At 36.5% G+C, this 113217-nt stretch overlaps 11 protein-coding genes and 4 long non-coding RNA genes across 47 annotated transcripts; 9 read left to right on the top strand and 6 right to left on the bottom strand.

Annotated features, from left to right (window-relative positions):
* The first annotated feature begins 26391 nt into the window (after positions 1-26391).
* Positions 26392-29096, top strand: LOC112291460 (uncharacterized). Of its 5 annotated transcripts, none has more exons than XR_016506294.1 (5): positions 26392-26722; positions 27046-27599; positions 27799-27852; positions 28606-28690; positions 28859-29096. It is a non-coding gene; the product is annotated as an uncharacterized LOC112291460 (long non-coding RNA). The 5 variants fall into 5 exon arrangements; XR_016506297.1 differs by having other exon boundaries at positions 28606-28669; XR_016506295.1 differs by having other exon boundaries at positions 27138-27599.
* On the top strand, positions 26619-27446 carry LOC141044319 (uncharacterized). The gene has a single exon (XM_073538877.1). It carries the CDS (start codon positions 26619-26621, stop codon positions 27444-27446), a length of 828 nt encoding a protein of 275 aa, XP_073394978.1.
* A 1253-nt stretch (positions 29097-30349) lies between the features above and the next one.
* Positions 30350-34060, top strand: LOC112291579 (protein PTST, chloroplastic). 5 transcript variants are annotated; one of them, XM_073538769.2, is made up of 9 exons: positions 30350-30531; positions 30722-30863; positions 31295-31571; positions 31897-31986; positions 32388-32456; positions 32590-32695; positions 32981-33069; positions 33323-33435; positions 33772-34060. In XM_073538769.2, the coding sequence occupies exons 2-9, from the start codon at positions 30823-30825 to the stop codon at positions 33878-33880; spliced, it is 894 nt and encodes a 297-aa protein (XP_073394870.1). In that variant the 5' UTR covers positions 30350-30531; positions 30722-30822; the 3' UTR covers positions 33881-34060. The 5 variants fall into 5 exon arrangements, 3 of the variants coding, with proteins under 3 accessions (XP_073394870.1, XP_073394869.1, XP_090111879.1); XR_016506292.1 differs by lacking the exon at positions 30350-30531 and adding an exon at positions 30532-30588 and having other exon boundaries at positions 33333-33435; XM_073538768.2 differs by lacking the exon at positions 30350-30531 and adding an exon at positions 30570-30588.
* Positions 34061-35362: 1302 nt separating this feature from the next.
* Positions 35363-42181, top strand: LOC112291875 (uncharacterized). Its single transcript, XM_024539812.3, has 16 exons — positions 35363-35808; positions 35988-36558; positions 36743-36899; positions 37069-37159; positions 37785-37889; positions 38040-38278; positions 38411-38699; positions 38819-39042; positions 39165-39315; positions 39460-39660; positions 39784-39861; positions 40270-40458; positions 40639-40911; positions 41017-41141; positions 41315-41594; positions 41701-42181. The coding sequence occupies exons 2-16, from the start codon at positions 36300-36302 to the stop codon at positions 42040-42042; spliced, it is 3003 nt and encodes a 1000-aa protein (XP_024395580.1). The 5' UTR covers positions 35363-35808; positions 35988-36299; the 3' UTR covers positions 42043-42181.
* Positions 42182-42959: 778 nt separating this feature from the next.
* On the bottom strand, positions 42960-48814 carry LOC112291876 (allantoinase). Of its 2 annotated transcripts, XM_090255755.1 has the most exons (16): positions 48680-48814; positions 48067-48166; positions 47870-47955; positions 47565-47688; positions 47223-47296; positions 46946-47022; positions 46780-46816; positions 46328-46413; positions 45933-45992; positions 45513-45667; positions 44955-45081; positions 44636-44791; positions 44256-44366; positions 43962-44072; positions 43651-43749; positions 42960-43503 (listed from the first exon to the last, which is right to left on the bottom strand). In XM_090255755.1, the coding sequence occupies exons 4-16, from the start codon at positions 47582-47584 to the stop codon at positions 43378-43380; spliced, it is 1239 nt and encodes a 412-aa protein (XP_090111881.1). In that variant the 5' UTR covers positions 47585-47688; positions 47870-47955; positions 48067-48166; positions 48680-48814; the 3' UTR covers positions 42960-43377. The 2 variants fall into 2 exon arrangements, with proteins under 2 accessions (XP_090111881.1, XP_024395581.1); XM_024539813.3 differs by lacking the exon at positions 47870-47955.
* A 3723-nt stretch (positions 48815-52537) lies between these two features.
* LOC112291313 (phospholipase D delta) lies at positions 52538-59082 on the bottom strand. Of its 4 annotated transcripts, none has more exons than XM_024538511.3 (12): positions 58542-59082; positions 57612-58040; positions 56468-57465; positions 56235-56351; positions 55764-55958; positions 55342-55593; positions 55054-55122; positions 54770-54917; positions 54442-54590; positions 54049-54231; positions 53629-53826; positions 52538-53450 (listed from the first exon to the last, which is right to left on the bottom strand). In XM_024538511.3, exons 2-12 carry the CDS (start codon positions 57808-57810, stop codon positions 53154-53156), a joined length of 2805 nt encoding a protein of 934 aa, XP_024394279.1. In that variant the 5' UTR covers positions 57811-58040; positions 58542-59082; the 3' UTR covers positions 52538-53153. The 4 variants fall into 4 exon arrangements, with proteins under 4 accessions (XP_024394279.1, XP_090111882.1, XP_090111883.1 ...); XM_090255756.1 differs by having other exon boundaries at positions 58837-59067; XM_090255757.1 differs by having other exon boundaries at positions 58382-58609.
* On the top strand, positions 58675-59457 carry LOC149987824 (uncharacterized). Its single transcript, XR_016506301.1, has 2 exons — positions 58675-58819; positions 59290-59457. It is a non-coding gene; the product is annotated as an uncharacterized LOC149987824 (long non-coding RNA).
* A 2727-nt stretch (positions 59458-62184) lies between these two features.
* On the bottom strand, positions 62185-66343 carry LOC112291044 (protein NEOXANTHIN-DEFICIENT 1). 11 transcript variants are annotated; one of them, XM_090255762.1, is made up of 10 exons: positions 66202-66343; positions 65117-65881; positions 64826-64948; positions 64363-64409; positions 64017-64222; positions 63734-63775; positions 63546-63621; positions 63196-63259; positions 62877-62930; positions 62185-62674 (listed from the first exon to the last, which is right to left on the bottom strand). In XM_090255762.1, the coding sequence occupies exons 8-10, from the start codon at positions 63219-63221 to the stop codon at positions 62398-62400; spliced, it is 357 nt and encodes a 118-aa protein (XP_090111888.1). In that variant the 5' UTR covers positions 63222-63259; positions 63546-63621; positions 63734-63775; positions 64017-64222; positions 64363-64409; positions 64826-64948; positions 65117-65881; positions 66202-66343; the 3' UTR covers positions 62185-62397. The 11 variants fall into 11 exon arrangements, 8 of the variants coding, with proteins under 8 accessions (XP_090111888.1, XP_090111887.1, XP_090111889.1 ...); XM_090255761.1 differs by having other exon boundaries at positions 63196-63262; XM_090255763.1 differs by having other exon boundaries at positions 63196-63262; positions 63540-63621.
* On the top strand, positions 66131-67718 carry LOC141046146 (uncharacterized). The gene is made up of 2 exons (XM_073538506.2): positions 66131-67186; positions 67551-67718. Exons 1-2 carry the CDS (start codon positions 66131-66133, stop codon positions 67587-67589), a joined length of 1095 nt encoding a protein of 364 aa, XP_073394607.1. The 3' UTR covers positions 67590-67718.
* Positions 67719-68644: 926 nt separating this feature from the next.
* Positions 68645-77270, top strand: LOC112291450 (uncharacterized). Of its 3 annotated transcripts, none has more exons than XM_024538853.3 (17): positions 68645-69667; positions 70298-70389; positions 70731-70895; positions 71337-71727; positions 72061-72179; positions 72322-72394; positions 72723-72949; positions 73259-73324; positions 73515-73713; positions 74032-74235; positions 74558-74637; positions 74980-75100; positions 75289-75441; positions 75585-75740; positions 75969-76139; positions 76405-76464; positions 76745-77270. In XM_024538853.3, exons 1-17 carry the CDS (start codon positions 69143-69145, stop codon positions 76889-76891), a joined length of 2949 nt encoding a protein of 982 aa, XP_024394621.1. In that variant the 5' UTR covers positions 68645-69142; the 3' UTR covers positions 76892-77270. The 3 variants fall into 3 exon arrangements, with proteins under 3 accessions (XP_024394621.1, XP_024394623.1, XP_024394622.1); XM_024538855.3 differs by having other exon boundaries at positions 68649-69667; positions 72073-72179; XM_024538854.3 differs by having other exon boundaries at positions 68692-69667; positions 72070-72179.
* Positions 77271-79762: 2492 nt separating this feature from the next.
* Positions 79763-86833, top strand: LOC112291173 (uncharacterized). 9 transcript variants are annotated; one of them, XM_024538261.3, is made up of 13 exons: positions 79764-80002; positions 80304-81103; positions 81381-81692; positions 82005-82301; positions 83033-83181; positions 83435-83495; positions 83788-83947; positions 84183-84288; positions 84418-84525; positions 84677-84817; positions 85014-85105; positions 85385-85563; positions 85817-86833. In XM_024538261.3, exons 4-13 carry the CDS (start codon positions 82124-82126, stop codon positions 86497-86499), a joined length of 1857 nt encoding a protein of 618 aa, XP_024394029.1. In that variant the 5' UTR covers positions 79764-80002; positions 80304-81103; positions 81381-81692; positions 82005-82123; the 3' UTR covers positions 86500-86833. The 9 variants fall into 9 exon arrangements, with proteins under 9 accessions (XP_073394873.1, XP_024394029.1, XP_024394031.1 ...); XM_024538263.3 differs by having other exon boundaries at positions 81381-81520; XM_073538772.2 differs by lacking the exon at positions 82005-82301 and having other exon boundaries at positions 79763-80002; positions 83028-83181.
* LOC149987825 (uncharacterized) lies at positions 86319-88903 on the bottom strand. The gene is made up of 2 exons (XR_016506302.1): positions 87313-88903; positions 86319-86908 (listed from the first exon to the last, which is right to left on the bottom strand). It is a non-coding gene; the product is annotated as an uncharacterized LOC149987825 (long non-coding RNA).
* Positions 88904-89518: 615 nt separating this feature from the next.
* On the bottom strand, positions 89519-93037 carry LOC112291174 (sm-like protein LSM4). Its single transcript, XM_024538271.3, has 7 exons — positions 92571-93037; positions 91418-91459; positions 91140-91238; positions 90904-90981; positions 90711-90750; positions 90187-90375; positions 89519-89899 (listed from the first exon to the last, which is right to left on the bottom strand). Exons 1-7 carry the CDS (start codon positions 92571-92573, stop codon positions 89871-89873), a joined length of 480 nt encoding a protein of 159 aa, XP_024394039.1. The 5' UTR covers positions 92574-93037; the 3' UTR covers positions 89519-89870.
* A 1397-nt stretch (positions 93038-94434) lies between these two features.
* LOC112291367 (regulatory protein NPR6) lies at positions 94435-100032 on the bottom strand. The gene is made up of 4 exons (XM_024538652.3): positions 97274-100032; positions 96703-97079; positions 96040-96533; positions 94435-95658 (listed from the first exon to the last, which is right to left on the bottom strand). Exons 1-4 carry the CDS (start codon positions 97739-97741, stop codon positions 95342-95344), a joined length of 1656 nt encoding a protein of 551 aa, XP_024394420.1. The 5' UTR covers positions 97742-100032; the 3' UTR covers positions 94435-95341.
* A 4414-nt stretch (positions 100033-104446) lies between these two features.
* On the top strand, positions 104447-105913 carry LOC149987826 (uncharacterized). Its single transcript, XR_016506182.1, has 2 exons — positions 104447-104743; positions 104931-105913. It is a non-coding gene; the product is annotated as an uncharacterized LOC149987826 (long non-coding RNA).
* Positions 105914-113217: the final 7304 nt, after the last annotated feature.

The raw sequence follows: 113217 nt of genomic DNA on the forward strand, positions 1-113217 counted from the left end.
ACTCTTATAATAAGAATGCAATTTTAATTTTAATTCAAAAGTACTTAAATCTAATACAAAGTGCTCAAAAACACTCTTTTTAGTAATCTCAACTATATATAAATTCCAATTATCTTATTGTATTCATAATTAGGCAATTTTGATTTTTCTTTGCAAGCCTTAATTCTAATCAGTAAGCTATAGCTCCTAATCTAATCATCCACTTATAACAAAATTTTGCATACAAATGCTGCTATAAATCTTCTATGTGCTCAAAAAGAATTTACTCCAATCTAACTTACAAATCTTGAGAAAACGCCCAAAAACCACATTGATGTTACTTGGCCACCAACTTGAAAATTGATGCAAATATTCTAATACTAATTTTTCTTTCTCCAACTATTAACTTCAATTTAAAATTGGTATGTAGATTGATCATTGAATCTTCTAATACTATACCAAATTTTACTTTAATCCAACTAGTAGATCTTTAGATATCATAAAACCCTACCCAACCTCAAGCTGCCAACTTTTGATACTTTTTTGTACCAAAATTCAGTTATCTCTCAATTGCACTATTAGATTATTACAAAATTTTACATATACTTAGTACATTTATTTAATCAAGCACTATAAAATTTTAAACTGTAGATGTAATACCAATTATATGAACTAGCCAAGCGTACTAGCCCTAATTGTATTGCATAAATATTAAGTCTCCAATATAAATCCTGATTTTGAATAATAATTGTAGAGTCCAACCAAATTCTATGAAAACAAGCACTACATTTTTAGAACAAGTTCAAAGCTAGCTCTCCAACCCTAATTGCTAATCTTTGAATGATTTCATATTATGTCCTAGGTCATTGTTTTAGTAGCTAGAGATTTGATTTCAACCTTGTTTCATAAACGGTCAACACTTGGGTATCAATCTAATCTATTCTAGGGATTTTTTAGTCCAATCCTACCCTCAATTTAATCTTAGTATCAACCATATTAATTACTTATCTCTTTTAATCTGATTTTACTAATTTAAGATCTTTTTAAAAGTAATAAAAAAGTCTCTATAGCCTAAAAGATAAAATTAGTAATCAATCTTTAATCTATTAACTATTAAGACAAGAAAATAAACTAAGAGGCTTTTATATAAGCCATATTTAAATATCTTGAATTATTATTGAATCAAGATAATTAGATATTATTTAGAAATTTATTTTTGATTATATTTTTACTATGTAGTTGTATTACATTATGACAACATGAAATATGGGGTGGATTTTCATAAATCATGATAGATGTAATCGATAAGCAATTAGATTGATTTATTCAGAAATAAGAAATGGTAGAAGTCCACAATAATCCAACTTATCCTCGAGGCAAATATTTTTAATATTATGACAAAATAATCATACTTTATGACCAATGTGGAAATGAAATTGTTCCTTGCGATAAGTCTCTTTCTTGCTCTTTTGTTCTTCTTGAGCCTCTTTTAATTGCACCCTCATTGTTGTATGTAGCTCAAATAAATGATTTGCCAAATCTTTCGTCTTAAGATTATCAACTTATGAAAAGTCAAAAATATCAAGTTATGGATGATATTTATAATTAGCAAAGAAAGGTGTTTGTTGTATAGAAGAATATATTGTATTATTATAAGCAAACTCTGCCAATGGCAAAAAAATTATCTAATTATCTTGTTGGTAGTTGGTATACTTTAAATATTACTCCAAAACTTAATTTATATACTTTGTTTGTCCATAAGTTTGAGGATCGAAAGCTAAAGATAATTTAAGGTTGACTTTTAAAATCTTGAAAAGTGTTCTCCAAAATCTTGAAACAAATTGAATTCTTCTACCTAATATAAAATCTTTAAGCAATCCATGATAGCGATAGATGTTGTCGAAAAAAAGCTTCGTTGTTTCTTCACTTGTGATAGTTTTTGTACGTGGTACAAAATATGCCATCTTTGTAAAACAATCTACTATCATGAAAAAAGAGTCATAAGAACTAGAGGCTAGAAGATTTGTAATAAAATCCATAGAAAAAAAAATATTATATTTATTTTAGACTATTTAATGGTTAGAAAAGTCCATAGGATTGATGACAAGGATTTTTTGATCTTGAACAAATGTCACATAATTGCACAAAGTTTTTCACTACCTTTCACATTTATGACCACCAAAAATCTCTAGATATAAGTTCTAAAGTCTTGTTTTATCCAAAATATCCAAGTATAGGAAAGCCATGATGTGCTTGAAGAATATATAAACATGCTTCTCCTTCTGAAATGTATAGGCACCTTTCAAAATAGAGTAGGTTTTTTTTGAATTCAAACTCAAAAGCATCATAAGACTTAGAAAAAGGATTTTTAATATCATAAAGAAGAGGATCAAAGAATACACTTGATTGAATTTACTTAACAAGGATTGAATCAACAATCAATGTTGATTTTATTGTTCAAAGATGAAAATACTCTGTCTTCAAGAGAATCATTCTTTATTGATCAAAAGATGTGTTTTCTTCTATTGGTGCAAGATAAGAATGTCTAAAAAAGATTTTAGATAAACCTTATTTTTTTTCGAATCAATATGTGATTTTTAAAATCAAACTTGACAAAGATATGCTCCAACGGGCTTGGCAAGAATTAAAAACATGTACTGATATAAAATATTCAAGATTCTTGTGGTTGATATAAGCAATGATTGGATTAAAAGTTCCTTCTAAAGAATGGCACGATTCTTGAAACAAATCCATAATTACAAGAAGTTCTTTATTTGAATCTTGTAGTTGATCTTAGCTATTGAATTTTTTTTTTAATAAAAAACTATTGAGTGAAGTTTATCATTTGTTCCCATTTTTAATAATACGGCACTTAAGGTAAAGCTTGATACATCTGTTTCTATAAAAATTGGCTTAAAAAAGTCAATGCAATACAAGATTGTTGAAGAAATAAAGGCTGTCTTCAAAGCTTGAAATGCTACTTCTACTTCTTGATTCTATTGAAGTTTGTCTTTACAAGTCAAATGTGTAAGTAAAGCTGCAACCTAAGAAAAGTTTTTGATGAAGATCTAATAGTAGTTGGCAAATTCCAAAAAACATTGGATATCTCTTATCATTTTTGAGATCTTTCAAATCATAATAATTTGAACTTTCTTAAGATCTATCATAAATCCATCATTTGAATTGATATATCTTAAAAAATTGACTTGAATAGTGTGAAATATATATATTTTTATATCTTCGCATAGAGTTCCATATTTTTTTAGTTTTGATAATATACAACAAATATGAAATTTAAATTCTTTTGTATTCTTAAAAATAGATTAAGATATCGTCTAGATAACAAATAATACAATCATCTAAAAACTCTTGAAAAACATCATTTAATAGATGTTAGAAAGCTATTGGTGCATTTGTAAGTCCAAAAGATATAATGTTATATTCAAAATGTCCATACCTTGTTTGAAACACAATCTTCTGTAGACAACTTAAAGAAATTCAAAAAGTTAAATTAAAAGAGGATAATCTGCAACCTCTAATAAAAATTTCTACAAAAAAGAATAATCCACTTTTTTTAAGAAAAAAATAAGTTTTAGAAAATAAGATTTTTTTTAAAGATAGATAGCTCACAACCTTCAAAATACAATAATAGAAGTGGAATAATCCACTCACATCTAAAACAAGACAGAAATAATAAGTTAGCACTCTTGTCAAACTGTCAAGGATATGAATCTCAAAAAAAGAAAATCCTCTATACATTCTTGTGTCATTGAAGAAAACTAGAAAGTCACTCAAAGATGATATAATATTAAAATAAAATAGCTAATATCAAAAATAAGAAGATTAAAAAGTCTTGAAACAAGACTAAGGATTACAAAGGCATTGATAAGAAAGAAGAAGGCTTCATTCTTACCTTCATATATACTCTTAACTAAGAGCTACGTGGCGATGTCTTATAGGAACTTTAAAATGTGTTGACTTTGCAAGACACATATCTTAACTTGCAAAGCAAGTTTTCTATATGTCCGCCACATAATTAGCTTGTTCCACAAGCTATCAATACGTGGTTAACTTATTGACCAAGTTTTTAACCTACCAATCAATTATAAATACATGTAAAGTCAAGAAGTATCTATGAAGCTTCTAAGAAGCTTCTCTAAAAGATCTTATAAAATTAATCTACTTTTATCTATTTTTATCTATTTCTACCTAATCATATAGGTATATACTAAAATATTTATATATGTCCATAATAGGTGTGAAGTTGAAGCTGACAAGTAATAATCTTAAAACTAATGGCAAGAGTAAAAGACGACATCCTACTATCATTCATGCCCTTGTCAAAGATTACAGAGATAAGCCAAAGCAATAGCCAAGACTTCTACCATTTACTTTATGGGCAGATAAAACCACTTATAGCACTGTTATTGATTATATGTCTATTGAGTTAATGTTGGATCAAAAGCTAATCATGCTTGTGGAAAATTTTGTGCCTACTTGAATATTATTGGATTGATATGATAGTATCACAAGAAAGAGATTATTGGAGCTTCACATGGAACAATTTGAAAGTATACCTAAAGATCAAGACAAAGCATTAGAAAAACTAAAGGCAATCAAGTTGAATAATAAAGAGAGGTTTGACAAAATCCATCATTTGAGGTCTAAATCAATTAAAGTTGGAGATTGAGTATTAGTATTTGATAGTAGTTTGGAACATCAACATAATAATCTTAGGAAGTTTGCTCGAAGATGGTTATGACCATATATAATAATATCAGTGTATGACAATGCTACATATTCACTTCTTGAATTAGATAATGTGATGTTAAAGATATCTATGGCTAAAAATAAAATTAAGTTATTTGAAAGAAGAGATGGTAGATTTATTCCAAATAAACTTTCAGATTTTGAACCATTAGATTCGGACCAAATGAAAGATGCACAAACAAATGGAGATGATGAAGAAGACAAACATGATTTGATAGGTACATGTCGGAAGATGTGCTAGTTTGAAGGAGGTGGATGTCATACTCTAAATGCTTATAATATGTAAATAAAAGTTAAAACATATTTTATATATATAAGTTTTGATATGTGTTAGAATAGTTAATAAATTAATTTAAAGAGAATATATATAAGAAACTTTATTTTGAATTTTATCTATTTTTATTATAGTATTTAAATTATATAAGATTTAGATGTTTAATATAGAGCTTTAAAAAAAGGTGGAAGCCTAAGGATGAAAATCTAAACTATTAGGAGGCTTATAGAGAAGGATGAAATTAAGACATTGTCAGATGAAGGCAAAAGATAAAGATCTTTATTCCCATTGGTCAAAGGTTGTGTTCAATGGGCATTCAATAGACTGTCTATGACCATAACAAGGATTTTAGTGACTTTAAAAGAATCATTTGAAAATCACAAGAAAGATTTATATGGTTTAGGATTTGGACAATAATTTGTATACAAATTTTATAGGATTTAGAGTTAAGGTGATGAAGTTATAGCCATTTGAAGTTAAGGTATTTTTTTAAGTCATACTATTGCTATTTTGAGGATATAAAGAGTTTTATGATAGATTTTGGAGATCAAAAGATGCAATCATAGGAGAGATTTCAAATTCTATATTATTTATGAAAGAATTTTTGTATTTGAAGTTTGTATGAAGAAGTTATAGAGCATTAAAGATAACATATGTAATTCAAAGGTAATAAGTGAGTTGTTTTGTTGATAGTAATGGTTGAAGCCATATCTTGAGTCTCCAGATGAATTTTTGACAAAAATACTTAGAAATATGTGTCATTAAGTCAAAATTCTAAATATCAAAATTTTATGATATTTGAATACTTAGTTATTGAGATATAAAGAAATTTGTTCACGGGTGTATGTAAGCAAGGGTTTGAAGGTGTTGTTAGAGTTTTGGCAATATCTCAAGATCTGTAACAAATTTACAGTTGAAATTTATTATGATATTTGTTAAAAGTATATCAATACTCCATATAAAACTTGACTTTGTTTGGATGGTCTGATTATGAGATATGAACTATTGAAGTTTGAAAAGAATTTACCTTAAAGATATATTAGTTTTTTATAAACTTTTTATCACATTTTTGATGATCTTTGATACTTAAGGCTTATGTATTGATATATTTGCCCCTATAGAAATAATTTTATATATAAACTTGGTATTTTTTTTATCTAGAGGCTTGGTTGATTATTTAATAATAGCCAAAAGCCTAGCACTTTCTTAAGACAAATTTTTTCTACCTCGACAGCAAGTACTTATTCTTGATGGTGATTTTATTAAGTCTTTAATAATTGACACACATATGCAATGATCTATCAATTTTCTTCACAAATAAAATTGGAGCTCTTGCAGAAGATTTGAATTGACATATGAAGATCTTTTCTAGATTTTTTTCAATATAATCCTCTAGTTTAGCCAACTCATTTTATAATAAACTATAAATTAGTCAAAATAGTGGCTGTGCTCTTTTTGAAGGTCAATCAAGCAGTCGTAGAGATGATGTTCTAATAGAATATCTATATTTTTCTTTTCAAATACATCTTGAAAATCTTGATATTGGCTTAAAATGTCACTTGAAGTCCTTCCACCATTAGAAACAAGTGCAATATTAATGACACAAGGTAATCCTTCTTTTGTAGCATGTAAGAAAGCCCTTGTACCTATTAATACAAGTTTAATTGTACTAGACTTATGACTTTCTACATAATCAACTATACTCTTAATTACACTTTCAGAAAAGTCAAGACTACAAATAATTTAAATTATTTTTGGATTAAATATTTATAGCCATGATAGACCTAAAATGATTAGATTAGAGAGAGATCTTATGATATTAAACATTACAAAACTACTATAACCATTAGTTGTTATTTCTAAAGAAAAGGTTTCATGAATAATATTTTTTGAAGATAATGGACATCCATCTATGACTTCTATGTGAACATGTTTTTTTTCTACACTAAAAGTATACTATGTCTTTTAACAAATTCTTCAGCTAAAAAACATATTAAGGCTTTTGAATCTAACAAAGCAAAGGCTATATAATATTTAAGTCTTAAAATAATATTTATTATAAAATAAGAAGAAGGTTCTAAGGAAAAAATAGGACCTTCACTAGATATTATATAGGATTTCAACCACATAGTCCCTATTGTAATTAGACAAACTCATTTTTTGACATACTATCTTCTTTGACAGTCATACTCTTCATTTTGTGGTTGTATTGTTTCTTTGGACAATGTTGAGCAATGTGCTTAAGTTTTCCACAATACAAGTATAATCTTTATTGATGACAACAAGTCTTTTTTTACTTAATAAGAGGTTTAAAATATACTGCATCAATTTACATATTCTCTACTTCTAAATATATATTTTGAAAAGACATTGGCATTTTCATTGAATTATAGTAGCATTGTCTTCTGCCATGATTTATAATTTGAGAATACACGGGGTATCTAGTTATAGAAAGTTTAGTTTTAACTTATTAACTAAGCTCTAATAAGTTATTTCTTCCACCTTTAACTTATATACACAATCTTAGCTCTCAAAACCTCTTGACTTTATATAAAATACCCAAATTGTAGAAAAATCCTTCAAAATAATTTTTTCTTGCAAAAGATTTTTTCTTTTCAAACGTTAAAAATTCATATCTTTTGATCCAACCATTCAATTTCTCTCAATTTTTTTTTAAAATATAGCCACTATCCTTAAGCATTACTAAAAAATTAAATAAATCATAAAATTTCTACCAAATTTTTGGCATCTTAGAAACCCTAGCAGATACTCTAAATCCTAACTTACAAGCACCTTAGCACTATTTTCTTTATATCTCAAGAACCTAAAATTTAAATGCCACAAAATTTATGCTTAAAGTTTATTAACATAGGTATACACATTTTTAAAAAAATTTAGCCAAAATTTCGTCAAAGTATTCAAGATATAGGTCAAAATACAATCACTAGTGAATCCAGTCTCTTACTACTCTTAGATTTGTGAGCATTAACTTCAACCTCTAATATCTCTTTCATCCCAAATTAGAATCCATTGAACAATATACCAAAAATATAGTTGAAAGAGTTTTCTCTCCAATCTCAATTGCCGATCCTTTATTTCTTTTTGTATGCATTCGTTATATCCAAAAGAGTGATAGTAGGTACAAAATCTATACCTAAACTTTGAGCACCTATATTTCTTTCATATAAACTCCAAATTACACAAAATTTGTACCAAAACCATAGCCAAAAATCTGAACTTACTGATGCTAGCCTTCAAAGCTCAAATAGCCCCAAAAGAATATTCTTAATTCCTAATAAGGCCTCAAGCAGCCTCCTTGAAGTCCATTGGATATGATTTCTGGCCGATAGGAATGGAGATTTTCATCATCTATCTCCATTCATCTATACACATTCTTCAAATTCTCTTTTTTTTTCTAAGATCTATCTTCAACTCTTTTTTTAATAAGATTTATATAATATATGTCCTAAATACCAAATAAAATAACCAAAATAAAACTTCAAGAGTCACCAATGTCTAACAAGGGCGACTCTAAATGTTTAAAAGTTACTACTAATAAGATCAAATTCAAAAATCACTATAATATATATATATATATATATATATATATATTTTAATAATAGTATTTTTAAATAACTTCCTTTTAGAGTAGTAATCTAATTCCATTCTACAACCAATTAAAATTTATTAATATAGTTCTTACCATATTATTTAGTAAATCATTTATCAAACATATAAACATAATATTTTCACATGGTAGCCAAACCATAATACGACAACGTTGAGATACACTTGTGCAACTCTTAGATTGAAATTCAAAAAATCAATTGTCACATCTCACATCAAATTTAATTATTTGATTCAATGTTCAAAAATCAAGTAAGTTAAGCATCAATTTTTTTATCTCATATTATGATCTATAGAAAAATTGGCTAAAAAAAGCAATATCATTGCACTTGATATAAATTGTAAGTTGTCAAAATCATGAGGTATATAATATTATTGATCGATTATTTTGTTACAAAATAGGGATTTTATTGATTGTAATAAAAATTGTATCATGTTCTCCATATATGAATCAAAACTCTACAAAAAAAACCTCAAAAACATCTAATATTCAATCTTATCATTCAAGAATAGATGAAAATGATGATAATGCTGAACCTAAAAGGAGTGTATCAATGAATCTAATTTACGATCTATGAATTGAATAGCTTTAGAGTTGAAGTTTATGTCATGAACATATATATTTATCTAAATAGTTACTTATATGATTTAGTAGAAGTAGATAAATATAGAATAATTTTATAAAGTCTTTTAGAGTAGCTTTCTAAAAGCTTCATAGATGCGGTTTTGACTTTAGATGTGTTTGTAGGTTAGAAACTTGGCCAAAAAGCTAACCATGTATTGATAGCTTGTGGAACAAGTTACCTCCGTGTAGTAGCATGTGGAACAAGCCAACTACATGGCGTAGATATAGATAACTTGCCTTGCAAGATAAGACATGTGACTAGCAAAGTCAATGCATGTTGGAAGTCCAATAGGACATTGCTATGTGATTCTTAGTTAGATAGTATATATGGAGGCAAGGATGAAGCCTTTTTCACTCTTGTCAATGCCTTTCTAGTCTTAGTCTTGTTTCAAGTCTTTCCAGTCTTCTTATTTTTGACAATAGCCATTCTAATTAATATTATATCACCTTTTGAGTGACTTTCTAATTTTATTCAGTGATAGAAGAGTGTATTGAAGATTCTCTTTCTTTGAGATTCATATCCTTGACAGTTTGTTAAGAGTGCTAACATATTGTTTCTGTCTTGTTTTAGAAGTGAGTGGATTATCCCACTGTTATTGTTGTATTTTGAAGGTTGTGGACTATCCACCTTTAAACAAAAAATCTTGTTTTCTAACACTGATCTTTTTCTTAAAGAGAGTGGATTATTCCTCTTTTTGGGATTTGTTTTTAGAGGTTGCGGATTACCCTCCTCTAATTTAACTTCTAAATTCATTTGAGTTGTCTATAGAAGGAAAGATTATGGATGCTATTTTCAACGAAAGTGAGAATAGATTTGCAACTATTGCAGATCTTCATGAGCTTGTCAATACTCTAAGAATAAAAATCTCACATATTTCTAACCTGAATCATGGAAGTACTATACCTATGCCTATGGAAGAAGTTCAGAATCTTCGGCAAGAAGTTGTGTAGTTGAAAGAAGCAAGTAGATCAACGTCACAACCAAATCCAAGGAGTTTTGCTTCTACAAGTATGATTGGGATAAGCATTAGTATGCCTAAGAAGTGTGATGGAACAAGATCAAAATTTCAAGGATTTTTACAACAAGTCAAGCTCTATCTAAGGTTGCACCTTTTCCAATATCCTGATGGATTTACCTAAGTCGGACTTATAGGCGCACTACTATCAGGAAGTGCTCTTTCTTACTTTGCACCTTTAATGGAAAAAGATTCAGGACTCTTTTATGATTTGAATTCATTCTTAAAAGTGTTTATGGCCACATTTGAAGAAAGTGAACGAGAATAAGTAGTAGAAATCAAGCTTTTATCCTTACGATAAGGATTACGATCAGCTACTACATATGTTGCCGAATTCCAAAATCTTGCTTGGAACGTGGACTGAAACGACAAAGTACTTATCAATCAATTTTGATATGGATTAAAAAATAGCATCAAAGATTTGTTATTAACAATGTCAAAAGTAGAATCTTTAGAACAATTTATTACTCAAGCCATTGCATGCAACAATCGTTTATTTGAAAGGCATCAAGAACAAAGATTTGATTGGAGAGGAACAAGACAAGTAATGGCGATAGCTCTTTAGTTTTTTGAAACATATTTGTCAAAGCTAGAACCAATACAAATTGATATGATACATTTTAAACCTCTCACAAAGTAGGAAAAGAATTGATGTTCCCAAGAAGGGTTGTATTTATATTGTGGAGAAGCTAAGCACACTGCTCAATATTATCCAAAGAAGCAATATAATTACAAAATGAGGAGCACAATTATGAAAGAAGACAATGTGTTGGAAAACGAGTTTCTCCAACCACAACAGAGGTCGTGCGGCTGGAATCATATACAACACCTAGTAGAGGTCATATCCTCTCCTCAGACCCTCCACCTTGTTTTATAATTGAAGTATATTTAAGATCTAATAATCACAAAGTCTTTGCCTTGTTAGATTTAGGAGCCTCAACATCTTTTATAGACGAAGATTTTGCCAAAAATCAAAAAATACCTTTAGCAAAGAAAGTTAAATCTGTACATATAGAAGTTATAGATAGTTGTTCGTTGTCTTTTGGAAATGTTACCCATGAAACTATTCTTTTAGATATAACAATTAAAGATCATAACACTTTATTAGTATTTAATGTAATAAAATCTCCCTTTAATCAGATTATTTTAGGATTATCATGGCTAGAAAAATATAACCCTCAAATAAATTAGATTTCTCATAATCTTAACTTTCTTGATAGTTAAAATCCAAGATTGTCTTAGCAAAGTAGAAGTATGTAAATCCAGTATGTCCAAATCTTTACTAATAGGTGCAAAAGCCTTCATGCATGCTGCAAAAGAAGGATCATCTTTTGCTATATATGCTACATCCATTTCTAATGGTGAAACAATATCAAGTGGTATTCCTAAGAAATATCAAGAATTCTAAGACGTTTTTGAAAAGAAAAATGTAGATATTCTGCCCGAGCATTGATCTTATGATTATTCAATTGATCTATAAGAAGGAGCTCAACCACCATTTGGACAAATCTATAGCTTATCACAGATTGAGTTGGCTCTATTAAAGGAGTACATTGATAAGAATTTGGCAAAGAACTTTATACGCCATTCTAAATCTCCAATTGGGGTTTCCATCTTATTTGTGAAGAAATAAGACGGATCCTTGTAAATGTGTGTGGATTATTGAGGACTCAACAAGATCACCATCAAAAATAGCTATCCCTTGCCTTTGATTTCAAGACTTCTTGACCAACTCAATCAAATAAAGATCTATACTAAAATAGATCTATGAGGAGCATACAACTTAGTTCATATCAAAGAAGGAGATGAATGGAAGACTGCTTTTCAAACTAGATATGGACATTTTGAATATAATGTCATGCCTTTTGGACTCACGAATGTACCGGTCGCTTTTCAACATCTTATGAATGATATTTTTTGTGAGTTCTTAGATGATTTTTTTGTTTGTTATTTAGACAACATTTTAATTGATTCTAAGAACACAGAAGAACATGAGCTTCATGTTTGTCGCATGTTACAGAAACTTAGAGATGTAGGATTATATGCAAAGTTGGAAAAGTGTGTATTCCATACTACTCAAGTTGACTTTTTAGAGTACATCATTTCCAACGAAGGCCTTATGATGGATCTCAAAAAGATTCAAACTATCATAGATTAGAAGATTCCAAAAATAGTACAAAATGTGCAATACTTTTTGGGCTTTGCTAATTACTATCAAATCTTCATCAAGAATTTGTCTCAAGTTACAGCTCCACTTACACATTTGACTTATAAAGACAAACTTGAGTGGAGTAAAGAAGTAAAAGCATCATTTGATGCTTTTGTAAACTCTCAATTATACTTTAAAATTTAAATTTTTATTATTTTCTTATTTTATGATAATTAAATATATTACATTAGGATTTATATAAGTAGAATTTAGTTTTATAGAATTTTTCGGATTGCAATCCTTGATGGTATAAATCATAGTCTAATTCCTTGAATTAGATTAATTAGGACTAAAGTAATAAGAGTTAGAAAATTAGAATAGCAACTTAGTTAGTTTAATAATTTAGAGGTTTTTAGTCATTACTATAAGGGTTGACTAAAAGCCTGTGAATGCATCTATGATCATTTACATGATTTAGGAATTGGAATTATAATTCTCTAAAACATTTAGGGAAGTTAGCAATGATAATTTTGGATTTTCCTCCAAATTCAACAAATTTAAGCGGCATGATAGTTCTTCTACTTAATGGGAGTCTTTTCAATGCAATGGTGGCACCAGATTTACCTCGTGGAGTGAAAAAAACAAGATCAGCAACCTCTCCTTCAAATTACAAGAGAAGCAATGAAATTTTCATTTTGAAGAATTTCACAAAAATTGCCAAGATCCTTATAAGTAAAAACTTCCATGAAAATTATAATTGAGCATGGATTGAGGCATTTGAGTAGTCGATCTTAGCTTAAAAAGGCGTTTTAAACACAATAGTGAAGTTAGATTTACAAAAAAAATGCTTTCTTGACCACTTATAAGAGCCATCAGCCTTAGTAATGAGATTGGCTCTTGGATGAATGAAGGCCTTAGATCTAGATTAGGGATCTTAAAAATCAAGGGTGGAGATGTAGCCACCCTTCTACGAGCCTCCACTCAATTGTATAAGAGAGGCTTGGTTTTCTAAGCCCTCTCTCTCTCCTCTTTTGGATGAAAGGCGGAGCCATGCCAAAATTTGGCCAAAACCTTAATCTTAATTTTATTTACATTTTAATTTTCATTGTGAACATTGTGATTGTGTATGTATGGATTTTTCATTGTAAAGGATGGGCATTAAGTTTAAAAATATGTTTCATTGAGGCATAAGTTTTGGTGAATTTGAAGACAGTCTGAATTTTTAGTGAATTTCTAAGTGAAGAGGGTTAGTCACCACGGCAGTTTGGATCACTCAACTTCAAAGGAGGAATTCTCACGATTGGATCATTAGATTGCAACGAAGATTGTTGGATCAAAAGCGCCTTCAAGTCAGCCTTGCAACAAGCTAAGAATCATTCAAATTGAAGCTGATTACAAATTTTAACAAATTTTGGAATAGAGGGGGGTCGCTGCCTTCAATCCTTAGGTGTTGTCAAGGTACCTTCGCTTTAACCTCTCTCACTTTATTTTTACTATCATCTTCACAGTGAATTTGAAGCTCCACATTTTACTTTTTGGCTAATAAATTTTAAGTTTAACTTTTAATCTTTAATATTCTCACTTTAACTTTTAACTTTAACTTTTAAATTGAACTTTTAATTTTAAATTTTCACTTAATCTTTAATCTTAACTTTTAACTTATTTCTTTTACTTAATCTTTAATCTTAACTTTTAACTTATTTCTTTTACTTAATCTTTTAATTTTAAATTTAACTTAAACTTTTAATTTAAATTTTAACTTAATCTTTTAATCTTAATTTTTAATTTTAACTTTTTTTTAACTTAATTTTTAACTTAACTTTTAATTCAAACTTAAGTTTTTTTCTTATGGTCAATTAATAGTAGTAAATTAGTTAATTATTTTTATTATATTTGCATAGTAAATTTCATTTAACATGTTAATTTAATATTGGTAATCATTTCTTGGAAGGGCTAAATTAATTGAATTTTTAATATAAAGATTTAAATTAATCTAAGAATTACACAATTGGGAGCTCTCCAATTCCACCTCTTGGACTTGTTGTGTAGCATAGCTTCCATCAAGTGGTGAAATTTGGCCTCACAGCTTTAAAGAAGGAATTTGTTTTTGCACCAATCTTATATTGCGTTGACTTCTCTAAGGCATTTTTTGTGGAAATAGACGCGTCAGATTTTGCTATAGGTGTTGTGTTGTCACAAATGGGAACAGATGACAATTCCATCCAATAGCTTTCCATTCGAGGAAATTTTTAGCAACCAAGATTAATTATGAGATCCATGGGAAAGAGCTCCTTGCAATCATGGATTCATTTCAAGAATGGCGTCATTATTTAAAAGGCACCTCAAGTCCAGTTACCATATATACACACCATAAGAATCTTGAGTACTTCATGTTAACACGTGTTTTGAATCGTCGTCAAGCCTATTGGAGCATGTCTTTATCTAGATTCAATTTCAAAATAACTTATTGATCCAAAAAATAATAAGGTCTATTGGATGCTTTTTGTAGATGTTCTTATCTTGTACCAAAAGAAAGGGATGCATCTTTTGATCAACAAAGATCAATTCTCTTGAAGCCCAAGCATTTTCATCTTTGAGCTATAAAATCAACATTGATTGTTGATTCATCATTTGTTATGCAAATTCAATCAAGCATGTCCTCTGATCCTCTTATTTAGGATATCAAGGATACTTCCTTTAAGTCCCATGATACTTCCAAGTTTGAATTCAAGAATAATCTATTATATTTTGAAGGATGCCTATATTTTCTAGAAGGTGAAGCTCGATTATGTGTTCTTCAAGTTCATCATGACTTTCCAACAGTAGGACATTTTGGATACAATAAATATTTGGAACTAATATCTAGGGATTTTTGGTGGCCGCAAATGTGGAAGGCAGTCAAAGATTTTGTACAATCTTGTGATATTTGCTCAAGATCAAAAACTCCTCGTCATCGACCTTATAGACTTCTTCAGTCGTTACCCATTCTAGATCAACTATGGTCTTCTGTTTCTATGGATTTTATTAAGGATCTTCTAATCTCAGGTTCTTATGACTCTATATTTGTGATAGTAGATCATTTTACTAAGATGACACGTTTTGTACCATGTACAAAATCTATCATAGGTAAAGAAACAGCTAAGCTTTTCATTGATAATATCTATCGCTATCATGAATTACCAAAAGATATTATATCGGATAGAGGCATTCAATTTGTATCAAGATTCTAGAAAATCCTATTCAATATTCTAAAGGTAGATATAAAGCTTTTTTTAACTTTTCATCCTCAAACTAATGGACAAATAGAATGGATAAATCAAATTTTGGAGCAGTATTTGACATGTATCATCAACTATCATTAAGATGATTTGACAACTCTTTTACCATTGACAAAGTTTGCATATAATAATTCGGTACATTCTTCCACTCAAAAAATACCTTTCTTTATCAATTATGGTTATCATCCACGTCTTGATACTTTTGACTTTTCAAAAGTTGATAATCCAATGGCAGAAGATTTAGCAAATTGCTTGTCAGAGCTATATATAACAATGAAGATACAATTAAAGAAAGCTTAAGAATGACAAAAGAATAATGTGAGTGCCTATCGCAAGGAGCAATCACAATATAATATGGGTAAAAAGGTATGGTTATTTTGTCATAATATCAAGACTACTTGTCCTTGTGATAAATTAAATTATCATAGGCTAGGACCTTTTCTTATTTGTGAACAAATCAATCTTATTGCCTATCGATTACATCTATTGGAGTCTATAAAGATCCACTTTGTATTTCATGTGTCTCTTCTACAGCCGTATAAGACAGTGAATATCTTAGGAAGAAGACAAATGCCACCTCCTCCTATAGAAGTGGATAATAATGAATAGTTTAAGGTGGAAGAAGTCTTAGACTCAAGGTGGTGCCGAAATAGGTTCAAATATCTTGTTCATTGGTACGGATATGATATTAGTGAACATACATGGGAGCCATCAAAGAATCTTACAAATGCAGAAAAGAAAGTTGGAGTCTTTCATCAATGACATCCATCAAAATCAAGATGAAGAATAGCAAACCTTTGCTATAAAAGGAAGAAGATCAAAGGAAAATAACATTCTACTTTCTATCTTTCATTGTAGCTTTTGTGTATTTGTAATGAGATGGAGCACCAACAACTAGGAGATTCAATTCAAGAGCTTTCATTTGCGGACCTACCAGATAAGACATTGTGATTGTCACAACCTTCTTGATGATGAAATCGAGATGAAGATCCTTAAGAACGACATGTCCTTCCTCGAATAGATGACGAGATACAATGTGTTTGGTATCACGACCTTAGAAGAGACTTCTGATGTTAAGTGAATTTATTAGAGGTAGGAACAACTCCTAACGGTGTTCCAAATATTTTGTTTGAAGAAAGTTATAAAGGCTTTAATAATGACCAAATAATAGGGTGGTCTTCACGCCTTGGTATGAGATACTATAGATGGTTGAGAGGACCTATCAACTATCTTCGAAGAGAGCAAAGATCAGAGTATGTAGCAAATACAATTCGCCACATCTTGGACTTTCTCAACATAAAAGGACCGCTCATTGTAAAACTAGTCCCTAGAAGGAGAAGTAATATCACGGGCATAAGTATTTACCTCAATAGTTACTTATGTGATTTAGTAGAAGTAGATAAATATAAAATAATTTCATAAAGTCTTCCAGAGTAGCTTCTTAGAAGCTTCATAGATACGGTTTTGACTTTAGATGTATTTTTAGGTTAAAAACTTGGCCAAAAAGCTAACCATGTATTGGTAGCTTGTGGAACAAGTTACATCCGTATAATAGTATGTCGAACAAGCCAACTACATGGCGTAGACATAGATAACTTGCCTTGCAAGATAAGACATGTGGCTAGCAAAGTTAACACATGTTGGAAGTCCTATAGGACATCGCCATGTGACTCTTAGTTAGATAGTATATATAGAGGCAAGAGTGAAGCCTTTTAACTCTTGCTTCAATATATAATATATATTTAGGATCTATGTGGCTACATTCTATAGGACCTCTAAAAACATATTAACTTTGCATGATATATATTTTAACTTGTAAGATAAGTTTTTTATATGGGCACTACATAGTTAGCTTGTTCCACAAGCTACTAGCACATATATCATGTGGTTTGCTTATTGACCAAGTTTCTAACCAATCAATCAATTACAAACACATATAAAGTCAAAATAGCATCTATAAAGCTTTTAAAAAGCTTTTCTAGAAGATATTATGAAATTAATCTACTTTTACCTACTTCTACCTATTTATATTACTTAAATAATAATTACAGTAAATATATATTTGAGACATTTTTTTTTCTTTGAATTTATGTACTTCATATTATATCATATTGTATCAATTTGTTATTATATAAGCACATAGAAAGAAAATACATCAAGAAAGACTTAACAAATTTGATTGGATATCATATTGAATTATGATCCTTTAGATAGTATCAAAATTTATCATTTTTTTTTTTTTTTTGAATGTTGGTATTTGAAGGCAACAATTCTACCATGAATAAAGATCATATTAGCAAAGATGTCATAGGAGGCAAATGAGCCTCTAAATTGTGGAGCTTTAGTTGTTGTTCCAACAATGGTTGATATATTTATTTTAAATCAAATATTGATAAATTATGAGAAAAAATTATTATCTGCATTATGTAGATTGAATTGTCTTTTCAATTGCTATCAATGTGCCATCATTATGCTTTGTATTTCAAAATTTTCATTATGCTTTGCATTGCATTACAAAAAAAATTTACAAAAGTTTTGATTCAATACTCAAGATTAAGAAATAATAATCATTTAATATTTGAATTCATTTTATTACAATTGACGTTGATTTTTAATGTAGTTTTTATCTTTTTAAAGATTTTAACTATCAAAGGCTTTATTCAAGATAGATCCAATGTTTGAATAGATAGTTTGATTGTTGAATATAATAAAATCCTATCTAAATAAGTTTTAGAAATAAAAAATATGAGGCAATTCAAATAGAGTTGTAGTTGCATTACAAGTTTACTTAAACCATGGAGGAGTTTGTTAATTTGATTTGTTAATTCATTATGTGGAGTATAAACAATATGGATAGCTAAAAAAAAAAAAAAAAAAAAAAAAAAAAAAACTTTGATTTATAGAAGTACTCTCTATCAAATACTTGAATTTTTTTTAAGATTCAAAATAATAATAATTAAATTTGGTCTTTGTATTTATTACAATTGATATTGAGTTATATTATAGGTTGGATATTTTGAGCTTCTTAGACATTTTGAATATGATGTTTAAGGATTTGTCATGACCTTACATATTTTGTAAGAATATCAAAGGTACTTTGATTATTACTTATCATAGCTATTAAAATAAAGATGGCCTTTGACTTTTTGAAGGATTTAAGGCACATATTGAGCCTTTGAATTGAAGTCTTTTTGCACTTGAATTCTTTATTGATTGCAATGGAAAAATTAAATCAGCTAAAAATTAGAATAGAAGAAAAAAAAATCAAAAATACTTAGAAACTTCAAAGCTTAGAAATCTTAAAGAAAGATGAATGTATCACAAGCTTAGATTGTGATGAGGTTACCAATCAGAGTGAGTGCTGACAAAGAAGAAAAAATAAAAATAAAAATAAAAATAATGTTTAGCTCTATCTTTGTCCTCAACTATACTTGTGGTGCATGTATGGGTGCCTTTTGCTTCAATCTACTAACTACTAGTATTTGAGCAAGGTTCAATTCATTCAAAATAGCCCAAAAATAATTCACTTCCAAAGAAGAATTGGAATCAAAGTTTAATTTCAATTATCTACATTCTTTTTTTAAATTAAAAGGTGATAATATAAATTATATATCATATTTATGTAAAAGTTTCAAATTTTAAAAAAAAGGAGTTTTTGAGCATGTGATTTTAATTTTATAGTTTCATCAAATATCTTCATATTTTTATAGTTTTATATTTATAATTTTAAATTTTTAAATTTTTTTAAGAGATAAAATTTTATAAGAAATAAAATCATTTTATTGATTTACAATTTTATAATTATAATTAAATTTTACATGATTTTTATCTTTATATTTTTTATAGTTTTATTATATTATATTATATCTTCATTATAAATAAATTCTTGAATAAAAAAGTTTTATTAAAACTTTAAAAGTAATATCAATTATAGCAAAAATTCCTATATAAATTATAAGAATTTTATTTCTTGCTTTTATGTAAAACTTTTTATATTCAACTTGATATACATATATTAATAAATATCAATTTATACATATATCTATTTATATGTATAAATTTTAAAGATAAATATTAAAATTTTAAATAAAGAAATAAAAAGTTATTATTTTATTTATTCATTTTGATTTGAAAAATGTAATGTTTTGAAAAAATTGAGCTTTTTGTTATAGCAAGTTGTGGTAAAAATATATATAATCATAATCAATAGAAATGCATAGATGTAATTTAAAAATAAAAAATAAAAATAAAAAACACTGTGGCATTATATTTTGCTTAATTAAGCTATATGTGGTCATTTTTAATTTATAGGTACTATATAATTTTGCTAAAATACTTAAGTAATAAGGTTTTATTGGAATTTTATAGAGGTGCAATTTTGATGCTTAGAAGTTGATTCTAATTTTTTGGTAGAACCCATGCTATTGTAAATGGTCCAACTTTAATAATGAATGGAATGAATTAGAAAGAAATTACTTAATAATAGCATAGAAAATGTGAAAGAGCACGAAGAGAAGTTGAAGCAATTACAAATAATCACAAGGAAAGAGATCAAAGAGAGCTTGTAATAATAAGTAGTGAAGCTATATATAATGTAGGAAAAATAAATGTTTTGTGTTTTCATTCTAATCCATTGCATTGATTTGACAAATGTTTAATCTAGTATTCAAGGAAGTTGTTATTATTTAGACAATGTTGTTTTCAAGAAAAAGTTTCTCTACCATCTCAACCTTCTCCATCTTTATCTTTTGAGATGTTTATTTGAAGACTAAGATGCAAGAGCAATGGAGTTCCAAGAAAATATTTGTAAATACAATGTTATACATGTATTCATATCTTTAGGTGTAAATATTGATTGATTTGTGCTTCAAAAGAATGTTCCATATAATTATAGAATAAATAGAGAGTTATGCCATTTGATAGGAGTGATGTTGCTAGAAAAAAGTATCAACCTAATTTATGCACAATTCTATATTTATGATGCATCATTTGCACAAGATAGAAGAATGAGTCGTAACCATGATTTATTGAGCCAAATTATGTAGGAAATTGGAGAAGTTTTGAAAGATCATAATTTTTTTATTGGATTATATAGACAAGTACATAAAATACTATCTTTAGTATAAAATGAAAGAGCAATGGAAGTAGATCTTACAATTTCTTTGTACTTCATTAATAAAAGTAATAGACATTAATATAATCTTTTTACTACTTTTGAAGAAATTGTTAATTTTTTGCCTAAAGATAAATCAAAATCTAGTACACTTTGTAATATTATTATTTACCTATGTAATAATGGACTATTGAAAAAGATTCATGAGACTCATCCTACTTATTTTCTTCTTTATATGTTTTCTTTTTTAAAACATAGAACCTTTAGATGATATCTTTACTTAATGATGTAAAATATAATAATAAATATTCCTAAAGAAGGAGAAGATTTTGGATGAGATGACTACAAAGGCAATAGTCTTATATAAATGGATTATTTTGCTAATCAACTTTTTTTAAGGCCTACCAAGTATTCTACAATTTTGTATTGAAGAAAGCTATAGTAAGAATTTATGTTGACAAATGGGCAACAATTAAGCAATTATGTTTGCAATATCTATATTATAATCAAAGAAATCTAAGTGTTGATTTGTACCAAAGATTAATAAATGCTATCATAACTCATCAAAAAAGATGATATAAATTAAATAATTTACGATATAGGATCTTACTTCCATCATCACAAATTAAAAAGACAAGACATATGATGGAAATACTTTTAGATTCTATGGAAATTACAAGGTTTTATTAACATCTTGATATTTTTATGAAATGACACCAAATCTAAAATGGCCCAAAATTTAGAATGAATTACTTCAAGGATAACAAATAAGTGACCAACTAAATTTGATTGTCTGTTTATTTGAGCTAAAGAAACATGAAATTATAGAAGATATTAAGAGGAGAATTTTCTTTGGTCATGTTGCATATATTCATACCATTGAGATTCAAAAGAGAGGTCTACTTTATATGCAAATCTTAATTTTTTTGAATAGAAAAAACAAAACTAGATGTACTACAAATATAGATCATATGATTTTTACAAAAAAATTAGATAAAGACAATGATTGAGAGCTATTTGAAGTTATTCTATAATACATTATTTATGGTCTATATTGAATACAAAATCCTCAAGCACCTTGCATGGAAGACAATTATTATACAAAAAAGTATCCAAATGTATTTGTAGAAGAAACAACAATAGATGTTCATGGATATCTGCAATATTGTTAAAAAAAAAATGTAAAAACCTTTGAAATTTGAGAAATGATTATTAAAAACATGGATGTTGTTCCATTTTGTCTAAAACTATCTCAAAAGTATAATTATCATATAAATATTGAGGTATGTATATCTATTTTTGTCATCAAGTATATCTACAAGTACTTCTATAAGGGCCATAATTGTATTGTAATGTAATTTGAATACCAATAAGACAAGACCAAATAATACCTAGATGCAAGACACATTAGAGCTTAGGAGGCTACTTAGAGACTTTTTGGCATGCGGATCTATAAAGAAATGCCAAATATTATTTATTTGGCCATTCATCTTCTAAAGATGCATCAAGTGGTTATGATCCAAATGATGAGATAGCTACAATTTTATAATGTATTGAAAAAATATATATATATTAACTTCATTTTTTGAGATGTATACAAAAATGGCAATGGCAAGATAATATACATACCAATAGTTTCCACAATATTTTATTTAACGTAATATAAAGAGGTTGTGGGTATTAAAAAAATATGGATTTGTAATTAAAATGTTATATTTTATAAATTTGACAATAAGATAAAGATATTATTTGAGGCTTCTATTAATCCATGTTTGGAGTCTATAACCATTTGAATACTTAAAGATTGTTTATGGAATTTTTCATCCAAAATTTAAAAATACATGTGTAGCTTTAAGATTGTTTGAAGATGACAAAAAGTGACAATAATATTTAATGAAGGCATTAAAAATACAAACTAGATCTCAATTGAAGGCATTATTTGTTGTATTGCTACTATATAAAAGTCTATTAAATCCATTAAATCTATAGAAAAGGTTTTGAGAATGTGTCTTTAATGATTTCAATGCTTGTTTGCAAAGAAATCATAGAATTAATAATCCAACAAAAGAACAAATTAAAGATTTTTAATTCTTTTTATTGGATAAGATTTTCTAAGACTCCAACAAAATGCTTGTATAATTTCTTCCAACACCATTATCAAGAAACAATTAGAATGCAAGAATTCATAGAAATTGATTTATTATTAAAGAAGTAGCATAGAACATTTATCAATTAGAAGAAAATTTAGAACAATATGTTCGACAATTGAATCTTATACAAAAAAATTTGCATATGATGATATTATTGCCTCTATAATAGAAGATACATGTTTTTTCAAAATAATCCTATAAGAACTAGTAAAACATTTGTCTAAAATATTTTGACAAGTAAAATTTTATTGATGGAAAAGATTGTCATATGTATTGTATTATTAGGAATTTTTGCATTGCTACTTGATGGAAGAAGAACTATCTGTTTTACATTCAAGATTCTATGAGACTATAATGAAGACTCTTTTTTTTCAATTACTAAGAATTTCAACCATGGTGAGTTTATTTGCCAAATTTTGCTTATTATTTGTAGTGAACTTTTGATGCAACATCATCATTATCATGAGGTAGTTGATTATTCCTTTAGAGACATTTGAGAAATTATTTGTCCATTTGGAGGAAATATAATAGTCTTTGGTAGAGATTTTTTTCAAATATTATCAATAATTGTGAAAGAAACTCAAGAAGAAATTATAGGAGCATCTTTTTGATGTTCAACATTGTGGCTTCAAATAAAAATCTATACATTAAAAGAAAACATGAGGTTGAATACAAGAGTACATCAAATAGATATTGAGTTTGTTAATTGGCTTCTTTAGGTATGGAATGCACATACATGTTATATATAATAATAGTGGTGCATTTGAATTCTTTGTATTTTTATTATTATTTATTAATATTTCTATTTGTCACTTTTTAGATTAAAAATAGTATAAATTTATTACTTAATGATATGATTATACTTCTTCATCACATGATTGTCAATCAAAAATTGATATCTTAGCTTATGTTGTTTATTCAAGGCTAGCAAAAGACAATATAGCAAATAATGCATTTTTAAGAGATAGAGTTTTTTTATCTGTATAGAATGATGATGTGGAAGATATTAATTAAGAGATTTTGGCCATATTTTCCAAAGAAGAATAAGAATATCTAAGCAATTATAAAGTCTTTGTTGAAGATGGTATTGATAAACAATAATTTTTATCTAGCCAAATTCATGAAGTTGCTTAATCCATCTAGAATGACAAGATCAAGGCTTGGTCTTAAGATTGAGACTCTAATGATGCTACTAAGAAATATTACTCATCATCAAAGACTTTATAATGTAATTTACTAATTAGTGATTAGACAACTAATGGATTGAGTTTTTGAAGCAAGAATTCTTAAAGGCCAATTTGCAAAAAACTTGGTGTTTATTTCTTAGATTATATTAACTTTTATAGAAAAAATAACTTTTGTTTATTCTAAAAAATAATAATTTCTAATATTTCTTATATTTTTAATTATAATAAATGAATTCCAAAGATAGTCAATAAAGTATCTTAGTTTGGATCTACAACAACTTATTTTTTTTTCATAGTCAATTTTATATAATACTTGCTTCATGCACTTCTCCTAGTTCTATCAAGATTCTTCTTTCTGAAAACAAAATTTTTAATTCTACATTGAATATTATTTTTTCAAAAGTTTTAATTAGATAGTTATTAGTAATTTATTTTTACATTTTTTTATTTTATTCATTTGTAGTTTTAAAATTGGACTTTAGTACATCTTTTAATGTCTTAATACAATTTTATCCTTTTTTTTAATATAATTTAAAGTTTTTATATATTTTAACAAGTAATTCCTTGAAAAAAATTAAGTAATTTTTTGCATATTATTGGTGACAATGGCATGGATTTAGCTATCCCACTTTGTAGTTGAAACTTCAATTGTGTATTTTATTTCTTTCTTTTCTAAAAAAATTGTGAAAAATATTTTTTGGCTTACAAATATATCTTTCAAAAAGTTCTTCATTTAAGGCACACTTTTTGTGACAACAACAAGGGAACATCCGGTTTCTATATGAATTTACTAGTGAACCCTAAACCTCAGTGATGTGTTATTAAACAAACATGAATAGTATTGAGTCACTTTATTTTTTATAATTGTGGATCCAATATTTGTATCTAAATTGTTGTTAAACACTATATGCCCTTTGTGTAACTCATTCTTGAATTAAAATAAAATGTTTATAGGTGTTGGATAAAGATATGTGGTTCAGATGTGCATACAAAATGGCACATAGTCATGCAGATGTACTGGACTATCTATAAATATTTGAAAAAAACTTTACTTTTTTGGGTTGGATTTAAAGTATAATGCAAACTTACATGTAAATTATGTAAAATATGTGTGTTTGTATGTGTGTGTTCATAAGATCTGTATTAGAAACCTGGTCAAAATACATTATTTCTCATATTATTTTTTGTATAGTTGGTTGCACTAAATGATCTGTTTAGTTGTAAGTTGCTGACATGGATCTGTTTGACACACAAAAAAGAGAAAAAAAGAAAAATATTTTACTTGTGTGTGCATAATAAGCTTCATAATCTCAAAGATCAATTGAATCTCATTTAAAATAAGCAGTTAAATCATCTTTTTAAATGTTAACACATTTGTTCACTTTGTCTTTTAATGTACACACTATGTTATTATAATTCAAAAAACCCTGATATTTTCAATGAAAAAAATCAACTACACCAAATGAAAGATACATTTTTCAATTTGTAAGTCCTCAACTGAAAAAAATTCTGGCATTTGCAAAAATATTTAAAATTATATATATATATATATATATACTCAAACAAACAGTCGTACCATCAGAAATAAACTACTTTTATAACGTATGATAACACTACATCTAAATTTTATTTAGCATTCTTAAATCACTTTAAAGATCAAAAAATTGATTATGACTATCTGTTGGAATCAATTTTACAAATTCACTATCCAAAATCTCTTGTTCCTCTACTAAGAAATAAACACGAGTAAACACAAATGATAATGACAGACAAGTAGTAAACATAATCTCCAAGTGCCACATCCACAAAGTCCCAATTCTTGCACCACTGACTCATCACATGATCAACATGAGAGACTTAAGTGCTGCAAAAATACTAACGTAAAAGGAACCCCAGCGTAAGATGAGAAGAGAGGGCATTTTCACTTGGAAACGCCTGGTTAGACGTGGCCGAATCGGGACCATCGGGCACGATCGGTGGGGATGGAAAAGTAAGTGAGAGCCCTTGAAAGGGCGGTGCCATGCCCCCCCCCCCTTCCCCCTCCTCTACTTTTACTTTCCCCTTAACTTTGTCCCTTCATTCCTAGGCTATTTGCATGCACCGTTTGTTCCTATTATTTATTAGTGTTCGCTCTCTCGAAGTTTCTATTTCTTTCCGTCGTCTACACGTTTCTTCCTCTTTCCCTGCATCGCTTCCTCTCTCAACTGTCGCTCCCACTCTTACACGCTATGGAACAAAGCTTTGCCTTCACGGGTACTTTGTTTTGAGTAAACTTGTTTTTGACGCGTTCCTTCGCGAAGGTTGTTTTTTCTTTTGGCTCCAGAGTTTGTAGTCAGTCCTCTAGGGTTTGGTGTTACAGCGAGTGCTTTCTCTGCTTATTGGGACGGTAGCGAGGGTTTTCGTCGGTTTGCAGTGTTGGTTTTTGTGTATTCTTGTGGAATTGGCTGGCCATGGCGTCGAGTGTCGCAGGGCAGTGGGGCGAGTACCCTGCGGTGTTCATGGGGGACGTCCCTCTGAAGCGCACATCGAGGGGCAAGGGTGCAAGTCAGAACAGGTACTACAAGAACATGTACAAAGGAGTGAGAAGTAGAGAGCAGAGTCAGGATTATAATCCCCCCAGACTTAAAGATTTGAGGAAGCAGAACCGGTTGGGCACGAAAAAGTTTTATGCCAAGAGGAGAGTTCCTAGGAGTGTGCCTAGGGCTCCCTTTAATGATAGCACATATCTCATGCACATGCGTAGGTCGGGGGGTTTAGCGTCGCTTGAGCCCACTGTGCCGTCTCCTGTTTTCTCTTCACCTGCAAGTTCTAGTTACAAGTTGGGTAATTATGAACAAATTGTGGATGGGAATGATTACGGTTATGGCTCTATGACAGGCCTCATCCATCTTCGTCCGACTGATGATGGTGATCGATCAAGCGGTAGCACCGTCGACAATGATTTCTCTAACGATATGTATGTGGAGCAGCCTTCTGTTTCATCTGCAGATTCTGCCCAGGAATTGGAGCAGCGACTCGAAAAGGATATCAGTCGGTTTGAGATGGCTCCCATACCTGAAACTACATCGGAAGGGTTTCTGGAACAACGGGTGGCAAGACAGGACATCCACATCGCACACCTAGAGGATGAGAATCTTGTTTTGAAAGAGCGTCTGTTCTTGATTCAGCAAGAGATTGATGAGCTTAATCAAAGATTACTAAGTGGTCAGAGATGTGACGTTGGTGAGAGCGATGATAATGAAGAGATCCATGATGCACAGTCTTGCTTAGGCACATAAGGTGGTCATAGGTGTCTTGTACATAATTATGTTACACCTGATATGTGGTTTTCCTGTGCTGCCTCACGAACGGGATCGCGTGAAAGAGCTCGCGGGTGTATATACGAATTCATTTGTCGAAGACCAGGATTATTGGTTAATGTCTTTCATCATGTAAGTCTTAAAAATTGAGTCTTCGGTAGCTGGGTAGATGAGTTTTGCAGAAATTTGGATGAGAGCTTGCACATGCTTAGGCATTTTGTCATATCGCTGGAGGTGTTTGTTTTGTTTTGTTTTGTTTTTTTGTTTTTGTTTTTGTTTTTTTGTTTTTTTAGGAGAAGTCGCTGAAAGAGAACTCTGAAATTTTCTACAGGTGGCTTCCATTAACATGCACGATTTTATGGCAGTTACTGGTGTGACTGGGCTGGTAAGCATCGTGCTGTTTGTTGTACGAATTGATTACTTGTCACACGCAAAGCTCTTGCGAGATACGTGAAGTAGGCAATGAGTTTTACATGCTTCATATCCAGCGTAGGTTATTAGCGTTTAGATATTCTGTTAGCTTTGCAAGTCAAGCCGTTTGGCATGTAAAATTTTCAGTTGATGTTACAAAGCAACACCTCAGATTTTTCGCAACTTGACAATTACTTTAAATAACTGACAATTTTTAGCAAATATGCGATGATATGTGTCGTGGTTACACTGAAGTGATAAACAATCTCTGTTGGTTGATTTCTTATTGTTTAGTTTTGGTTGTGAAAGGTTATTATGTTGATTGAGGTTTTTACATGTCAAGTGTTTCGAGGAAGTTCCGATGCTTTTCTTTTGGAAATCAATCATAGATCGTGCCATCTTCGACTACTGTTTAGTTTTTCTGGTTTTCCTCTGTAAGCCATTTTTGTGCATATTGTTTTGTTTTGCAGGAAAATCTAGATCGAGTTTTGCTAATTGTTTTCGATTTCCTAATGTGTGGTTGGTTATAATAACACATTAAGGTTGGAATTTCAGTCAGAAGTCTGTAGTTATTCTGTAGTAATTCTGTAGTATGTCTATGGGTGAAGTTTTTTGGACATTTAATCTCACATTTAGAGACATGAACCTGCAGTTCTGAAATAGATTTAAGTCTCACAATTCGAAACATACTACTGAAATTGGGGTGTTATCTGTTTTACACGTTCAGGAGCTCTTAGTACCAAGGTTGAAGCGACTGAGTGGTGGTCTGTCCAAACAACGAATCAAACGTGGTCAAAATTTTATTCATTTTGGTAGCTGAAAGTCTTGTGATATCCTTGTCATTCTTTAGCTTCAGAGGCGCTTAATTTCTATTCCAGTCTAAAAACACAACGATCAAATGTTGCAATATCGAGAAATTTTACGATACTATATTGGTCTTTTTAATCCTGACATTTCACGATTGGTATTTGTGTCACCAGGCACATGGCTTCTAACCAACAAAACCCAAGTGGAGTAATTCTGCGCCATCTAGCCTTAAATATCTTGCGACTATTAAATGAATAGTTGGGATATAGTACAATATTGATTATCAGAGCATTGTTGATTGTCAATGTCATATTGAAAGGAAACAACAGTCGCGGTAAAACCGTCTCAGTGTATCATAAACTATGTACATAGCAACTCTTGTAATAAACAACGATGCAATTGTTGGTCTTAGATTTTTTATAAACACTTTATCATAGGAACACTTTTTACACCTTGTTAATATTATACTTAGAGGATTGAAATGTGCACATATTAAATAAGTCATCTTCAAATTCAAGATAAACTAAGAATCAATATTGTTGAATATTGACTTCTTATATTTTTGCTAAACTCTAAACTTGTTTCTTTGTCCTTGGTATCTTACATTTTATCAAATAATATCTACAAGTTAGATATCTTCAAAAAAATTGCTAGTGATATTGTTTATTACTTCTACATTTACTTCAAATTTTGACAAATATGTGTGTATATATATATATATATATATATTGCAAATTGACAAAGGGTAATAATACTAAAGATGTCAATAAATTTTTTATTAAAGAAATTAGTAATTGATAATTTTCTTAGATTTATAGTGAAATATTATGCCTTCAATATAAATCTATTCAACCTTTTAAGTGCAAGTGTCAATTAAGAAAAATATTATCTAAAATACCCTTGTAATTAACCAAATTGAATCAATCAAAAATATCAATAATTAAATAAGTAGTTGATGCTCTCAATAAAAAATCATATTTAATTTCATCAAAGAAATTGCTGAACAAGTTACTAATTCTTATGCAACCAAAACAAGTATAATAGTAAGCTAATGTTGTAGCTTTATATGCTCTCATTTAATATGCTCAAAAGTATGTCCCATATTCCTCTTTTCTCCTCAGCCAACTACATCATGCAATATCTTTGGCACTGTATCATTAATCTCCTATTTCTCTAATTTCTTTTTCACTCACCAAATAATTCAGTACTCATAAATTATATATATATATATATGTATGCATGTATAAATATCTACAATCTCATGCTTGAGAATGCTCTCCATCGGTTGATGGATACTTCATCTATGCCACGCTTTGGCCATTTCTTTGAAAGGCAAAGAAATGCGCTCGTGTAATCCTGCGATCGTGTTAACAAATGTGCAACTTTAGGACTTTTCTAATGCTCAATTTCTACTTAGGACTCCATGGGCCACTCTACCTTGCCACATGTAAAAGCCCTGTTTTTGAGTTATTGGGTGTTCGAAAATTGGAAGCTTGCAAACTTGTGCACCGTTTTAACATGTAACGTGATGTGGGTCATTTTTATCCGGCAAGGAATGGCGATGATATTGGATAAATATCAGAATATCAGAAGGAATCTCAATGCGGGGTCGGTCACACATGTTGGGAGAGAAGCACTAGTGTTGAGAGAGTTACAATGATCTTTACGACCACACACTCTTTGCAAAGTCATGGCCCCGTTGGTTGAAACGAACTCTTGGATGCAGGGTGAGCAGAAAGGACTCCACAAAAACCTCGTGATGGATGGATAAGGACTGGGGACTACTTTTCCAAGTGCACGAATGCAAACCCGTCGAAAGATGTGATGAATGGACAGAAATCTACTTGTAAGGAAAATCGATTCATCAGAGTTCATGAAGACATTCACACCTTTGAAATTCGTGGTGCTGTGGCCCCGCTGTCTTACACTTTGGTTGCATTGTTTCTGCTTCCACTTCTATGTCTTGATCTCCAGGATCTTGTCTCTCATATCACATCCGAGGTTTATCGTTGATTTCGTGTGATTTGTTCTTGTAGGTCATTTGGTGGTGTATTTGGGAGTACTGATTGAGGATCACGCAGAGAAGTGATGAGTGCCATTGTGTAGTCCATGAAGCAGGTTGCTATCACTGATAACGATGGCGGCCTTTTCTGCAACGCTCTCTCCTTCTCATGCTGCGTATGTGAAACATGTCCATGGCTTCGGTGCTATTTTTGTTTATTCGTGTGTAGCTGATTGGATTTTTCCGATAGTTGGGATCGTATTGGGAGACAGGAGTTGATTGGCAAATGGGTCATCTTTATTTGCAATAAATTTGCATTGTTTTGGTAATTCTGTGAGTGATTCGGGTACCGTGTTCGGAGTTTGGTGTGTTCCTTGGGCCCATCCAGTAGATTATTTTTGTCTCAGGATGATGAGAGAATAGCATTACTACCTTTACGCAGTAGTAGGTTGAGTTTTGTGCGTATTCAACGTCGAGTTTTCACAAGATTGAGATCTTAGGTTTAGTATTACATTCCTCAGCAAATGTAGACGTAAATTTAGTGGGGAAATGGGCACAATAGCCTTAGATTTCGCTGAAATTTGCACTTGTTTCCGTGGCATTGCAGGGTAGATTTAGGTTTCAATGATTATGGGCATGTTAGCTGCAAACAAAAATACAAAATTTCAAGAAGAGAATCCTTGGCGGCACCTGGGCAACATAGAACAACTTTCAGTATATTGCGTAGACCTAAAACTCTGTCTGCTACACGTCCTCTGGTACAAAGCTCTTGCACACAAAATGATGATTCTGTTGTCTTGAGGGAGCGCTCCGGGGACAATTCTAGCAAAGACGCGACTTCACAGCGTAATCCTCTAAGCAGCGAACTAACCAGCACTATTGAGGTTTGTTTCCTACTACGCTCATGAAGCATAATGTTTAGCTAGATGGTTTCTTCAAGTGACGATTGTAAAATTTCCAGCTTTAGAATCTTGTATCTTCATAATCGATCTTGGCTTTCTATGTTTCTCACTTCTTTTGAACAAAGCCAGAGCGTTCTTAAGAAACTCATATTGAACGAGTTTAGGAAGCTTTTGCAGCTTCTTTTCTGTAGTATTACGATGCAGTGTTGCTTCTCGGAGTAAAGCTCAGAATGAAGCTACTGTGTGTTTTTTGTGTGTATGTTGTCTCTAACATCTCAGGATCAGGTGGCGTCCTATTATGGAGCAGTTAGGTTTTATGCTCAAAAACAAAGGAAAGTTGCAGCTGCTGAACAAACTAAGCGTGGCGAATCAATATATCCGTCAACTACAACATGATGTCGGTGATTTCCTTCATGAAGTCACAGCTGTTTTTACAAAGATGTTGTCATCTGTGTAGTTTGCCTTAAGGCTGTCCTTGATTTCGTGTCTATTTGCAATTTCCCTCTGTCTTAGTTTTTACTTTGTAACCATTTTTGTAATTATGTTCATAGGTAGCTAGACATGAGTTTCATTTTCCTTTTATATCATTTCTTTGCTTCATAGATCTTCATCATAGCTTTCAGAATCCATAGGATTGTACATATAATTTCTACAACAAGAACACGTCCAACATGTTATTGGATACTTTACCATGAGACGTATTTACAATAAGTTCACAATGTGTTCGTCTGTGTTGATACTACCACAAATGAGTAAGTACTAACTGCTTGGAGGGTTGGAACTTGTTTACGACCTTAGTTGCGAGACAAGGAAGAAGCATTGGTGAAAACTAGAAGTGAGCTTTCTGCAATGCAAATGGAACTCCAGGTTCTGATATTTCTACATTTCTGTGCATTTCTCTCTTCTAGACAATTGTATGAATTATGATCTTAGTTGTAATCGATTCAAATTATGCAAAATTCTCGCTTTCTGACCGTGCCTTGCTTACATTTCACTGCAGGTTCTCGTAAGGATTTTGCATGAAATAGGCAGACAGGGCATCAAGCCGGGAACTCAAAAAATCAACGGCCGTTACATTCACTCTCATCTTGCATCTAGACTTGAAGGTGAGCACCTGCTCCGAACCATGGATTCGTATTAGCTCCTATAGTATGTTCATTTATTGACTTATTGCAGTTTGTTGCTGATTATGAGTATTCGGTTTTACCGCGTGTACAAATCCAATAAATCGTCGGCGAGTTTGATTAAGTTTGAACCACATTTTTATTCCTTGAAAGGTGAAACTTAAGTGAATGATGAGTTAGTGCCTGAGTTGTGTGATTTTGATCTCATTCTTTTGGGCAGTTTAAAGGTTTTGGCTGTTGTTGAAATTTGCTTCGACTGTGCTGTAGAGATGCAGAGAATTGTACAGGAGCGAATCAAGGATGCTGACCAAGTTCGGGTGCGAAGAATTGACCTTGTCTTTTATGGAATGGCTGAGGTGAGGTTCTCATATTCACAAATGACAAATGGGAGCTCAAATAGAGGATTCCATCTTCGACAATTGAGTGTTTGTAGGGCACCACAAGGAAATACTGCTTCACAAATACTGGAGTCTTTGTGAAATGCGCAATTTCTTCCTTGAAAGGATTGTTCTGGGATGTTTTGATAACCTCAACTCATGCAAGCTTTTTTGCATGAGCTTGGTCAATCTGACGAGGATCACTAGCGATGAAAATCTAACGGGGTTTTAGGATGTGCAAGTAATGGGCTCATTTGATGGATGGACACGGGGAGAACAAATGTCACCGGAGAATACGGGCACGTTCACTAAATTCACCACCAGCATTAAGCTTCGGCCAGGACAGTAAGTATGCAAAGCCTCTGCTTTAATTCAATTTGTTGTCTAATTTGCAAACTTGACCTCAGATGTGATATTGTCATGCTTGTATGTATGTTGTGTTCTACGAAGAAATATTCAACTTCAATGTTTTTTCTTAACTTTTAACAAAATATCTGTTCAATCTAAATATACCTGACGATTTGGAATGCTTTCTAAGAACATTGTCTTCGTTGCTGTTGATTTTTAAAATATATCTTAGGGTAATGTCAATCATTCACATGTATGGTGTTTGTATTGAGGAACTAGCATTCTCTCTAGTGCCTCACTTTGGTAATTGTATTCATGTTTTACATATTCAAGGTACGAGATCAAGTTTTTAGTTGATGGAGAATGGCAATTGTCACCCGAACTTCCAACCGTTGGCGAAGGCTTGACCATGAACAACATGATAATCGTGGACGGGTACTAATAATTGACTGGTATCAAGGATGAATTAATTCCAGTTCTCCTAAAATACAACCGATTCTTTTCCGTATCCTTGACTTGCGAGGATATTTCCTTAGTCTAATAGAAAGGAAGAGTTGGGTATAGGCAATTATTTGTTGTGTAAGAATTCATTTCTGCAAATTGAAGCCAGCATTTATATACATATCAAACATCCGCCAACCCGATGTTGATAAGCTACATGGTTCTGGGTACTACGTTTTTTCCTTGCATCATTGCAGATAATACCTGATAAACTCGAATACTCAAGGGCAGGAGCATAGGTGTGTTGAGTGACCCTTACAAGTTCTACCTGCATGTGTCACTTTTGTGCCAAAGTTTTTGTTGGATGTTTTCCCATTACACCACGGCGTCTGAAACATTTCTGGCTCCTTTTTATTTAAGTGCAATGGCTTGTGCATCCTTCGTGAACTGCCCTCAACTTGTGGAGAGTGCAATTCTTGTGGAGTAGGAAAGAATTGGCTCCAGTCTGAAGTCAAGCCGGTGACTTTGCATCTTGAGTGCACTGTTGCTCGTTGCTAGGCATAGCTTTAAATCTTCATAGATTCTGATCCTTAACTTACATGTATGAAGTGGAATTATGTTGATTTTATCATCAAGATTATCTTGGAGGACTGGTCTACGATATGTTGTGGATTTTGCCATAAGGATTGCCCTATAAAAAACTATTAGTTTACATATGTTTACACATTCCAACAACAGTTAGTTTTAGCAGCTAAGAAAATGTCCTACACACAATACTGAACAAACCATTCAAGCTACTAGAAAAATGAAAATGAAGACCGATGTGGATAAAAATATGTGTGGGGCTAAAAATTGTTAAACTGACGGGAGCGCCCAAGATAGATGTGCAATACCAAGGTATGAGTGTTTATGTATATATATATATATATATATATATATGTATCTATACACACACACATACATACAAAACATGACGCAAAAACTAATAGAATTCAATCATGCCATTTGAATAGAAAATATCTACTGTTATGATAGATGTCTACTAAAATGGAAAGTGGCTGTTAATAGTCCACGATAGTTGAAAGGAACTTGGCCTGCGACTGTCGTGAATTTCCCGGCGGAGGGAATCATCACAAGCGGAATCATCCACAGGGGATGGCCCTCGCGCACATTCCACACAACATTTGTCTTCGGAGGCAAAGGAGACGTGCAATGTTGGCATCACCCCAGCCTTCGACACTTGTCTTTTGGCTGTCATGTCATACTTATTTGCTTTGAACAAATGCTGGAAAAAGGAGTTAAAATGTAGCTTGTACCCCTCGCCTAATTGGCTATCACGCTTGATATGGGGACTAGATGAAGCTCCTTCGCAAGCTGTGCTTCTGGCCAGGGGCTTTGAAACTGACAATGCTAATCATACAACTCCTGGGATCCATTTTTCTCATCTCATCACCTTCACCATGCTCAGTCAAGCCGCATGCAAATGACGAGTTGCGGAGATTTGTGAGAAAGCTGAACGCAGATTTGCCGGGTCAAACTGTATTTTGACCCACAGAGAAACCCATAAGAACTGCACCCGATGCTCCACTCTATCTGGCTACGCGACCATTGTGGCACCATTCGTGCACATGTTACTGAGCAATGCGATAGCCTCGCAAAGAAGTGCGAGAGCATCTGTTGAGTTGTTTGAAGGCATTCATGAATCTCTTTGGTTCATAGAGTACTAGGCGATGCAAAGAATCTAAGGAGGTACAAGTACCAGTGAAGAATTGAGGTTACTTCGAAATATCTCATTGCGTACCAGTGAATGCGAGCTTGGGCGTGAATTTAGCCGAGTGCACCAGGTCAGAGGTGAAAACAATTTGCAGCTCCATTCGCTGCAGCTCACAGAAATGAGTATCGGCAAACTAAAGTGAGGTTTCCATCGAGGTATGGGATCAGGTCTTGATGAGTACGTGACATCGAAGTACTGCTCATCGCATGCTGCCTATCTATTCTTACCGAGACAACACCTTTCTCATCACTCATCGTCCACTGTCAATCAGTCGCAGCTTTATTTTTTATTTATTTTTATTTCAGTTCTTTTAAGATGATATATGCACTTGCAGATTGCCGAAGTGGTGGTGTTAAATTTTTGTATACGGTATGGGCAATTCGGGAACTGCTATGCGCGTCGACTTCGACAGCTGCTTGAAATAACAGATCGTGGTTGAATGTTCATCGTGGTTACAGCAAAGGGAGCCGACAAAGTTTGGTGCTGTGAACACAGATAGACAGAAACTAGTATTTGGCAGAAATCACGATGTGCGATGAAGGAAACAGAGAGTGACGAACGAGTAAGGCTGTAACTGCAGAGTTGCTAGTCAAGGTGGAGGGACACAAACCTATTAGTTTCTGAGAGTGTTCAACGGATACGAGGAATGGTTATGCAGGGCGAGCCTTTCGACGAGCTATGTGCCAAGGGCAACACTTGTCCATATGTGCCAGTGCGAGTGATGGCACAGGCATCCTCATTAGAGTCACTGGTAGGCGCGAGTACTGTGGTGAAGAATGACCCAGCTGCCAGCAAACAGCGGCTGTGGTACAATGTGTTCCACAAGCTGCAGGGAAGGGGGAAGAAGACTGGAGGTCTGGGTACTTACAGCGGCGTTCTCATTCCTACATGCGAAAATATGTGGGGTGGGAAACCTGTTTTTACTCATGAGGGATCTTAGCTTTCGTTTCCATTCGATGCATGTTAGTATTTTTCTTCTCAGTGTCTTTGGCTTTTGGATTTGTGAGAGGGAAATCCTTCGTGTTGGGACATGCAGCGAATAACTCTGATCCAGCTACCAATGTAATGTGTGGGCGCCTCTGCGAGCAGGTGTATTGATTTTTTTGCGGTTTTTCTACATCGTGGGCAGTGCGGGGGTGTGGCAAACTTTCCTCATAGTCTCCGTCTCCTTCCTCTGCGCCCTGCTCACCACGATGTCGTTGAGTGCCATTGCCACGAATGGAAAAATCGAGCAAGGAGGCACCTAGTTAGTCATTCTAAACTTCTATTTCTTATGCTTATTCTCAATCGATTGGAAATGACGAGATCCTCTGGATAGTGATAATCAGGTGTTTGTCGGAGTACTACCTTTTTGCTAGATTGTTGCAAAGCCTATGTTTAGCGAGATTGTCACATATTTTCTGAACATGTCTCAGCAACCTTATATCACGAGCATTGGGACCAAAACTTGGTGGAGCTGTGGGGCTACTGTACTATGTTGGAGTATCTCTACTCGCAGTTATGGAGGTAATGCATTAGAAACTTGCCAATAGAAAAGAAGAAAAAATCTTTGGAGAGAGACAGCTATTAATGGAGTGAAAGACTCTAATTGACTGTTAAAGAATTTTAGATGCACGGTTTCACGTAGTTATCAAAGCCAAACAAGTTTTCAATCCTGTGTTTTTTTTTCTGGGAATGACCTCACTACCAACACCGACAGTAAATACTATCAGAGAAGCAATTCTTATTGTATTCCAATTTCAACTGGGATTAACTGGGCATAGTATGAGTCAAATAATAGAAAACTTGAACGCTGTAAACCCTGACGAAGTGACTCTTTTCTATTGATAACATCGTCAATTGCACTTAATTTTATGATCTTAAAATCAATAAAACCTCTGACCCCAAAAGGTCAAACAAGAGCACCTTAGCACTGGTGTAGTAAGTAGATTATAACCAAGGTTAGATGGAAGTTTCTATGAGATTAAAAATTAATGTAATTGAAAAGGATTTGGATGATTCTATGCAACTCAGATTAAGTTAAAAATACACACGCTACAATTGCCTACATTCTTGAAGCACGAATACATGTGTACGATCCTAGAATTGCTTGAAACCATATGAGCTTTATGCAACGGTGATGCAATGGCAGGGACTTGGTTCAGTAGAGATGTTGGTGTTTACCTTTCCTCAACTTGACTTCGTATCATCTAATCAAGTTATGGGAGCGCTTGTCTTGCTCATGCTGGGCTTGCTGGTAAGCCATTTGGAATATTTCTTATTTAGTGAACATGTTTCTCATCATTGTCTGAGCATGGCAAGAAACATAGTGCATTCTAATGAGTGAGCTGAGAGGTCTTACTCTTATCTAAATCATAGAACTATGTCTCTGATGTAATGGATGCAGGTATTTTTTGGAATCAAGTTTGTTTCCAAGCTGGGTTTTGTTTTCTTTGCCGTGGTGCTATATACCATGGTTTCTTTCTATTTAGGCTTGGGTTTAGCTCCCCAAAGAGCCCTCCCACCATCTCTCACAGGTCTTTCCTGGACTACTTTCAAAGAGAATTGGAGTCCTGAATATCCACCCGGAAAATCTTTCTCCACTACTGTGGCTCTTTTTTTCCCATGCTTCACTGGAATCCTCAGGTACAACACTGGATTCATGACGTCTCTTTGGTTTTCCATTTCCTTATATGAAACGTTAAAGCCTAAGCTATAATGTTGCTACAAGAGATTAGATGCTTTTTATATGTTTAAAACTTCCACATATTTTTGCAGCGGAGCCGATCGAGCAACCCATCTTCGACAACCAGAGAAGTCAATTCCTCGAGGAACTTTGGGTGCTGTAGTCATCAGTTTTGTCATGTATATGTCCTACATGGGATTATGGGCGGCAGTGGCAAAACGAGATTATCTTCTAGGAAACTTAGGTGGAGGAGAACACGCAATCCTTGACATTGTGAGAGAAATTTCTTTTCCTTTAGCTATTCTGACGGAATTTGGCATCGCCTTAACTGCCATTGCCCAAGCTATGCAGTGCATCATTATCTCCCCACGCTTACTTCAGGTGAAGGCATTCTCAGAAACTATTCCTTGTCAATGTCAATTTTTTTAATAAGTTCACTATTAATTTTTCTGTTATGTCAAGAACAACTTGAAAACATGATATTTCTTCATGTAATGCAGGCAATTGCTGCAGATGGAGTAGTCCCATTTTTGGGATCATTCGCTCATGTTTCAAAGAACGGGGAGCCTCGAAGGGCTTTGGTGGCCACCACGTTGCTTTGCATCGTCTTTGCCATGATTGGGAGCTTGAATGCTGTGGCTCCACTAGTCTCTATTTGTTTCTTGACTTGTTACTCAGCCTTGAATCTTTCTTGCCTCATTCTCTCCCTCGTCAATGCACCAAGGTGAGACTTACGTAGTTCAGTTTTAATTTACTCTAGTTGTACCACTTTCAATGTTTCCATACAAACTCTGAACCTTTACGTAAAGATTGACAGGAATTGGTGTCCATGCATGTGTTGTGTAGTTGGAGGCCCAAATGGAAGTACTGCCATTGGTCTAGTGCGCTTGCAGGATTTATAGCCTGTGCAGCCATGAATTTTGTGATTGTATGGTATTGGACATTGGCTGCCATGGTTTTCCTTCTCGTCATGTACGTCTACATTGACTATCGCCAGGTACCTTTTTTCTATCTCATCATCACCCAATTTACAATTACTTTGTGTAGGTACGCATTCTACATGCTTCTTCATTTTAAAGAGGAAATGAAGTGCTCTAAAAAATAAATGCACTGGAGATCCTTAAGTGATGGGCTTTAGCAGGTTAAAGTGAATTGGGGAACAGGTGTAGGAGGACTATGCTTGCAAATAGCAGTGCAGAGCATTTTGTCAGTTGGAGAAGAGGCGCGACACACTGTGAATTGGCGGCCTCAGCTCTTGTGCCTTGCCATGCCTCGCTCTTCATGGACCAACAATGACCACTCAAACCACGAATTGCTCTTCTTTACGTCCCAGCTCAAGAAGGTTTGTTGCATTTTTGTTTTCCCCATTCTTTAACTACAAGTCATATTCAGCAATCAATTAACTTTTCATATTTAATGATACATATGCTCTTTTTCTTTTTTTTTTTATTTTGGAAAAGAACAGGGTCAAGGGCTATGTGTGGTCACGGTAATCCTTGAGGGAAAACTGGAGGAGGTGACGGCTCAAGCATCAGCTGAAAAGGTGGCGATCAACACTTGTTATTTCAAAAGTAAACAGACGCCAAAAAAATTCCTCTAAAAACTAGAATACACCACCCAAAGCTTAAAATTCTAGTTTTAATTCTAGATTGCTTTGGATGTGTCTGGAACAATCAACACAAATAAAAGTTTTTAAGCACTCTGTATACACTTCAAGAATTATCATTAGAGCACTTTTGGAACACCTTGAAGTTGAAGTTGGTCATCTTGTTTCTTAGAAAAAGCCCAAGTATTAATAATAGGTTTCACTGCTTTTTACTGTTACTTTATGCCATTCTTCTCGAGTACACTCACCATTTGAGCTCTCCAATTCACGATCCAAAATTGATGCCGAATTTGAGCAAGAGATCTCTGTAATCTAAAATTTGTTATATATTGTGCTTGTCAACAGATAAAGCTAGATAACCAAATGGCTGAAGCAAAGGTAACTGGATTTGGAAGAATATTGATTGCACAATCATACCGCGCAGGCAAGACTTATGCAGTTCAATCATCAGGTTTGGGGAGCCTGGAACCCAACACTCTAGTTCTGGGATGGCCTACGAAGTGGCGAGAAGAGGGCCATGGTGATAACGCCGAGGTAAATCTTTCCTTCTGAAGTAATAGGAGAAATTCTTTGCTACCATTCAGCTCGTTTGTTGCTGCTTCTACCAAATTTGGTCCACACACTTCAAGCGCGTCAGTAATTCAAGCCTTCAAAAACATCAGATGATTACCTTATTTGATTTTGTTGTTTTCTTACAATTGTGTGGATGTTCAGATCTTGTTGGAGACACTGACAGAATGCCGAGTAGTAGACAAGGCTGTTCTGTTGTGCATGCACTTGGATCGATTCCCTGGGAAGGAAGACTTTCATGAGGGCGTCATTGATATCTGGTGGATTGTGCACGATGACGGACTGTTGTTGCTCGTGGCTCATCTTTTGCAACAACACAAAATTTGGCGCAAATGTAAACTCCGGGTGTACACTGTGGCTGAGAAGCTAGATAACCCCGAATTGGTGAAGAGGAATCTTGAAAACTTTTTGGACTTGGTAGGGCTCTCCTCTTTCCACTTGAATCTCTAATGTTGAATGACTTAAACTCAAAATTTGGCCTTAGATTGATGTTTTCGATATGAACATTTTTGGTATTGGCAGATTCGAATCAAGGCTGAGGTTCGGGTTCTAGAGCTTGATGAATCATGCTTGGCTCTCTACACATTTGACTACAACATCCGAATGGAGGAAACCAGAGCTTATGCTGAGGAAGTTTGTAAGTTCCGGTAAGACAAACATCTACATGATTATGGCGTGGACATACTCTGTCTTTGCTTCTTTACTATTCAGTTGCTCACAGGAATATTTGAGCGACTTTGTCACATGTACCTTCTCCGAACTGACTTCATGATATTTCATTATCTATTCATGTATTTACAACTTACATATTTGATTATAGGAAGACAATTGAAGACAGAGGAAGTGACATTCCTGCGAATTCTAAACATTGGACTGAAACTGCCAATCCTGGAGACAAAACTATCGAAAATCTTAAATCCACGGAAATAAGATTGCCAAGATTTCAGTTGAGTGAACCAAAACCCATGTCCCAAACAACCATTAAAGTATGGAATACACCCAACAAAATATCACAATTGGCTAATGGGGACGAGGGACACACTCTGGATGTTGTGCGAGACAATTTTTACCATGGACTAGACACAGTCGAAAACGACAAGGTAAGAAACTCTTATACCTCTCACAAATAACTTTATATTTCATGCAAAAAGTATCCAAAAATATCTTGCAAGTACACCACTCATGAAACTACTTGGTGATTTATAGGAAAAGTCAGACCACGATGATATAACGCACGGCTCAAGTCAGTTCTGCCCAGGCTCTCCTGCAGACAGTCCTGCAGTATCCATTGACATGCCTGAGTCCATGCAAAGGACATGGGAAACATTTAGCCAGAGCTGCTCTTCCAAGAAGCTTAACAACATCATTCTTGAGCAATCTAAAGATTCACAACTCATTCTTATCAATCTGCCTGACCATTACAAAGGTATTCAACCGCACCGGTACATGGAGTTCTGCGAGGAGCTTTGTGAGGGTTTGGGTAGGGTGCTCCTGGTTCACGGCAGCGGCACGGAGCTTTGGAGTGGCCAAGCTCATCTCGGGCTTTAGAAAAATTACTTGTAAAAACTTGTCTACTGTGAAATGATTTGAATACCGACTACTTCTCGGATGTATCAGTAACGAATTTGACAGTAATGAATTTGTGCGTAGCTCCATGATTGTGAGATTGTCATACATACGCCTGGTATATCAATTCATCTATCATGTAATTATGGGACTCTTTCAAGTTAGCTAACAACAAAACCACAACTAAAACTACAAATACAACATGGTGAGTGACTTCAATTCAAAAATCTAATCTTCTGCAACTATGTGCATATTATGTAAAAAATGTACTTGGATACTTTTGACATCAGAAGAATACAAATCATTAAGAATGTTGTATAAAATTAGACATTACTAGGTTGACATTTCAATGATGAAAGCAAACTTTGTAATCTTAACAGTGAGGACCACTCTTCACCCCTGAAGTAGTTACGCATGCCCAGTGAAAGTACAGATTGACATTTTCAGCTGTGCAATTTACAATGGGGATGAAATTTGTTGGATTTGTTTTTTTTTTTTTTTTGTTTTTTTTTTTTTTTTTTTTTTTAAAAAGATTCCCCTGGTGACAAGAAATTGTATGCAGAATGAGTGAGAAACTGACAAAATCAAAATGCAAATTTTTAAAAAAGGACGTTTCACACGCTCACAGAAGCAACTTCGGATTAAAGAATGAGCTTGTGTATTTGAATGCTCTTTCAATTCTTTATAAAACACAGAGATCATTTTCTCATACTGGTAAGAACAAATTAAAAATCAAAGTACTACAAAGTACAGCTTTAAGGTTTGCCTAGAATTGCTATGAATGTTTGTAGATGTGGGTTTTGAACTAGAAGCAAAGAACAATTCCCAGTTCAATAGTGAGTTCTCACCCATGTTCCTACATACTTCCAAACACTGCTCCTATCATTTGCAATGCTTCATTGAAAACAATGGTACCAGGGATAGCCGCAATAAATTAGGCTTCACACTTTAACCATCATATACAGAAGTAAAATAAATTCAGAGTACATTGTCACGAGTTCATAGTTATCTAGTTACAAGCCTACAGTTACATTAATAAGTACAAGAAGCAAAAGGTCTACACATGCAAAATATATAGTTTAACTAGCAAACTTCCATTCCTTTGTGGTATAGCAAGAAGATCTCTGGCATCACATTAATATATAAAAACTTAGTAAGCCACGAATTCTGCTGTGTTAAGCGGATTTCCCTCCGTTGGCAATATTATTTGTGACACTCTACAATAAGCAGTGTACTATCAAAACCCTGGCTCTACAGGAATGAAATCTCGGGAAGCCTACACTGAGGAAGTTTGAGTAGTTGACCATTACACATAAATCACACTGGATTGATCATAGCACCACAAGGTTTCTGTGCATGCCGACCTTCTTCAAATACTTGCCGGCCTCGAGAAAACGTAGTAATCACCTTTCCTGAGTATTTGTGGCCTATATAAGGCGACAGCTGTTTGTAGAGACATGATAACACGCAACCAAATCAATAAACTTCAAAGTAAAACTTCTTTTGAAATTGAATTGTACACTACGTATTCAGATTGTGCGTTGCAAGTGTAAGAAAATAATTGCGGTGCTGGTAAGCAAAATATTTTACCCTATTTTTGAAGTAGATGGGATACGTGCTGTCAATGACAAACGATTCCTCTGGATCCCACACAACAATGTCCGCATCCTTCCCAAACTCGAGTGATCCCTGTACAAACCCACCAAACAGTCCATTAGTTATGAACCCCGGTCTCTTCAAATCAGCTCTGCGTGCCACAGAAGCTGAAACTACTAACTGTTGTGAGTATCATTAGAATGTTCAAGATCAAGCAGTAAACATGTTTTGAGTACTTCGATCTTGAGACAAACAATGCTAAATGTAAACAAGTCTGAGGTAGAGATGGAAAAAATTTAGAGAACCTTGCGTGGAAGATTGACCATCTTAGCGGGCACGGTGCTCCACCATCTTGACATTTGCTGAATGGTCATTCCCCAGGCAGAACCATGAGTCCATGTAGCTGGCAATGCAAACTACAAACACAAAAACAAAAAGGATATCAATTTGCATCTCTTTTTAAGATTCATAGCATTGATTTCAATCTTTACTCTTTGGAATGAACCAAACTCTAAGACAATATGTATTGTTCCAACAGCAATGCCCTTAGCTATAACCAAATTCAAGAACGTCAAAACACCAAGTCCAATGAAACTCACCTGAATGCCAGAAATACCTCCCCAAGCCTTCAAGAAATCACCTTCCTCAAAAAGTTTCAAGTCTGGAGTTGAAGGTGAGTGATCTGTTGTGATCATGTCAATATCTCCACCCTACATACAAAAACATGGTCGGAATAAAAAGATGCTTAGTCTACCTACTTTAGAGATGGCACAAGAGTTGAAGTAAAATTATGACTACTTTTTCTCCATAAGTGCCTTAATGTAATTTAAAGATCCATAGTGCTTCTAAATGCAGTGAGATTATCGCATTGCGAATACTAGAGGTAGTTAACACAAACGATTTTTTTGTACAAACAATAATACAAGTTAAAAAGCAGATGGAAATTGCAACTACTCAAAAGTTCTTAATGGATGCCCACCAGCAAAGCTTTCCATAAAAGTTCCCGGTGACGAGCATCTCTCAATGGCGGAGCACATTTATATTCAGTGGCACCCTCTGGTACATCTTCAGCAGCAAAAGAAAGGTAATGTGCACACGTCTCCACTGTCACACTAGATCCCTCCGCCTTTGCTGCCTGTGACAGCAGCCGACAATTACTATATAAATGAATGACACGCCGAGTTTGCATTTGTTCAAAAGATCAGATATATCCAACAAATTGTCACTGAAGATGGGCATTAGCAACAATAGGAAGTTCATGGTGAGTACAATAATTTAAAAATCACAGTAACTCGTACTTTGATGTGAGAGAGGGAGTCCTCTGCGTCAGAGAGATGTACAACGTGCACATGAGCTCCCTCTGCCACTCCTCCAGGTTTAGTGTCTTTGGCCACCTCCATCAACTGTCTCACTGCTTCACGTTCCCTGCAGCAACAAATAAAACCTATGGGTGACTCAAGTGTGCTCTCAAATCAGGGCTACCACATATTTGAATACTCCCAGCCATAGATGGTCTTGTACTTCACACAAAGACTGCAATAAAACCCTAATATGTCATGGAACAACGAGGCTTCTGTCGAACTTTTTCACGAGTAGTTGGGAAGGTACCAAAGAAAGGAGAATCTAGGTTATTATGTGATTTAGGTTACAATTCTCAGAAAAGACTTAAGTGATTGTAACCGAAAATCGAAAGAAAAGAATTCTAGTACTGGACGGCTAACAACATACACGAATTCTCTAGTCCCAGTTTGTAACTCATGAATAATATTCACAGAGCAAGTAGATCATAGTTCTAAACTCTTGATGCTCAACAACCAAAAGTTAAGGGAAGAATCCAAGTACACAGAATTAAATACCATGTCAAAGGTCTAGCGTTCAGATATCTCATGTAATCGCGTGCATTACTCGGTGGCTCTCCTGGCACCAAACTAGACGGTTGGGAAGGTGGGTCTGTCACTTCTTGGTGTACCAGAATAGGACGTCCAAATTTTGCGAGCACTGGCAATGAAGCCTACGAAATCAACCAACAGAGAAGTTAGATTCGGAAAAGAACCCCCATAAACACATAAACAGACCTGTCGATGTTAAAATCAATAAGTGGCACATAATGTGACAATGCATAAAGTTTGCGTTCAAATTCCCATGAGAAACACGAAGGAAACGTTTCTCTGTCATATTGAATTATGGATATTGGGGATAAACGTGAAGATGATTCCAATAACGTAACGAAAATTGATCAAAAAAACTATTGAAAAATTGCTCCATAACCTGCTCACCTTTATGTGTTGTGCAGTGGTGGCTGGAAAGTCCTCGATTCCTGATGGACACATGAACGACTTCACAATCCAACCAAACGTCAATTTTCCTCTTGAAAATCTTTGTCAAAGTAATTTGTAAAATAAGAAGTTAAATATCTTGAGCACTATTGACCACAATGTTACATATCTCCCTCTCAAACTTGACGTTCGAAGTAACATGACTCAGTTGGTATGTTGCACTCAATAAAGCAGCAAAAAAGAATCATAACCAAGAGTGCATGGTCATAGAATAACTGGGTAACTATTTTCAAGATAAGAATAACAATTACAACCCCTTTCTGATAACACTAATTTGCATTGAGATCCTTTCGAAAACGTTTGATTACACATCAACAAAAGTAAACGTTTTTAACCTTAAGGCCAAGTGCGCCAGCTTCAAGAAGTTCCTCCAAAATTGAGGCGTTGTAAGCATTATCTGGAACCAAGCCTCCCCAAAAACCTGACAAGACAAGGTGTGCACGTCAAATACAGGAACGTCTCTGTAGAAAAACTGCTTCATAACTGTGTTGGACCATAATGAACTAGAAAAAATGCATCCATACCCTTATTTAAATCATCATGATCAAGAAATAAAACCAGTATATCATTGAGTCTATATTGAAGTTGTATCGGACAGCTCATACAAAAGTATGAAAATTAAGTCGATCATAGTTCATGGGCTTAAACAACTGTGTCCATCAAAACCTAACGATGTCAAGAACTACATCAACTGAGAAGGATGTGAACTCTGAAGATGCAGTGATGCAGTTAAACTCACGTGCCACTCATGCAAATTCGGAAATGGCTCTCGAAGCAAGGCACTTACCAGTGTCTATGTAAAGTTTTCCTTTGGCAGCTTCTTTCTAAATCCATGGTCACACACATCCATGTTTAGTAACTTGAAGAGTAATTTAAAGCTCGCACAGTCATAACATTGATGCAACAGATTTTTCCTTCAAAGAGAAGCCCAAATTTTACGAAAAGAAACCAACCTTCTCATCCAAGTGCTGCTTTGTTGTGGTAGTAGGATGAGCATTCAAGGGCATGTCCACGATTGCAGTTGTACCACCTGCAAAGTCCAAGTCCCAGAGAATCAATGCAATTACGATGCCGCATACTTAACGTGAAAAAACAACACATGCGCCGCATATTAGACGCAACACACTGAAACACAGCCAATACATTGAACAAGACATAGTATTCAATCAGCTTCAGCGTGAAGAGGAAAAGGAGTCCCCACGCAATAGAGCAAGGCTTAGTGCCACATACCAGCAACAGCAGCCTTCGTGCCTGTAAGAAAACCTTCCCATTCCGTTCGGCCTGGCTCATTGATATGTACATGACTGCACCAAACACCACCCTCAAGATCACGATTACAGTGTATGCGTACTCCATCTACCCGTCTTTGAAGGCGTAGATATCTACAACAACAATGTATAGGCAAGGACTCGCAATTTGAGTGCGGCAAGATTGAATATACCGAATTCATGTCTATTAAAAGGAAGCATTCATCTACGAATGTAAGCCGCACATACGTGAAACCAGTATACTTATCCCTATCTAGCAACCAGACTGATTTGCTTGTGTGATGCAAAAAGTTAGAGTTTGTACGCATCGACAAGTCCGGGCATGATGACAGCGTTTCCATAGTCTAGAACACGAGGTTTCCCTGGTGAGGTCTTGGGTGCCTCACTTCTCTTCGTCACGGAAACAATCCTCTCGCCCTCCACCTCCACTGCATCAGAAAAACCATACATTCGCAGCAAACTGCAACTTCAGGATCTGTAACTCCGTACTTAAGAGCCCTGAATGAAGTTTACAGAAGGGCAACCAGCACGCAACATGCTAGATCTGCATCAACAAATTATTAGTTGCCGACCATCCTGCTCCTCTAATCTTCTACAGATGGGTCTTACCTGGATAAGTGCATGCACTGCCATGCAGCACTGAAGTATCCAGAAACTCAATTAATGGGGCTCGAAGGTTATTACATCCTCTGCTTCTGGAAAGTATACAACATTGTTGGACCTTCAGCACGTCGTATAATGGTAATTTGAAACCGCAACTATCCATAGTAACAATTTGAGACCGAAGACGAGGAGCAGCAACAAACCTGCATATGGCCCGATACCGGAAGGAGTAACCACACGCTTGCTGTAGAGCACGAAGTGCGTATCATGCAGTAGGCTGCATCCGTCATCCCGCCGCACAATCTATCACACCAACACACACGCAACTTAATTGCCATGCCCTTTGAAAGTTAAACCAGAATGAGCAAGACAAGCACCCTGGTCAATTAAAGGCAGTTTTGTACTACTCTAATTAGATTTGAGAATATTACAGCTCGTCTGGATTCTCTCTAATCACGAAAGACCAATGTTCGGAGAGAAAGCAAATCCGGTCGCCTATCAAGGAAACCTTTCAATACTCAATACACTACAACCCAACAACTCGAGAATGTCGACCTAAAAGCTACAGGTTTCCATCATCATCACGATCAACAGCATTCTTAACCGTTCCTATTGCGCACGTTCACGAGATTCATACATACCATCCAACTTCTGGAAGTCTAATCCTTGTGTCACTTCTGACTGAAAGAATACGCACATCATTGTGATTCACGCTGTATTCTTAAGAAGGAGGAACCGCCACGCGGAAGAAACTATCAAGCCCAACCTCAACATCCATGATCCAGATCAGTTCAGAGCCAAGCGCGAATCACTCACCTTAGCATTCTCGAAGTTGGGGAGGTAGACAAGGGTGAACCCCAGCATGAACAAGAAAAGAGGGAGGGTCCAGCCCCGCAGCAGCGAACGCAACAAGTCGCCGGGCTCCATAGCTCTCGAAAGGAGAATCGCAACAACAGCAGGAACAGAACAGCCTCGGCGTGACCGACAACTTAAAACGTAGGAGCTAGTGCCCCCGAATCTAGACACACAGGGTTCACGAGGAATATTATGGGAGATCAGAAGCTCCCCGGAATTCCTGGCTGTAACCTCCTATATAAAATCATTAAACAAATTCACTACCTAGCCTGCCATGTTTATCCTCAACGCTGCTGACGTCGTCAAAATATGCAAAATCCAGCCCAACTGCCCAGCTGGGCATCTCTCCCCTCCGCCACTTGGCTAGGTATGCTCTCCCCTCACTTTCTCTCATCACCCCTCAGAATACAGTATTCCTACCGGCGTCGGGAATCCTCAGAAGGATGGCAATGAGAAAATCTTTACATCCACGATCAGGATCGACAACCAGGAACTGGCATGACAAGGACTCTCCTCCTCTTATCTTCCTCCCTGCTAAACCGCTTCAGTTCTCATCTGGGGTGGGTGCACCATCCCGAGATGCAAAACAACACACACAGGCCGTTCATTCTCCAATAACAAGATCGGGACCCACTCGGGATAACGCAAAACTGGCTCTGGTGTGGCATTGAGGTGAGACCCCACCTTCTCCTTTGACCAAAACTGTCAGTTTTATGGCAGCTAAATAAAATAGTAAGCCATCGATGCAAGCTGATCAACTCCTGCAATTGACCCCCCCCCCCCACCCCCCAACTTATGTCCCGGCGTTGTGGTGGTGGTGTGAATCCGTGCCACTTGTTAGCTAGATCCTCCTCAAGCTACAACTACTATTTCTCCCTCCTTTCAACTGCGGTGGTGGTGAGATGAGCTTACTCCGGAGTCCCTTCCACTTGTCCTGCGTCTGAGCTCCCCTTTGTTCTACGTTCCTGCGCTTTTTGGGTTGCCGCTTTTTGCATCCGCTAGCTCAGCCATTCATCCATGTCTTACACCCTTTGGTTGTTTTTACTACTGTGTCTTACACTTTTCCATGTGTTAAGGCACTTGTCCTACTTGACGTCTTCATAGTGGAATGTTGTTGTTGGCTTTAGGTTGATGAATGCTTAATCTTAAATAGATTCAAACTTCTTCTTTTCTGTAAAGATAGTAATGATAATATTTGTTGTTGGCAAGAAAGCATTGGGGATGGTGTGTGGATGGTTGAGAATGTTTAGATTGCAACAAGTTTGGTATAAATGTAAGATATAGATTTTACAAGTATCAAAATGATTTTACAATGATGTATTTCTTTTTTGCAATCTAGTTTTAATGTAGGAGAGATCAAAATGTACAAATAGAAGATTTGGTCTTTGTTGAATTGCTTAGCATACAAAAGAAAATTGATTATTTTCATCTAAGAAAGTCAGTTTATTTTTTTTTTAAAATAAAAAATAAACTATAAAATTGTGAAAGAAAAGCCACATTAATTGGTTAATTTATAAAACAATACATATTAATTACATATATATATATATATATATATATAGAAGCAAAAATAGAATTTGCAATCAAACATGTAATTATTGTATATTTTATTGGAAAGAGTCTATTTCTAAAATAATTTGATCAAACAATCTAGAAATATAGTATTAAAAATAGTAACAAGATCAAATCAACTAAAATTTTGATATAGATGATTCTTTGAAGCTTATTAAACAAATTGTTAAATATTTTTAATTAAGTTATAATAGACATAAAAACAAGTATAGATGCAAATCCAATAATATTAATTATTTTGTTATGACTAGATTTTAAAGCAAAACAAACAAATCTAATTAATATTATTGGGTTTGCATCTATTAAACAATTACAATATTATATGTTAACATGTTCTATGAAACAATCTCAAAATTATATTTTTAATAAAAATTTACTAGAAATAATTTTAGAATATTTATAGTCATAAAAAAATATAGTTTTTTTTTTTTTTTTTTTTTTTTTTCTAGAACTAAAGAATTCAAATAGACATACACATCTAAACAAAATTAATGTATCTAGCTATTTTTTTATGCATAATTTTTTTAAATTATAAATAATATAACTTTAATTTTTTATATATAGAAATAAATTAAATTTTAAACCAAAAATAGTTGATATAGGCAATTTGAGATAAATATTGTTGTAAAAAAAATAAAAGAGAGATTTACAAAAATAAAAAATTATGATTAATAACGCCAAATCATTATCAATTTATTTAATAATAATAATAAAAAAAAACATACAATAATTGCTATAACAATAAAATAGTACAAATCATTATTTGATTTAGATTTAACATACAATCATAAAAATAAAAATAAAAACCAATATTTTAATAACTATAAGCCTACATATTTTAAAATAATTGAGATAACATCTTATGCATAAAATGAAGATGGTATATTATAAATTTAATGAGCTTCAAATAGTTTACTATATCTAATGAAAGAAGTATATTCTATTAATATACAATTTTATTGATTTAATAGAAACAAACTTGCCACTAGGAAAACCACAAAGAATATAAAATATTACACAAGATTAATAATATATACTACAGAGTAAATACCAAACTACTACAAGAATAAAATTCTATGTAATTTCAAGCTTATATATTTCTCATTAGATATTATCACTAATAAGACAAAAAAATGATTAGTTTATTTTGCAATGCCATTATTTTAAATATTCTATCTTGTACAAGAAGAAAAGTAGGTTGTAACAATATCTAGATTACCTGTCAAAATACAAAAAAGGAAACAAGTATTGGCATTATTTATGAAATAAAATAATACATAAAATCTAACATAGACATTATAAAATTAAAAAATAAATTTTAAATTAAATAAATAATTATAAATTTAACAACAATCAAAGTCACATAAGAAGTGCAAGAAAATACAAGAAGTCATGATAAAGAATTTAGCTTAGAATTGTATCCAAGTAATAATCTAACCTATGAAAAAAAATTGACATATTTATAAACAATTAAGAAGAAAAGAAGCATATTAAAAAATAAAAATAAAAAACAAATTATAGAGACAAACTACAAATATTATATACACAAGTTTGATGTTAGAAGATAAATAAGTGAGCAAAGTAAATATGAAATAAAAATTAAAAATTAAAAATTCTTAAATAACTTATAAAATTATTAGGTTGGTCTTTAAGCCAAAAAGACATGATCTCTTAAGTTAACAAAGACATGAGACATGACCTATTTTCCTTGCAATGCTTGGTTGTAACATTTTATTTAACAATAGAATTCCATAAAGCATAACAAGATTTTAGAATAGAAAATGATGATTATCATGTATTTCTAAATTTAAACATCAAATAATTTTAATAATAGCACAAAGACTATATTTACCTTCCAAAGAAGTATAATCTTTTCTCTTAGACCTCCTTCTCTTCGCAATGGGACTAGACTTGGAGAAGATTCGTGATAAATTCCCTTTTTAAAGTGATCTAACAACAACCAAAAGTTTAGGTGAGAGGTTTGTGAAAAGACATGAATAGACATTTTATACCTTTCTAGCTAAACCCATATGAAACAATAACTATTTAAGATTCTAATTGAACTCACTGAAAACATTCAATCCAAGCTTAAAATATATAATTTCCATTCAGACTGTTATTTCCGCATGTTCTAGATTGTAATATTCCAGAAAAAAGCATAAGCCAAAATTAAACATCTTAGTCTCAACAATAGAATCAATGTATTTCGTTACATTTTAATACGTTTCGAAAACAGGAATCTTCATGTATTACACAATTCTACATTAGATTTTATTTAAGAAAATCTGTCTTTCCTGAAAACACATGTTCCAAAATGACTTGCAGGCGAGTTCTACCCTACCTGCTCACAAGGTATGTACTCAATGAATTTCAATATCTACTTATCAATTATTTTGACAGGAAGGCCTAATCTTCGCTACCATTGTGCATCCTCACAAATTGTAAGCATGCTCAGCTTCTGTATGAACACATTCGGCACCTGATGACAAAACATCAACTTTAAATCAGCTAGTGACTAAGTGTGAGATTGATCCTCCTGTAACGTCACCAAGTGGAACCAATTCAGCTGCAGCTACTGACAAAGTTCACTCTCTCTGTGCCCAAACTAGAGTCGCAAAGCCCATGATCTCTCTCAAAAGCGTTTCTGAACGGGTGATAGCAAACTACATGAACCAGAGGCGACCATTCTAAAAATTACAGAATAACCTATGCAGTGCAGGAACTGGAAAGTTCAAGCCTTGATGAACAGAGAGGCAGCAGAGCAGCTCGATCACATCGAGCCTCTCAAGGCTTTCTTTATGCAATTCAGAAGGATCTAATGAGAATAAAATGAGGAACCATTCTCAAGAACCTTCCTCTGCAATCAGGTCGTTAACGAGTCGGGTAAATTTATTTGATTATTTCCCAATATGTTGCCACCCACATCTGGAAACGTGTCGAAGCCGGGTATAGATCCAATGGTACCATCCTGGTTAACTTGAATAGGATAAGGCAGCAAGTGGCCCTTCATGTCAGTGACTTCTTCCGCAGCATACTGTTTCCAATTCTCATCCGCAATCTTGTTTACTGTTCTTACACACTCGAGACTTCCGGCTTCCGTGAAAAGGGATTCGACATGACCCAAATGCTCAGACCACAGAGACATTCGGTATCCATAGACCTGTATTATGAGACAAGTCCAACCAACTGTTACCAACAACAAATAGCGTCGCAGACTCATTGCCTACATGCAAGACAAAGCTTCAGGGTAAGACAGGAAGATCTGAGAACTGATTTATAGAACTACTATCTAGAAAGTCCAAGCACGTAACGTAAATTGGGAGTAATCTATTACCAACCTGTCCCATTGGATGTCCTCCATTATGAGCCCAAGTGTACCGGGGTTGGAAGGCTCCCATAGCAATCTCCGTGTCGCGAGATCCGTCCATGGAGCGCTGATTGATGTTGGCCGACCCACAAATAATATACTCGTCATCAACAACCATACCTTTTGCATGAACGTAAATCATGAACCGCCTATGTTTCTGGGCTTGGCCCTGCGTAACATTAGCAGCGAAGCTGTGTTAAGAAAGGCCTTGAAATGCTTCAGGTAGTAAAAGTAAGGATGGCATATGATTTGCACAAAATCATTTGAACCGAAGCTTCTGAAAAAGAAGATACTTAAGAATCCTTCTAATGTTTTATAAACGACTGTCCTCTTCACAACTTGGTCGAATAAGTACGAATGGTGAATTTGAAAACCATTTTTTACTACTCACATGCTTCGTTTCTGGAGCGGGTGCTTTAGCGGGAGGATCCGCTTTCGCTTCCACTTCACTCTTCGTCTCGCGGTTCCCGAGACAATAGAAGTTCAGATAGTCTCGCGGATGTAGTTCACCAAGCTTACCAACGTCCCTCAACGCATCAGCAATAACACCATACATCATTTTTATCGTTTGTGCCTGCATCGCACAATCATACATCCAACGGAACTCTCTATTTTAAGGTGAAATAAAAATGAAAAAAAAGAAAGAGAAAGAGAAAAAAGTGCATCATATCTCCCACTCTTTACTAAGCTCAACAAAATAGGCAACGCTACCTATAAATCTATTAATAAAGCCCAAGACGAACCCACAGAAGAATGTAAAAAATGATTCAACTGATTAGTTTACCTGAAAGAAGAGAATCTCTTGCATAGCACCGCTATCAGGAACACCTTCCGGCCACATAGGAATGACCACATACACGGCAAAACGTTTGTGTTCCCTAATCTTGGATGCCACCTTCAGTGCTAATTCCATTGGGATCAGATGATTCGCACCTGATTTTATACAGATTCAGTTAAATCTCATTACATAGAATCAAAAGAAGTTTGAATGGAATATTTTGTTGGTGTTCAAAGATCAAAGCAAAGGAACCTAGCATTGGTGCGAAGATTTTTAAGAGCAAAAGCAAGCAACTCATCTTAAGTAAACTGCGTCATGTGGCAAAGAAATTCACCTGCATCCTTGTAATCAGGCCAGTTGTAAGAGGAGCCAATAAAATACTGGTTCTCGATGTGGATGAAATGTTGAGCTGACCGAATAGCTTTGATATAAGCCATCTGTATGCTGATATCTATAGCAATACTTTTTCCCCATGAAAGATGCTGCACACGTTGAATTCAGCCAGAAATCTAAGTCATACTTGTGAAATTTTCAGTCGAAACTGTCGGTTTCATTACATGAGAAATCGCACCATGAGCAAATACCACCAAAACATGGGCATAAGATGCGTGGAAGTACCTGCTTCTCAGCTTGTTCAACATTCCTCGGAAAGCCTTTAACTGACCCAGAGTCGATCGAGCGAAATACCTGCATACGCATTCAGAATGGTAAAAACGGTGAGCTTGCCAACTACAATCATACGCGGTCATGAAAGAATTCACTTCCTGAAATAAATATCGTAAAAAAATTACAAGCTCAGTACATCAAGTGAATAATCTGCGGGGGAACGATTTGTCGGTAAATACAAAGACGGAAAATTCTAGAGGAAGATCACAGGAAGAATGACTCAATTGATTGCAAGCTCACCTGGCAACGCCAAGTACTAGGATCATCGTCCTTCGTGACATACAACTTAGGGTCGCCTTCAGCAGGAAAAGGCGGCTTGGGACCCAAAATCCATGAGATTCGTTCAATCTGGATAAGTTCATCTTCATGCCAGCGAGCAGCCTTCCTCCATCTTTGCTCAAAATTGGTAAGAACGTCATATGCGGCAGGACCATCAATCTTGCAATGCCAATCATGCCAAGGTTGCCGTGGGCCTCCCCCTTCTGCCCCAACCTGTAATGAAGAGTCAAGAAATATTATAAATGAGCACGACTTCCAAATTCCGAAGCCACTGATATGCAGCAAAAAGAATGAGTGGAAAAGAAACTTAAGGGACGCGGTGTGCAAACAGAAAAAAAGTGGCATCATCTACACTTCATACATAAAAGAAATAGTGAACTTACAGCAAAGGTCGGATTGTGAAAGTCATCCTTGTGAAAAGTGCTCAAGGTATTGAATAGAGAGTGAGTTGGAGTGTCCCAACGCCCATCACAAAGATCCAAACCACCAAGGAAAGACGTCAATTTCCGCTTGTTCCCTGGACCTTGAGAATCAACGATTACAGTCTTTTGATGATGGGTATACAGAGTTCCCACAACCTGCGTTGCATAATTGGTGGTAAGTAGCAGATCCCTCTAGATTAGTAGTCACATTGGATAGAATAGTAGCAGTCATGTAGCAGTCTCTCTTTTCGGTTCAACTTCATTTGGGGGTTATCAAAATAAGCAATTCCAGACAAGCACAACACAACTTAGCTGCTATATAGCATGTCGTTGGTAGACATGTAACATAGATCTAGCAGTGCTCACAATGTATCGTGAATTCTACGAAATGTAGCTTTGTCTAAGTTTTGTCGAAAGCTTATAAGTGAAAACCTGTTGCCTGAACCAGCTAAGTTTACTATCGGCGTAGCGTGGAGACAGAACGCAGCGAACGGCGCTATTCCTGAAAAAACTCTTTGTCTCCTCATCGTGAACTCCCATGACTCCTACCTGCATACAACAGAAATACGGAAGTATGAAAACAGACTTTTCAGTGCTCACTTCTCCGTGAGGAAACTTGATGCTGATCTGAAAAATACGGAATAAAGCTAGATCGACGGACACACCGTTTTGATAAAAGGATTTTGATGAGATGTTTTGTCGTCCCAAACTAGCATGAGCACACGAACTCCCTCTGCCGACTTTCTTTTCAGAAGATCTCCAAGACAATAATCCCCACCGTCCGGTAAATCTCGGGTAGTGTCACGCAGCAACTTGATCTTTGTGTAGATAGACCATCCCGCAATATATATCAGATGATGAGCATCCAGTATGGCCGTGCACATCTCCTCCCAAGCTTGCCTGTGCTGATATGGTACTCCGTCCGCCAGCGTGATTTGAGGTAAAGAGCCGTCCATTATGTGGGCGTCTTGGTACATGGTGATTTCACACCCTTTGCGACAAGGAAAGTATGTATTAGGGACTGCATGAAGTTTTTCCGGCCCTCCAACTGCGGCCATGTAAATGGGGTTCATCTCAACAGGAGTAAATTTCATCGTGAAATATATCCTGGCGTTCCCATGCGCTATCTTCCCTGAGGGGGCTATCACATCATGCCAACCCTCAACAACCTTGCCATCCATAATATCACCCACAGGGATTTTCACGTCTCCAATAAGTTGTGCCCCCAGCACGTCATTATCTTTGACGGTAATCTCGACCTCGCTCACATAATGTGCAACAGGAATGGAGAAATGCTCATTCCATTGCGGATTCGTGCTGTTTGAGATGACCCGCGTCCTGGCAACACGTGCACCAGCGAGGTTGACCGCAGCGTAAGGATCGCTAGTGATACCTTTGGGGCGATGGCCATGACCTTTCTCATTAATCTTGGATTTTGTCTTTACAAAAGGAGCCTTGCAAATCGTCAGGTAAGAGAAGCATTGCCTAAATTTTTCCGAGAACATGTCCATGTTGGGGAGGTTTTCAGCTGATCTGATCTCCACTTCCAAAGTTCCATGCAGGAGTCTTTTACCTTCCACAATTTCTTTCATGGTGTCAGCCTCCATCTCGTGACCCTCAATGTATTGTCCCCTCTGAGCTCCATGTCCTGATCCATCATGTCCTGCTTGAGTAGAGAGGAAAACTTTCGTCAGCAGCCCTTTCCACACATCCCCAGTGGGAGAGGGAAAATTTAAAATTAAAACGTATTTTAAAAATTCTCAGTGACACCAAACCAATGCAAAAATAACTGCAAGTCGTCTTCGGTACCTCCCAGCTTCCCCCCGGCCAAAGCTCCAATTCCACCAACTCCACGCGTTCCAGCCACGGGCGTCCGATCGTGGTGCTTGTGATGGCGCTCATGGTGATGAGGCCCACCATGATCTGGGCCATCGTTCGTAATTGCATCTCTGACCCCAGCTTCTGGTTTAGTTACCCCGTTCGACGGGGCAGCCGCAGCTTCAGGCATCCCTAACTTTTTTTTATCGTCTACCCTCGGTTGATTTTTCTTTGATTTCAAGGCTGTCACGCGCGCTAGCTTCTCCTTCCACTACCAGTTTCGATTTTCCAGCTCGTGCCACCAACTTCACTTGCATTAAACAGATATCCTGTACTGCAACGCATATGAAGCTGCCAACGAATCCGTTGCCCACAGCCTCAATCATAATGCACAGAACGAATCCGCCAAACCATCATGAGCTGAAACAAAACAACCAACACCAGTGCATGCACTACATCAGCAATGAAACAGCATTCACACTCTCGAGCCTAAACCAAACACACAACAGAAGATGCAGTCAACAAGCTAAGATCTTACAAAATCAACCGGAAAGTGGCGGGAGGGGAGGGGGGTCCCAGAATCGAAACTCTCTCCTTAATCCCCTCAAAAAAAACACAACATACTCAAACATGTCATACCCCTCACTCTGCCAACGCATCTACCCTTGCCCTCCCCCCCTCCCCAATCAACACCAACAAACAACACACGACCTCAACTCACCAATCTCAATCACACCAAAACCCATCCATTAGCCACTCACCCCAACGTCACACCACAGGATCGACTCTACCCTGCTGCCTTTAGAGACCAGCCTCGATACTCATCCACTTAAAACAAGGTCAACGGGAATGTTACAAACGTGACCTGAGAATAAGGAGGAGAACAGAAAAAAAACCAAAAATAAAGACAAAAATAAAAACCTAGGCACGGCGGCACCAGTAGAAGAAGCGGCAACGACAGCATCAAAGGTCACAGCACCGTAAGCCTCCAAAGGCTCTCGCTTTGCAGGCCGGGAACTGGTATGTGCAGCGGAAGGCCAGAGTGGGGGGAACAATGAACCAGGCACACTCCTCTCGGTGCTGGCTGGCGGGATATTGGGGGGAGGGCCGCACGTGGCGAGCAGACCAGGCTCGTGCTGCGACGCAATGTAGGCTATCCTGTCAGCGACACACAAGTCGGGAAGGAGGAGAAGGGAAAGGTAAGGAACTTACTTACCTATAGGTCAAGTCATGAGTTGGGGAAGTAGGTTTGAAGGGGTGGGAAGTGTTACAGAATCTAACATCCTCCATGGCCTGCTATTTCCGCGATTGTGAGTTCTTTTTCCGCCGCACAACAATCGCGGAAAAAGAACTCACAACTTAATTACGCATGTAAAGAATGTCTCAGCATCAGAGAGAGAGAGAGAGAGTCGGTGCAGCAGAATCACTCTGGCAGCATAAATATGGAGTGAACTTAATGCCCTAGAAAAAGAAGTTCTCTACGTTTGAATCCACTGGCGTTTGGATAGGCGTTTCCAACTGCGAAGCGGGTGAATCGCAGCGTACCGAAGTGGGCCACGCCCACAAGAGACAGCACGACAGCAGATGAACTGGCGTTGCATTAAGAGGGAAAACGATTTTTTTATTTTTATTTTTACTTGTTTTCATCTCCAGAGTGCCTCATCTGCAGGAAGTGATTTCGGGGGAGCTAGCTAGATAGCATGCTTGCGTGTCTCTCCGCCGATGGGAACGTGGCAGTTGGCAACCTGTAAAGCCACTCTCGATGCGCCTGTAAATTTTGCCAGTCAGGGTTGGCAGGTCTCACGATGTCCGGGTCCCCCGCGAGAAGTTAATGGTCGACGATTGTGGAGGTGGACAAAGCAGATTCGATGCATAATGCTGCTAGGCAGCGCGGCCTTGCCTGCCTTGGCTGCTATGCTCCATGGATTGGTTCCACCCGGATTAGCCTGCCACGGACCAGCTCGCTCACTCACTCACTCGCTCCATCGCCTGCATCGCCTCCGCCGCTTTCCTGCTTCCAGCGTCCATCGCAGCGTCGCTCATTCCGCTGCGAGTACTCTGATCTCGGCGGACCCGCTCACACTGCATTGACCGGCGCTTTCAGTTTCATGCAGATTCCGCAACTTGTTTTTTTTTCCTGGATGCAGATCTGGTGTGTCGACACGGATCTGTGCTTTTGTTAACTCTATTTGTAATGTGTAGCAATAAAAAAAAAAATATATATATATATATATATAAAATCCCACACTTTAGGATGGGCATTTGTGCAACACACGAAGAATACACTCTACGTTTTATGTTAATAAAACTGATCCATTAAGTAGTGTTGTGTTTGTGATTCTCATCACAGATTCATGCTCCACTTCTAAACCAACAGTAACAACAACAGTACAAAGGTTTTGATTCCCAGAGTGCAATATGAACAGGGATATAATTTTTAGAAAATTGAGCTGTCGTGGTTTGATTGGAGGAGGAGGTGTCCAGGTGGCACCCACCCACAAATTTGGCTTTTGGTTCATACACCTGTCCACATGCGCTTTTCTACATTTGTACTTGGTAATGAGTTGGTAATGTTTATTTTTGTATTTGATATATACATATATTTATATTTATATTTTGTATCATTTGACGTCACTATGTGGAGCTTCAGTGCATAAGCCACTTGTGGACAATGATTACTGAGGGATTGAACTTATCAACTCGTCGTTGTGTGTTTTGTTGTTGTTGACTTGGATGGTGGGTAGATAGATTCCTTTGAGAATTGCATGGTTGATGTGATTCTTTTTTGGATGAGATTAACATGAGATTAATGTTTTGTTTCTATTTTGAGATTTTTATTAATGCATACATTTATTGTGAGAAAGCTCTACTAGGATTGGAAACTATCTCTCTCTATCTCTCTATGTAAACCTATGTGCTTTGCAAATAAATGTCATACATTATTGAGAGAAATAGGAAAGAAAAAAGAACCAGATTCATGTAGAGTGTGCTGTGTCGTGTACTGAATTTTGATAATATGTGAAACACACATTTGTTTTTTGTTTTGTAAAAAATCATCGTTTGAGTTGCAAGAAGAACTTGCTTGAATTTTATTGAATAGAAGCAAACTTCAATAGTCAACCAACATAAATCATGTAATAACAAACAGGGTTTTGAATCTTGAAACAACTGGTGTAATCTTAATCAAAATATAAAATGGGATTCGAATCTCATTCACATTAAAATTTGGGTGATCTTTTTAGTGTTTCATGGTAACTTTAGATTCAAATGAAAATATTATTGATTAATCAGCTTTATTTATTTAATTATTTGTTTCATTTTATTTAATCTGAAGTACTGTGATGTTAGCTTCCTAATTTTAATAGGTCAAATAATTCTAGGTTAATCTCGTTGGGGAAAAACAAGTCTTACCCAGCATGAATTGTATAATATAAGTAAAAAGTAATAATTAACTATTATAATAAAAATGTGATCTCCGTGTGTATACTAGCAAGGATATTAATAGTAGAGTATTGCATAATTAACAAACACACCTAAAAATGTCATAAAAATGAAACTACCAAAATAATTTTAAAAACTTTTTTTTTTTGTTTATAGTTCCGAGTATAATATAAATTATCTTAAAGTTGATCATGTTATTGATGTTTTTATTTGTTGATAACTGAATTAGTTATTAATACATGCGATAATATTGAAACTCATTTTAAAAAACTGATAGCAATGTAAATCACGAACTAATTTGAGCTTTTATATATACACACCGGGACACACTTTCGAAAATGACTTCTTAACGAAGAAGCTTTGAAAGTTAAGTAATGCATTTCTATTTGTAACGTTTAAACAAATTAAACTTATTTTTCATCCGGAACATGTACCCAACACACACAAACTCTAACATTTCTATGTTATGATACATCTAATACCAGGTACCCAGCTGGGTATCTCTTCCGCTACGGCCACATTGTAGGTGCACGATTTTGTATTGACAGTTTTTGACGATAAATTGGGCTCGTGCAAAATTCTTGTATCAATGGACATTTTTCCACACATTTGGTGTAAACCTTTGCATACGTTGACAGTTGCGTACACCGCTGCAACTCTTGAGACTGAGCTGAGTCTCATCTCCTGAGGCAGTTTGATCTGTGCACAGTAAAAATAAAAATAAAATAAAATAAAAAGAAGAAGAACCAGAATTTCATCGTGCAGTCCAATTGTTTCGTTACTGATCTAGCCCCAAGAATTTCCAATTTACGTCGTGCAGGTCCATGCAGGAAAACCTGGTTGATGGGGCGAGAGGATTTTCGTTTTGCTCAGTCGCTTCTTATTCCACTGACACCCAAGTGCGAAGGAAACTCCATTTGTCTTCAGTTCCCAACTGTAGAGAAATCAGTCCGACTACTCACGGTTTCTGCTGCTTACGCCATTTGATACTACTCACAGAAACAAGTGCTGGTTCGACAGAAGAATCCAGCATTTCAAGATATCAAAGATTATTTTCAGTCTAGGTGTGATAGTTACGACTTCGGACCAAGGGGCATTGCGCAATAAGAGCTGGTTGAAATCATTTTGTAATGCAAACGGGTGCCACACGTTGCACCACCCCACAACTATTTGTAGGATGCATACATTGGTCCACTAGATAAAACTACTAGATCTGAAAGTTGTCACAAGAATGAATGTTAATTTCGTGGCTTCTGTGCACGATTACCCTCTGCTTAAGTTTAGGAAGAGGTTGGCAGTCGAGTGTATAATAACCTCACAAACATTGCAAAGCCAATTATGTTGATGGAGCTAGAACGGATGGAGATTTGAATCTTGGGAACCAACTAAACAGCCCGTGGGCTTCTTTAACCTTGGCAGGTTCTTGTCTTCCTAATACAACAGTGGAAGCATCAACACACATTGCCATGTTCTCGAATGGTAGAGCTACAGTAGCCTTCCCTCTCAGCACCGACATCAAGTCAGTGTCAAGGTCTTGTGTTTCTGTGCTTCTTGGCTCCTCTTCCGCAGTCAACTGCAGAGGAGAAACTCGTGCTGGAAATACGGGTCTTATTCTGAACATACAGCAAACCAAGACATGAATTTTAGCGAATTCCTTACTGAATAATCACATCCACTTCTTCAAGCTGACCTGCTTAGACAACACTACTAAGTTTCTAAATTGGAACAGTTACTCCCATGTTCAGTTAAGGCACACAAAAGTAAATGATTTCAAATCACATATTATGCTCAAGATAGAATGTAGAGAACACTTACCTGCAATTTAGTCTGCACGTAGACTTAAGATCTGGCTGTTGCTTTGTCTTTCCACTGCATTGACATATGAAAAAGGTTGGAGCATAAATGTGACAAGAAGTCCCGAGTACATTTGAATTTTCGCTCTACTGGAAAAAGAAAAAAACGAGGGAAGTAGTTACATAGAGAAGAATCGGAACAAAGTGCGAAGAAGGGAAGGCTGGATCTCATTTCAATTATTAAAGAATCTATTATTTAAGAGGTATGATTTATCTGCCGTGAAAATTGTACGAAGACTTGATACAAAACCAAATATGTAGTGCGTATAGATAGAACGCACCTGAAACTGTGAAGGGACATCTTCATTGAGGGACAAGCCCATCCCTTGTCTTGTATGCCTAAAACTGCTGCAAGGTAATTGCCAAAGCAAGGATCAATACATCAAAGTAGTTCACCCTTCTTTTCTTAGTTTTATTGTGGTAATCCTCAAAAGGTCTGATGCATTGATCACTGTTACAGAAACACAGCCATAGGGAGAAAAGCAATAGAATGCGCAACCAATTCACAAATGTCCGTTCTGGGTAATGTAACGCTTGCAATTGTTGAGAAGTTCAATATTGCAGAGCGGTCTCCGAAAGCTACCCTGTTTCAACAACATCCACTGCATGGTAACTTTCGCTTGACCTTAACCTTTATTTTGTCCACCAATTTTGGGTTGTATGCTCCACCACAATCGCGGAGATTCTCGTTTTTCCTAAGAAACTCTCTGCATTGAGGGCACTGCAATGATTAGAGCATGTAGCAGCGCTGTGCATGAGGGCGTAGAAACATGAAAATAATAATAAAACTTCAAAAGCAACGGCATCACACCAACTTACCGATGAAGGAAACAAAGCTGTTCGACTGGGGAGGCCAACTTCCTGTCACCAGAGGTCGAAGGGCCACCGGACTCCATCAGAAATTCAGGGAAAGAAAGTTCAACATCCAAGCAAAAAACAAACAAAAACTTCTACACAGTGTTTCGAAACCTTGATGGCACAGTCTGGAGCAGAAAAGTGCCAAGAAAACTAGAATGCTTGCTGCACAGAGTATTCCAAGACTGATTAAATTGAAAACCCGATTTAAAATACCATGGAGAAGTAACACATAGAATATACTCACCTCAATGCCGTGGTCACAAGCCTCTTTGATGTTCACTATAACTCTTGCTGTCCATCTAGAGGAAGGAATGGTATTTTAGCTTCAGTAATCTTCACCATTGTGATAATTTTTTCCCCGAAATCTAGGATAAGCTCATGTGGAGTACCCACTGCTTAAGTTTGTTGAAACCAAACTAGACTTCGAAGCGATAATCGCGTCCCTCTATCCTGCGAGTGGCAATAAAATTTCCATTCGTCGAGTTGCCCAAATGTTCTTGCAAGCTCCGATCATCAGGATCAGTATTTCAAGGCTCACATCAAGCAAAGGTTGATTTCACTACAAGCTACTTGGAATAATTGGTACTCACGCGCTAGATGTAGGAGGATTCCAGACGATGCTCGCTAGAACCACCAGCTGCACAGGAAAAGTTGAACGTGAAAAAGGGTCTCCAAGAACTTGCAAGAACAGAATTTCAAACACTTGAGTTAGGTTTACATTGTAAACGCTGAGGTCATGGTGACATGTAAAGCGTGGTAGGTGACAGGATTGAAGGTGATGAAGAATGTTCGAACACTTTGGTAGGATGTGTTTATAAGGCTTCAACTCCGTTCCTAGGGAAGTTGTAAATTTTAATGGACTACTTGAGGAGGTAATATGCTCTTTATATAATTTTGCTGGGGAGGCCCGTCTTCTAGCACAGTGTAGATTATACAGCTGCGCATTTGTAGCTGTATCCTGCATTGGAACTATGGTATACGCCGATGAACTCATTGGAACTAACACTTTTTTGAAAGAGTGTTGAGGAAAATGCTCGAATTGAGAGATCGTACCTCTCAGCCTGGCTTGCATACAACTGCTGTTCCTGAATCTAGAGGATCACTCTTTGAAACCACGATTGAATAAAAGCGCAGCTCGTTCCTGAACATTGCACGACATTGTGCGTCGAAATATTGCTGCAGGATGCTGGGATTAGGAACCGGTTTCTGTGTGTTTGGTTTCTCACATCTTGCTTTCTTGAGCTGGGGAGCTCGTTTAAGTTGTAAATATATGAAGTACCACGAAGACACCTGACAAAGTGAGCACAACAAGCTATCACTTCAATTCAGGTAAGGAGTACTGACTGTGGAGATGGAATACGCCCTGCGTTGTGAACGAGGATGCTCATACCCAGCTGGACTGAAGTTGATGTTCGTCACTAATATTGAGTATGGTCAGCAAAGCTGGAAGAGTCAGTTGTAGCAGGATTGTAGCAGCTTGTTGGGGGTCCACATACCATCTTGGTATGTGCAGAGGTGGAGTGGGATAAAATTGCAATCTTGTATGTTGAATGTACAATCTTGCTTTGTCCACATGACGTTACTGAGTTAACAGAGAATTGAGCTCCAACAAAAATGAGTTACATGAATATCAGTGCTACTTCTTGTTAGTGCTCTGTAGGCACACACTTAGTATCTATTACATGGATCATGTACCCAGCATACAAGAATGAATTTGTTTGATCTTCTTTTTGTCTTTCCAGTGTGCATGTCCAAAATCTGATTTTTCAATAATCTCGCTCTGTTATTCTTTTTGTTTGTACATTGTTTGAAGCACTCAATTAATTATCTAGGTTTGTGTTACGGCTGGGCTTGAACAGTAAGTGTGTGACCGATGATAAGGTGGTGAGATGAGGAGGTGAAAATGGTCTCACTATTCTTACTAGTTTAGATGTTCCAGTTGCTGTCGTACCCGCAGCCACTTGCGTAAACCATGAACAAATCACCAAGGACTGCCCGCCATGATAAATTTTCACTTTCGGGCATGTCATTTGAACTTTTCTAAGCAAAATAACGGTTTGTCTCCTGTGGAAGTTGAACCCTGGCTGTGTCCCTCCGCTGCAGCTCGTCCTGCTCTTCAACATCACAAAGACTTGACGTCAAACGAGACTTATTTGGTTGCAGCACGTTAGAAATTGTTGCGTGCAATGGTATTAGTCGTATGTGAAATGGATGGATACGTCACTACTGCGTCCAAGCTTAGAGTATGTTTGAGAATATCCTCAAGATTTTTGTTAAGAGTAAACACTTTGTGAACGGTTCAGCATCCAGAGAGAACCTGGCATGTTTCCTTGAAGCGCATCCGAAGATATTATCGGGATGGAGGGGAGCTACCAATCGATTTTGTTGCAAATAGATCCCATTGAAGGAACACTAACCGAGAAACTGACCTGTCCAGTCAATCTGGCTGCATTGCTCGACGAATCCACTGTGGAATCATTATTTACCAGCACAAATCCAATTGGTGGTGCAAACCACACACAAAATGACGAGAGGATTAGCTTGAAACATATTTGCGAGGAAGTGTCCAAACGTGTAAAAGATCCTCACAAAGTCGAGAATCTCATCGGCGCTGTGCTGGATCCCAATCTAGCCACTCAAATCTGTGGAGTTGGTGACGAGGTCGATCCTGCCGAGCTCAAAAGAATCCTTGATGAAGAACGCATTAGTGAAGGCTTTGAGCTTCTGGACAAAGTGCAAGACCTTCAGAACAAATTTGTAGTAGCTACGCGCAAGATGCAGCTCTTGGAACTTCATGATTGGGAACTCACAGAGAAGATAAAATTTCTGGAGTCCAAGATCACCTTGCAAGATCATCAAGTTTTGGACGCATTCAACTGGCAGGATGAGCAATACGCACTCCTTTTCTCTCCCATGCGAAGCATATATCTACGACTTTTTTATGACCAAGTTCGTGAGGGCATTTCTCAAAAACTCTCCGCCACTCCACTCCACGCCACGCACCAGAGGGCACTTCGCCTCCGCATGTGGAATCAAGCGATTGATCATAGGTTGGATCCAAAACAGGAATGTAACAACAATCTCTGGAAATTCATGCAAGAAAGCAGTGCCATATCTCCTAAGCTCTTTAACAAATCCATCATGTGGAACAAATTTGTGGACGAGTTACTAAGGGACAAAAAGCTGGTGGAATTACTCAACTTGTCGCCCGAATCAATCCTCCTCACCAGGTTTGGAAGACTAGACCAAGACGGTGAGCCAAATCAACAACAATCGAATGAATCTGACTCCATACTACGAAATAAGCACGTATATGCGGAGCTCGTAACACGGCAGAGTGAGGAGCAACGGCCCCTGTACACTCTGCTCTACAAATTCCTTAACAATGCCGCTCCCGAGACCATGAACTTCAAGGTAAGGGCAACCTCTCGGTTTGTGAATTCATCAATCCATTCATCCAGCAACCATTTCTTTATCCATCCATCACTTCATACATCCCTCCATCCACCCACCCATTCATCCCCCATTCATTCCTTTATCCATCCGTCACTTCATCCGATCATTCATCCATCTATCTCTCCCTCCCTTCATCCCTCCCTCCATCCATTCGAAGATTCTAGAACTGATCTGCCACGTCAGCATGGCGTTGGATATTTCAATATACGTTAGTTTACTAAGCACCCACACTAATAAAACTAAGGACGGTCGCTCCTACTAGGCACAGTAATGTTTGTGAAGTTTTTAGTTCATCAATTGACATCTTTGTGTTGTTGGACAGGCAATTTGTTCACCTAATCATGAGGAAATGCCACCTTAATAATGTTTAGATAGAAACCAATTTCAGAAAAATTACCCAAACGAATAATAGTATCTTTGGATAATCTTAAAAATGCATCTAATTTGATTTTAGCCTTAAACAAGCTACCAAGAATTTTTAGTATATATTTTTAAGAATATTTTTTTGTATCCTCAAATGTGAATATATTTGAAGGTGGTTCTTGTAAAACTCACATGTAAAATTTCAAATTAAAAGATAAAAATAAAAAATCATTGTTTAAAGGTCATTAGAATATATGACTTCTTTACAAAATAAGTTTTATATTTCTATTTTCTTAACATAAATTTATAATAAAATTTCCAGACATGATAAAAGTTGAATGTGATTTATTTTATAGTTTAAGATGACTTTTATTTTATTTTAAAATTAAATTTAGTTACACCTAATATATTTCTTATCACGAATTTTGGTTAAAATCTATCTCCATTAATGAAACTTTAAAACACATGGAAATAATGAAAAACGAACATATATTTTTGAGCATGATTAATTACTATTAATACAATTTGTGTCCAAATATATCTAAAAAATGGTCTTTCATTCTCAACGAGAAGCTACAACTTTGTAACAGGCTACAATGATTTCAACAACAATCTTAGTACCCACCACCATCATAACTTTTGCACCAATCTTCTAAATTTCAATCAATCCCACAACTAATTTAAATCTCACAGAGCACAAAGCAAATAAAATTGTTACTTTAGGGCATGAAGAACAAAAAATCATGGAAAAGTAAAAGTGACTTGGCAAGCTTTTTTTAAATTATTTTTCGAGGCTCCAAAGGGGACGAGGTTCTACAGTGGCACCAACATCGAACGGTGCCCACGGAACTACGTAGATGACACAAGAATCGTAGATTACGTGAAGAAGATAATGGAAGAAAGTAGATGATCCGGAAAATGAAGCGTAGGTCAAGTCTAGATGTGGGAAAAGTAGATGAATGATGGATGAAGACAGAAGGGAGAATTATCATCCATCAAACCAGGCTTCTCCACCTCCTCCTCCTCCTCGCCGTCCTGTTCAGCGCCATAACTAGAGACTCCATTCTTCTCCCGATTACTTCTCCTCCTCATTCTGCTTCTAAAGCTGGGCCACACCAGTGAACAGAAAAATCACACAGAAGTACACGAATAAAAAAGAGGAGGGTCGGACTCTTGCCTTTTTCCAATCTTCGCTGCAGCCACACAGTCAGTTATTACGCAGGGCTGCAATTGCGCCACTTCAGGAGGGAGGTTTTTCTGATCAGGGAACACCGTCGTTGCTAGGGGCTTTACCGGATTTTTCTTTGTTTCATGTGGTTTTATGAGCTTGGAGGAGGAGGGGTGAGAGAGCGAGAGAGAGGGAGAGTGGGATTGAGGGATTGAGGGATTGAGGGAGTGAGTGAGTTGCGTGGTTTGTTTTGGAGTGTTTGGATTGGTGTAATTGAAGGGGAGGCAGGGTTGAGCATTGAAGTTTTATTGGTTTAAACCGAGAATTGGATCCTCCATGCGTGCTCAGTGGCTGGGAAGGAGGTTTTGTCCGTGGTCGTGAGAATGCATTCTGCTTTGTGCAGCGGCGTGTGTGCGGGTGTGACGGGACGGCTGGTGGAGAGTCCTGGCAGTTGCTGTAACGTACGCAAGAGTACACATGCGGTGGACTCTCATAGTTTTTGTAGGTCGAGATCAAGCGCGCTTAAAAATTTGAAACAGGGTCCTGGATTAATTGTAGTGAGTAGGATTGCAGGTAGTGAGAAATTTAGGGTTTTTTTCCCGCTGAGGGAAGGGGGAGCTGGGCTTTTGTATCCTAGAGCGTTTTCGTCCACTTCTGAGGAGAGCGCCTCGCAAAATGGTATAGTTAGGGGCGAGGATGGTGAAACGGAGGCGTGGGGGGGCTTTGATGAAGCAAAGCCTAGCGATGGCGGGGACCAAGGCCAAAATTTCGTTCATGCGCTTCATGAGGCAGCTTCTGTCTTCCAATCTGCAATGGAGGAGCAAGAATCCCTCACTCGCGGACCTTGGTTTGCTCAGAAATGGCTTGGCATTGACAAGAATGCCTGGATGAGAGCACTCGCTTACCAGGCAATTACTTTCACACAGATGTCTTTACCGGGAAAGTTTCAAAGTCGTGACTGTTTTATATGACGATCCATTGTTAAATGGAACGTAGTCTCAATTTTGATTTCCTTAGGGCATGAAGGTCTAAGCGATGCCTCAGATGCCAAGGAGTAATTGGATCAGATCAGTAAGATCTTGTGCTTGCTGTACCAGTGACAATTTATAGATTGCTACAGTAACCCGCCAAATCAGGTTGTTCACCTGAATTGGAGCAGTTTTTTCGTCTGTCGTATTGAATTAATTTCATATTTTATTGTTACTTTAGTTTTTTACGAAAAATTCGAAGGCAATTGACCTAGTGAATACTTACATGCAGAATATTCCTATTCCCACTATTCTTGCAGAAGCTCGCATTCTGAAAGAAATGATGGATATGTGATAATAATTTTCACTGCAACAATATATCATAATTCCCGTTGGATTACCAGTACTCCTTTAGATGTACGTTGTATAAGAATGCTTAATGAATCCACAATGTGAGTCCGAGTACCTTCCCTACTGGAGTTATTTTAATGGATGCACATGTGAAAGAGCGCCAAAATTATGTATGCTTTCAATTTTATTGTCCACATTTTAATTTTTCTTGGTTTGCAGGCTGCTGTACATTCGCTGCTCCAAGCAGTTCAGGAGATCGCAGCGCGTGGCGAAGGGCGAGACAGGGATATTCATATTTTGGTACAGCGTAGGTTAGTCTTTCGTGTCCATCTTACAGACAATTATAATTATTGTTTATATGGTCCCCGACTGCGTCAGAATGTCATCTGATTTGAAGTATCTTTTTCTTGCAATCAGTGTTATTAACCAAGGCATTGGTTTTATGAAGGACATACTATTATTCTTTCGTACAGACGGATTAACGGGTGCAGCCATTGGCAACTACCGGTGGATTTGAGCGTATCAAAATTGAACATTTTGGTTCACTAATTAGAATAAATTATTAGTCTAATTTTTTCGTCTTGTCTTCTTGCCGGATTTCTTTGTCTGAAGCGTGCTTATTCTCTAATTCCAGATGTTTTACTGTATGCAGCTCAATGCGTCAGTGTGCGCCACTTAGAGATTCAATCCAGCAGGAGTTGTCTACAAGGGACTCGTCGTCCGATGATTGGTTGTGGCTCCAGCAGCATCCTCAGGCTGTGGCCAGCTTTGTCAGTCTCCTGGAGAAAGACAAGCGATTTGCGGCTGTAACATCCACGTATGGTTTTCCTCTAGTACTTAGCATCGCATGTTGGACAAAGTGATGTTGCAATTCCATAATCTGTTTCCTTATGAAAGCTCGCATTTTTCTTTTCAACATGCTTTTGAGCTTCTGTAAAGGTTACTGCTTTAACTGAAGGTCATTAAGAACCATGCCTTGATTTGCTTGATTAGAATGGTGTTAAAACTAGTGAAGTACTGGGACCTCTTTCTGGTATGTTTGCTGGTTGTTCACATCATTTATTTACTATATTATTATTATTATTATTATTATTATTATTATTTTGTAGTTAATTATTCTTGGAAGACAATCCTTCCACATTGTAGGGTTAGCGGTATCCGTTTGCTGTTCGTTTTTGTTTCAACCTAATTGCACTTTTTTTCTCACTTCAGATGATCTTTGAATCTTTTTTGCCCGCTCACAAAAGTATCATTGCAGAGGCTGGGAAGGGACGGCTGCAAGTCCAAGCAATGCAAGTGACGTTGCACTTCTTAAACTCTTTCTGACCTGTAGCGCAGCCATCACGAAGTTAGGGGCAACAGCAGTATCTTGTCCTCTATTTACATCATTGCTACCCGAGGAGATTGGCCGCCAAATTCAAAAGCTGCTTGAGTTTATGTCAATAGAAGACATATATAAGTTTTCATGTAGTATAGGATTCAAGCGGCAGTTTCTCGACAACTTCGGATCTAGAGCAGCAGACGTGCAAAAGTGGCAGGCTAATGAAAGAGAAGGGGTCTTCTGGATCAATCTTATACAGCAGCTGCTTTGTGCAGCTTTAGTTAGGGAAGGTGTACACTTAAAACTACAAGTGACTGAGGGAATTGAGGTAATGTACTTGCCGTCATCATACTCCTTGCCTAAATCCTCACATCTACGAAGAAGAGATGTTACTATGCACGAATTAACTGTGATATGTTGTGCGTATTGAACACAGAACGGGTAGGTCGTTTGGATATTTATTACAATGTTTGACATGGATTTATTTGCAATCTTAGAGCTAGCTGGTGTGCAAATGATTCACAGATGTAAATTAATCCCATTTGAATAATACACCTAGAATACTAACGAGTGATTTGTGTCCGGAAGTTTTGGGGTGCGTCTAATGCTCATGCTCGAACAAGTTCCCTATTTTCTATCTTATTTAAAAAAGGGCGTGCAGGATCTGCAGCAGGACTTGGGCCTATTTGGATTCTTTGTCGCTTTGGGACGAAGCACTAGGGCCTATTTAGCAAGCCGAGGTGTAGGTGACTCGGAGGAATCACTTGCAAGCCTGCTTAGGTACTTGTTAAATCCTCCGTGAAAGATCCTACACCATGCATGCAATGGTAAAAGTTTGTTTTAGTTCTTTAATCAGGCGAAGTTCATGTTTGAATTAAGAAATGGTAATTTGAGGCTTATCTTCATGTGCTTTGTCCTACAGGTACTTAGATGGTGGTAGTGTCTTGTTTTATCCGCAATTTGCAAGGGTATCCTCTTACCAGCTCTTTGTGGAGGTGAGAACCAGGAACTGATGCTCTTCGATGATTGTTGGATTGAGAAAACATTGAGAAAATGTACATGATCTTGTTCTTTGAGGAATTCTAATCAAGTCCCTTTCGATGGTCTCAAAAAGAAGTTGATATTTTATAACGCGATTTGTTATATGTCTCCATTTTTTGGAAGAAATGATTGCTACTCTCATTGTACTGCTCCTTTACCATTTCACATATGTCTATCAAAGTATATTCGTGGAAGAAGAACAGTTCTACTTCTATCTCACCTTTCATGGGCCAACTTGGCGTTCTTGGGCGCGATTGTTGAACTATTTCTTTTTTTATGCAGGTAGTGTGTGAAGAGATGGAGTGGCTTTCTTTCTATCCAGGAAGCCCACCAGCCAAGTCTCATAATGAGCACAAGAAGGTGATGTCTGGAGTTAGTAAAGCAGAAAAGCAAATGGCTCTTGGAGTGGCAATTCAGATGTGCTCGTCGTGGGTTGGAAGCTTTGGCCGTTACAGTACCTGGGTTCTGCAACCACAAGGTTTTCGGGGGGCCACGTTCCTTGAGAAGGGGTAACAGTTATTACGCTCACTTAACTTCAGTAGTTTTTAGTCGACCGTGCCACTAATGGCGTTTATTTTTCTACTTCAGTGTTTTATTTCATGAGTTTTTTTCCCATTTTTCATTGCCTTACACTTTGTTTTATAAACCTAGAATGCTAGTAACTTTTCTTTTTGAAGTTGATACCACAAAATCCTGCTCATGCGGGTCGTGCAATCCTCAGTGTCCAGAAAGCTCTTGACCTTGAGTTCGTGATTGTTGACGAAATTATTTATTTCACTTGTTTCGTAAATCTTACTCAAGTATTGTTACTGCAACAGTCAGCAGCGCCTGGAGGAGTGCTTCAAAGTGTACAAGCTGGTAGGTAGTGATGGAACTCCAATCAGGTAAATATTCTTCTGGCTTTGCTCTATATCAATTTGTTTTTGACAAGATTTTCCCTCGTTTTGACAGCAGAGTGGTTATACTTTTGTTGGGTTTAATTTTTGACATCTATGAATAATTATTCTCGTCTGAAAAGTGTGCATGGGATAAGTCTTAACGTCGTTCTTTTCTTTGGGTACACCTTTGTGACAGGGATGGAAGCGATGGGAAAAGAAGTGTCACCGACAGCCAAAAACAAGATTTGGAAGGGAAAGCAAATGTTAAGCGGTTTGAAGATAACTTATTGCGTACTTGGGATGTTCCTACTGTGACACCTCTAAACATGAGTAAAATCCCAGCAGATCAGATGGGATTGCAGGAAATGGAACGTCAACTCAAATTATTTGATGAAGTATTCTTTTTCCTCTTACCGGGTGCTTGAATTTGTTCAAAAGTTTCTGTTAGAGCAATTTGCAATCTTATTTAGTCATTATCTGAGGTCCTAAGGATATTTTGTTGTGAAGATTACTGTTAACTTTGATTTTTTTGTGGTAATCACGTTTAGTACTTAATGTATCCGTAGCATGCAGGCAAGTAGAGCGGCAGGTTCTAAAATATTTTAAGGACTGTTACAGCGCTAGTGGCATGTTGTTTCAAGGGTGAGAGTTTTAATGTGTAGTATATACGCCTTGAAGGTCTGCAATTCTCATCATGGGGACTTATGCTGCAGGAGCTACAAAGCGTGGAGCTCGCCATTCACAAATTGGAAATGCTCCTCAGAGAGTCTGAATCTAATGGAAGTTCCGAAAGAGAAACTTTGTCTGCAATCCGGGTTGATCTGAGGAGGATATGGGCACTGAAGAGAGAAGTAGAATCACTGGAGCTGTCTTTGAAAGCCGAAGCTGGCCTTTTAAGAAAGAGCTTTGAAGTTTTGGTGGGCCTCCTCAGTGTTGGTTTATTGGTGTACTGCAGAATATGTTAGCTTTCGTTCATCTTTGGGAATGGATAATACGCAAATATATGAATCATTAAAAATTAAAAATTAAAAATTAAAAAACAATTAACTTAATAGAAGAATAAGACATATTCATTTAAGTTCCCAGTTGTGGATTGGAGTAGATCACATTGAGATTTATATTGCCCAACCTGTCATGTGTTCAGCTTCTATGCTAAACCTGTCTTTCAACTTCGCAGTTCTCCAGCATTGACTGAACTTCGTGTGAAGTTTAACATGAGCAAAATGTGTTTTGGTGCAGAATGGCAAAGGGAACGCAGATGGGAGGAGTGATTATGAGGAGAATGACCGTCGAAGCACAAGTTTGCAGTCGCAAAATAGGTTCTACTCTGTTGGCATGCTCCCTCCATTTATTTTCCTCCATAAGAGTTAGTTTTCTGAAAGCATCTGAGTACAAACAAGGAAAATATGTTACTTCTTGGGGTTCGTCTGTCCCGTACATTAAATTAGTGCAGCAACTTAACCTAATTTATTTCTATTTGTGGTTTTTAGTTGTGCAGTACACGTGAGGGACTTGGAAGTCCTGGACCTGTTGTTTTGCTTCTTTTTTATATTTGGCAAGCGTAGTGTCTACCTTATCGACATTTGAAGTTTCTGTTCTGAAGTGCATATTTCATATGGAGAAATGACTGCAACTTGCTTTTGTTTGAATTTTTTACTTAGAGAGAATCCTATTCTGCAAGGAGCAGCGAATCTTGGTCGAGGGTTGGTAAATTTCATCTTCCCGTTCTCAAATCTTAAGCAGGAAAGGGAAGATGTAAGCAGTTCTGCGGTCAGCGATGATGTAAGCATGCTCGACATCATCTCATACTGAGTTGTGTTCTTACATATGAGTAGATTTTTTGTGAGTTATTGAGCGAGTGGGCTCTTTCATACTTTCCGAACTTCAAACGGTCAGTGTTTGCATGATCTGATATTGGTAATTGTCCTCATCATCTAGATTTGAACGTAAGGTTTTGTTTTGCTACACAGGCGTGGACACCTAACTACGAAGCAACTAAACTTGAAGCAGAACGAGCAGATTTGATTTTAAAAGAAGACGAAGCCATTGAGCAGTTAAGAGGCGATTTGGCTGCATTAGAGGATCGTATACGTCAAGCTGCTGTGCAAGCAGGGTCAGAAAGGGTGAGTTCTTGTTCTGAACAGACTGACAGGCTTGGTGGATGACCAAGATATCCTACATTCCTTACGTTTCAACTCACAACCATCATGAATGGTTCTCTAGCTCTGTTCTTGCTGTTATTCTGACTGGTTGTTGGTTGGGCCAGGCATCATCAAGCGGAGATATGGTGCGGATGTCAAATACATCGATCACCAGCCTAAATTCCGGGTTCACTGAGGATGGCATTGATGTTTCGGAGGTTGCTGGAACTTCTGGAGGTGTCATTGGCAAGTCTATTGAGAAGCTCAAAGATGCTACCTCTGTAAGCTTTCATTTATGTTAACTTGCCAACTGTTGAAAGACGTTCACAGTAGATCATTTATTCGCATCTAAAACAATACATCAGGCAGAATATTTGAAGTGTTAGATGTCAGGTTTAGGATTGAGATCGAACTGCAATTTTTTCGATGTTACTAAGCTTTGGTGTAGGAAGCTTTCTTAGTTATCAAGCTCCTGTTTATGTTAATGTGTGTGTTATGATTGGGAGTAGGATGCATGGAGGGGCACTGTTCTTCTGGGCAGTGATGTAGGTGTGGCAGTATTGCTGTTAAGACGAAGTGTTGCTGGTCAGGAACTCACCGACCGGGAGCAAAAGATACTCATGAGAACGGTCACTGACCTTGCTTCAGTCATACCCATAGCAGTTCTTATGTTATTGCCTGTAAGGCACAAACTCTCTGTTTTCTGACTATTTGGTTCCCCCGTTTTTTAAAATACAAATGAATTTTCTTATTCTTATAGTTTTTTGCAATGTGAAGTTCAAATTATATTAAAATATTATTGATGGTCTAAGCTTTTCACTATTGTCTTGCAAAATTATACTCAACGTGTATGGTTTCATTCATAGCTACAGGAGAGCAAAATAGGATATCCTTTTTTTTTTAAATGTATCTTTTTCCCTGATTGCTTTTTTACTCTTGTCGCAGGTTACCGCTGTGGGGCATGCTGCTATACTTGCTGCTATTAAGAAATACGTCCCTGGCCTGGTTTGTGACTAATGTCTTCGAACTTGCCTTGCTACGCGCACGTATTATTGCTTGATGTAGTGAAAAGCATACCCCTTTGATCATTCCAGTTAGTCCTGTTTGGAGTATAGAAAGTCTAAAAATTCTTTTGTTTCTGCGTTCTTTTGTAGTAATAATACGCGAAAAAAGTGGTGTTTGTGTAGCCAAGTGTAATGAACTTGATTGTCTTGTTCAGTTGCTAACTTTTCCGACAGTTGGTCATCGTCATCTGATTTCGTTTTCATTGATACTTTTGTTACAGATTCCTACTGCTTATGGCCGAGAGCGCCTCGATGTCTTGCGACGGTTAGAGCAACTGAAGGAATTAGAATCTGAAAATGAATCAGACAACCGGGAGAAAGCTACAGCTAGACAGCTAAATACAATTTCTGGGAGGAAGTTGGACTAAAAGTCTGAACCACCTTTTCATTGAGATTTATTCAAGAACATAGTGTGGAACTGCTCAGTAAGAAGCTGGAGTCTATTCAAGATCTTGTCAAGATTCACGTCCTGACTGCATAGAGTTGTGCTTGAGAAATTACCATGGGATCACTTGAGGATTCTACGCTTTTTTTGCTGCAATCCTTTTAGGTTATGTCCGAAAGTTATTCGAGTGTCTGTTAATGATGTAACTCACAGTTTGTGGTGCAATTGAAGGCATAGAGATGCTTGATATGTAGGTGCCAAGTGCAAAGCCTCCAACGTCTTGTTCGCTGTTTTGTTTACGAATAGAATTGCACCATGTAACCTTATTAGTGTTCATTTATTTAACTCTCACCATTCTTGTACCCTTGACATTGTCCTTGGTTTATACACGCATGTGTAGGAGCTGTTAAGGTACATCATTGGCACAACAGTTTGTTGTCGTATTGGATCTCAATTGTTAATTTTTATTATTCATGTCTTAGATAGAATGTCATTTGAATCTTTTTGGGTGGTCAAACAAATCTCATGTTGAGATGTCATAGTAGTGCTTTGTTACTACTTGATTTTTGGTTCATGTAAAAAGTCAAATTATGCCTTCAACTATTTGATAAAATAACATTTAACTTTGGTTTGTACTGAAATTAAAAAATAAAAATAAAAAATATAATTAAAAAATTGTATGAAACTCTTATAGTATTTAACAATTTAAGGATTGTTTTCTTAGTATGTTAATTTTGTACCACTTTTGTTTGAACCTTTAAGTTGTGTATAAAATCTCTATAATTAATGTAACAAGTGTATTATTTTAATGAACACAAAGATGACAGTACAAAATAGAGTTGTAAGGTGCAATATATCAATGAAAAAAAAAATGTTTATATATATATATATATATTATGTAACTTTTGTTATTATCATTACCAAATCCAAAATTAACAAGAATTGTCAATTTTATATATGTATCTATCTACATGTATATCTATACAAATCATAAACTAATTTAAGATGTAAATAAATATATATATATATATATATATAGGATGCTTGTTCAAGATTAAGTATAAGATTTAATTCTATTCTAAGATTCTAAAATAAGGATATTTCAACTTGTAACCTAACCACACTTAGTGGTATCAATATCCTATTAATTATTATCTATAATAATCCTATTATTTTCTTCAGTTATTTTGTAATTACATTTAAAATGGAAATTGTAAAACAAAAAAAATTTTCATTGATAGCACTTATTGCTAATTAATACTTAAGAAATTTTTATGTCATTATATTTAATCCATTAGATTATAAGGTTATAAAAAGACTTGCAATAAAGTTCTAAGAATAGCCAAATTATTCTATGATTCTTTCTAAATTTTTAAAATAATATGTGAAAACATAAAGAATGACCACACCTTTCTATTATATTTTTTTTATAGAATTCAACTAGCCCTAATTTTATTTGTTACTTCCTTCTACCAAATCCTTAAAATCAATATTGCATTCATATTTTAGATTCATGACAATGTAAATCATTCATTCTTATGTGTTGTTAGATATTAAATTAAAAATTTATTTTTTTCTTCTCAGTATCATAGAAACTTAATAAAAAATAAATGCATAATACTTACTCTTGTCAAATAGAATTGATAGCTTTATTTATTATTATGGTAGCTTTTTCATCAATTTTAATATACAAACTTCTATTGTATTAGAAAATACTGTTTTATCTTATTTAATCACATAAAATTAAAATTTTAACTCACTGATTTTCAATAATTTGAAAGAAATACTTTTATCATCTTATACAAGTATATTGCTCTATTTAAACAAGTTTAAGTCAAAATAATTGTATAGTGTGATCTATTCAATTATTGAAACATAATTTCTTTACTTAAGATAATAAATTTAGTTTTATATATTTATTCAGTATATTTTATTAATTTACCTCAAAATAAAATTTTATTGTTAGATTTATTGTTCTTCAAATTTTAAGCACATAAATATCAAAATTTACCAATAGCATAAAACAAATATACATTGGATTATAAATATTATTCATATTATGTACATTTATGTCAACAAATAACAAATATATCTATATATATATATATATATATATATATATATACACACATATATCTATATATATATATATATATATATATATATATATACACACATATATCTATATATATATATATATATATATATATATACACACATTTTTTTTATTATTGCTTTGATTTTATATATGTTTGTTTATATATTCAACAACATTTTTTAGCTCACTTAGAAATCCATCATAAATTTTTTAATACTAACTAATTTTGAAATTTTGATTCATTTTAACATTATCTTTAGTTTCATTTAAGTAAGTCCACTTGATTTTTTAAGATTTAAGTATTGAATGCAAATTAGTAACTACTTAATCTAAATATCAAAATATCTCTATCCAACTAGCTAATTTCAAAAATAATATTTTAATTATTAATTAAAATTTTCCAATAATATTATATTTTGTTACATTTCTACAATCTAATTAATTTCATAATTATATATATATATATATATATATATATAATATAATATAGGGAGTTGTTAAAGGCACACCTGATTAATTTTGAGATAGGGAATGAGGGATAGGGAACAAGGAAAGGGGTTGGGAATGGAGACATGGAACAAGGAGATGGAGATAGGGATGGATAGAATCAATCATTAGATGGTAATGTGGTTTTAACAACTCCCTATATTATATTATATATGTGAATCTTCATTATGCCGACTTGGGCCTGGCCTTGTATTCTTGCAGTTTGGAGGGTGAGTTTGAGATGTGTGGGTGGGTTGTTTCGGGCACAATTTGGAGCGGTGGTCGGGTTTGAGAAACATGAATGAATGAAGTGTGTGTGTGTGTGTGTGTGCGTGCGTGCGTGCATGCATGGAGGGAGGGAGGGCAATGGTGGTTTTACTATGTGTCATGGTTCTTGGTGCGGATTTCTAGATGATGGAATGTTACAGCCGTTGGAATTTATGGAGGAATCTGTGAAAGCTTGGAAGATAGTTGCCGAGGAAGTGCGTGATGGATAATACATTTTATTTGGTAAGTGGAAGATGGTGGCGCACGCTTCTCGATGTCTTTGGTGTGTTTGTCTGTGTGCTTTGGTTGCGTGATTTTTAAACCCCGTCTGTTTGACTTTCGCTAGAGCGGGATTTTTGGTAGAATTTTTTGATATGTTTTAATTTCCTCCAAGTGTTCAGGTTGATTGTTGATTTGATGAGCGTGTTGAGAAGAGTGTAGATTTGACATCGTTGTGTTTCATGATTCCCACAGCTCATTGTCTTGAATTCCTCTCTCGAAGTCTGAATTTTTACTTACTCTTTTGTGGTTTGGAGCATACCAGCTGGTGTCCTCTGTACCTCTAAGAAGATGTTCAACTAGATGATTCCACCTGCTATGGCACCATTCATTTTAGGTGCATTGAAGTGTAGGAATTATTTGTGACGACGAAAAGATGGAAACTTACCAACAAATCAAGTAACTCAAGATTCACTCTTGGCGAGGTGATCAGATTGTCTTGGTCAGCCTTGCAACAGAAGAAGTCGATAGTAACCAGTGAATCCAGTTTTCTGAAACTTATCGGCGTTCACCAAATAGACGCCATCCATTTAAGGATGGTAGGTAATATTGCGTAGTAAGGTTTGTGGCATGAGCAATCTCATCAATATCTATTATATGTAACAAAAATCAGCATCATAATTTGGATCAGTTCACGACAGTCAGCCTACAGCACAAGGATTATTTTATTCCAGCTTGGTTGCTAATCAAGCTCAAAGTTGACGACCGATTATTTATTCAGAATTGACAGTCAATGACGAGGGACGAAGCAAATGGGGACCCAGTTTTTGCCGAGTACAGCATATGGGGAAAATGGGTCCTCATCAACTCGTGATAGTAGACTTGCTGCATTACAAAGGCCAGATTCTGTTCTGCAAGGTGGATTCTGGAGCTCAGGCTGAAGTTTCCCCACTCTTCTACAGCGCTTAAATTCCCTGAACAGGAGGCAACAGTGGTCAAGTTCACCACAATCGGGCCTCTCTTGACTCAAATGAGTATCAAATGAATATCAATAAATCGATCTCCCACAGTCTAATATGAACGATTGGTTGCTTTTGCAGCACATGGACTTCCTGAGATAATGAGGTCTCTACCTGGGCTCTTTTAATATCTTATTAAGCATTCTCTTGTATGTTTCTTCTTGAAATTCGAGACTTCAATACATCTCTAAGTAAATCAAATCACCCGATGGGGGGTTATTTTATTTGCTTGAGGGGGCGTGTCTAAAGGAATTGAAATGAGATATTGCCTATGTTTCGCTTGTCTTCAGTTAGTAAAGTTTCGCTGATGTATTAATTAAAAAAAGTAAAAATCCTTGATGGCTCCTCACTTCGTTGCTTTTTGTATCCACTATTGGTTGCAGGATGAATTCAAGCCGGAACCAGATGATATGTGGGAGGAGCCAACCCAAAATGCCACATGGGTTCTATGTGGACATTAAAGACTTGAAGACCGCATTCGTCTGTTCCTCTCTTACTCTGACATCGTCATTTTGACTACCAGGTGTGCTCCAATGTTGATGATATTTAGAATTAATTTGTAAGGAAGTTGAGAGCACTCTGAATCTGTCATGCAATTAGTGGACATTATAGTCCGTCATGTATCTTCCTCTTGGGCAGTGGCCGCAATTTCATCTGGTTGGAGGATCGGAGGAGAGGGATTTTTTGAGAGCTAGGTATTCAACCTCGACGACCATGACATTTTAATTTCATTTGATGTACATTGAATTTGTGGAGACGGGGATGGTGGAAATTACGTCATTGATGTTTGAAAGAGAAGGTGGTGGTGGTGGCAGCGGTTGAGAGTTGTAGTTCCTTAGGTTGTGAACGATGGCTGTGAGCAGATTCGAATACCAAAGTGTCGTGGTTGTAACTAAATGTGAATTATTCTGATGATTTGTGACCATTCAAGTCTTTGAGAGAAACCAACTTTTAGAGCCAACTCAACGAAGTTACTTTCAATAACTGCTAGGGCAATTCATATACAGATGTATATTGTGCTCGCTGCAAGCCCAAAGTAGAATCCCGGATGCGAATGCGAAATGTGGGTATCATCACCTAATGTCATAGGGTAAATCATTGAGAGTATCACAGTTTGGCATTCGCAATGTCAACAACATCAACGGCATCAGAATTGGGGACGAGGCAGCAGGGTCCTCCGGATCTATCATTGGACGTGTCTCGAAAGCTATGGAGAGTGGGCAGCATGTACTTCTTTGGCGGTCGTAAAGCAAGAGCCCGATATCTTCTTTTTATCGTCCTCATACTTTGCATTTTCAGCTCAGGTTTTTTCCCTACAATTTTCTTGATAATTACCTGGGTATTCAGACCTTCAAAACCTAGCATTTTAGGTCAAATAGGATTACATTAATATGAAAGATGTCGGTATTTCTTTTGTTATATTTATTGCAGTAAGCTGAGGCTGGTCAGTGGTCACGTGTTTGATAAAGTGAAGAATTAAAGCCGTCATGTGTCCGTAAATTTCCTGAAACTTCTGTTTTGACACATGTACACTAACAAAGAGTTATGCCCTCTGAATATCTTCTGATTTTCTTTGGAAATATAGCTTGTAACGTAGCTATAATGACTGTATGTATGAAGTCAGAAAGTGTCATAAACCTTGTCCCTGCTAAGCAAATTTGCGATGCGAAATCGTTTGTATGGATGGGTCACGAATTTATTATTCGTGGCTACAAATGGTTCCAGTTACTCAATTGCCGCGAGGTGAAGTTATTTTATTACGTCATTTTACAAGAGTTGGATGAGTTTAGTGCGGATTATTAATTGCATTTCGGTTCACATTGATTGTAAATTGTTACCTGCACTGTTTCTCAAACCCTTGTGCTCTATCATCTAAAGTTTTTCCTGTAGAGAGGACTTGCACGGACCATAAACCTGAAGTGTCTTTAATCTATTCACTGTTTGAAATCCGGATGTTCCCGAAGAGTCTCCTAACGCAGTCAGGTATATCGACATGTCACAAGTCTAATTCTGCCAGTAACTTTGGCCAGGGCAGCCTTGTTCGTCGTGATGTCATACGTACAAAGAGACTTTTCGACCGCCCTTTCCAGTAAGGATGTTGCCGAATTTTACAGAGCCATCAGGCGATTTGTGATGATTGTCATCTTTGCAGCTCCATTGGATTCATTTTACCAGTACATGCAGGTCCCTTCTCACACTTGCCGTCTGTGCAGGTCTTGAATCTCTCATGTATACTAGCGTTAGAGATTTAGTGGCAGAAGATACTTTCAAAACTCGAGTTCAACACAATTTTTGTTTATGTTCGCATGTCAGCGTTGTTTTATTGTAGTAGGTTTTCATTGTAGAACCCGAAAATTAGCAAGCTTATTTTATACGCAACAATTGCACCACTCCAGATGCATGGCTAGCAGTCTTAAAATTAGGTTTCTGCTTACAGGAGCTGCTTAGTCTCGAGTGGCGGGCATGGATGTCGGAGTATCTTCTCTCCAGTTATTTCTGTACTAACTCCTCTTATTAAGCCTTGCAACTCGCTATGTTCCATTTTGCAATGTTATAATGATGTGCTATAATTGTTGCATCCAGGTAATTTGCTTGTCTGGTTTCTATTGTATGGAAAAGGAGCTAGCCTTTGTAACCATAACGGATTGATAACTGCTCCTGTGTGTTTTCTTTTGTTCACGAAGTAAATAGGGTGCAAACTTTGGGACCTGTAAGATGCACTGCATGATATGGTACACTTGGTTGAGCAGAACTAATTTCTGGTTTTTGGAAGGTTGGGTATACTTGAAGCCAATAGGGCCTACTTTGATCTAAAAATGGATGGTAAGGTTGACAATCCTGACCAACGAATCTGCGAGGATGTATACAGTTTTGTCAAAAACTCTGTAGAGATCATTGCCTTGTTTTCAGGCAAGTTTCTGAGTGTCATCGGCTTCGCTGGAGTTCTTTGGTAAGCTCTTTTATGACTTGTGCACTTTCTAGCTGTACTCTCTTTGGTTGTGTTTCTTTGGTTGTCTCTTGCTTGAATGTTTTACTTCAACAGTAAAGAGGTAAACGGGTTTCAGCCACCAACTTGTTTTAGGCTTTTAGAGCCAGAATGCCGTCACAATATACCAGGGGAGCATTCCCTGTATTCATTGGTTTTAATAATCTTACTTCTTTGATATGGATCTGATGTTTCACAGGACCATAGCCCCAGAGTTGGTCTACTTCCTGGTTGTATACGCAACATTTGGAACCCTCGTCACTGTGAAGGGATTTGGAGGTCGATTAACGAGCCTCAAGTTCAAGGTAGCTTTATCAAATACAGCAACATCCAGTTTTCAAATAATGTGAACTGTAAATCTATCTGGTAAAATTTCTTGAGATCAACAGCAAGTAGGGTTGACTCAACTGATCATGACTTTCACTTCTGCGTAGGCTCTTCAAAGAGAGGCAGAATTCAGGTATTCCCTTGTGCGAGTGCGTGACAATGTCGAGTCCATAGCTTTCTATGGAGGTGAAAGCCATGAAGCAGCTACAACTAAGGTCCTCCAACTTTAAACTTATTCATTTTTGACGATGTGATGATATGTGTATAGTAACATGTTCGATTACCACCCTGTATTGCTCATGGTAATCAGTTCAGGCTTTTGGGTTTTGTGCAAAGCTGACGATACCCTCTGTGTTTTGATTTCAGGACTTTTTAGTTTCCATGGTGGAAAATGTCAGAGAACTTATTGTATGGAACCGGCATTTATCTCTCTTTAATAACATATATGAATTTTCTATGATCATTGTTCCATCCATCATAGTCGCTCCTCGTTATTTTTCTGGACAGGTATGTTGCGTATCCATCCGACTGTGTGCTTTTGTTTAAAGTAAATTTCAATTTTTTGACCATCCAAATGTTCGGGGTTGGGTCTTGGAAAGAAGTGTATCTTGACCTTGCATATAGAATAGTAGTTAGGACTTTCTAGAATGACTAAATTCTCAATAGAAGAATACTAGTGAATATTTCTGAAATGCCTTCACAGGTGCAATTTGGTGTTATTTCGCAAACTGGTTATGCATTTCACAAGATCCTGGCTGCTCTCTCTGTCATTGTGTTTAAGTTTGACAGTATCAGGTTTGTCATTACAATTTATGTATTTTTGAAACCTACTGTCCCTAGTGTTGTGTTTCTGAAGAGAAAATTATGTTACTTTAGGGTACCATTGAAGAGTGTCTGGTTTTTTGCTTATACATTGGCTATGGAGTTATGTTTTATAGGGTGCATAATCGAGAAGTTCCACGAGGTTGTTATTTAAGGGCTAATTTGGATATAAATATGATTAATCAGTCGTCGATTAGGTTGTCTTAAAACACTAGTCCCATCAAAGTCTTGATCAGGAAAACGGTTTCTCAGTGGGCTTGCAGTGCAGACAGAAAGACTGGAAGCCCTACTTTCAGCTCTTGAGACACACACTGGAGATGTGCGCGTAATGAAACGATATTTTGGGCGGACCTCAGCATCATTAGGCCTGGCTGCTGATGAGGACCGTGAAGACATCTCTTTGCTGAACATTTCAGGGCCTGTTCCTACGGGTTCTTCTCCTTACATTACAAAACGTTGAACTCATGTTTCTCGTCTATTTTAAGCGGCTTAATTCAAAAATGTTTTTAACTTCAGTAATGAGCTGATTATTTTGGTGCCTGCAATCTAGAACCACAGAATGCTTACCTGATTCATAAGGAGATCTCATTTTCTGTTAGTCAACCTCTCCTCCGCAACAGTCATTTCTCTAAACCGATACAAGAAATACAACACTACGACGTGCTCTCTCTGGCTGTGGTGCAGGAAACATAAAGAGGGAAGTTGGTCCAGGTCTCATAATGAGGGATGTTTCAATCATACCTCCGAATTCCCAGTGTGTGCTCTACCATGATCTGAATTTACAGCTATCTTTTGGAGAGTCGCTTCTCGTTATGGGTCCCTCTGGATGTGGTAAATCCTCATTGCTACGAGCAGTTGCAGGTCTGTGGAGCCGGGGAACTGGCAGCATTCAGAGTCCACTCAGTAGTGATACCTTCTTCCTGCCCCAGAAACCATACATGCCGTTAGGATCTCTACGTGACCAACTTCTCTTTCCGAGTAACGCAAATGTTTGTAGCTACTCCAGTGACAGTGATCTGCACGAGGCATTGAAAGAGGTAGCTCTGGACGGATTACCTGCACGTTTTGGTGGGTTGGACGCAGTGCATGACTGGTCGGACACCTTAAGCTCAGGCGAGCAGCAACGGCTGGCGTTTGCAAGGCTGTTTTTGCACTGTCCCAAAGTTGCTTTTTTGGATGAAGCAAGTAGCGCGCTTGATGCAGGGAACGAAGCACGCCTGTATGCAATTTTATCGAAGAAATTGGCAACGTATGTCTCAGTTGGTCATCGAACTGCCCTGGTTAAACATCACACATATGTCTTGGAGTTCAAGGATGACCGTAGCTGGAGTCTTTGTACTCGAGATGTGTTTGGTATTCCTAGTTAGAATGAAACTCTTACTGCAACGAAGTACAGTAAGTTATGTAAGCGAATGATATGTAGAAGGGAGGAACCCACCTGCAGCTGGCCTTCAGATTGAAATGAGGTTAGTTCTTCTCATTTCTTGGATTAGTCTTCTCAGTTTCTATCTTTTGTTGCCAAGTTCGGATGACTTTCAGGGTTGATATCCTCTTCCACAACCTCTGTACAATTTGGACTGGTTGTCTGGTTTGTAATGATATGGTCATGTTTAAACTTCATTGATCACTTGAAAGTTGGACATGACCTACCAAGCTCGTCCGAATATCAGATTTCTATAAATAAAATAATTCTTTCATGTATTTTAGCATTTATTTTTTTGATTTTCGGGCCTTCACTTTTTGCTCTCCATAGTTTTTGGAAGCAAGTTTCCATGTCTGCAATGGTCAATTAAATACCGTTTCTTAAGTATATTTAAGTATTTGTAGTGTTAGCAAACACGTAGAAAAATAAGAATTATAATTTATGTTATAGATTTATTTGGATCAATCTCTAATTATTATCAATGTTTATAAATAGACTTAATAAAGTATATAATAAGAAGGTTGTTCTTCTACTTATTAAATTTTGTAACGGGAAATGAGGGATACTACATTATATTTATTATTTCAATTGTAGATGGCAAAAATACAACATAATACGATTTTTTTTTTTCGAAATCTTAAAATTGGAAATTAAGATTAGACAATGTATAAAAGGGATTTATCACACTACAACTTAAATTTAATATGATGTCATTAGAAACAGCATTGCTATCACCAAATATATTGTTGGTACGTACCATTTTGTTCAAAACTTACGGTATGCTTAGAGTATCATCATTTGCAATATCATTAAGATTTCAAAATCCATACTCTTGAAAAGAATAAGTTGAACTGTAATCTTTATTTTTCCCACATTTTGATGCCAATAGTATTATTTGAGTATTTTTTTCCATTCAATTTTTTTACGTTGTACCAAATTAAAGTGTTTATTATTATAAAACTACCTGTCAAAAGCAACTCTCACCCTAGAGCTTTATGTTGGAACATTACTTTAGCTCAAGTAAAGCCATGCTACAATTGATTTGATAGTTTTTTCTTTTATTTCCATATGGCCCAGCTATGAAAGTGTATCCTCTCCTAAAAATTGTAACATAATGATATTGTTGACTTTAATTGTTTGAATCTTTCTGTATACTTATCAACTAGTTGGAATGAGCTGTTGTCTAAAAATATGTACTTTACATAGAAATGGTTGACTAAATCTCATGAATACTTTTTCTCCGATCTATTTCTTCTGTGGGTCCAGGTATAATCTTCTTTGAAAATGCATCATGCTCTGTAATGAACATCTCTTCATGTTTGTGTACTAAATACTTGGAAAACCTATTTGAGTACGTTTTGCATAGACATAAAAATTATAAGATCATGTTCTTGGCAGCAAGAGAAAACTACGACATCCATGTTTAAAAATCAAAAAAGAAGGAAAAAAAAATCAAAACAAACAAACAAACAAGAGAAAATTTGATAAATTAGAGTAATTTATTTCGAATGTTATTGAAGATTCAAACCTTCACCATAGCAGTGTTAAACGAATTTAAGCATATAGTTCGTCTTGAACCAGCACACATCAGTACCTGGAGCAGAAATCCAAGTCAGAAAGCACTTCTCTTACAAGTTCTGCAGGCACAACAGTTATCAATGAGACTGGACATAGATAGTCCTGGGCCAATGTCTCTCAGGTAATCGCAAATCAGAATGGGAAATTGATATATGTTACTATTGAGAGGCTTGCCTTGCCATTGTGTGATGCATCGTGAGCACAAATCCCAGTGTTATTCTACATGCTGGAATAGAATAACACTTCCGATCAGTGATTTTCTCGACCTGGACGCTAATACTGGAATGGAATCCAGAATTCGTGTTCCAAGAAAAGAAAGTGACACTGCAAAATCGTTGAAAGCGAAATGCAAGACTGAAGATTACGCAACATTATAAGAGTAATTGTTACTTAAACATTACGAACCCAAGGATACACTTCATCTACTACTTTCCATAGAGATATGTCACTAGATATGTTCCAGGAGGGTTCAGGTAATTGAACGTCCTTAGAATAACCAGCGTGCTTAAGCATGACTCTATGCACACATAGTTTAGCTGAACGGCACTGAAAAAAATCGACCAACTTCAGGTGTGTGCAAAACCAGACGAACAACGACGCCATTCTCATAACTGGACCAGAAGACACACATCTATCTACCGAGTACGTCATAGAAGCCACAACGACGTCCGCCGGGAACACTACTATGGCTGACAGCACACAGTATGAGGGACGAGGGAGGGCAATTTATCTTCTGAGGAAACGAGGTGACAAAGAACAATCCCAGATAGGATTAGGGTTAGGGTTTTATCAGACTTCGGAGCTGCCTTGAATAAAAATGAATGAATTCCTCCATACATAATAGGGACGAGACTGTCCTGTGACCGAGGGTTTCTAGACAGTTTCTGTTTGCAATGAAGGTGGGTACATTATCAGATCAGCAAGTATATATTTACCTACCTATTTATTGATGGATGAATTCTTTTAAATTTTACCTTTTCCACAAACAGTACTTCATTTTCATGAGAGTCAAATGCTTCTTCAGTAACCATTTCGAAGCAAACATCAATCAGGGTGTTTCTACAATATTTTTTTTACATGCTTTTGCCACCACAAATATAAATTATATAAACAGCTTCATGTTCTATATCATAGAATCATAACATCTTAGTTGAGCAATATGTGACTTGCAGATAAATGTAGTCTTTATCAATAAATTAAAAGAACACGCATTACCCATGAAAGGTATCAAATTTATTCCTTTTACCCCTGAAGATTATTAATTGAGACACATTCTATGTATTTTCTTCTTATCTTCTGTAGAACTTGAGTCTTCTTAGAAATTAAGAAAATGATCTGCACACAAATATCTATATATAATCATGCCACGGTGATTTTACGAAGTGTTACGTGAAAGCATGTCTCTTGCTTCACAAGCAAATTGATTGTTACTACACCGCAATAGATCAGTTTCTACACTTCCTCACTAGTGGAAACGGAACCTACGTCGACCATTGGAGCAATTATTCCACATCCCACCATTGTGCCTTGCAGCCTCCCCCTCGTAAAACCTGTCGTGGGCATCTGCTTAAAGAGAGGCACTTTCTTGCGGGGCACCTCTAAACTAAGAGGACCTTTGTACCGAACAAGGCAACAATAAACAGGAGTAACTAATCTGTTATTATATGCTGCCAAATTTACATCAAGAAAACCATGTTCGCCAGAAAAAGAGGAGGAACACTAGATAGATGTGGTACTTCACTGGCTTCGTCCCCTACTTGCACCACCTAAAAGTACACAAAAAGGTCAGAATAGAGTCAAGAATTTTGATTTAACAGCCTAAATTTTTATTAAACAAAGAGAGGGAAGAAAAAAAAAAACAAAACAAAACAAAACAAAAAAAAAAAAAAAAAAAAAAACTCGGATCGGCCCAACCAACTGAAGAATAGTTTAAGTTTCCTAGGATGCAACAAAACAAACTATAATTTGTAAAACATCAGCTCAGAAGACTTCGCCAGCGTTCTAAACTCATAACATGCAAAACGTCGAAGAGGATGCAGGCTGTTCGGCATACCTCGTCCACCACCAGACCTGCCTCCACCACGGGCACCGCCACTCCCACGTGCACCACCTCGGCCCCCAGCAGCACCATCCTCCTGATAACCTCTTCCTCCTCTCCCTCCTTCACCACCTCTGCCTCGACCAACTCCATCCTCAGCTCTTCCTCGACCGCGTCCACGGCCACCAATTGTTGGTTTACGATCTGATATGAAGAATGAATTCATGAGTTAGATGTCCTGGACATAAATCATCCTGAAAATTAGACGAACTGACCGGTACTGACGTAATTCGGCAAATGATCACCAACCCTTTGTTGTTCTTGTCATCAAGTGAACATGGGTGGTCTTACATCTGTCAAAACAATTGTACATCTTCCAACAGATGCTTAGGAGGTTCCTCAAAGAAATTCTTAAGGGTATAAAAAAAAGCACCGGCGTCGCGGCATGCTCATTATGATCATCTCATACGAGTCAAGCAAAATAAATAGATCAATTAATCAATAAAACGGGTTAATGTGAATTGGAAAAATAACCGCACCTGAACGTTTCACTGTCTCTTCCTGAACCTTATCGATGACCTGAAGGAGGAAACAATAGCAATGATGATGGCTTTCAGAAACTATTAACAAATCAGGCACATTGCACGCTTTCGTAAGAGTATGAATAACAGTATACTGATTGTCAGAACAGGATTAAAACCGCTAGCTAGAAGTTGAATCGTAAATACTAACCTCATCAGGAACCCGCAAATATTTTATAGTATTTCCTCGAATGTAGCATTCAGGCATCCTCCAGAACCGGTCACCATCCTACAATGCCCACATATCCATTATAAAACCAAAAGGAATCAATAACAATCGAAGAATAACTCAAATTAATTCATCTGCAATATAAATATGAACCAGCAGCTGGGACGAGGCAGATCACTTTGAAAACCCTAATAGATAATGGTAGCAAAAATAATCACCTTTGAGGTGCAAATAACTTCACGTAGGTGAATGTTCATCCATGTATCACAGTTTACTAAATGGCCGTTATAAGTCTCTCCATTTTTGAGCTCGACAAGCTGCAGATTACCGACGAGGTCATGTTAGACCTAAAAGATCCATGTAACGATCCAACATGCAGGATATAAAATGATTACAGTCGTGCACAACAACTCCTCGCATTATGTGAAATTCTATCTTTTCTCATGATGTTCCAAAGAATATATTCAAGAAGTGTTATGGCAAAGGTGACCCGTACCATAGGATGCCCTTGAGCTGTCTTTAAAAGTGAAAGGGGAAGCTGCACACAACAAACAACGAGTGCGATGAAGAATATTTCTAACAAATCTGTCCACCAATTTTTTAAAATTCACTCAAATTACTTCAATAAAATCTAAAAGATAACAGCCAGAAAACAGGACATGCGCCTAAACTTCGCCTCCTGATTCAACTACCAACTTCTTCGACTAATGATAATAATGTAGATGCACCTGTCCTGGATATCTAATACGCTATTGCCTTGCGGCAGACATCCCAGACACCAGCAGAGGCGCGCCGCAATGATAAAAGTCCAGTAAAAACTGCGTATACTGTACCAACCCGCAGAGTATACGCTAAATGATCCTTGACTAACTAAAGTCCTTGAAATTTTATTGAAAAAGAACGAAAGAGTGACTAGAACGCGGAAGCAACATCTCCAATTCGTAAGATCACCCAATTTTCTCACAACACTTGGACGCATTGAAATGATAGCTATGCTTTGAAAATGCATAGATCATGGATGACCATGGTATAGCCTCTCTTCGTACTAAGAACATGCTCAAAAAAATTCACCGACATCCGACCCGATGACCCACTCCCAAAAATACTGAAACCCTAACTTAATACCCCTGCAATCAAGAATTGCCTTTCGTCCGATACATAGCTGAATACAACTATTTCGATTTAAAATTATGAGCCCTAATTGCAATCTAGCTTCAATCCAAGCTATATAGAAATCTTTCACCGAACGCATAGCTCTAACATTCGAGCACCCAGAGCTTCGGCCAGATCACTTCACTTTCACGCAAATCAGCCCAATCATCAGAACCAGGCATCATCAATCCAATGGACCAAACCAACACCCAACCCACAAATCTAAAAGCTCTAATGCACGCCAATGAACAGAACGAGACAACCACATACGAAATACCCACTGCGCCAACAGCAACATCGTGCTCGCCTACAAACGTCTCTAGAGACAGACAGACAGACAGACAGACAGACAGAGGAGGCCAAACCCCCCTCCCCCCGCCCCCCCCCCAAAAAAAAAGAATAAAACAACAGAAAGAAAAGGTGTTTCGAAACAAGCGTATTGGAGCAAACTATCCGCAGAACAAAATAAGAATTCTGAGCAAGAGAAAAAAAAATACCATGGCTGCTGCAGCGACGTCAAATCCTAGCCAAGACTGATACACAAAACACACACACACATACACACACACAAATAACGGCACGTTCCACGCCCCCCGTTCACAAGCTCGACACCAGCGGCAGCCTCAATGGTCGAGCACGTGTATCCGCAATGACTGTGGAGGAAAAAAAATGCACCCAGCAGAGCCCTCTCTCTCTCAACCTCTCTCCCTCTTCCTTCCTTCCTTCCTTCCTTCCTTCCTTCCTTCCAGAGTCTTCTTCTTCTTCTTCTTCTTCTACTTCTTCTTCTCTGAGCCTCGGGAACTACACAATTAATTCGGAGCAGTGAAATTGAGTGCCCTGGTGGTGGTGGTGATAGAGGTGGTGGGGTGTCGCAGTGGGCGCTGTGAGGCGTTGTTGTTGTTGTTGTAATGGCTCCGGGGGCATGTGTGTTGAGCGTCGTCGAGGGAAACCCCCGTTTCCAAGGGCACTTCCCCCTTTTCAAACTTCGAGGAGGAGGAGGAGGCGGCCTCGGTGGGAGCTCCTTTTTTAACTTTACTTGGGGGTAAAACCCGCGCATTTCTTTACTTGGGCTAATTCTGGCCCCAGGAAACATTTTCGATGAATGATGGTGTTTTATCGTTGGATGATATGTTTTCATTCGTCTTGTGGTACATGCTGCTTTGATAGAACATCGAACTAGAATATATTATTAGTATTATTACTATATCATTATGTAGCATTGCTTGTTGTTTTGAGATTCTCAAAAACATACTGCGTTGGAGATCATTCTAAATAATACCAAATTATTTTGTTTTCCTTTCTTTTGAAGTTACCGGAATTCGGTATTTTTGGGGGATAAACGTGATTCTGACTGTAAACACCATTTTTTAATGTCTTGTTGATTTCTACAGTGTCTCCCAACACCAAGTCAACAGAAATAATAAAAATAAAAATAAAAACTGTGAAATAATTGACATGATTTAACAGTTGTTTGATTTGATGTTTTTTTATGTATTGAAAGTGTGAAAGGTAAAATGAATAAACAAGTAATCGTCTGAGCTGAATTGTATTGTTTGATGTTTATATAATTACATATTACGTTTCAATTTGTGAAATTTTATCTTCATGCCAGATATTAATAATTTATCGAAACTAAAATATTAAATCAAAGATTCATTGTAAACTGCATTTAAAAAAATATTAATTAATGTATTATTTCACTTTAAATACATATACAAAGTTTAAAACTTATTTTTCTGAGATGATTGCATCATTCATTTCTTCCCTTTTTTTCCTTTTATATGTATATGCTAACAACTTTCTCTGGATATGAAAATTAATCCAATTTCATTTTCTACTAGGAAGACTTGAATTGTTTTGGCTTTGCACTACATTTACACAACGATGATAATGAAGACAATTTGTTGAATTTTTTATTAAAAATAATCCTTACAAGACATATAACACCGTTGGTGTAGTACATATTAATTACAAATAAATTATTTTTTTGTAAATTGTCACCATTAAATAGTATTAGAAGTAAGTTTGTAATCTTGAATTTGATTTTATTTTATTTGATTTTATTTTTACTTACGAATGATGTTACAGGTGACAAAATCACAATAAGACAATTTTAAATAAAAACAACAAATAGATCTCTCTTCTATTTATAATTTATATTTTAAGCAATTATGGCATATTATAAAGCAAATAACTTGCTACAAGAACTACACTACAATCAACACACTTGCAAAACATTTGTTTTCATGATCACCAACCCCAAGAAGAAGTAAAAATTGATTTCTTCAAAACATCCAGTGTATTACAAAGACCTGTTACTTCAACGCAAAGAAACCTTACAATCCTATATTGCCATCAAAAAAGAAAAGAAAAGAAAAAGTGAAGTTTACTACGAATGCTGCCTGCCAGTGTGTTCAAAAGCACAACACCGAAAAAACTTCATAGGAAGTAAATGGCAGTACTAGTAGTAGATAACCAATGTATGAAACCACGCAAAAGTCATGTCTTTGCGTCTTTCACAAGGACCAACAGTCGCATGAGTTCTCGTTTTGCTCATCTCTAGCAATGGCAAAGAGAGAGAAGAGGAAAAGGGCAATAATAGGACAAAAAACAGAAGACGAAGAAGAAGAAGAAAGAGAAATAAACACTTCAGGGTGTCGCATATTTGTACTACAAACTGGAGCGACAGTGCTGGGATCCAAAACTGTATTTTCTGGCTACTACTGTAAGAACCACATCGACCCTGCTGGTTTACCCTTTGGGTGTCAGGTATCCAGTTCCGATGGTCGAAAATAAGGGGTTGTGGCGTCCCTGTGGATGTCGGAAAGCTGCTGTGAGTGATCCTGATACCTACGCAACACTGGTTTTTCTACGTGTTTCAACGTACTTACCCAACAGGTGGGGGTCCGTGGTGAAGGTACATAGCAGATTATTAACACTGTAGAGGAGATCGTGTGTCCACAATACACTGATCTTCATCACCTATGTCACAAAGAGATGACTGTCATTTCTCGCCCACGGCAATTGATATCAGTAAGAAGCTTTTCTTACGGTCGTAGGCTGCTGTTTGTGTCATCCATCTTTCATAACGTCAAAGCCTGCCAGTTTTTTTTTTTTTTTTTTTTTTTTTTTTGGATCACCCTGGCATTGGGAAGGGAGATCATTGCGTATCCCATAATCCCTTGAAATTTTTTTATGTCACATTTTTCACTCAGATGTGCCTCCATGGGCATAACGAGCTTTTTTCGGAGTGCTGTTGCAAGACGAGCTACCGCCCCGAGCTGACTTCCTCTTTCATGCCAGTGGCATTATATACACTCTTGAAATTCTCTTTGGGTTCGTTGGAGAAATCCCTGAGAATGACCTCTCTTTCATCAGGGAATTCCTGCATGCCTACAACTAATCGCGGAATTTTGCGCGGCCTGTTATCCAGACTTGATGTTTCCAACATGCTGTAGCTACTAGTGAGATTCCGGGACTCTGCGTGCAGATGAGGCTCAGAGAAATCAAAGGCTGCGGCGCTGGAACTCAGTAACTTTGAAATGGAGTCGGATAGCTCCGCTCTCTCTGGCTCTCTGCCATGCACTGTCCAAAACGATTGAAGCGAGGAAGAAAAATAATTTTTGTCAAGTCATATTTTGTCAAGATATATTTTGTCAAGGCACATTCTCCACACCACTGAACACATCTGAACACTGAACTTTCCTCAAACTTCTGATGACCTGACAGGAGGATATCCTCAGAGAAATCCTCTTTGCCGGGAAAAATAAATAAATAAAAACCACTGCGGCACGACGATACTTCGTAAAGATCATCCTTCATAATCAACTCCCTTGTGCTACTGGCAGAAATGAACTACCACACTTCACTAATGACGATCGAAGCTTCATTGCTCAGCCGCTCTGAGCACACAGTAAGAATCATCGGACTGGAGATACAGAAACCAGCAATTTGTTCATGTCTTACCTTGCCCATGTGTGAAAGAGGAATAAACATCGCGGTTGCCGAAGTGAATCCCCTGAGTAGAGCCACCCACCATTCTACTCATCGACCCATGGTAATCATTATCGCATTCGTCCGGCAGCAACGTACTACTCCCATGCTCTGTGCGAATAGAAACCGGGCTCCCTATCTCCACTCTCGTAGCCTTCACCTGCAAAGGTGGACTATACGACAAAGCAGCACTTTGTAGAAGCTCCACGCAAAGCCTGAACCTCACTTGGTCACTTTTTGAGTTGTACCCTCCAGCAGATTGAACCCCGGCCGCACCGGATTGCACTATGTCCATTGCAGTTGCACCGGTAACTGACTGCATCAAGGGATTCGCTTCATGGTCCAACAATAAAGCAATCATCTCCGGATCCCCCAGCTTTGCCGCCATGTGCAATGGCGTCTCGCCGTCCTGGTCTTGCAGGTTCACATTTGCTGCTCCCACTTTCAGGAGTGTCTCAACCACTTTTCTGTAATCCCAGCCCGACCACAAACAATCGTAAAACCCTCAGAGCATGTCTTGAGGTAATCCATTTACGTTTCTAAACATGACCGAACAAACTTACATCCATGCTGAATTGCCGAAAGTTGGAATGCAGTAAAGGATATGAGATACGTGAGTGAGAATCAGATACATACCTGCTGCAATTGTTAACAGCATAGTGCAGGGCAAATGCTTTGTCCAGAATGAGGCCCTCCTCCATGACCATCAGCCTTACCAATTCTACGTCAGACGAGTTTAAGGCTTTCTGCATAAGCTTCGTCTTATTCTCCAACATGTCATTGCCCGACGAAGAAGCCTCCAAGGCGTATCCAGACCTTTGCCTAATTGACTCTAGCTCCCCTACAATTTCTGCAGGCAGGTACTTGTGCAATATTTCCGGTGTTAGACCCGACTTTGCAACAACCTTCGAGCAAAGTTTCCAGAGATGATTTTCCATTTGATAACGTGCAGCTATCAGCATGCGCATTAAATCCTCGGTGGACGCTTTCTCCGCTATGGCGCCTAAATGAGTCTGCAATCAGTCAATGTTGAAACCATGAAATGAAGTGTAGAGCTTGACGATTTGAATCAGAAGAGCGAAAGTAAAGCAGCGCGGATTTTCTTTACGTTATCCAGCTTCGCAATTCGTTAAAAAGGAAAAAAGATGTTCCAGTACGCTGCATTCAATCTCCAAACGCAAAAGCACGTACAAATGAAGGTACTAACCTGAATAATGATAGAAAGCTGTTCCAAGCCAAAGAAGGACACTGCATCCAGCAGCTCCAGCCCAAACTTTACAGCAGAGCTGCAAGACGAGTGCCAACAGGAATTGACTTTGCACTGACGCCCACTGATTTGAGGAGAAAAGAAACCGTTGCAGTTCCCGCTATACAGAAATTGTAACAGCAACATGAAGACATCGTAGCTCACAATCCCCACCCGAATGACACTCGGTAAGCTGGACCTGGGTTGGGCGCTGTTCATGAGCTGAGTATCGCCGCAGAAAAGCGTCCGAAAGAAGGGGCTTCGCGCCGCAAGAATGCATCTGTGAGCGTAAACATGACGATCCTCCACATTAAATGTGACATCACTAAACGCTTGACCCCTATCAAGCAGATCGAGAAAATCTGCTGAAAGAGACTTCAACAATTGGTCTTCTGGTGACATCGAATTGAGCTGCTGAGATGTCTGCATAGCTCAAGCAACAGCTTGCCTTATTGCATCACAAGAAATGTCCAAAATGTTCAGAAATGATAGTGAAAGCTACAAGTTGGCGTCGTCAGAGGAGCGAATGCCTTGTTTTAAAACAATATTTCCCGTTGAACAAGCCTACAAAATAAATTCTTCGAAGTCCGTAGGAGACTGCAGGCGGAATCTGTCGATTAGGATGTTGTGACAATATAATTCAGAAGTCATAATAAACTGGTGCAGTACAAGTAAGCGAACCGCGAATTTGACCGGGATTCAAATCAAAAAGTCATGTAGATTCATGTGTGCAGAGAATATCTTGTTAAATCAAGCAAACTCGTGCAGGTTCACATGAAACGTGATAATGATTGGATTCAGAATCCTATACCGGAAAATTTTCCAGGAAACTTGAGTGCAAGGGTGTTAAACTCATTCAGGGTCAAATGGCAAGTGCTTACGGCTAGAGAGATCTTTCACTAAATTGCTCATCAGCGAGCCCAATCTTCAATGTTCTGCTGTAACGGACAACGGCTTCGCAGACTGTTGGAAGAAGGAAGGAAGGAAGGAAAGAAGAGGAAGATGATGCAAGGAAGAAGAAAGGAGATACAAGTAATGTGCACTGAGACGAACTAGACACACAGCTTGCCGAAGCTGAAATGTGAAATCATGGGTTGTATACGCTGTGAGGCAACTGCGTAACTAATAAGTCTTTGCACACAAATCAAAGGTCCCCGCACCACCGCGAAATCCTCAACCCCTTTCCTGTGAAGAGGCCCTTAATTCTTGCCAAAAAGAAAAGTAATTCGCCCAGGTTTTCAGTCGCTCTTCCCTTCTTCCACAGGGCCTCCTCATCTCCTCAGAAATCCCGTTCTATTCAAGGCCTTCTGCAGTCGAAGGCCACCGAATCTTAGCTTCAGGCAAGCTCCCTTTCCTGGCAGGTTTCTCGCGAGGAACTTTTTCGGCAGGTTGGATGCGAACGGCAGGTTGAGCAGATGTGGAAAATTCAGCGCAAGAGATACAAGGCAACCAAAAGCAGAGCCTCCTCCCAGTACCCTAATCTTACCGTATCGAACTATTCACCGTATGAGCTCAATAAAATTCTCGTGCGCGTCTTCCCTCGGATTAAGATTACTCTCCCAGAAACCTTAGCAAAATCAAACTCGCGCAATTCCCAGCTTGACACGGACCGAACCTCTACGGATAGAAACACTCTCCAGATTCACCGCAAATCAGCACGATTTTTTGAAACAAGTACCCCGAGCTAAACCTCTCCCGCGTTCGTCAAAAAAGCGCAGCACAAATGGGTGTCTAGTGAGGTCGGACCACGTTAAATCAAACACTTCACAAGAGAAACTCAACCCCGTTAACTGACCCTGTGGCTCTAGTGGTTCAGTCCATGTGTACCTCAACCCAGGCACAACTCCAGCTGCAACGTTAAGTGTCCTCTTTCAATCCGAGGGTACATCTCCTAATGACAGGAATCACAACAGCTAGACCAAAACAAAACCAAATACAACCTGGACAATGGACTAGGCCAGAATCACATCACTTGCCGTCCTTGCCAATTCTATTTCACGACCACTTGTTGTGCACCCAACTGAGACACTTCAAAGCTCGAGCAGAAGTGCTAACCACTGTAAAGCATCGGAGCTTAGCATCCTCACTGACACCTCAAGCTCACAATAAAAACACACACACACACACACACGCACACACTTCACCTCACATCCAAAAAGCTACTTGAGCGGCCTCCGTCACTGAAAGAAGGTGTCCTGGCGTGGTGATCCAGGAATCAACAAGAAGTACCTACACGAGATGCCCAAAAGCCTACACTACCATAAACTAGAATAGAATCGGAGCCAATCTTCGAGTTCCCCGCTTCTATTGTAAGCAACACACTACTAACTCAGTTCCAAGGAACGCCCTCAGGTCCGTGAGGTTGTCTGTGCGTAAGTCAACATAAACCATCGTAAAAGCAAGTATCCTGTGATGAGACACATGCCCAGATAGTCCTCGAACACTGGAAAGGGTATTCTGGTGATCCACTCACTCCCACTCTGCTTTGGCCCTCACATGTGAGCGAGACAATAAAACAGCAAAGATGCCTGCAAGTGGGGAAGGCAGCGGGGGGTGGAGATTGGAGGGTGGGAGTGGGGGACGCAGCGGAATGCTCCAACATGGCAGAGACAGGATCTATTATAAACGAGTGAGGCCGGATGATTCGCTTTTTAGGGTCCAGATGCGGCTGGACTTGGGACCAGTCTGTTCTACGCGTGAAGCGGTATGAAACGATCACTGGGAGAGAGCGAGAAAGAGAGCGAGTCGACGCCTCCCCTTCAACACGTTGCAGCGCGGACTCAGAGTGCGATATTGTTACTGTAGCAGCCACAGTATCCAGGTGGGGGTCTGGATCTCGGGGTAGTAAGAATAATAATAATAATCATCCGACGTTGTTAACTCCCACTCACCCAAACTCTTCCTCGTTGACTGCGGGATCACGCAACCCCATCTCGTCGTCCCCTTCTCGTGTGTCGAATCCCCGCCACGGTCCTCTCTCTCGCTCTGTGATTCCATCTTCTAGACTCCTGGTAACTGCATGACAGCTGGTTTTTATACCATCACCGCCTCTCCGCTTCTCATGTCTCATGTCCATGTTGACACGGTGCTGCTGCTGCTATCACTGCTGATGCTATCACTGCTGATGCTGCTGTTCCTGGCGTTTCGAGGAATGGGGTGCTTCCCAAAACTCCAGTCTCCTTCCCATTGGATTTTTCTTCAGGTTACCATTTTATGTGAGAGAGAGAGGACCCACTTTCTAATACAATGAAGAAGAATGGGGAAGGAAGGGGAACCATTTGCATGGCATCCCTGTTTGAACAGCTGTGTTAGCCAAAACATTTGATAATTGTTGTGAGAAAAAATATGTTAACTGATACCATCAATAGTCTTTAATTAATAATGTTTGATGGCAAATCTAATGAATAATCTTAATCAAATTCTTTTTACTAGCACATCAAATTTAAAGCTTGTTTTATCATTATGATATCAAGTAGTTGTAAGGAAATTTTTGAAATCGATAAATACTTAAAACTTTGTTTAAACATGTAAATGTTAATCAAACAGAATCATTTGAAGTTGCGGTGCCTGCGTTTTTCTTCCACATGTTAAAATTCCATAATGATTTATCACCAGGTTTGTTGGAAATTGCTCATATAAAGAGAATTCATTTTTTTTTTTTTTTTTTTTTTTTTTTGTATCATATTTGGTTAGTGAAAGTATTTCTTTTATCTGCAAATAATTATAATTATAATTATATATATATATATATATATATATAAACAAAAAAAGTGTTCAAGGTCTTCACAAAATGTTGGATCTCACCACAAAAATGCATATTTTATCTAATTTTAGATTGGTGAATCGAGAGGAAAAAAAGAAGAAAAGAAATATATATATATATATATATATATATATATTACACTGTAGTGTACACCAAGAGCTTTACAAAAGCATGAAAAATCACAACGATTGGACACTTCCACAGTCTAAAACTTTTGAATGAAGTTCTTAATATAACAGAATTAGTGATTGCAAATTCTCATCCAAGAGCTACAAACTTCAAAGTTTAAGTACCCAAAAAGAAGTGAGGTATGGGTGGATTAAAAATTAAAAGTTTGAGTGAAGAAATGCAACTAAAATGGTTGAACTTCATATCAATGAAATAAAAAAGAAATGAAATCACTGTAAATGATATTGAGTTGGCTCAATAACTTTTTACCATATTTTCTCACGCACACAACGTTTATGAGATACGTGTTTGAGATTATAAATTCACACCATATTCTACATGTGAAATATGTTGAACGCTAGCAGAGCACTGAGATCTCAACAATTTTTTTAATGCCAAAAATTCACTCAATATAACTCAAAATTCAGCGCCTGAATTCAAAAATGCTACGTTGACTCTCTCAACACTTGGAAGTCAAAATATGTTGTCAAAACAAAGCTTCACACACCTCTGTCAATGATCTCTTGATGGGTGAATTTTTCGCCACGTAATTTAGAACCTCTTTCGCTCACAGTTTATTCGCTTTTATATAGTTCAATCTATATATATATTTATATATATATATATACATATATATATTTGATTCCCCTGTCAGAGGGGAGTCGTAAAGCTTCTACACCTTCACACAGAATACAACTTCTACTCTCAAATGACATTTCTTATCGTTGAAGCCTTTCAAATTGAAACATCTTAAAACCACTTCTTGATTATGAAGAAACTCTGTCAAAGCTCTTTTCAAACTCCTTCAAAATCCACCTGCATTTTAACACGTACAAAAATTAAGAAAAATTAAAATTAAAATAAAAAGAACAAAGTATGAAAATAGAAAAATTGACATCTCAATTTTTCTAAAATACTTGCTTTAAAGATGGATACTTCTTCATGTTATTATTAGTATCTGTAAGTGCAGATAAAGCCATTTTAGAGTTATCTAAGTTTTTTAATTAAAAAATTAATTTATGATTGTTAATAATTATTTGTTGATAAAAATAGACATTTTTATTTTTATTTTTTATTTGTTGGTGCATAAAACCTAAATAAAAATTTAAAATAAAAATAACAAATGAATAATAAAATAAAAATGAGATAAAAATAAACATGTATTCTTTTAAATAATCAAAAACTTCAATATCAATTTCCAAGTACAATAATATTACAACCTTGTTTAAAAATTAGAATATAAAAGATATGTTGACAAGATCAATAATGGTGACAATCTTCATTCTACATGTACTTGCTAAAAAGATAGTAATATAGAAGCCTTTATAAGATTACAAACCATGTGGAATTAGTATCTAAATCATAAAGCTCTTTCATAATAACTTTGTAAATCAAAAAAATATATTTTATAGTCATTTAGTACCTCCAAGGATATTTTTAGGTTGTACTCACTTCCAAGAAACTTCTATAATATTATCTAAGTATGTACTTGTAATAGAACTAAATAATAAAAGTTACTTTGTTTGTTTATTTGTTTCATCGATTTTAAAATATGCAACCTAATTAAAGGCTTTCAAAAAAAAAATAAAAAAAAAATTACTTGACTTATGCATAGCACTTTGCAATTTTATTTGCATGAAAAATCTTCTTATTTAAATTTATTTTTATATTATAATAAATTTTATAATATTAAATACCACAATTATTTTAATTTTATGATGATAGCTTGCATTTGTTAAAATTATTACTGATAACTTATTTTTTAAAAAAAATAAAATTTTATGATAGTATAAATACATAATATATAAATGATTTTTTTATTTATGTTATTGTACTTCAAATTTTAATATATTTAAAATATATAAAATTATAAAAATGATCAATAAGATAAATTATAATTTAAAAATTAAATTAAAACATTAAGACACACTTGAAGACTTTTAGAAATAAATCTCTCTTTATTTTTCTTTGAATTTATTTAATATTTTAAAAAATTAATTAATTAATGATGACTTAGTCTTTTGAAACAAATCCATCTCTTTTGTAAAAACCAACCAATTATTAAAGAGGTATAGATAGACTTTACAATTATATATATATATATATATATATACATACATGCATATAACTAAATAACTTACACTTTGATTTATTTTCTAAATAAATCCAAAAATAATAACTTATCATGGTTCATTACAAAGATTATATATATATATATATATATATATATATATTATACATTTATTCAATCCAAAATCATCTATAATGCATAATACACATCAACCTTAAACTATCAATGATTACCAACTAGCTACACCAAATAGATTCAAAGTGTAACTATGGAATCCTATATTTATCAAATAACAAGAATATTATAAAACAATTATCTTTAATACAATAACAATGTTGTAAAACAATCCTCTTTAATGCAATAACAATATTATAAAACAATCCTCTTTAATACAATAACAATAACAAATCCTTCAAACCAATGCAGGACTTAAAAAACAGAGACACAAAAGCTCCACGAGCGTTGCAAACATGAATGGACGAAACCTTTGTAAAACACAAGCTGAAAAGGCAACTGGTGCCCCCAATTCTCAAGGTCTCCTGAGTGATGTAGGTCCCAAAGAACCCCCTCCCCCCATAAAAAATGAAGAGAAGGACATGGTCTAGAGATGCACCCAGTTGGGTACCTCATGCGAAGAAACAGCAACACCCCAACTGGGTGCGCTATTTTTTGCAACTTCCAACAGGGGCTCGAAGCAAAGCAACGCAACGCCATTAAGAAAACCTCACACATCATGTGCCGCTTTCCATGCCCTTTGCTGCCATTCTCAACGGGACTGTGGGCATTTAACAATGCAGGAGGATAGAAGTAGCTCAGATTACGGATCTGCTGCAGCCCTGCAAGCTAAGTAGAAAGCAAGCCCAGAAAACGAGTGAGAGAGAGAGAGAGAACGAGGGAGAAACGTGGCTCTGTTGATGTAACGGAGTGGTACTTTAATCGTCTGCCCACAACAAAGCTAGTCGACATTTTTTCACATTCAGCGCTGGTTTTATGGATTTTGAAACTTTCGTGTGGAATGGATCTAGACCAGTCAAAGGGGGGAACGTGGCGCTAGATCTAGAATGGCATCGCTCCTGGGAAGTTGGCGATATCCGTGCACAGTGCCGGATGCTGCAGGCTGCCTGCACTCCATCCTCTGGGGTGCAGGCTCCAGCGATGCAGCGCCCACTGAGGTCGCTCCTTTTTTAGGGAGCTGCGCCGGTGAATTAGGTAGAAACAAAAGTATCGCCGTGGTTGGTGTTGTTGCTCTCCCCTTGGTGGTGGCGATTCTCGATGTCGGAGGGTACTTGTGGCCTCTCCTCTGCTGTGATGTATCCCCAGTTGTTTTCGAGCCCACGTTTTTATTTCCCAACTTGGATGGTGTCTGTGGGTAAAAAGGTCGGAGACGACGCCGGAGTGGGAATGGTGGGTTGCCATCGGGGCCATCGAGGTGTGTGTACGGCGTATTTAGTTGCTAGAACTCTTCTGTTTGACACTGCTTTTTTTGCGAGTTGTTATTGTCGTTGGAAGGCTGTGTCATCAATGCCACGTGCTTGTTTTCACAATCTACTCTCCACTGGAGCAGTTGCTCGGCATCCTTTTTTCTTGTCCAAGTTTTTTTACACTGTCCATTGCAGAGGGTATGGAATTCGGCAAGACAGCAGCATATGATCAGGTTCCAAATGAGTAGGAAATATGAGGGGTGAAGAGAGGCGGCCAAGTTTTCACCAACTGCGTCATTGACAGAATAGTTGGCTCCAGATTTCTCCTGGAGCTCTGTGCCAGAAACCAGAAAGTTGATCCCACAATTGTGAGGCACATCGAAATACCTACTTCTGAATAACAAACACGTTGTAGTAATGGGTACTCATTGTAGCTTAATTTCAATGAGACCAAGTACTACTGACCCTTTCTAATCTTCACTAGACATTTCTTATTTTATAAGAATTTGGTGGGAAGACCTCGGATGTGTAGGTTCTTTTTTTTTTCTTTTTTTGTTAATCATCGTTATTAGTTGAAAGATGGTTACTAGTGGTGATTGTTTGAATCTTATAGTTTAATTATGTCAAATGCTATAATTTTTATTAATAGTTCTCATAGTGTTTATGTTTTTTTAATGTTAATTAAAAAAATCAAAATGATGAGGATTGATAGACTATTTAGTAGGTTAGTACTTATAGGTGTCATTATGTAAAGTTATTCATGTCACTTACTTCAAACCTTCAAGTTTATATTTAAGCATTTCAAATCTAAATCTTTAAAATTCTAATTAAAGAATATCATTCTTATGGCATGGTTAATAAATTATGTTATTTCTAAGAGTAGTTGAACAAGGATCACTTTGTATTCTAACTCTTGTTTTAATTATTGCTTGCAATCATATCAAATTGTGATTTGTATTTATTTCTACTAATATTGTTGTTTTCTTCAATTACAAAAGAGATTATCCAAGAAAAAAGAGAACTACGAGAGAAAGGAGAGAGAGAAAAAGCCTTGCTTGTAGGGGGGTTAGAATTGCCAAATAAGCTATACAAGTTGTAGAAGCAATAATGCATATAAAAAGAGAGAAGGAGGGTGTTTGAATCTTTATTACCTAATACCAAAGAAAAGACTTGTATCCTTATTCTATTGAATGTCAAATTTTTCCTTCTTTCTTCTCTTTTTAAAACAAGTTTTTAGAAGAAGGATTTGAGTTCCCTCACTCAACATTGTGAAAGGTGTTTGAGCTTATTTTGTCTTTAATGCCACAAAGAGTCAAAACTCACCATATATATATTTGATTCAAATATGTTTGGCCCAATATACAAATTTAGAAGTATATATTTTTGTCACAGATACAGAAATACAGACTCGAGATCTAACAAGAAGTTCAAGAAGAACTTGTAAGAACTAGATTAATCAGATGAGAACAACACCAAAGAGGTGAACTAGAGCTCCAAGAGATGTGTTGTGGAGACTGAAGAACTCTTCAGCCTCGATTCCAATATATATTCCTATTTAGGAAGCTTCTCAAGCAACTTCTACCAACTAGGAAGCTTCTAGAAGGTTCCAGAGACTTGCTTCTAGAAGGTTCTAGAAACTTATCTCTAGAAGGTTCTAAGGACTATGTCCCTAACATCTTCTACCAACTAAGAAGCTTCTAGAAGGTTCCAGAGACTTGCTTCTAGAAGGTTCTAGAAACTTGTCTCTAGAAGGTTCTAAGGATTATGTCCCTAACATCACCCCCTCCTTTAGCTTCGAGGTCTCTGAGAAGCAATGTTGTTGTTAATCATTACCAACGCAAGAAAATGAAGATCTGTCGCATAACGTCAGCTATGAACTTGAACTATTGTTCACGAGGCAAGTGGTTCATCGGCCCATGAAGCCAACGGTAGTGGCCCACTCCTTCAACTTCTAACCAAGCATGAACTTCCGTGTCCTCATTGTGGAATTGTCCTGCAAACACGCCTTTTGGCTCACCGTTGTAAGTAGGCTCGGACTCAAATACAATCACCAGTGATCGGTTACTCGGTATCCTCTATCGTCGTCATGGTGTAGGCGGTTCTTCATCTCGGAGTCGCCTTTGTGAGCTAGTCGGTTGAGATAAACTGACTGGCATAGTATCTATCTCTTGGCTATCCATATCAGAAGACCAAACTATGGCTACTGAAAAAATTCTATTTTATCTTGGAGAAAATAACTACATCAACTACGAATTTTGGTGGTGCTCTCCCCCTTTCTTATATTCTTGGGTGAGCAAGCTTCAGAAGGAAGCTATCGTCAAACCGGCTTAGGTTTATGAGGATGTTGTTGATGAAACTCCTGTACCTTTTGCAGCGCATTGGCAAGATTTTCAGTTGGCTCCCACGTTTGCTCATTAATGTTGTAGCCGCACCAATGAACAAGATACTCCAACTTGTCCCACCTTCGCCGTGAATCCAGTACCTTTTCAACCTCGTATCCTTTATGGTTCTCGATCTCAATACTAGGTGGCGGACATTGTACTCTTCCAAGAAAAGACGACTCTCGATAAGGCTCTAACAGAGAAACATGAAAGACTGGATGTACCTTCATAGAAGCAGGTAATTTTAGATGGTACGCCACTAGATTGATTTGCTTCTGGATGATAAATGGTCTCAATCTTCGATAGTCCAACTTATCACATAGTCGCTTGGTCTTGATATTCCGTCGAAGAAGCCATGCTTTATCTCCAATTTTGAAAGTAGGTGCTTGATTCCGAAATCTATCTACAGACACCTTGTAGGATTCTTGAGTGGATTGTAATTGAAGCTTCAACGTATTTTGAAGCTCTGATAGTTGTTTCGCAAATCCTTCAGCTGCTGGATTGTTATTTGTTGACGGACTCGATAAATCAAGCTTCGGATGATACCCATAGTTAGAAAAGAATGGTGTGTATTGAGTCGACGCATGGAGGGTGTTGTTATATGCAAACTCCGCTAGCGACAGATATGTGGTCCAATCGTCTTGCTGATAGTTGATACTGCATCGTAAGTATTGTTCCAAGACATGGTTCACCCATTCCGTTTAGCCGTCAGTATGAGGATGAAAAGCCAAAGAAAGCTTGATATCCACCTTCAGTATCTCATAGAGAGATCTCCAAAACTTTGATACGAACTGGGTTCCTCGATCTGATACGATATCATCTGGTAGTTCATGATATCGATACACATTATTGAAAAAGAGCCTTGCTGTGACTTCACTAGACGATGTCTTCTTGCAAGGAACAAAGTGCGCCATCTTTGTAAGCCGATCTACCACGACAAAGATGCTGTCAAATGGGTTCGATGATGGAAGATCCGTGATGAAGTCCATGGAAACTGAAGACCATGGTCGACGTAGAATCGGCAATGGCTATAGGAGTCCATAAAGGCGATGTCGAGGATTCTTGGATCTTGAACAAATATCGTAGGAGAGGACAAAATCTTTCACATCCTTTCACATTTGGGGCCACCAAAAATCTCGAGAAATAAGCTCCAAGGTCTTGTTGAATCCAAAATATCCCCCAGCTAGAAAATCATGGCGAGATTGAAGAACTCGGAGTCGTGTTGGTCCTTTTGGAATATACAACCGCTCCTCAAAGTATAAAAGATCTCCGTCCACCTTGAATTTGTCGTCATTGGCACGCTGCTTGATATCAATGGCTACTGAATCTTTAATGGTCGCAGCACGTACCTGATTCAAGAAGTCAGCATCAATTGGCACAATAGTAGCACAAAGCCGAAATTGCTCTAGCTTCAACAACGTCATACATTGTTGATCAAACGTTGCTTCTCCAGCCTTTGGTATAAGATACGATTTCCTCGATAAGGCATCAGATAGTCCTTGCTGCTTTCCAGGTTGATAAGTGATAACAATATCGAACCTAGATAGCAACATACTCCACCGAGCTTGATGTCGATTTAGAACTCGAGCCGACATGAAATACTCCAAATTCTTGTGATCTGTGTATACGGTCACTGGGTGTGTAGCTCCTTCAAGAAAATGATGCTATTCTTGGAAAGAATCCACTATAGCAAGAAGTTCCTTATCGTGGATCTCATAATTGATTTCAACAGCAGAGAACTTTCGAGAATAGAATGCAACCGGATGGAGCTTCTTGTCTTCTCTCATTTGTAAAAGTACTGCTCCCAAAGCAAAATCCGAAGCATCAGTTTCTAAATAAAAGGCCTTTGTAAAGTCTGGATGTACCAAGATTGGAGCCATAATAAATGCGATCTTCAGGTCTTGAAAAGCCTTCTCCGCTAGAGGTCCCCATTCCAACTTATCCTTGCATGTCAACCGAGTGAGAGTAGCAGCAACTTGAGAGTAATTCTTGATGAAGATCCGATAGAAGTTGGCAAAGCCAAGAAAGCATTGTACGTCTCTCACCATCTTCGAAACCTCCCAGGACACGATTACTTCCACCTTCTTGGGATCCATCTTCAAGCCTTCCGTAGTCGCAACGAACTCCAAAAACTCCATCTCTATTTGGTGAAATAAACACTTCTCCAACTTGGCATATAGTCCTCGCTCGCGTAGTTTCTCCAAGACCAAACGAACATGCTTTTCATACTCTTCCTCATTTTTGGAAAATATCAAAATATCATCCAAATAGATGACAACAAAATTGTCAAGGTCCTCTCGGAAAATGTCATTCATCATATGTTGAAAGACCGCTGGAGCATTGATAAGACCAAAGAGCATGACATTATACTCAAAATGGCCATACCTTGTACGGAACGCTGTCTTCCACTCATCTCCTTCCTTGATTCATACGAGGTTTTAGGCTCCCTTTAGATCAATTTTTGTAAAGATCCTTACACGTCCAAGTTGTTCTAAGAGACCAGAAATCAAGGATAAAGGGTAACGATTCTTCTTTGTTACCTTGTTGAGGCCTCAATAGTCCATGCACATCCACAATGAGCCATCATTCTTCTTCACAAATAAGATGGGTGCTCCAACTGACAATTTTGAATGACGGATGAAGTTCTTGGCTAGATTCTTGTCAATGTACTTCCGCAACTCTACCAACTCCATCTGCGATAGATTGTAGATTGGGCCAAATGGCGGTTGTGCTCCTTCTTGTAAATCTATGGCACAATCATATGGTTTGTGTTCCGGTAGCATGTCGACATTTTTCTTTTGAAACACGTCTTTAAAATCCTTATATTGCTCCGGTATACTTGCTGTCGAGATCTTCTCCCCGGTAGTTGGAGCCGTATAAATAACAAACAGTGTGCCTTCCTTGGACGATCTTATAAACGCTCTTGCTCCAATAAATAAGGATTTCTCTATTCGGGGTTTTTTACTAGGCTTGCTCTTGGGTGGTTTTGTCGGAAAGGTCATCTTCCGCAACTTCCAATCTATAGATGGGTTATGCTTTTCCAACCAGGAAAGACCAAGAATAACAGAATTTGATGGGGTTCTAATAATATTGAAAATAATATGACTACTATGGCCCTTAAATGTCACTTCTATAGGTTCTGATTCATGGGTGACACTACCAGACAATAAAGGTCACCCATCTATGACCTCAACGTGAACAGGTTTGGATTTTTGTACTAAAGGGATCTTATGATGCTTCACAAATTCTTCGTCTAAGAAACAAGCAGATGCTCTTGAATCTAATAATGCTAAGGTTCTCAGTTTCTGAGGGCCAATAAGCAAAGGGATTGTAAAACAAAGGGCAGGTTGAGCGGAAAGAAAAGAACCTGGTTGTTGTTGCGATATTTCACTGTCCAGCCGCACGGTTCCTATTGTGGCTGGGCATCCTCGTTTTCTTGAATAAACGTGCTACTAGTCTTGACAATACGTCGATTTTGTTTCTTGGGGCAGTTTCCAACTTTGTGGCCTTCTTCACCGCAATACAAGCATAGACCTTCTTCCATACGCCGCTTTTTTTCTTCTAGAGTAAGAGATTTGACACATACCGCATCAATTTACATGTCTTCTATCTCTGAATGTGAATTCACGCTGTTTGCCGACATAGTTGAGGCGTGGTGAACCATATGTTGTCTTAAACGTTGGTCTTGGCGGCGTTGGAATAGGCGGTTATTGTACTTCACAGCTTGGCTAATAGCTTCGTTGAGCATTTGCGGATCAGGAAGAGTTAACAACAAATCCTTCACATCGTCCCTTAAATCCTAATAGAATTGATTCATCAACGCTTCTTCGTCCCAATTGATGTCGCATGCTAATTGCTTGAAGTCCGATGCATAGACTGATGTAGAGCGCATCCCTTGTCGTAGTGACCGGATCTTTGTTGTAGCCCATTGAACCTTGTGGTGTTCACCAAATGCTTCCGCAAACGCCTCCAAAAAGGTTTCAAAGTTGTTTAGTATGGACGATCGTTTCTCAAACAAAGGAGCAAACCATAATAGAGCTTGTCCTATAAATAAGGTTCCAACAAGTCTAACACGTGACTCCTCTGTTGGATAGCGTTCGGGTTGTAAAACTGTTATCAACCTGATTTGGTTGACGAATCCTCGAAACTTGGAACGCGTACCATCGAACTTGTTTGGAAGGCTAACTCAGGGCTCTTTATGTTGTAGAACTAGCGGTGCTTGTCGAACTTGAGGCAAAGTTGCTTCTCCAAGTGCAGAAGTTTGAGGCTGGTGCAACCTAGATTGTGTCATCCTAGATGCTCCATCATTATGAAGCCTTGCCACGACTCCTTCAATCTCTGCAATTCTTTGCAATAACGTAGCGAGGGCATTCATAATAGCATCCAACTTGGACTCCGAACTTTCTGTCATATTAATATCTTGGCCCCCGGCCATTCTAAGAGAAGGACAGAAATGACTCTATAAGAAGACAATATTTGTTTAGAGGAGGGTACTCCGCAACCTCTAAAATGCCTTAAGAGCTTCAAGAAAAGGGGTAATCCACTCTCTTCAAGAAGAATAAGACTCCAATATTGTAACAAAAGAAGTATCAGTTTAGAGGAGGGTAATCCGCAACCTCTAAAATGCTAGTACACTTCCAAGCAGAGGGGTAGTCTACACTCTAACAAAGAAGAAACTAGCTTTGATATCTGAGGTGAGTGAAGTCTCGACAAACTGTCACGGACACAGAAATACAGACTCGAGATCTAACAAGAAGTTCAAGAAGAACTGGCAAGAACTAGATTAATCAGATGAGAACAACACCAAAGAGGTGAACTAGAGCTCCAAGAGATGTGTTGTCGAGACTGAAGAACTCTTTAGCCTCGATTCCAATATATACTCCTATTTAGAAAGCTTCTCAAGCTACTTCTACCAACTATGAAGCTTCTAGAAGGTTCCAAAGACTTGCTTCTAGAAGATTCTAGAAACTTATCTCTAGAAGGTTCTAAGGACTATGTCCCTAACATCTTCTACCAACTAAGAAGCTTCTAGAAGGTTCCAGAGACTTGCTTCTAGAAGGTTCTAGAAACTTGTCTCTAGAAGGTTCTAAGGATTATGTCCCTAACAATTTTATAAAATAAATAATTAAAAATAAAATTTATATGAAAAAAATTCTAAAATATATAATTTATAATTAAATGGTTCAGTTGTGTATTTTAATATATATAGTAAAGTTACAAAAGATTTTTTTTATTATGAATTCAAAAATAAGGATGAAAAAGATAAAAAGTTATATTTTCTTTTGTAATATAATATTTATACTATAATAGAATAATTTTAAAAATCTTATTCATAAATAATTTAAGGCTTATAATAATCTTGTTTAATTACTTGAAGAAATTTAAATAAATATTTTTTTCATTAATTATTGGATGTTTAGAGTTTTTCATAGAAACTAATAGTTCTATATTTGTAGATTTTGTTAAGTTTGTACAATATTTGTTGGATTATATATATCTTTATATATATATATATATATATATATATATATAAATTGTTAGATACTAATGTGTGAGATACCAATATGGTACATACATTGCTATTTACTTAATATTAATGAGAAACTTTGGGTGAATATAGATAACAGCTTGTCTATTCACATATCAATAATTGTGACACAACTAAATATATTAATATTAAAACTTTAGAAATTATTTTACAAAAGTAACTTATTTTGCAAGATTTTCACTTTTGGAAATTTTATTTAACAAAATAGCTTTGTCTAATCACTTTTCAGTGAGCTAGATACTTTAGATTTTGACACAATGTACAATGTGATAGTGTGAAGGAAAGAAGAATTTTGAAGGTTGTAAATGGTCTTAAGATTAAGCATATTTAAAATCAAAGAGACTAGAAAAAATCACATGTAAAACTTTAACATCCAAAACTTATAAATAAAATAGTATTTACTTTTTAGTATCTAACATACAAAATGTGCATTATCAAGTAAATTAGAACATTTACTTCTAATTTCAGATCTGATTTTCTATCCAAATGCCATTGTGAAAGAATAGAAACAATGAACCATTACCATGCCAAGCTTTGCATAGATATCTTTGCA

The sequence above is a fragment of the Physcomitrium patens genome, chromosome 14 (assembly GCF_059467195.1).
Source record: "Physcomitrium patens ecotype Gransden chromosome 14, ASM5946719v1, whole genome shotgun sequence".
NCBI lineage: Eukaryota > Viridiplantae > Streptophyta > Bryopsida > Funariales > Funariaceae > Physcomitrium > Physcomitrium patens.

Excerpts from the sequence above, each read along its gene's own strand:
- LOC141044319 (XM_073538877.1), top strand. The coding sequence starts at position 26,619 with ATGGCGTCGAGTGTCGCAGGGCAGTGGGGCGAGTACCCTGCGGTGTTC.
- LOC112291579 (XM_073538769.2), top strand. The coding sequence starts at position 30,823 with ATGGCGGCCTTTTCTGCAACGCTCTCTCCTTCTCATGCTGC. Across the intron at positions 32,457-32,589 it reads CAATGCAAATGGAACTCCAG|GTTCTCGTAAGGATTTTGCA; the intron begins GTTCTGATATTT and ends ATTTCACTGCAG. Across the intron at positions 33,070-33,322 it reads TCTTTTATGGAATGGCTGAG|GATGTGCAAGTAATGGGCTC; the intron begins GTGAGGTTCTCA and ends ACGGGGTTTTAG.
- LOC112291875 (XM_024539812.3), top strand. The coding sequence starts at position 36,300 with ATGGTTATGCAGGGCGAGCCTTTCGACGAGCTATGTGCCAAGGGCAAC. Across the intron at positions 40,912-41,016 it reads TTGAAAACTTTTTGGACTTG|ATTCGAATCAAGGCTGAGGT; the intron begins GTAGGGCTCTCC and ends TGGTATTGGCAG. Across the intron at positions 41,595-41,700 it reads ACACAGTCGAAAACGACAAG|GAAAAGTCAGACCACGATGA; the intron begins GTAAGAAACTCT and ends GGTGATTTATAG.
- LOC112291876 (XM_024539813.3), bottom strand. The coding sequence starts at position 48,790 with ATGGAGCCCGGCGACTTGTTGCGTTCGCTGCTGCGGGGCTGGACCCTC. Across the intron at positions 47,689-48,066 it reads CGGTATCGGGCCATATGCAG|TGGAGGTGGAGGGCGAGAGG; the intron begins GTTTGTTGCTGC and ends TTTCTGATGCAG. Across the intron at positions 47,297-47,564 it reads ATGCCCGGACTTGTCGATGC|TCATGTACATATCAATGAGC; the intron begins GTACAAACTCTA and ends TGTTTGGTGCAG.
- LOC112291313 (XM_024538511.3), bottom strand. The coding sequence starts at position 57,810 with ATGCCTGAAGCTGCGGCTGCCCCGTCGAACGGGGTAACTAAACCAGAA. Across the intron at positions 55,594-55,763 it reads TTCACAATCCGACCTTTGCT|GTTGGGGCAGAAGGGGGAGG; the intron begins GTAAGTTCACTA and ends TCTTCATTACAG. Across the intron at positions 53,827-54,048 it reads CCGCTCCAGAAACGAAGCAT|GGCCAAGCCCAGAAACATAG; the intron begins GTGAGTAGTAAA and ends AATGTTACGCAG.
- LOC112291044 (XM_090255759.1), bottom strand. The coding sequence starts at position 63,522 with ATGCAGTGGATGTTGTTGAAACAGG. Across the intron at positions 63,263-63,497 it reads GTGGATGTTGTTGAAACAGG|CAGTTTTAGGCATACAAGAC; the intron begins GTAGCTTTCGGA and ends ATTACCTTGCAG. Across the intron at positions 62,675-62,876 it reads ACGTGCAGACTAAATTGCAG|AATAAGACCCGTATTTCCAG; the intron begins GTAAGTGTTCTC and ends CTGTATGTTCAG.
- LOC141046146 (XM_073538506.2), top strand. The coding sequence starts at position 66,131 with ATGGAGGGGAGCTACCAATCGATTTTGTTGCAAATAGATCCCATTGAA. Across the intron at positions 67,187-67,550 it reads CCGAGACCATGAACTTCAAG|GCAATTTGTTCACCTAATCA; the intron begins GTAAGGGCAACC and ends GTTGTTGGACAG.
- LOC112291450 (XM_024538853.3), top strand. The coding sequence starts at position 69,143 with ATGCATTCTGCTTTGTGCAGCGGCGTGTGTGCGGGTGTGACGGGACGG. Across the intron at positions 69,668-70,297 it reads TGAGAGCACTCGCTTACCAG|GCTGCTGTACATTCGCTGCT; the intron begins GCAATTACTTTC and ends CTTGGTTTGCAG. Across the intron at positions 76,140-76,404 it reads CAGTTCTTATGTTATTGCCT|GTTACCGCTGTGGGGCATGC; the intron begins GTAAGGCACAAA and ends CTCTTGTCGCAG.
- LOC112291173 (XM_024538261.3), top strand. The coding sequence starts at position 82,124 with ATGTCAACAACATCAACGGCATCAGAATTGGGGACGAGGCAGCAGGGT. Across the intron at positions 83,182-83,434 it reads CATTTTACCAGTACATGCAG|GAGCTGCTTAGTCTCGAGTG; the intron begins GTCCCTTCTCAC and ends TTCTGCTTACAG. Across the intron at positions 84,818-85,013 it reads CTCGTTATTTTTCTGGACAG|GTGCAATTTGGTGTTATTTC; the intron begins GTATGTTGCGTA and ends ATGCCTTCACAG.
- LOC112291174 (XM_024538271.3), bottom strand. Across the intron at positions 90,751-90,903 it reads ATTTGCGGGTTCCTGATGAG|GTCATCGATAAGGTTCAGGA; the intron begins GTTAGTATTTAC and ends TTCCTCCTTCAG. Across the intron at positions 89,900-90,186 it reads CAGGTCTGGTGGTGGACGAG|GTGGTGCAAGTAGGGGACGA; the intron begins GTATGCCGAACA and ends GTGTACTTTTAG.
- LOC112291367 (XM_024538652.3), bottom strand. The coding sequence starts at position 97,741 with ATGCAGACATCTCAGCAGCTCAATTCGATGTCACCAGAAGACCAATTG. Across the intron at positions 97,080-97,273 it reads AGCTTTCTATCATTATTCAG|ACTCATTTAGGCGCCATAGC; the intron begins GTTAGTACCTTC and ends GACTGATTGCAG. Across the intron at positions 95,659-96,039 it reads CTCTTTCACACATGGGCAAG|TGCATGGCAGAGAGCCAGAG; the intron begins GTAAGACATGAA and ends CGTTTTGGACAG.